Source organism: Falco peregrinus, chromosome 6, assembly GCF_023634155.1.
Source record: "Falco peregrinus isolate bFalPer1 chromosome 6, bFalPer1.pri, whole genome shotgun sequence".
In the NCBI taxonomy this organism is placed as follows: domain Eukaryota; kingdom Metazoa; phylum Chordata; class Aves; order Falconiformes; family Falconidae; genus Falco; species Falco peregrinus.
Genome location: NC_073726.1, coordinates 84,841,653 through 84,959,190, shown reverse-complemented (window position 1 = coordinate 84,959,190; position 117,538 = coordinate 84,841,653). Strand labels below are relative to the sequence as shown.

The 117,538-nt window shown below is 43.1% G+C and overlaps 2 protein-coding genes across 7 annotated transcripts; both read left to right on the top strand.

Annotated features, from left to right (window-relative positions):
• The first annotated feature begins 410 nt into the window (after positions 1 to 410).
• Positions 411 to 58,730, top strand: RIMKLB (ribosomal modification protein rimK like family member B). Of its 6 annotated transcripts, none has more exons than XM_055808901.1 (9): positions 411 to 970; positions 2,035 to 2,552; positions 8,668 to 8,888; positions 38,897 to 39,127; positions 41,018 to 41,104; positions 44,060 to 44,263; positions 45,710 to 50,883; positions 52,607 to 58,276; positions 58,531 to 58,730. In XM_055808901.1, exons 3-7 carry the CDS (start codon positions 8,714 to 8,716, stop codon positions 46,171 to 46,173), a joined length of 1,161 nt encoding a protein of 386 aa, XP_055664876.1. In that variant the 5' UTR covers positions 411 to 970; positions 2,035 to 2,552; positions 8,668 to 8,713; the 3' UTR covers positions 46,174 to 50,883; positions 52,607 to 58,276; positions 58,531 to 58,730. The 6 variants fall into 6 exon arrangements, with proteins under 6 accessions (XP_055664876.1, XP_055664878.1, XP_055664873.1 ...); XM_055808903.1 differs by having other exon boundaries at positions 45,710 to 52,758; positions 58,208 to 58,276; XM_055808898.1 differs by having other exon boundaries at positions 45,710 to 52,758; positions 57,422 to 58,276.
• Positions 58,731 to 86,251: 27,521 nt separating this feature from the next.
• Positions 86,252 to 117,245, top strand: LOC101913311 (alpha-2-macroglobulin-like protein 1). The gene is given in 39 exon segments (XM_027782445.2): positions 86,252 to 86,335; positions 86,495 to 86,559; positions 86,694 to 86,820; positions 88,211 to 88,245; positions 88,307 to 88,405; positions 93,079 to 93,262; positions 94,304 to 94,466; positions 94,814 to 94,866; positions 95,757 to 95,774; positions 96,326 to 96,485; positions 97,085 to 97,169; positions 97,981 to 98,095; positions 98,431 to 98,545; positions 98,925 to 99,034; positions 99,514 to 99,681; positions 100,058 to 100,288; positions 100,671 to 100,734; positions 101,463 to 101,608; positions 102,579 to 102,728; positions 103,100 to 103,216; positions 103,756 to 103,903; positions 104,361 to 104,478; positions 105,749 to 105,974; positions 106,088 to 106,214; positions 106,500 to 106,621; positions 107,103 to 107,157; positions 107,844 to 107,927; positions 108,312 to 108,488; positions 108,656 to 108,737; positions 109,089 to 109,245; positions 109,463 to 109,537; positions 112,905 to 113,067; positions 113,721 to 113,938; positions 114,108 to 114,323; positions 114,827 to 114,951; positions 115,336 to 115,426; positions 115,858 to 115,929; positions 116,135 to 116,237; positions 116,330 to 117,245. Coding segments are annotated over 39 exon segments (4,689 nt in total). The 3' UTR covers positions 116,371 to 117,245.
• Positions 117,246 to 117,538: the final 293 nt, after the last annotated feature.

The following is a 117,538-nucleotide window of genomic DNA, read 5'->3' as shown; positions in this document are numbered from 1 at the left end:
AGCTGGGGCCACACGGTGCCAGGCCGGGCTGCAGGAGGCGGCGGGCGGGCACGCCATGCTGCCCTCTGCGCCGCCTCCCGCCCCGGCCCGGGCTCTGCCCCGGCGGCGGGGGGCGCTTAACCGGCGCCCCTGGCAAGGACAGCCGGAGGGGGGCACGGGCGGGAGGTCCCCCCGTTGACCGGGCTGGCCGCAGGGGGTGCGTGGCGCCGCTGCCCGGCCCCGGCCCGCACGCCTTCGCGCCCCCGGGCGTTGGGCGGGAGCGCGCCACCGCCCTCGCGCGCTTCCCCGCGCCTGCCCCACCCCGGCGGCGGGCGCCCCGCCTCGCGCCCCCCCCCCAGCGGGCGCCAGCGCCGCCCGGCCGTTAGCGGCGCCGCTTCAGTCGGGCGGCGGGAGCGAGCGCGGGAGGAGGCGGCGGCGGCGCCCGCGCTGTGGCTGGAGCGGCGGCCGCGGGGGGCGGGGGTCTCGGTGCAGGGAACAGCCGGCCTCCTCGCCCCAGCCGCGGGAGGAGGGACACCGAGGAGGGGGGGAAAGGGGGGGGGCCGCCGAGCGGAGCGTCGTGTCGCGTCGCCCGCTCCCCTTTAGGACCGCGCACGCCGGCGGGGAGGAAGGGGCGAGTCTCCCCGGAGCCTTCGTCGCCCCGCGGCTTCCCTTCCTAGGCCCGGTGCCGGCGGGGGCGGGGGGGCGCCGGCGGGGCGCGCGGACCCCCGTGGCTCCCCTCAGGCTGGGGCTCGGCGGTGCCCGGGGCGGGTGAGATGTCGGGCTGAGCGGGTGCGAGCCCGGGGGTGGGGTCCGCCGTGCCCGGGGGTGGGGGTGGGGGGGGGGCGTCGGGACCGTCCCCTCAGCCGTCCCGCCCCGCCGCCGCGCTGCCCATGGTGATTGTGCATCCCCGCGCGCGGAGCGGGGCAGCAGCGCTCCAGCTGCCGGCGCCTTCCCGCCGCGCCCGCGCGGGCCGGCCAGCCGGGGCGCCCAGGTGGGTGGCGGCCGCGGCCGCTTCGGGGGCGGGCAGCGGCGGCCGCCGGTTGTGCGCGGAGGGCGGGTGCGGGGGGGAACGGGGACGGGGCGCGACCGGGCGCCGCTGCTGCCGGGCGGCGGGTGGCCGCGCTCCCGCCTCGCCCCGCGCGCCGCGGGCGGGTCGCGCTCGGGGTTCGTGCTGCGTGCGCGTGGCGGGGGCTGCCTCGCGCCCTGCGCACACCCGGGCTCGTGTGCTGTGCGAGCCGCCCCGAAACGGGGTGGAAAAGGCGCTCTCGCGCGCGTGAGTGCGAAAAATCTGCGCTTGTTGGGGGCAGTTTTTCACGTGATGTAGGGGTGTGTGTGCCCGTCGTTGAGTCTTGCAACGAAATCTTTCAATTAGGTTTCTACTCTTTTGTTTTCTGATGTTTAACGAGCTAATTGCATATTGGTGACTTAACTGCCTAGAATCTACCGGGGGCTAGGTTTACAAAGTGTGCGACTGTTAATCTTTAACTCCATCATTAAAGTAAGCATCCTCTAGACGTGTTATTTTGGGTTTGGGGTTTTTTGGGGGGGTGATCTTTTTTGGTCACCTTTTATAAACGACTGTGTTCAGTGGCAGAGTGGGGTCTAATGCATGGGAGTATATTTGCTTCTGATCTGAAACACACTTTACTCCAGTCTCTTCATCTGAATGCTGAATGTTATACTGGGGGAGGGGTTTAAAGACACAAATAAATAGGAATAGCTTTCATAGGTTTTAAAACTCAGTGTCTTCATATGTGCACATGTAGGTACAGATTTATGTTTCCTTTGAATGCACATTTTTGAGTAAAAGAACAAACTGCTTGCTCAACCTGTTCCCCCCCCCCCTTAAAATAGGTTTCTGTGTTAGTATGTTTCTGTGAATTTCTTGAAGTTGCACATTTCCCCTAATTGTGTTCATCCCATCTTGTTCTTCTGGTTTTGCTTACTGCCTTGTATGGTACCTTTTCTTCCGTGGGGATTTAGTTTATCTTTATTAGATACCTTTACGTGTTTGTCTATGTCTAATAGGGGTGTTTCTCCTTTTTTCCTCCTTAGGTGTTGGTGACTTCAGAGTCATTTAGTGGTTTAGTTCTGAGGAAGTAGAGACACGAGGATTGAGTCTATTTTACATAAAGCTACAGCTTTTCACCAGTACTAGTTTTTCTCCTTCCCACCCCTTCTTCCCCGTAGGAGAGGACAATTTGGGAATTATTTTAACAGTCATTTACTCCCCCTACCCCCCCCCCCTCCCCCTCGGAAATCTACCTTGGTCCCCGAGGCGTCTGCTAGACATTGCCTGTTATAGGACCAGGAGAACGTTAACCATCATCATCCCTTGCTTGCTTTGAGACCTTCAGTAGTACCCTTCCCTCCTTTGGAGTGCAGTGCAGAGAGGCATCCAGAAGACTTCCTTGCCACCCTTTTTGGGTAGGGAGGATCTAGGAAAAGGGGTACCTAGGAAGACACGTGACCTTGTTGAGGGAGCCAGAACTGAAGCAGCACTTGGCACGCTGAAGGAAGCACCCATCTTTGGTGTCTTTTTCGTCTTCCAGTCCTTCCTCACCAAATTTCTGGTAAGTCTCTTCAGCCCATTCATTCATACAGTGCATGTTTCCCTTCCCCCACTCCAGGCGCTGGGAGAGGCATGCACAGAGACAGAGAGTGGGGTGGGGGAAGGGAGGAGGGAAAACTGACTGTGTACACACGGATCGGGGAGGAGAGGGGGGTATTCTGCCACACTGCAGGGGGACCTGGGCAGAAGTGGAAGAGCCTCACTTCAGAAGAGCAGCTGATGTGGGAGGAAATGTATGTTTTATTTGCACGGGTGTGCGTGCACACGCAGGCAGGGTGGAGGGGGGTGAAGAAGCTGAGAGCCTGTTGTGGGGAAAAAAAAAAACCTGCTGGGAGCGAAGTAGGATAGCTGATGCTGGCCAGTATCGGGCTAGTGTTGCAGAGAGGGAAGAGAATGGATTATTCATTGGAGATCAGGAGCTGGGGTGTGTGAGTAAGGAATTCTATCGCCTACTTGCAAGCATGAATGTAGAGGAAAGACTCTGTGTGTGTGTGTGTGTACATCTGCCTTTTAGAGGCAATTGTGCCTGGAAGGATTGCTGCTAGCATCTTTACATCACTCAGTGCAAAGGTGGGGACAGGCGGATGAAAGCCGTCGCAGGGAGTGCAGTTGCCCGTCTGTGGGGGTGGGGGGTTGTACTGGGTATGAATGGGAGCGATTAATATATTCCCATATCCTTTGACTGTTGCAGTCTACAAATCTCCCAGGGAAAAGGAGGTGAATACTGTGCTACGCTTTTGAAGAGGTGTGCTTAGGGTTCACCTGCCTGCAGTGACTTTAAATTCTATGATGCATGTGTAGAGGGCGGATGATAATGCAGCAGCACTGGACAGATTGCGCTGCAGCTGCTCAATATATTATATAAAATGCATTTAAATAAATATTCTGATTTTTCAGGTTCTTCAATTTTTAAAAATGTTTCCTTTCCAAAGGTTCTCAGTTAGGTGACAGTCTTAGGAAAACTAGTCTCTGGTAGGTAAGGAAGGAATTTTTCTTGAGGTTGTCCTGAAGCATCACTGTGAAGCAGCAGTGTCAGGAATGAGTTGCATTATCTTGGATCTATTTTTCTAAAGCAATTTTAACAAGTGGTTCAAAATGTCAGTTTTTATCGCTGTATAGATATATCACCATGGGTTATATTCATCATCCATATGTTTCCTTAAGGTTTTCTTTAGATGATCATCATTCTGGTATCTTTGTGTAGAAAAAAATTAATTGTGCTTTATACTTGAAACAGCTGTGAACTGTTTTCACACCTGCTCTCCCTGTGACATAGAAAGTCATATTTCTGGGATGTTTCTAATACTGTTCTCATTAAGATGAGCCAGAGACTTCCATGACAGAGTGTGATAGATGATGTGCTGGGTCATATGCTGGACGACCCTTCGTTAGCTGTTTAACTGGTCTGCTACTTAAGATTGACTTTATAATTCAGATCTGCCTTGAGGTATCTCCTAAAGGAGATAACTTACAAGCATCTGCCAACTATTCTTCGGTCTTCAGTGTTTTGAGGTGTGGCCTCCAAATTAGACTTCTAGAAACTGCTATAATGGTAGAGGAGGGTGACTGGTTTATTGGAAGTGTGTACTGAGTTTCAAGCTTTAGCTATCTATGATAAAAAGGAAAGCAAAATACATTTTCCCAACTTGAATAACACTGTTCTGGGAACAAGTATTAAGGGATATGCATTAATGATAAATGCAAAGGTGCAGTGTTAGTGTGTGCTTGGAGCTATATTTTTCCTAGTTCTCTGCTTCCCATGGCAATCATGGCTGTCAGTCTCTTTGCTCTTTCCTTCTTGTATCCATGAGATTTTTACTATCATTATCTAAGCTGTAGGGATTAAACATGCCTAAAGGTGTGCTAAAACTAAGATTGGGTTTTACCTCTCTCTCAACTGTGGAAATCCATGGAGTTGTGTTAGCTGCATACTGCTGTAACTGGGGTGAGAAATCTGAGCCCAGGTCTAAAGACAGAGGCGATTCTGGGAGGGGCTGATAGTAATAATTGTTCTGCTAACTTGTTCCCAGATCGCACTGTTGTTGATAGGGGTGTGCTACAACATCATATAGCAAGTTGAGTGGTTGAGATAGCATTAGGAATCAATGTGATCTAATTACAAAACATCTGGGATTTCATTCATCATTCCCATAGGAAAGAAACAACCTACTATTTTTAATTTACAAAGGCACTGAGTAGTTGCATTCTGAATAGAAAGGATACGGAGTGATCTTTTTGCATACTAGATAGCTTTTATGTTACACATTTATTGATAGTACATAAATGAATTAGTGTCTCCTAATAACTGATTTCTTGTTTCAGCTTAGGGGAAAATACATCAGGATGAAAAAGAAAAAGAGGCTAGTCCTTTTTTTCTCCTGCTTTTGGGTGCTGAAGACAGGACAAGGAGTAAATGGACAATGGAGACCAATTTCCCGTTGCTGGAGGCAGGTCTCTAAGGCTCTCTCTGTGAAGAGAAGACCCCTTCAAGGGAAAAAGAGTGGTCTTCAGAGAAGAGTTCCACGTCTCTCTAGATAGCGGATCTGATTGACTGAATGACCTGTTATGCCAATAAAACATATTCACATGTGAAGTAAAGTAGAAAAGTAGCACAGTGAATGTATTTGTTAGAACAGCTGCTAAAGGTGTGTTACAGCTTCAAGGAATGCAGGAGGAAATACGTTTGCATGTGATGGGGAGGGGAGGAAGCTGCTGTGTGAATGCCAGAATAAAGCCTAGTTTAAGCAGTACAGGGATGCCACACCTCAAAGTTGAGGTGAGTGTTCCGCTCCTTCTGTAAATTGCTAAGAATCTGTTCCACAGTGTCTTTCTGAAGCAGATGCAGCAGTGTGTTTTTGGCTGGTGTGACACACAGATTTTTATCATAGAGCTTTTAGTTTGATGCTACCCTTTCACCTCTCCCAGTCTGTTTTATGCAGTTAAGTTTATGATGACTTCTTCCTTTTCATTTCATGAATTGAGGAAAACTTAAAGGATTGTACTGAAATTGACCGTAGTAGCTTTGAGTGAAAAGTACATTTCAACTGGTCATTTTGAAGACATTTAAACATCTGCTCTTCCCCTTATATATACACTACAGTTATTTTGCAATAGATACTCTCATGGATTAGGAAGTATCCCATGCACACCCAGCATTGTCTGAAGCTGTGTCTTTTAGATTGAAATGGGTGGAGTTGGTTTTCAGGGGAAAATTCTGGAGATCCTATCCGACTTGAGAGCTTAATGCTCTTGTGCATATGACTGCAAGGCAAGTTTTCCTCCTACAGACCATTTTCTGGAGAATGTCGGAGGGATTGTTAAGATGTTTGGGTTAATAGGGTAAATTGCAGGTTTTGTGTTCTTTGGGACTTCTTACACAATCAAAATAGAGACTGTAAAGATCTAAAGAGAGGCTGAAACTGGTAAGTAGATTCTGGTATCAGGAACAGAATGTTAGTGTGAAAAGGGTGTTTCTCCAGGTGGAAAAAAAATGTATTTGGTTGGAGGTCAAGGAACTGATAGTTAGGATTACTACATTCTGTCTCTGCAATTGGCTTGTAGCTTCATCTAAAGTGTGTTTCTTAATCTTTACCTTCAGAGTTGAGGTTCTTACCTGCCTGCCTCATCATGAGGTGTGAACCTTTGTATATGCATTTATAAAACTTTTAAGATTTAGAGGAAATGAGACATAGTATTAGCAGAGAGATGAATACCCATACCCAAGGCATTTTTGTATGCCTGCTGGTTTAATGATTTGAATGAGATGCCTGGACGGCTCTTCTTCATAATGCTGTAGGTCCTTTCAAAAATGGAATAAAGGTGGAGGAAAGAAAAGGATATACCTTTTTTTCTTCTTCAATCCTTTGCTGGCTTTTAAGAAAGTGTGTGCTGAAATGGCAGTCAGCAAGCAATGATGGCACAGTCTCTGCAGATTTACGGGGCTGGAGGTGGGGGTCACATAAAGAGATTTGAGAAAAATAGGAGCAGATCCCTACTGGCAAAGAAATCAAGGGTCAGTAGCAAGCAAAAATGGGGAGAAGGCTGCCGGAGAGAAAATACTTGTCTCGTTGCACCAGTGTTAGAACCAGTACTGGGGGAGATGACAGATGGATGGACATGGACCCACCAAAAAACACCCCAAAACCCAAACAGACTGAAAATCTAAAATGACATGATTTTGTTTTTTTGAATTATGACAAAGCCTATCTAGTATGGTTTTTTATGTACTTAATGTTCTGTAGCCATTTTTTAAAATGAAATGGGCTAGCCTGCTAGGTAGAGCTGCTTTTCAAAAGAGAGGCGGTAGGTGGGGCTGTTTGGTCTCCCCAGTCATTCATGCAAATAGCAGGAATAGAGGTAAATTGACAAAAAAAGCCTTCTGAACTGTGCCGTAGCAGTGCCATTTCTGAAAAATATAGCTTATCCCAATTCTTAGCTGAGGATGTTGTCCCAGGAAGCTTTCTGTAAACTACCATGTAGAGAAATCCATTGTTGAGAGAGCCAGGAGTGGGGCAGGATCTGACAGTTGTCAGCCATTGCAAGCCCAAGCCTCATCTTGCCCTTTTCACTTTCAGTTGCTTTGAAGAGAAAAAGGTAGTCTTTGAGAGATCAAAAGATATTCTTTACAACTTCCCATACCCGTTTTCCTGCAGGGAGCAAACACTCCTTTTCCTGCTTTACCTTGAGCATCTTGACTGCTGTCAAGGGCTGGTCTGCATCTGTGATTGTCTTTCCGTAGCTTCTGCTTTTTTTTTCAGTCTGTTAGTATCAAGGACTTTAGTCCTTGGCTTTATTGTTGCTCCTCATTTACCAAAGCAATGGAAAAAAAGTCACAGTCTTTGCTTCTTGCCATTGTGGTTCTCAGTACCAGGAATAAAAATGGCCCCTTAAAGTTCTTCTGCTTGTTAAGAAAAAGCTGTAGTAGTAGAAAAAACTTGGGTTTTAATTAAAAAAAAAACCCAGCTTGTTCTTATCATTATAGCAAAACAACCCTTTTTTCCCAAGACCTGCTGCAGAAACTAAATTTAAATTTCTAATATTAAATGGAAGCAGTTGCATACCTGTGGTCTTTCTGCATGTACATTTCTTGCTGACACCAGGTCCTGTCATGTGGACTACCAGGCAAAACTCCTGCTTCTATCCCAGAATTCAATTCTGTTTGAAACTCATGTAAGCTATATTGGTGAATTCAATGTTTTCTCCCTCTTTATTTTAATAGAAAGTTTAAAATGTGGCACAGAAAACTGCTCTGTTTTTCTCCAGAACTCTTTTTCCCTACACTATGCTGCTGCTTGTTTTTCTTGAGTGTAGATGAGTAGTGTAAAAGTGACTTTAAAAAAGAAAGACTTGGAGCAAGAAAGGGCTAGCACTGACATTCAAACCTTGATTTTTCTTTAGATTACATGTATTAATGTTCAGTATTCTTAACATTTTGTTGATAGTCCTTGTTCCATTGGTTTTTCCATTAATATGTTCTGGATAACACTAAATATATTTCACAGTAGATGTGAAATCACAGAGAGCAAATCAGTCTTTAAATACTTATGTGGAAAACTCTTTTCTAATGGATTTCTTCCTTTCTTCTGGACTGTTTTTTTAACATAAAGAATGTGGCACACTGTTTTCTTCCATGTATAATGGAAAGGTATACATGAAGTGTGTCACCAGTGTTTTAGCAGTACGTAGGAGAGGGGCTGAGTTATTTCCAGTTGTGAGGAATTATCCCAGTCATGAAGTTGAAATTCTGGCCTTCAGAGCTGGTGGTTTAAAATGTTTTTTAGTCCTTGGCATGTCTCTTAGTACTGTCAAGAAAGGGGGATGCTACTACCAGTACTAGTAGTTATGTCAAGTGTGTACTTTTTGTGGGTGAAACTAGGATGAGGACTAAGACCTGATTTTTAGCATTTACGTTCTATTGAATGTAAATTGATTTGTTTCTGTTGTTGTTACTTCTGTTGCAGATTAGTTGTAGATATTATTTTCCCACTTGGATGTTAGAAGTTCCACCCCATTGAAAAGGACTGACTTGTACAGAGGGAGTAGAACTTGATACAGTGGGGAACATGAAGATAAGATCCTATGTACTCTAACAGAGTCTCATCTTCTCCACCATCTAGAAGTTCCATTGAAAGGAAACCTTGAAGGTTGCAAGACAAGTCCAAGATGTGCAGTTCAGTTGCTCCCAGGCTGTGGTTCTTAACAGACCGTCGCATCAGAGAAGATTATCCTCAGCAGGAGATCCTGAGAGCACTAAAGGCCAAGTGCTGTGAAGAGGAGCTAGATTTCCGGGCCCTGGTGATGGATGAAGTGGTGCTGACCATTGAGGATGGAAATCTTGGTGAGAATGAGCTAAGGTTGGGAATGTGCTGAAAGGATACTTGGAGAAAGATTGTAAAATGGAGCATCTGTACTCATGAATTCCATGTGTGCCAGACTACCATACATCATTTAAATCATGTAGTTGTGCATTATATCATGTTCTTCAGGATTTATTGTGATAATCAAATATAATTGTTAACTTTGCTGATTTGAATTAGAACTATTTTTGCCTCCCCTTTGTAGACAGAGAAGAGGGTTGCTTTAGTTTGTTGATTCCAGGATAAGGACTATAGGATTTCTGAATTAAGAAGAAATTATGGCGTTTCATTTTTGCATAGGTACTTGGAGTTAATAGGTCACATTTAAGAGTTTCAGGGGGACATTTTTCTTCTGTTTGTATTCTGACTCCAAGATAGCAAATGCATTTGAAATAAACTAAAAGGAATTTTCAATGGACAGTACCAGTTTTCATGGAGCTAGAGGTGACATAACTAAAGCATGCTGCTGCACAGATGTATAGTTACATATATGCCAGAAAAGAACAGGGCTAAAAAACAAAGTATGTGCATCAGAATAATTTGAGCTGTTACTATAGCTTAGAGTGTTTTAAACTAAATTTTAAGATTTCTGTTATGTTTTCCTATTGGCTTTTTTATTTTCTGTGGTGATTAAAAAGGAAAAGCAAGAAATTAAGTTTTTTTAGAAATGTTAAGTAAAATGATTCTGTAGATAGTAGGCTTATGGTATAGGGAGAATAGTAATACAACCACTGTCAAGCTGTGTAACACTATTACATTTTTTTGGGTAACTTTTTGATTTGGGTTTCCTAAAGGAAGGAGACTGTAGTGTTGTTTTGTACTTTTACCTCTTCAATTTCTCTTCCCCATATGTAAGTTAAAAAAAAAAAAAGAAAAAAAAAGAAAAATTTGCTGGAGATCCAGGGAAGAATTAAGTTTCTAAGTTGTATTAGAATAATTCTGTGTGAAAAGCAAATATAAAAGTGCCCTCAGCCCTTAAGAAAAGGCTGCCATGTGATCTTACAGCTTGTTCCTTGTTGGGGAATCTGTATAGGAGGGAAATCTTAAAACTGACTCTGGGACAGAACTTTGGTCAGAATTTGTACCTTATTATAGCATGAATCAGTCAAGCATAAAAAAAATGCATGGGGAAACAGGATTTTTTTATTCTGTTATTACTAAACTTTTATTTACTTATTTTTTCTTTTATTCTGAGGTATCTGTGATTTTTATCAGAGACTTGAAATTCTGCAGGATGTCTTCATATAAAGGCAACTTGTTGTCAGAAGGACTGAACATCTTACAGCTCTGATTACGCTGTCCTTTGAACAGCGTGTTCTGCAGAGGCAGCCATCCTGGACTAGCTGCAGCCTCTAAGATGCATAATTGGTCCTTCAGCATTTCAGTATTGTTTTTATTTCTTGGTGATGTTTTCTTCTTTCCTGTCTTGTGCCTGCTTTGGAGGAACTGAATATGGCGAGCACGAATCATTGGTCTTTTTTCTCTCTTCCATTTAGTGTCTCCTAATGCTGCATCTATTGCAAGAAGAAAAGAAAGTATGCAAATTAGAAGACTAATACTGAAGCATGTGTAGTACAAGAATGAGAAAAATTAAGAAAATATCTAGAAAGAGAATGCAAAAAAGGAAACTATTTTCATACAGAATGTTCATTCAAAATTATGTACATAACTGACCTTTTGAAAAGGAGTGAGATAATCATGCTGGCAGATTGTGGATAGAAATTTTCTTATAAATAATATGGACTGGGTAATTGTGATTTTTTTTTTGTTTTGTTTTGTTTTTTTGTTGGAGGGAGTGTGTGTGGGAGTTTTCTTATGCCAAACAATTCTTTCTCTTGGAGAGAGATGAAAAATCTTCCCTCTTTTAATTTTTCAGTTTTCTTTTCCCTAGTGCTTGCCCATGTGTTTTGATAGGTATTTCTGGTGAAGGACACAAGCCAAAGTTTTCTCTTTGATTTTCCTTGTTAAAGTCCTGAGTTGGTCTAGGAAAAGGTGTCCTAGAACAAAATCCAGGAGGTGATGCATTGTGCCCTTTCCGTTACCCACTGTTGTCTTGAGGGGTCCAGGTTGAGTAAAATTTTGTGTAACACAGTGGAGTTGATGAAGAGAATGTATCTTCAGTAGATAATAACCTGCTTTGCTTTTAGTTCTACTATTATTTGTGTTGAAAGCTTAGCAATACAGGGCTCAAACTCTGATGGTAGTATATGGTATTGGAGGAAGTAATAATTAGGTTTTCACTTATTTACGCTTGTGATTAGAATACTTTTTGTCCTTTAAAACCTAGGCAGTTTCTTACATAAATTGGTAAAAGATTGTTATGTTTGCAAAGTCAAGTTGGACATCACAGGATGCCATTTAAAACTTTAAAAATTTGGTATTTCTGTAGATGATATGATCAGTGATACTGAAATTATTTACCTTACAAATGCAAAGCAGAGTGGAAAAGACACTTAGGAAAATTGAGCAGAACAGTGAGATACATACCAAAATTGAAAATTGGCACTTCCACCAATTACGTGGTGTATACCTTGACAGTGTAGCACATAAATATTGCTGAAGCCCAGAGACAGGTGTGGAAAGCTGCTGTGATGCTGAGACGGAGTCTGTGTATGCCAAGGAATGGTAAGATTTTACATGTACCTGATGTGGCCAAAGAGAGAGGTTATTTCAGTCAGCGGGCACAGCAGTAGTGACTCATCAGGGCATTACTCTGCTGTGCTGCAGGCTGGGTGGGAAGTATAGCTGCATTCCCAGGCCAGCCAACAATCCTTGCTGGTTCTTTTTTCTTCCACAGCTGAGATCTGGGATGACCCAGCATCCCAAGCACTCCCAGCATCCCCAGTACTGCTGCCCACATGACGAACGTGCATGCAACTCAAGATCCACGTTAGGTGTCTCAGCACAGCATGAGTCCAAAAATGATTGTAAATGCAAGCTGAGAGGTGTAGAATTAATAGTTTTTCCTTTAAGTTTAGAAGGAAGCTCTTGAACTGATTTATGCTGAAACTATTTTGGAAATAGTTCAAGTTCAACAGATAGTTTTTGAAAATAGCTATGGTTTGTGCCTTATTTAAGAAAGAGCCTTCTTACACGTGCCATGCATTCCCATTTCCTTTGCACACTGGCAGTAGTACTCTGTAACAATCTCCAAGGCAAAAGCAGAGTTAAAAATGAGTGGAAAGGTCTAGCTGCATAAAACAGTGAATATTTTTCTGCTGCTTTGGTGTGCTGAACCTGCTGAAATGGTTACTGAATTGGACATGCACAACATCGGTGCACAGGAATGGACAGGCATGCACGTATGGAGAAAAATAAAGGGTGATACTGAAGCTGTTCTGATTTAAACTGGCTCAAACAAACAAGCCTAAGTTTCTTAAGAGCTAAATTCTTGGATGCTAAACCAGTCTGGTATGATCTGCTGCCGAACGGAGGAGCTGTGTTCTTGTCCCTTTCCAGCCTTGCTGTTGCTGCTTGCCTTGTATGAGGACTTCATGTCTCTCTTGGCTTGCTTTCATGTTGTAGCTAAACTGATCTAATTCAAAAAAAGGTTGACCAAGTCCTCTGCTCGTTTGCAGGATCTGGCATTTGTTTGAATTGGCTAATCCAATGGAACACTAACTCTGCCCAAATAATTAACAATTTTCTGTTGGAATAGCTCGCTGCATCAACCCGTTTTGTGGCCACACAGTTGCTAACTCTAGTACATGAGGGCAGGGAAGAATGGGGTTGCTCTTCTAGGGAATGGCTCATATTTATGTTTTATTTAGTTGTAGCTTCAAGGCATACTTTAAAACAGAGGAATTTTCTTATGGTTGGGATGCTTGATAGTATTAGTTTTAGAATTTTTGTGTGTGTGTATGTATTTCTTTGAAGTTATCTGGTATTTACTGCTGTAGGGAAAGAGCTGGATTACAGAATTAAATGGATAGTTGCCTAATCTGGTTTGGCAATTCCTATATTCATTTGAAATACATAGCAGGTAATTTAACAAAACTGCATGATATTTGCAGACACACATCTGAAGTCTTAACAATGAGTCCTGTTAAAACATGTAATTTTAAACTATTTGTCTAAGTTTGCTAGCACAGTGATATAACAGGCTTGGGGAATTTGAAACTAGACAAATTAAAGCCTGTGAGCAGGGGTGTGCAGGGTGGGATGTGGATGGAGGTGGGGGAAGCCTGTAGCGAATAAGCATGCTGTGAGACTTTGTGGACAAGAGACAAAAGATAATTCTTTGGTTTGTCTCCTTTTTCTGAATAGAGCACTCTTTTTCTTCTCACCTGTGTTTAGGACTTGGCAGTAACCTTACCCACAGACTACACAAATCACCTGTAGGGAAACACAGTTGAAGAATTGTTCGTTGGTGAAGAACATGCTAGGGAAATTTGGATCTTTCCTTCGTTAAAATTACATACAATAATATTTTCATTAAATTTCTTTGCTACCAGAATAGCAGAAGTTAGAGATCACTGAGCCAGCGATGTCCCAATTTCTTTATTGTAGGTTTTTAGGATCTCCATGTTTTCTGTTACTGTCCTGTGAAGGAAAATAGTTTTAAGGGAAGTTGTTTTCATGAACTTTCAACTGTTAACAGATGCTGGAGCGAGTGGAATTGCAGTGTCCTAATGCATAAAACAAAGTGTGAACTTCTTGGCTTTTCCTTTAGGAATGTAAAAGCAAGCGATCAGCCTAGGTGAGGAATAAAAGGGACATAATAGTCATCTGTTATTAAACAGTAGTACTTTGTGCATAGTCAGCTGGCTTTTCTTAAGTCAGATGGATGGCATCTGGGATCTGATCTCTTGTCTCCTTCTGCAGAGGAACTATTTAGAAGATAGATTCTTCTAATTTGGTAAAGGTTCCTGGTGTGCTGCTTTAGGCATTTGGGTTTCCTGTGTGGGCCTGAGATTTGCGATATTAGTCATTATTTTGCTTGAGTCTTTAATCCTGAAAAATCTCATTTTTTTTTCATATGATCTGTCCTTCATTTCTAATTCAGTCTGGACTAGTAACAAATAGTTGTGATCTCTTTTTTTTTTTTCTTTTTCTTTTTTTTTCTCACTCTAACGTGTAAGGTTGGATAAGAAATCCCTGTGTTTTCAGTGTAATGTAAGAAAATCATTCTTATCAGCTAGATCCATGATGAGAGGGATTTTATATCTATGAAATGGTTGCTACATCAAAACACTTAGTATTTTTGAATCATCTTGAAGTCACCTAAAACCTGCCTTCTATCACACAATAGGGGACGTAACCACCTCTTCCTGCTGGCTGTTTCAGCAGTCCCCTGGCACTTGTTAGTCCGGTGGCACACCTTACTGGATGCGCTTTTCCTGTGGTGTGCAGCAATGGCTCAGGGAGTGATGGAGCAGAGGCAAGTGGCCTCGGCAGGGTGCCTTTTTGGGCAGCCATTGCCTCCTCTGCGGAGTTGGGACATTGGTTTGTAATCCAGTAGTGGTTGCTGCAGAAGAAACTGCATTGTGTGCAAAGAACTGGAAGGTGGTTAGACATGAGGTTGATTTTGTGTTGTTGAAAGTGGTGGGCTCAGAACCACTTGAAATTGTTTCTGATGGTCTTTCACTGCAGAAACCGGTCACTTGCCAGTCTGATGTTAAACCTCATTGAGCTGTAAGTGTTGCTGGTAGGCAGGTACAGGGTATGTAGAGGGCATTCTGGAATTGTAGCTGTGTTTAGAGATGGGTGACTATGTGACCACCGCAGCATTAGATACCTTGGTCAAACATATATCTAGTAACAAACCAGCAATTCAGACATCGACTTTATTATCACAGGTACATATTTTAATAACAGGGCATTTTGAGAGCTGACACATGTTTCAGGAATAATTGTTTTCTTTCAGAACTGTGACACCAAACACGACTTTCTTATGATGTATATAGGAAGAAAGGATTTATACTCTGACAGTGGCTGTCCTTGCAGTTTTCTTCCTTACTGTCAGGGATTTCTACTCTTACATGAATGATTGCCTGTTATCTTAAACAGATGCTAAATAACGAAGGTGAGCAACGAATTTGATCTTCTCAAAATTGTTCTGTTTCTTCAGTAAACGTCATTGTGTCATCAGTGGTAGATAAGGGCTCAGTCCAATGCTACCTTTGCAAGGTGGAGAGGTAGGAATGTTTCTTCATGGAAATATTTTATGATGGACAGAAGTTTTTCATTTGCATATATTCTAGAACAGTCAGCCAGGAAAATCAGACTTGTAGGACATGTCATCTTGAACATACGTGCGTGTTGTCATCTCTGAAAATGCTAGAAAGCATTGCCGACTTTTAATTAAGAATTCTTGGGAGTGGCCATCTGGGGGAAAAACAATGTAAAAAAGACAAAAGCTAGATGAAAGAGGTGTTTCTGTAGATCACAGTCAAGAAATGAAAATTAGTTTAACGTTTCACAAGACAGTCTTTAACTGGCCGAGGGTTTCTGTGTCACTTCAACAATCCCTGTGCCAGTGCTGTGTCACCTAAGCAAGTTGTGCTGGCACAATTGCCTGAGCAGTTGCATTGTGAACCAGGTCTGCATCCTAGTGTAGTTTTAAACCAGCCTCTCCTTGGTGGAGGGTATTTTTTTTAAATGCTGCATCAGTTCTCCAAGGCAGGAAACAACATAACTGCACAAACAGTAGTGTGCTGCAGCACTTAAATCAGGAATGCAAAGCATGTATGTGTTGAGGGTGTTAGAGATTAGGAGATACCAGTATCAATACCACAAATATTGCTGTGAAAATTTACCTTATGAAACGGACAACTATACTTGCTTTACTGGATCTGTGATCAGAGAAGTACTCTTATTACCTGTCCTTTAAGCAATGACAGTAGCTTCAGTTTTCTCCAGGTCTAGTTAATCATTTGTGAATGATGGGCAGTTGATTGATCCTCAGTGACTGAATATGAGAGAGACTGGTACTGGTGGACTTTATTCAGTGTTAAGATGGGTCTTCTAGTGTGCAGACCTGTGTTTTAACCGTTTTAGAAGTGCCAGTGGCTGTGGACAAGTCCCTTTATTCTCCTATTCTTATGAACTCTAAAGTGTGGTGAAATACCGGTTTCAAGAATTACACTTTCCTTTTATATCAGCCCTTTGTTGCATGAAAAGACTGGAATGAAAAGGAGAACAACAGAAAACTGGAATGAAAAGGAGAGCAAGAAAAAAAGTGTCACTAATAAAACTACCACTCATTTTTTATTTCCTTATATTGTAAATATTTGACATTTACAATGTCACAAAAATCTGTGGTGGTGTCCTTTTAATGATTGTTCTCTGAATGGAAGAGCTTATGTGATTTCTGTATCTGTTTAAAGATCCAGTCCATTTTAGGATTAAAAACGGGATACAGAGCTTTAAGATGCCTTTATAATTGTAAAAAATTTAAGCAGGCTTTGGTAAGCAGAATGTGTTATATGTGCTCTGACAAAATGAGCAGAATACCTGAGAGCAAAGATATTCTGCTCATGTTGTCAGAGAAACCCTGGTAGAATTACACTAATTAACTGCTTAACTGCTTTAACTAATGGAAGGCTTTCTCGTACAGTCGGGTTTTCTTGCTCTCTGCTTCCATATAGTGCAACTGTTGAACTGGGGACCATCTTGCTGTACTTGTTACTCGACACATCTGTGAGTAAAAGGTGGACTTTTTGGTTTTGTTTGTTTTCTTTTATTTTCCTGAGAGGGTGTACTCCTGGGTTTTTTCTCGGCCCCCCCCCCCCCCCCCCCCCTTCAGTGAAATTGTACCAGTTAAGAATTTGATTTCCAGATCCTAGGATTATATTTTCATGAAAGAGAGGGGAGAGGAATGTTCTCCTTTCTAAGCTGAAGTAAAAAAGTAATCCAATTGAATACTTGCACTGTGTGTTTAACATGAAGAAAGTTCTTTTTTGTTTCGGATACATGATATTGCATGTTATAGGTAGGAATACTGGAGAATTGAACATGCCCATTACTGGCATAGTGGAAGAACAGAGACTGGAAGAGACAGACCAGTAATTTGATGCGTTTTGGCAAGGGGTCGGGTAAGGAGACTAAATACATCAGTGTTCTCTCCTGGATTTTTCAGCTGAGAAGGGAGGTGGGCTGTACTTACACAGTAAATAGGGTAGATGATTTTGTCTGCAGTAGTGGTTGTAGTGTAACATCACTGAAATAATACGCTCAAAATCCATGCTACCAAATCCTGTTTCTTGGCAATTTCTGTCTAAAGAAGAATTAGATCTGGTAGGGAAACACAGCAGTCAGAAGATCAATAAATATCTCTACAGAGTATCTAAGAACCTGATTTGAAAGTGTCTTCTAGGTATCTAGCCTGTTGTCTGGTTGTGTTGGTACAGCCCTGTGGAACTCCTTGGTGGAGAGAGGGCAGCATTTCCTTTTAATTTAAGTTTTTGCAAGGACAGAAGAAAAAGTTGTTTGTAAAAGTTGTGTAGGTGTTCCCTTTAGTTGTTCAGAATATAAAGCTATTAATTATTTGAGAAGTAGTTTAGGAATAGAAATAAGTAAGTAGCATAGTCAGAGCTGTTGGATCACAATACAGATGTGATGCTCCTTACAGGTGTCTGATATCATAATGCTGGGCATCCCCAGTCACTGGGAAGTTGTAGTGGAGGGGGTTAAGCCAGCTCAAGCCCATTGCGCTCTTCCAAAGCTCTTTTGGGTAGTTACTCAGTTTTTTGACTCTAGGTTGGGCTGAGCCCTGTATACGGTCCCACCGTGCTGGCCTAGTTATCTCAGGAAGACGTTCATGCTCTTGCTGCTCTCCTGGACAGACATCTGTACAACTGGTTGACCAGTTGATCCACTCAACTGGGAATCAGCCAGTCCCCCTAACGGTTATAACCCTTCACCTTAAAAGCCACTTTCTGGTCCCCATTGTTGTGGTATAACATCAGCTTTCTTTGCCACAGGTGTGGTCAGTCACATTCCCACATTCTTCCCAGAGCTCCACTAGCACATGGCTCTTGCCCTTCTCTTCAGAGCCTTCTCAGGAGTTTATTGATCCACCACATGGAGAGAAGAGCTGGCAGTATATAGAATCTGGAGTTTGGAGCATTTCCCTGGGTGTAAGAGACTTCTCTTACAACTTACGTCTTAAGTGGAGAAAGTAATAGAATAAAAGTGTTTCTCTTCCTGGGTTCCTGCCCTGATTTTAGAGATACAATATTTTCATCTTTGACCTGGTAGATGTTTGCTTCATGTAAGACAGAAGAGATTGATACGAACAGAGAGAGACCAGCTCTGTGTAGCCTAATGACTGTCAGTATTTGGATTCCATACCCAAGTAACTGTCCTTCAATGATGAGGTAAAAGAATATTACTACCACCAAATGCTTACTGTGAAAAGTGCTGAAATCCCTTCGTGAACCTAGTATGAAAAGTCAAGCTGCTTCTTCCAAGTGTCTTCGTGCTCCGAATAGTACTGTGAAGGTCTTGAATTAATGAATTGATTCTCTTTCCCCCAGCCCTAATAAAAATCGCTGACTTCATTTTTCAGTTAGCTCTTGAAGTTGCTTAGACCACCCAATTGAGAATTAAATCCAAAGATTTAATTTTTGATAGAAACATTACTTAAATAGATTAGAACAAATTAAATTTGTCACTCAAGAGAATCACGGCCTTTATTGCTTTTGTTAGCTTGTTTTTGCTATTTTGGGACCACTGGTTTAAACAGTATTTTATAGAAGTGACAGTACCATATATCATGATGGAACATAAATGTATATGTTGTTTCAGTACAGAAGAATCTTGACATATCAGTAGTAGATAGTTTTTGGAGATTGAGATACAGGTTTTTTTCAGTTGTATAACTGTTTTACTCAGTAGTCCCCAAATAATTTTAATCTGAAACTTTTAGTCTTTTTAAAAACACAGATTAAATCCTCAGTAATATTCTTGTAGTACAAGTGCAATGGTTTGCCAAGTTTGCCAATGCAGAAACAATATATAGGAAGGGTCAGAGATTTATCTTAAGGCACCACAGTAAGCAGAAGACTTGATTTATGCCCATGACTAGATTCCTAGCTGTTTCCTTCAGTGTACTAAGACCAGTGTTTCTAACTTAACTTACTTGGTTTATGCTTTGACATCTGAATGGGTGACCTGACTGCTGAAATTGCTGATGTACTGACATGATGTTTACTTCCTGTGAAAGTCAGGATTTATTTAAAAGTATAATTTCAGGCACTCAAGATAGTAAATAGATGAGATGTCCTAATCTGTAATGCCTTCTTCCATGCTTTCCTGTTAGAAGAGTGTGTTGCTTGCTTTCTGTCTTACGTCTGAAAACAAAAACATGGTTTCATCTGTTGGCCAGGCAAGTGACACTGATAGAAAATTGGTACTTTGTTTAGTTTGCGTGAGGAAATCTTGGGGTTTAGTACTGATAATGTTAAGTGACACACTGTGTCTGATGAAACATTGTATGAGGTGTTTTTTGACATTGGGAGTGGGTCTCGTATCAGCTGTCTCAACATTATAATGGGCCCAAACTTTCCATTATAAAACAGATTTTTACTGTTTATAATTCGTCCTTCCTTATTAATATACACTCCCCCCCGCCCCCTAATGTCTTAAATACCTTATTGAGGGAGTTCTGGAAATTGTCTACAAAGTGATTTAGTGGAAGAAGGGCACTTAATAGAAAAACACACTCTTTTTTTTTTTTTTTTCCTTCTTTCCCTAAATTTCTAAGGATGTTTTTGGAAGAACTGAGGTGGAACAGGAACTCAGTTTGGCTGAAGTGGCTTTTTCTTGTTATACCTGTGAAAGTAGACATAAATTTGTCCCATCCAAAAAAATAGTCTCTTAAGCATCATATTAAGCTTCACAGCAAAAACATTTGAAACATACCCCTGTATTATGCAAAAAAAGGACTTCTGGTGTGGCTTTGTGTGCTGTGAGATGGACTACAGTTTGGTATGAGCACACAATTAAAAATGGAGATTTTCTTTTGTGTTGGTTATACCTCCTCGCACTGAGACAACAACCTGGATGGAGTAAATTTGCTCCACTCAAATATAGCAGGGACAAGGAGAGTGAAATTGGTTTGGGGACTATGGTGTCAGTGAGGAAAAAATCTGGTGTGAAGGCAGCACGCTTTGCAAACATGCTGGAAGAAGAAACAGTATCAGGAAGTGACGGCAGTGAAACTCTTGCTAGATAAGAAGATGCTTCCCTCAAGAAGGAAATTGCAGCTGGAAACGAGTGGGATCATGAGTTGTGTGTTGAAACTTTCTTGGGAAGAGATGCAAACTGAGCAAGTAGCCTCAGATGGAGAGCAAGTTTGGAAGCAAGGCAGGAAACTGAGTGGTTAGAGTGGTATTCAAAATTGCAGGCAAAGAAGCTGTTTGACAGTAGGAGAAATCTGCACTGTGGAAATCAACTAGAAAAATAAAGAGAATAGAATTGAGGGTGTGCCAGAAGGGAAGCAGAAGCATAGGTGTTACATGTAGGGAGATGAATCCTATCGGGGGTGGGTGGGGAGTGAGAAACTGGGGCAAAGCAAGCTGCATGCAGTAGTTGCTGACTTCCAGTGCCTAGAGTGGAAACAAATCTTCCAGACCTTTTCTGTCCTGCAGAGAAACATTCCTCTGCCAGTTGGTTCCACAGATACTTGCTGACAGTGGAGCCCATTCACCTTGAGTGCTGGTCCACATAGACGCTGCTGACCCAGTGCTGCTGACAGTTGTCAACTTAAGTGTCAGTTGTGTATAGTAGAAGAAACTGTTCTCACGTGCTAGTCCACCAGTGTCACGTGTGTGTTACTTAGGTGCCAAGTGGTAACGTTTGCTTTTGATTATCTGCAAATGCAAGGATAAAATACTATTATGAGTGGCAACAGCAAATAATCATAAATTAGAAATAAGCAAAAAAAAGTTTGTATTTTTGACTCTTTTGTTTTGTGTTTGTTTTCAGATACTATATTTTATCACATGCTACTTTTTCATCAGCCTCCTTAAGGTGCAGGGTGTTCTGCTGTGGAAGCATAGCATACTGAAGGAGAGGATGCTTTTTTTGTGGTTACAGGAATTTGTGGCAATTGAAGCAGAACATTGGTGGAGGAAAAGTGTTGGTGTGATTTAAATTGAACTGTTCAGAAATCGCCTTTAATTGCATGTGTTTTGCATTTTTTTGAGTACCCAAATTTGGATATTAGGATCAGCTTTGTGAAAGTGCTGGATACTTGCATCCACAAATAAAATCAATCAGAGTAGCATCAGCAACTAAGAAATCATAGTTTCCCAAATATGGCATCTGAAATTTCCCCTTTTAACACTTATCTCTGTATTTCCCTTCCACGTATGGGAAATCAGTAGAGTACTCACTGGTTTCCTGTGGTGTTGACAAAATAAATAGAGATTGTGAAGCACTTATTTATTGTTCTTATCACAGTAACATCTAAAACTCGCGAAGAAATTAATAATGGTGTGTTTCAAGCAAGGATTTCAGTATACCAATCTGTGGACAACACACTGAACAGTATAAAAGAAAAGACAGTGCTGAGTTGCTGCTTGTTAAGTGAGTGCTGTACCTCCTGTGTGTACGTTAGATAAATGCTGTGGGGAAAAGCAGTGTTTGTGTTTTTGAAGACAATATGTGGGTGGGGTAGCAGATCAGTGCTACAGATGTATCCTTAGTTGTGGCTTTTTCTAACCTTTATGTGCTTGACTCTCTGGCTTTAATGTAGCTTTTTAATGAAATATTGTATACACACATTCTTTCTAGATAATGTATGTGCAGTCACATAGGGACTGTGCTGGATGCATCAACACTATTTACTAGCCAGGCTTTGGGAAACGTAGATGTAGGGAAAAACAGGAGTGATGTGATGATAACCAATTACTTGGGTAACCCAGTACTCTGTCTGAATATTTATATATGGATATATTTATGGATAGATATATTTACGTTCAAGACATATGTATTCTGTCACTGTTACTGAGGAATTATTTTACCCATCTAAATACCTGGGGAGGTTGCGCTTGTGTCTTGTTCTCCTTCATACTTGTTTCACGATACATAAATTGGCGTGTCCCCATTGTTACTGTACTTCTCAGCCGCTTTGTAAAATGGCTTATTCCACTCCTGCAATTCTTGTTTGGGTTCTTTTGACAGTACTGCTTTCAGTGTTTCTATTTCATATTTATGAGGAGCCTTGCAGGCTGTTTTTCATGGTTAAGAAAATCTGCATATATGTATAAAGAAAAATAATGTATTACTTTTGGATATCGACGTGCAGTATTGGACCTTCTGTTCGAGGATGAGGAACAGACCCACAGGGTGAGCTACATTCTTAGTTCTGTGGCCAGGCAGGAGGCTGCGCTTTGAGTTGAGTCTTCTCTTCATATGAAGCAGGAAGGGAGCACTGGTGAACCTGACTGAGCCTGCCACGGTAGAGGCAAGTAAATTGTTATGATCTTGAAATTACTTAGGAGTTCCAGGATTTCCTGCACTAACCACGTGTATCTCTTAGCTCAGTGTTGTAGAAAGCAGAGCCATCCAAACCTTAACTCTTCACATTGTTGAGGGGTGGCTTTCATTCCTATATCATGCCTTTTCCTTCTCAGTGAAGGTGGGTTTTATTAATAACAAAAGAGGCTGTGTCAGGTTCTCCTGCTAGTGTTACTATGTGTCCCTGACTCAGATGATACTTGTGAATATCCTGTAGACTAAGGTTAAAGGTTTAGCTCTCCTTTGGAGCAGCTCTTACTTGTTCCACAAAACTAGATTCGAACTAGAATGGTACCTAAGGGGGACTACCCTTTGTGGCTCTGACAGCTAGCTGCATTTTTCTGTGAATTGTTATGAATCCTGTATTGTTGGATGATTGCTTCCACCAGGAGGACAGAATGGTGGTGAGCAAGGCATGTTTTCAGTTGTTTGTTTATAGCTCAACAATTAAAGCTTCACAGCTTTTTTTTCCCTTCCCTTTGTTACTTAGCTTTCCAGACAGGATTTGTCTTTGCCGTGTACTGAATTTCTTGTTAAATCTCTTTCCAAGTTTCATTATGGTCAGGGAATCAGGCTGTGGTTCGCCTCACAGCTGTCAAACCTATAGATGTGCTTTCACTGTGATGAACTTTATTTTTGTTTTTTTAATGACTGTAAAAACTTGTCAGATGATCTTGATTGTGCAGAAGAAATGAAGGACGTTTCCCAATGAGCTCATAAATGTAATTTGAGCTGTGAAGTAGTGTGCTGTGGAGCATGCATCCGCTGTTGCAGCCACCTAAGAGGCCAGGCATACAGCAGGAGCATGCCAGAGAGAGTCATTGAATAACTGAGATTAGAATGGACCTTTAAAAGTCATCTGGACCACCCTTCTGCTCAAAGCAGCCGACTTGAAAGGTAGAGCCAACTCTTCAGTTAGATCAGATTGCTTGGAGGGATATCCAGTCGTGTTTTGAGCATCTCCAAGGATGGAGCCTCCATAGCTGCATCCATATACATGGAATACATGGTCACAACTGTGTTTGCAAATTCTGTCTGTTGCTAGCCTCTTGGCTAGCTCTGCACGCCCCAGAGCAAATCTGCACCTATGTGATCTGCTCCTTTGTGTGGAGCATAAACCCTGCTCCTCACTTTCACAGCCTGTCCTTCTGGAAGACCCTTTATCTATTCACCACGGCACTCAAGGCGTATGTACTATCCAGCTGCCAGGGAGGAGGGATTATGGGTTGGAGTCATGGTGTAAGTGTAGGTAGAGAGAAGTTACTTAATAATAACTGGAAGTTTTTGAGATGTGCATGTTCATATCCTGCTTCCTTTTGTTTTTCTGTCAGTCTTCCCAGGATCATTCTGGCCTAAGACACTCCTCCTTACATACTTGGGAATAAAGGTGAGGCAGGATTCTGAAAGTGCATGCCCTTTGTGGATGCTTTGAGGTGAATAAGGTCTGTGGCTGCAGGTGAAAGGGATGCTGTATGTGTAAACTGCATGTCTTCATGCTTGTAATTGTCATGCTCGAACAACGCTGGCACCTGGGCCTTTATAGCAATTTTGCTTCAAATTTTTCTCGCCTGGTAGAGTGGGAGCCACTGGAGAATCCATTACCTGCACAGGACAGGAGAGCAAGAGTTGGAAAAAAGAGAAATTGATCCGACTGGCTTGTTTCTGCAAAGTTGGAAGCTGGGCTAGCGAAGTAACCATAGAGTTGTAAATGTAGGAAGAAAAAACCCCTCGCTATAGACAATTCTACAGTCTCAGAAGGGCACTATCTTGGCAATTTAAACTGTTCAAATCTTTGTTGTTGTTGCTGTGACCTGGCCTCCTCTGTTGCAGTTGACGCCTGGATTGCTCAGATCCTACAGTGAGCTGGTTCAGTTTGCCATACCTGCAGAAATCAAATTCCACAAAAGAACAGGAGTTTCCTGCTGGTGTAGGAAGCTTACCTGCTCACCAGTGGGTCTGATGAGCACTAGTGCAAGTGATAGGGAGGGGTGGTACTACATGCCACTGTAGGATTGTAGGGGCTGGGGAGTAAAACTATTGAGCAACAGTGACTTAAATTGTCTTAGAACCACAGTGTTAGGTGAGTGTTTTGTTCAACACAGGGATTTCTAAACAGGTGCTCATTTCTTTCCCTTTCTTGCTTGGGTCTTCCAAGGTGCATAGCATGCAGTGAAACCTTTTCCTCTGAGAATTTTCAGTCTTTTCAAATTGTTACAGGCAGAGGCTAGGAGTGAACGTAAATTATAATTCTGTTACTGAGAATGGATCAGGAGTGGCATTTGGTAATGAGATTTTTATGGTTGTGTTGCTGTAAAGTGGAAGAACTTGAAGAAAAACGTAATTGGCAAATATTTAAAGGAGATTCTTAGAGGAATCTGTGGAGGAGTGAGATAAATGAGCTAAGGAGACGTGTTATACCTGATGCTGGCAAAAAAAGCTTCTGTTTCCCATCTCTGCCGTTGATTTCTTTGGGATGAGATTGGTAGCCCCTCAGTGCTTCTTGTTTCTTTGTAAATTGAGCAGATGCTTACTTCAGAAAAGGCAAGACAAAGAGAGCCTTAGAGCTTATAGTGCAGAGTAAATTCATATAAAGATATTTATCAATTTGCAGGGATTGGTAAACTCAGGGCTACATTTACAATCTAGAGATTAGCAGTAAAATAGCTCATCTCTTAAATGTGTTACCCTCAAAGGTCAAACCAAACTGACAGTGGGGAGTGTCCCTTCTGCTTGCTTTACTCTGCTGCGAGTACAATACTACCACTGCATGATTTTTTCATTTGACTGGTCTTGCTGGAAGGAGTATATACCTGTGTAATTCTGAGGAGCATTTTCTTTTAAGAAGGTAGTTACAGACTCCTTGGAATGTCTTAATTAGGGAACATACTAAGCAAATGTCTTAATTAGTTATCATCTTTTTGGCACTAGGTGGAAGCTTCTGCATCCAGAACAGGTGAGAAATAATACTGTTGTGTTATACTTGTATTTTCATTGCAGTATGGGCATGGAGGACGTGCAGCTACTGCAGTGTAGCTTTAACCCTCTAGAGCTGGGAAGAGGAGACAAGCCAGTTGAGCTTATGGAGTTGTGGGGGAAAATGCATTTCTTCCTTCTCTAGCTTTGCTTTGTGTATGATCTTACACTAATGTCTGCCAAAACTTAAGAAATTTTAGGTTATATCTTTTGGTCTAGAACCATTTTTTTTTCTTTTGGCCTTTTTTTTTAAATTTTGGTGTAGGAAAATACTGTACTCGTTAAGAGACCTGAAACTGTTGCGTGTATCTGAGTAGATCAAGTTTTTCTCTGACATGCCAAAAAAACATAAAAAAAAAGATACAGAATCTCACTGTTAGTAGGAGTTGATGTTAACCTCTTCAAGCTTCAGAGTCAGTTTTAACCCAAAATTTTCCTGAAATATCACTGTTAAATTCCTTCCTTTAAGAAGGATACACTTGTCTCTGAAATAAGTGCCCTAATTCATTAATTCAGTGCAGTTTTGAATAGAAAGTCCTTGGACTGCAATGACACGTCAAAACACTAAGCTGAGGGGTTCTTTCCATTCCCCAGAATTCAGACTCAGTTAAACATGTTTAGGAGCACTTGAAAAGGACAGATAGTTTGATATTATTTATTAAAAGTTTCTGACTGTGGAAATGCTTTTAGGTGTCTTTTCTATTACGGGAGACAGATAGGAAGGATGCTTGATTTTGTTACAAATTGAAAACTCACACGGGATACTTCTCCGTTCAACAGTTTGCTTAAGTAATAAAAGGGTGAATTACTAAGATGAAAGAAGGTGGTGTTTGGTAGTGGAGAGAGTTGAGGTGCATAAGTTATGTGTTTTAAAGGTATTTAGTAGATTTTGGCATTGCAAGGAAGATTTTATATTCATCTCAGATGGGAGGAGAATCTTTTACCATTCTGGGTTGCTTGACTTCTTCCTCTGGATTTCTTTCTGCTTTTGGAAAGACCTTTCCAATTATCCATTTTTTTTCAGGTGTGTCCTTAATTTTTTTTTCTTCACCTGCTATTTAAAATGAACAGAAATTGGACACTTAAAACATGGGAGAGACTGACTGACTGTTAAAGAGTGGAGGGAGTTTTCAGTAAGGTTAGTTTACATATATTTAGTCTCTGTTCTTGTTCTGTAATATTTTAAGACTTGCGTCTTAGGATGGTATTGTTTAATGCTTATGACTTTCTACATTTGAGGGTGGTGGGATTCCAGAACCTGTTATTTCTAAGGCTCTCAGTGTTGATGTGCTCTGGATAGATAATATAAAAGGACATATATCTGCTGCAAGTGGATGTTCTGTCAGTTGAGGATGCTTTAGACTTTTAAAGCGCTGTAAACCATGCTTACTTGACCCAGGAATGTTCTGAGATCTCCTAGTGGGAATCATCGTACAAAAATCCTAATGAGATACAAGAGGTCTCGCCTACAGGCACACAGAAACTAAAAGATTGTGTCTGGATTATAAACAGATGTCTGGTTTTGCTTTTGAAGCGTGGTCTGTGCTGAGCAGTGGTTTTAGGTAAAGGTTTCATCATAAGGCCTGGGTAAATTTACAGGTCCTGGCTTCCAAAGTAAGGAGGCCTTGTTTCCCTCTTCCTCCCCTGTTCCCAGTTATGCCATCTTTTCTTTCTTGTGTGGGCACTTCCACTCATCTTCTAATCACAAGCTAATGACATTTGCTAAAAAACAAAAACCAAACCCACTTGTTTCCACCCGTCAGTTTTCTGACATTCAGGTTTGTTGAGGTGACCAGTGGTACAAACATGGGTGGGTACCAAAGTGGGCTCTTAAGTGCAAGCAGTAGGGAGATGGGTATAGGAATATCTTCTTTTGATGACAGCACATGGTCCGCTTGTTTTGTTTCCTGCGTGTTCACTTTTCTCTTAGCTCTAGCAACTGCTGAGTCTCTAACTCACGGGTGTTTGGTTGGGTTAGGATCCTACTGCTGTTGTCAACTAAAGCAGGTTGGGTAAGCGGGAGAGAGGTAAATAGGGGAGAAGAGGACAGCTTTTAATTCAGATCTGAAGTAACCATTCTCATAAGTTTCAGTTCTTCACAACTTACTAAGGTTTGCGTGGTCTATTCCAGTCACATCTCTGTTTTCTAGGTCTGTAACTTTCCCTTCCTTTCGCAGCCTTACTCTTTTCTTAGGCCTGGTACATGCTGCCTTTGACACTAGTATGATACTGGCTTTTCATTTGGAAGTGCTAATCTGTGTTTTCAGAGTATTCACAGATCATTAAAACATTGAGTTTCTAAGAAAATTATGATTATGTACAAAGCATTTATCATAAATATTAACTTTGAAATAGTTTTGGTACCATTTTGAGCTGGTCTGGTTTTCAGTACATGCCTTAGGGTTTTTCCTACTTGTCAATACTAGGCATGAGAGATGTACCAACAGATCTTTAGTTCGCATGATATTCGATTGTCAGGATATCATACTAATTTGACATTCACATTCACTGCAGATTATCTGAATATCTTTCTAAATTGATCATCTTATTTAAAAGCCATAATGCAAAACACAAAACATAATCTAAAGGGAGTAGTACAGAGTCTGCTGTAAATAATTAAATAAATAAAATCCTTAAGCATAGGGCTGTACTCCTGGCCATTCTCACTGCTTTCTGTTGTTTCTGACCAGTCTTGTTCAGTGATACCCTGCTCTGGTATGTATTCTCAGTAGAGACAGATAAGTATGTGCTCACTTGTCACACTAGTTCTACAGTTGACTCAAATATTTTTTTATGGCAATGTAACAGATCAAACTCTAGAAATTGCTCAGGGATAACAAAAAAAAAAGTGTTGCTGGTTTGGAATTAATTTAGAGGAATTGGCTCACCTGATTCATTTTACAGCCACATGAACACTACTAGCACACAGGGAGCAGTGTAAGGAGATTGAGTGAGAGTACTAGGAGCAGAATAGGACCACTTTTTTTTAAATGCCAGTGCAAATGCAGGTCCTATGACTCTGCAACTATAGTATTAAGTGAAAAACACAATAAAATGCTTCCTAACATAAATACAGAACATTGCTGAAAGAAATGGTCCTGCTGTCCCCTCACACTTTAGGTGTTCCTATTGCTTCCCTTGCAGTGTAATGATTTCATGACTTGGTGAGCTGTTAGCTAGTTATCAAATGCAAAAACAATCACTGGTTTTCTTTTTCTCTTCTCCCCCCACCTTTTTTCCCCCTCCCCAGAGCAACAATCTGATGTGACATCCTATATGGTTGTATGATCACTAGGTCTGATGCAAGGTGAGAATTAAAATATGGGCGTACAGGAGATGAGATCACTTTTTTTGCTGCAGCACACAGTTGAACCAGGTTAAATATAACATGAAACTGTATTTTAGACATTTCTCGGGACACTGCATTAATGCTCCACCAAATTCATCAGCATCCCTTCATACTGTTTTTGAGCAGGTGAGGTTACTGAAGCTATGGTACAGCACTTCCACTCCCATGGTCTACACAGTCAGACCTTGAAGATCAGGATGTTAGCACTGAAACAGTCTCACTACTACTGATGTGCAAGCTTTTCCTGATTATGGATACTACTGTTAACAATTTGTGTTACTGTCGAACTTGGGAATTGTAATCATGCATCAAAAAGGCATTCCTTGTTTTAATAAATGTATAGTCTTAATATATTAAAAGAATGACCCAAACCCTTTCTCTTAGCAAACTTTTGGAATTACTTTGCAGCCTTTAATCATCGAGGAGAGGAACACAAGTTGATAAAACAAATAGGAAAAGTGCTGTATTAGACCCCTTCTAATATTTTTTGAGAGCTTTCTTTCATATAGAGTTTCTTAAATGAGGCTTTTCCCTGTTACCTTTTTGTATTTTGCATTTGTAGTTCTCTTTTTCTCTGGCCAAGAATTTTTTCCTTCCTTTTAGAGAAAAAGCTAATAACTAAAAGATAATAAAAAATATTAAAATGCTTTGCGTTCTTTTTTTCTCCCTTTTTTTTTTTTTTTCCTTACTAAACTTAGACTGTTCTTTTTTTCTGCTTTTGGCTGAGATTCTTTCAAGAAAGCTGAAGTTACTTTAAGCATGCTGCAACAGGCTTGGTGGTAGCAGTGGCCGGTAAACCTGTTCTTGCTAATCCAAATAATCTCTCAAATCCTGGTCTACTTCAGGAGTAATTTGAAAGATACAGAAAGTTTTAAGATGACACTGACACCGAAAGAAGTAGAGGAAAGCGTTCCCTATTATCTACCTGTTTTTGCTGCTCTGCTGCCTTCTCAGGTTGTCATGTAGGTGTGCAGATACTTTTGCAGGTGAAGTGGGGAGGCATCATGGGATTTGGAAGCAGCAGCTGCAATAACAAAAGAGCAGGACTGTTTCTGTGGCAGCTGACTTGTGTTGATTGTAGTGTTTGTGTACGAGTGCAGTAGTTTGTGAGATGTTAGAACAGATTGGACTTTCAATGCCCAAAAGGCAGTCTGCCTTACTCCTCACCTCTCCTTGTCTCTGCATAACCACCCTTTGCTCTTGCATTATGGGATCTGCTTAACTGAGGTCTTGCCTCACAAATGTCTCATGTAAATAATGGAGCACAAAACCTCCTGAATGGTGCTCTGCAAATGTAGCTATCTGACCTGACACATGGAGAGGATGAGACAAGTGCCAGAAATCAAGCAAGGGAGAGTGGAATTGTACGGTCAGAACAGGGCAGTGAGACTGCCTCCTTTGGTTTTGTTGGTAAGTTTGTTCTCTCAGCTATCTTGTGAAACCTCACCCCAAACTTAGTTTCACTTTTTTTGGGCTTAAGCTGCTGAGAGTAGCAGTGGCGGTCTCCCTTTCATCATGCCTTGTTTTTTCACGATGATGATACTAACAACTGCAGACCTATGGTAAGCTGAAAACACTGCCTCCCCCATTGGCTTCCACTTGGTCGCTAAAACCCGGACAAAGGAGAGATGATGGGAGCACATTGCCAGTATTGTGGTAAGAGACAAGATTGTCCTCATGCATGTCAGCTCTGGCTTAGATCAGGAAACCCAATGCTTTTTTTTTTTTTCCACATGTAAAAAGAAGAAGGTAAGTACTTGCAGTGTAGTTGCTGCAAATAAATTTTAAAGGCACGTAGTGAGTTAGGGCAGGATACATAAATCCTAATTGTGAGCCTGAGCTTTCTGTTGATATGAGGAGTTGTTATATTCATTGAGAGCTTTGGGAAGTCTAATACACAACAGACAATCTACTTGCTGCTTATGTAGTGGCTGTATAGCATGTGTGGATGTGTATACTTGTGTAAGAATTGGGGGACGTTTTTGCAACATTGACGTCAAAACCACCTCCCTTGCACTCAGTCATTAACTTGAGCTGTGAGAGACTTTGCTTTGTTACAATTCAAGTAATTTAAAACTTTGATCAACAGCTACTTTTATTTTTTAACTTCAGTAAATTTAAGTGGATCTCATCCTGAGTATTTTTGCTTTAAGTTGGATATGGAAAATACTTAAAATTCTTCTAACGTTGCCCAGAGGCAAATTAGAAAAGCAGATGTGTGATGAGAACTTTAAATAAACTCAGTGGTAAAAGCAGAAATTGACTTGTCAAGGTGTTTGAAATCGCATCTTTTCCAACACAGTTTTGTTTTGTTTAGTGAATCTTTTGAGTCCCCTCTTGTGGCATTTTTCTTTACATTTTTTTTTTTTTTTTTTACAGCGCCCCATTTAAAATGCATCTTAACAGTTATATCACTAAATCATCCATGTTTGGGAATAGGGCTAAGATTCTGTATATTTCTTTCTATACTTGTTTGAATGTCTTTTAAGTAGTCTCTGGAAATGAATTTTTTTCTTAGTGATGAAAGTTAATTGTGTGAGTGTTTATATACATATAATAATGGTAGCTAAGGCTTTAACATGATTTCAGTATAGTTTGTATACTTACCATAAAATCAATTCTCAGAGCAAAATGGTGGCCTAGAATTAATTTGTGTTTGTAACATAACTTTTACATATGGTTTTATGTTTGCGTCCATTCACTTCACATTTATGCATGACTGAAGTGCTTTGGGATTATAAGCAAACAATGTATTGTGACTAGAAATGTAGCTCAAACAGATCTAGCCACAATCAGTCTGCTTAGTACTGATGTAGTGAGGTATGCATGTAGGCATCTGGTCTGTTTTGCCCATGTGCCCAAAAAGAACCCCTAGGCTGGGATGGCCATAATAATTTTGAGCATTGCTGTCATTCCCCAGTTTTTGACCATTTTCAGTAGCCTGTGCACGAATGATTCAGTGTTCTTCCTGGGGAAGGGAAGAGGTTTTCTGATCTGGGAAGGAACATGAAGTAGAGGTTTAACTCTGGTGCCTGCTTGCTTTCTGTTTGGGGCTGCAGCAGTGGCCTTTTGTGAACATTTTCACAATGCTTGCGTTAGGTATTTATGAATTGAAGCTGAAGCTGCTGCTCTTTATTTCTCTGTTTCAGAATAGAATGGCCATAGGACCGTTGTAGAGAGATCAGTTTTGTCTCTGCTGTGTGTGACAACTGTATTTGAACTGCTGAGCTATGGAAGTGTATCTTGGCAAGAAAGCCTTTTTGGTTAAGTTTGTGTGGGGGAGAAATTGACTTCATATTAAACCCATAGGGTTAAATGGTAGAACTTGTTAATTTGGTTTGAAAAACTACCAAGTAGGATAGGAAGGGAGAGAACACCCAGCACAGAACTACTGTAGAAATCTGTTTCTGTGTACACTGGAGTGAAAAATAGCTCGGTAATGCTAGATACCGAAAGGGCTTTTGCATGGCAGTGGAATTTTGGAGGAATTGTGACAACTTATCATTCAAACTAATAAAGTGTGGCTGTCAGGTGGTAAGTGATGCAGGAGAAAATGCTATGCAACTCCAAAGGGGGAAGTTCAGTTTGGTGTTAATAAATCAGTGGATTTCTAAACATTTAGTGCTTAGCTGCTCTTCGAAGGTTAAGTTCTAGTTTAAATAAAATTGCATTTAAAGTGCTATGCTTCACTACATATCACCCAATTTGTGGGAATTTATGTTGCTTACATTTGTTTTATAAGATACATAAAGTTAAATCAACATATTGCAGCAAGCTTTTGAGGTATAGAATAGTATTTTGTTAATGTTAATTCTACTTTTGTTAATTATTCCTAAATTCTGCCCTTCTCTTGGCAGAATATCTGTTTGAAGTATGCAGAGTTAAAAATTTTAGAGATCTACTGGTGTTTGAGTTTGGTGAGGGAATTATATTTTGTTAGTGCTAGTAATCTGCTGGTAAAGTTTGGGGTGTTTCCCTTTTGATCTTTCAAGCTTGCTTTTATATGGCAATTAGAATGAAACACATTTAATTCTCTGCAAGTAAACTGTAAGTAATTATTAAACAGTTTAGAACTTTAACACAAATATTATGCAGTGTCTTGTGGCTGACAGACGTCGGAAGGAGGAATGAACCAGAAATAGTAACGCACTGTTTTGAGAACATGAGTGAGTCTAGGTTTGTAGAAAAACTCAGTGATTTTTGTTAGAACAACTGATTAATTGGGGAGAGCAGGTAGCAAAATGTGATGTCCTCAAAATATGAGGAAAGGTTTGTGTGATGGAAGGCTAGCTTGGTTTTCCCAGCTGAGTAAGTTGAATGCATTATAGCCTGCATGCTGAGTGACTGTTCATTTGGGAAACGTTAGCAACTCCATGGATGGATGGATGAATAAATTGGTATAATGAGGTTGAGAGAGCTGGAGACTTTCAGGATAGCATGCAGATCTCTTGAGGAAAAATCTGGGTAATATTTTTGGAAGTTCTCAGTCCCTGTTAGCTTCTGTTGGGAATGTGATGGGAGCTGGTGTATGTTTAGTGCTTTTGAAAATCTGCTTCAAATTTTGTTTTTTGGAATGTATGCATGATGACCATGCATTGTTCCACTTGTATGCTATGCCTATTAGAAATGTATTGCATCTATTGGATCCGTCTGAATACTGAAACACTTTTTCCCTGCTTTGTTTTACTTACGTATTTCAGAGCAGTTGACTTTTTATTAGGAGTTTCACCGGAGGCAGTCACTGATGTTTAATTCTTCTGAGAACTGGCTGCCTGTGGCAGCTGTGGCTGCAGAGGTGAGGATTCCTTTGGTAGCTATCCATGCTCTACAAGGAATAATTTAACCTTGTTGATACGTTTTTAAACTTCTTACAGTCACGCATATCTCATATTCTGTGAAATGTATATATTTGGAAGTCAGTTTGAAAGAAGATGTTTTAATGGCTAGAGTCTTTCTATGTTGCTGGATCTGTGGCAGCACTGAATAGGGAACTTCTGCAAAACCCACCTTTTGTGCATCATTCTTGCTGTTTTGAACGATTTGGTCAGAAATGTGGTATGATTGGTCATGAACTTCCATGGGTAGCAAGGCAGCTATCAGTTGTCTTCAGGCACAGGTTGAAAGGCTTGGTGTTTTTCATCATGGAAAACTGTTTACTGATTTAGGTTTTTCTGATGTACATGTAGAAGTAAACGTAAATGTAGTATTTCTCCCTGAGAAAATTTCTCCTTTGTTACTCTTACGTCAGTGTCCTTTGGTTTTCTTCCCCAGGCCATAGCTTCTGACATTTCCAGCTGCTTTAGTCTTTTCATCTATCATAGTCTATGAATTAATACTGATAAGAGAAGCTTGATGTCAGCAATCTGATTTACATGTAAGCCTACCCAGATCATCTTCTGCTTGTGTTTTGAATACTTAAGGTATTTAGCTTTGTATCATACCATTTTATTGACAAAGTTGGCTGTGGTTTTTATGGTCATATGCTGTATTTGAAGACCTGAATTTGAGTCCTAAGTACTTCATGGTCTTGGTGACTCAGTTTGCTTTTTTTTTTGACTGTTTTCTGTAATCATAATTTGGAATGAAAATACTTTCATAAAATTATTTGATAGTATTTAGATTTTTGTTAAATCATTTGTTAAAAATGCCTGATGTTTGCTGTAATGAGAGTTAGAAAAGTTGTGCAATTATTTTTTATGTCCTTATCTTTGAGATTTTAGACCCATCTCCTGAAACTGTTCCTTCTGTGAAAACATTTGCACTGTTTCAGCTGAAAGTGCAGTTGTTCGTAACATGCGAACTGGACGTTAGATACTGCTTTGCAGTAGCTATTAACCTGCTGATGAACTGATACTTGCAGGGATTGAATGGGATTTGTGTGAAGTGCAAACTGAAGAGAATGAGTTTCTAAAATGCTGCTTGGGTGTGAATTAAGATGTTCAGAAGCCACACTCAGTTTCTTGAAATCGTAATCCTTTTTAGCCATCCATAATGCCATCAGTGCAGAAATGCTTCTTAGAGTTTCTAAAGTGCAAGAGAGTAGGATAACTGGGTAGATGAAGCACCAATGTTTATGGAGTGTGGAAGGTGTGAGGCTGCAGTTTAAGAATTTACGTACTCTGGCTGTAGTTGTGATTGTCTCGCAGAATGTTTGGCTTGCAGGCTTTACGGGGTGTTGTTACAATGCCTGTATTTAAGCACTTAGCTTGTCCCAGTTGTGTAGTGAGATTCATTATTGTAGAAACCCTTCACTTGGGCTTTGCGTCAAGCATTTTACCTTGTGTTTTGCTGTAGGGTGGGAACAAGAACACAGCTTAGGAGTCTTAGCTGGTGGGCAGCAACTTGTTAAGTCAGGGTAACTCAGTTTTGTTTGTATGTCTGTATTTTGAGGCATTTCATTTGGAATGTGTGCCACCTAAACGAAAACTGTCTTAAGAGTGAGGCTTTTTAATCAAGGAATTGTGATTGTGAGATAAATTTGTCATAGGGAAGAAGGCAAGGTACAGAACGAACCCCACATGCATGAATGAGGGCTGGGAAGTTCCAGAATTCGGTGGGTTTTTTTTCAAAGCGTGTGCATCCACCCTAAACTTGTACTGTATCAGGTTGTCGAGGTGCAGTTGTCATCCTGAGTGTCTTGCTATGCAAACAGGCTGTACCATGTTGGATGTTACTGTTCTGAGATCTTAGGGTGTGGATAACGTCTTCCAATCTCACTGGTAACAGCTGTAGAAGTTTCTGCCTCTTTTGTCTTCACTAGGGTTTAATGCTGCATCCATTTTCTATGAACTTCACGGGTTCATGTGAAGCTTCTAATCTGTTTGGGTCAAAATAAGCCTTTTTAGCAGGGACCAGCTACTTTGCACTTTAAGCCCACCTGCTGTTTTTTGGGAATTAAAAGCAGCAGGACCAGTTGGGTGAACCGGTGAGAAATCATGCATTTACCCACTCAGTTATACCATGTGCTGCTTGGAGCTGTCTTTGAGAGAAACTTGAGGCTTTTTGGCTTTGAAGGATGTGTAACTGGTCAAGTTAATTCCCAGGTGATTAACAGTTTGCATTGCAAAAATTCCTTTTTGCACTTTCATCTGAGTGTGATGTTAGGTGTATAATGTTAAAGGTCTACTATATTACGTTTTGGAGAATTTCATCTTGCAGAGGAAGAACAAAGAAAGCGTAGTACTGAGCGAAAGAACAGATCTTGTTCAAGTGCAGAATTTATGGCTGTTTTTATAGTGTGATATTCCAACTCAGAAGTCTGTATCTCATAGAGCCAAAGAATACCCAGATGTTTTATGATAACCTAAGAAATTGTTCCCAAGACACTGCTAAAGTGGTTGTTACATGTTGTTAAAGTTCATAGTATTAGATAAGCATGAAATCTCTCTTTCCTGGCTCTTGGTATTGGTACTTCAAAGGACTGTATAGCTCTGTTTGCCATGTTTGCAGTGTCATGGGCATCCACTGAGAATGCCAACAAATGGACCAACGTGTTATTTGTCAAGGTACTTCTGTATGATCTGAACGTCTGCCCTCTGAGTGTTTGTGAGGGGGATTCGTTGTCCACAGGCAACTGCGAATTTAACTCACTGCTGCTGTTCTGGGACCAGGATGGTACTATTACTACAAAGGAAAGAGAGGTCATCTCCATTTTTTTTTTTTTTTTAAATAAATTGATTACCTCTTAGCCATTCTTTAATACATCTTTTTTTCCTTTGTCCCTCTTTGCATTCATGAATTGGTTCTGTGGAAGAGAAATTAACTATATACATTAATATTTTCTGTGTTACTGCTTTCAGCACATCGTAGTGAATAAATACTATTTTATCAGCCCACTTGGCAATAACGACCATTAACGTGATTGTTAACTGCTGGGTCTCAGATGGTATGCTGAATATGGGCTTGTTCCAAAATGGCAGAATCTGGCTCTCCTTTTTACTGTAATAAAGCTGCTTCTGTTCGCAGCACTGTGTTGCTGGGAGACTGCAGCTAATTTTTTATGGCGCATGTCAGTGGTAGTGATTCAAATTATACATTTCATTGAGTAGCTCTTCTCTTTGTTTGTAAACTGTCTTCTATGAGGGGAGAGAATTTTTTGTTCAAGGGAGAACAGTATCCAGACCAGAGAAAATGATTGAATCTGGAACAAAAGCTTAGATTGTTCTATTGATAACATCGTTGTACTTCCAAAGTCACTCCAGGAGGATGGTGGCCTGGCTGAATTTATACCGGTCTGATAGTCAAGTCTAAAGCAGGTATTCAGGAGAATTCCAAGTGAGGCATATACGTGTCCTCAGACAGCTATTTTTTCTTTTTCAGACTCCATGGTGCAAAACTTCAGCATGTGGTGTGACTGTAAAGCAAAACAACAAAATGGACAATAAGAGATTATGAATTGGAAAACTATGTCGTTCTGGTTCACTGCAAAGATACAGTGTTAGTTTTGGGGCTCTGTAGAAAAATGCAGTCCTTTTTAAAATGATTGTTACACTGCTCGCATGTGGATCAGGACATGCATGTAATTACAGTGGCAAAAAGTGGGTGTGCACCAAATGCAAAAATATGTGTGTAAGGTGGAATCTGACTAGGAAATTAACAATCTTTTGCTTGCTGAATCTGTACGCTTTTCCTGGCTAAAGGAGATGGCAGTCCCATTTCCTGATGTTTGTATTCTGGTTAGGTTTTTAGCAGTGTCTTGTTTTTAATCTTGCTTGAGATGCCTCTCTAAAATGGTGTGTGTGTGTGTCTGAAGCCTGCTTGCTTAAACACGCAAGTCATGTCAGCTGCAATGCGGCAGTGCTTGGTGCTAATGAGGTGAGCAGCCAGAGCACCCGTCTGCTTATGTTTTCTCATCTCTGTGCAATTATGGCAATGGGGATTGGAAAAGGGGATTTGTATTGGACATGGCTCTGTTTTGGCCTTTCCAGACTGTGGCTCTGTGTCCTCCTGAGGACTGGGTAGCATGTTTCTACTTCCATTTTGGGAGTTATGTGGTTGCTTGCTTATATTTAAGGCAAGCTCTAAAATACATCCTGGTTGGGAGAAGAAAAGAAAATGGGAAGTACAGAGAGGGACACACCCTCCCTCTCCCCCCACTCTGCCAATTAATTCAAATGTGCCTTGAAATGAAATATATTGCCTGGCAATATGTGTCTTCAGGTTGAGTAGACTCAAGTCTATTTGAGAAGTAACATCTTTGGAATAGAGCTAATCAGGTAATTAATCTGGGCTAGATCTGAATAGTTACAGCTGGCCTTTCACAGGCACAGAAATGCAGATGCCCTGTGATTTCTCAGCACACCTTCTTTCTCCTTTTTAACTGTTAAGGTGCTGACAGCAGTGTGAGCTGTGTGTTTTACACTCAAGTCAGAAAGCTTTACTTCGAACATAAGGCAAATGAAGTGAATATAAAATCCTGTTTGTCTTTTCCCATCCTCAGATGCCAGACTGTCTTTGTTGAGTATGGTGCCTTCCTGTCCAATTATATTGTATTCCCACTCCTGCAGCCTGTCTTTCAGTGTTTCTTTTTCAGAGACAGCCTGTAAACTATAGGTCATGACTAAATAATACATTGGTCTTAGTGGCAAAGCGGGCTTTCCTTCTGGTTTCTGACTTAGTATCACAGGGTGCTGCCCTGTTAGCTGACAAAGTTATTCCTGAGTACTTATTTAGTATAAACCAGATATTTTTAACACAGGTAATTTCAACTACTGCAGGATTTGTTGTTTTTTAAGGGTCATATATAATCTCTGTTACTTTGGCAGTATGTTGTGTAATGTAATATCACAAACGGGGGATCAATACAGCTGGGACTGGGAAAGGTATGAATTGTATTATGTAGGCAAGAACCAGCGGTGGGAGGCAGGAACCTCCTGTGCTATTGATACTGCTGATGTGAATGTAGTGTGCAGCTGACAGCCAGAGAAAGGATGACATGCCAACCTACAAAAAAGTCATTCACCCTAGGAAGGAGCCCAAGGTTGTGTGCCCTAATACAGTCTGTTGTTTGCCTAGTCCTAGTTTTCAGTGGGTTAAGTATGAAACAGCATGACTGACAAGATGCATTTTAGGGAGAGTTGAACTGTTTTAATGCTCACTGTTGAAGTCTGGTGTCACATACAGTGCAGTATTTCTTTGCCTGTTTACCGTCTCCTTGAAGATCTTGTAGCTGATTGAGATGTTTTTCTTTTCCTTTTTCAGGTCTCCGGGTGAATGGGGAGCTCATTACTGCTTACCCACAAGTGGTGGTTGTACGTGTACCAACACCTTGGGTCCAGAGTGACAGTGATATCACAGTCCTTCGCCACCTAGAGAAGATGGGCTGTCGTTTGATGAATCGTCCCCAAGCCATCCTCAACTGCGTCAACAAGTTCTGGACGTTTCAAGAACTTGCTGGTCATGGTGTGCCTCTTCCAGACACTTTCTCATATGGTAAGGCTTTTGGATCAAAAAGATAGCATAGTTGCCTATCATGATTCATGCTTTTGCAGTGCTGAAGATAAGAGTCAAGTTTTGGAGATCCGTAGAATTAAGTAGCATGAGGCTTGTTCCACAGATAAGTTCAGTAATTGGAAAAGGAATTTAAAGGCACAATAATGAGATTCTGGTTTTGGCTTTGTTGATTAGCTGTGGTGCTTTGGCAAGAGGACTTTAACTGTACCTCAGCCCCCCAAGCAGCTAACTGGCTGTTACTACTAAAACACTTGGAACTCTTTTTTCAGTTGCTTGAGACAACGGACAAGAACTTGGGGAACTAAATGTCATAGGATAGTATAAAGAACTAGACTTTGGTAAAACCTGGAAGTAGATTAAGCTTCTATATGAATAAAAATGTCTGCAAATATATTAGTTATTATGAAAGGATAAAAAGAGTACCGGCCCTTGTGTTCTACTTTTAGCAATTGTTTGGCATTTGTTTCCCACCAGAACAGTTAATTATTAATGTTTTTTGTGCCTGCCTCTGGAGTCTGTTGTTCCTGACAAGAGTGCTAGATTAAGAGGAGCCATTTGTCTGAGCTACCCTGATGCTATTTCTGCTTTTGATTACATTGTATTAAAGAACTGAAGATAGCTCTCAGCCTTCCTTTCCTTCTTGGGAAATACCAGTGCTTTCCTCCCCTTTCTGTAGTTGCACCAGTAGGCTTTTGTAATAGGAACTTGACAAAAACACAAACAAACTTGACAAAAACAAAAACATGCGTTTCCATTAATTCCTGTGAAAACACATTGGAGAAGAAACATACCGTTTCTTTATAGATTTCGTTGCTCTAGCCCTGTGAAAAAGGAATGAGTTTTAAATTTTTTTGGGGGGAAGGGGAGATAATGAATGATGGGGTAACTGCAGAACACCGTTGTTCATAACTCCCTGCCACTTCTTTTAATGCTGGCCTCTGGAATTTGACAGAAGCATGACTTTTCCTCCTTTTTTCCTTTTTTTTTTTTTTTTTTTTTTTTTTAACACAACTATCAAGTTATCAGTGAGAGCTGGCTTTGCCAAGAAAAACAGGATGTGCTGAATGACATGATACTCAATGATACGCATTAAAATCCATGGCAGGGTAGTGATGGCTGCTGCTGGCTTTGTGACCAGTGTCTTGGCTTAACTTCTGCACTTCACTGCGCATGCTTTTAGAGGAGTTTCATCCTTTTGTCTGCTGACTTTCTTTTCTGTATTTCTTGTACTGTGGTCAGCCTTCTGTGAATTGAACTGAACTCAGCCATAATCATGTGAGTGGTCACTAAAAACTACTCTCTAAGGTCCTTACAGATGCAGTGAGATGAAAAGGTTGAAGTACTACTTCAGGCAGTAGGGCAAATGACATGCAAGAGCGTTAAGTCTTGGAAAGGGGGGAGGTGGAGATTTGGATTGTTGCTGCTCTCTGGATTATACCTTGTCTTTGTATTCCATGTTGCTTTCCTGGTTTGTAGTTCGGATGGAACTGTTACCGGTGGTATGTCTGTGCTATTTTCCTGCTAGACATTTGAAAAGATGGGAGTTGATAAAGTAAAAGGGATAAACTGGACCAAGATGGTAGAATTGGGGCATTCAGATTTGGAAGATTGTATTGAGCCATTGGGGTTGTGATCAAGAGGCCTTTGTCAAATTGTATCTTCAATTTCAAAGGAAGTAGGAGTTAGTATCCCACAGATCACAAACACCTTCAAAGTCTGATCATGCTTTATGACCAAGTTACTCTTAACTGACAGTTTTTTTCTGCATTGTTTAAGCTGTAAGGGTGGGAGGAATGTGTGGCAATTACATCCCCAATTTGGCCACTCAGGATTTGTGGCACATAATGTTGTTGGTTTTCTTTTTGCCAGGTGGTCATGAGAATTTTGCCAAAATGATTGATGAGGCGGAAGTGCTGGAGTTCCCTATGGTGGTGAAGAACACGCGGGGTCACCGAGGTGGGTGTGAGGTCAGGGGTGAGGGCAAGGAGTATTCTGAGCAGCACTCTTAAGATTTTGTCTCGTCAAGGGATGATAGTTAAGAAGGTCTTCCATTAGGTGTTGGACTTCTTTGCAGTATATCTAACTTCTACCACCCTTCGACTTCTGAATGTTGAGTAGGCTGCAACACTGGGAAGCAGTTTTAGTAGACCCTAGCCTTGCCAGTAGCAGGGGCTTTGGGGTTCAAAATTATGGTGCGTTGGTGACTTCTGTGAGGAAGGCTTTGAACTGGAATAATAGAAGGTCTGGCCTTAGGGAAGTAAAGAGAAGCCTACATGGACTTTAGGGATGTTTCTAAACAGGCATAAGAAATGAAATCTTAGTTCATTCAGTCTTAATTTGACTTTTTCTACTTGACTTTGTCTATAATTAGGATTCTGATTTAAATAAAAACTCATGTATTGTTTGTCAGACTGGATCTGTGTTTTTCAGAAAACTCTCTCTGACAGTGCTGGTGATAATACAGCAAGTTCAGATTAAATTGTTCTGCTATTAGTCTTTTGTTTTAAGTGTTGAATATGAAAAAATACGTCAATTTTGTTTGATGTTAGATAGTGATCTACTAAAGGAAACAATGTTTAAAATTTCAGGGTTCTTTTGCACTGGAGGTTGCACTGGTTTTAATTTACTTTGAAACTAATTTAATAAATGCTAGAAGTAAAAAGAGACAAAAACCAAAGTTTAAGCACATTAACCAGCAGTTACCTTAAACAAAAGCTAAGCAAAACCACACCACTTTTTCCTTCTTATTGTCTGTCAGTTTGTTCCCACTCTGCTGCTCTGGTGCATCTCTTCTGCTGGCATGAGTGTTTCTGTAGCCATGTAGTAAATAGATTCAGGAACTGATGTTGGATGAATCTGGATGGGTTTTTACTTGGATTAATTCCTTACATGAATTATTGTTTACTCACACAAATGCTTGTGTTGATGTAATGGAAGAGTGAGAGCAAAGGGCTGGGGCAGAGGAAGATCAGACCTGCTTCGGTTGGCAGTAATACCTGTTTATGTGGTTTTAAAGTGCTTGTGGAGCTGTGAAGCCAAGCTGGAGTTTGACTTGCAGCAAGCTGAATTTGACAACTGTGGAGTATCTGAGACAGTGGATTTGACTTGACACTGCCTCTTGTTAAGATCTATTAAATAATTCTAGAGTTTGCAGCTCTTGACTTTCTTCTCTTTTTTTTAAGCCAGAATTCATGTAAATCTCAGTTTACAGGTTTTGCTTTAGAGTACTTCAAATCCCAGGCATTTTAGTGCAAACTTATGCATAGTACATGTCCTTTGACATTAAGAGAGTTGGGGAAACTTCTTCAGATTAATTGAAGAGCGGTCATTTGCAAATTGTATTTTAAAAATCAGGCAAACATGGTCATAGGTACTGGCTGATGCATAAAAGTCATACTGTTCTAGGCCCTTTTTCTGCATAGTTTGATGCTGCAGCACATGTGCTAATCTCATTTTTGCCAAGATGTCATGATGCTGCATAATTCCCAAGAACTAAGTAGGTCCTCTCCAAGGCATCATTCTTCCTATTCAGTTTTATGAATATAGTACGATTGTTAAGTGCCTGTAGGACAGCTAAAGTTGGGAATGGGAGAAAGCACATGGAGGTTTTAGCTTTCTTGTCATGATTTTTAAGCCTACATTCTGATACTCTGTTTGTAATGAGAAATTCCATGTTCCTCGGGCAGTGTTCTGTGTTATGGAGACCATAAATCGTGACAAAGCAGAGGCTGCTCCGGTTGGGCTTTGGAGCACTTGGTGGAATTTTTCTTCACATGTTATTTCTTCTATTTCTGCCACCGCTGCGTTTTTGTTCCCTTAGTTAAGATAGGCAGTTTATCAATTGATTTTTGTACTCTGTTAACACTAGCATAATTGAGTGACAGTTCTGCCACAGAAAATATTGTGCAGCCTTATTGCAAAACATAAACCTAACATGACACATAAGAGAGCCCTTAAGAAAGGGGAAGAGGAGTTGTAAAATGTAGCTAAAGATGGAAAGGGATGCCATATTGTGGGACTACATATGAGGTAGAAAGTGGTAGAGTCTGTTTCAGGAGTGACTTTCATCAGTATTAGTAAAATTGGAGAAGAATGAATAAGTCTTTGGTGTGGTCTAGAAATTAAGGGAAATGAAAGGGTGTGTTTTGGGTTAAAAAAATCCAAGTTCTTGAGATGTTTGCTTGCACAAAAGCTAGTTATTTCTAAAGAGGATTTTTCCAAAATTGTAGCACATTCCATTCATTTTATGTCATGTGGAATCTTCTGCTAATTTATCTTGTATACTGTGGAGTCTAGTGTTTTTCCTCTGAATGTAGTTGTTCCACTGCAAAGCCTTGCTCTGAAGTTGTGAGCTCTTGTAAGTATTGGGAAGAACAACTCTCAGCAACTTCCTAGGTTGGTTCTGCAGTGGCACACTGGTGACTTCAGAGTTCTTAGCTGCTTGGTGTTTAACAGTTTTGTGTCATTGGTTCCTGTGTGTCAAAGCTGTAGGCTGTGTGTCCAGTCCTCTTGGATGAACGAAACTGTTATTTATTAAATATCTGCTGCTCTTTTAAGTATTTCTTCCTTTTTTCCTCATTAAGGACTTGTACCAAAAGGATTTGAAATTACAAGACCACCTTCTTTATCTAAAGCTGTTTCCTTTCCCTTTTTTTCTTTGTTTTTTTTCTCCGCCCCCCCCCCCCCCCCCCCCCCGGCTTCTGAACTCTGTCAGTTACTGGAACATTTAGAAGCACTGAAGCAGTGGAACACTGATGACCACAGAAGAATTTGTAAATGAGTATAAGCTACAGATGGGGCCTGTGAGAATGGGCAGTGTACTGGTCGGAGGTTTCACTTTTATGTGCTGAATCACTGACACAGCTCAAATGGGTAGCTTCTTCCAATCTTGATGTTCTTTTCTTCATACAGGTAAAGCTGTGTTCCTGGCACGAGACAAGCACCATTTGGCAGACCTAAGCCATTTGATCCGTCATGATGCCCCTTACTTATTCCAAAAATACGTTAAAGAGTCCCATGGCAAGGATGTACGTGTCATCGTAGTAGGAGGCCGTGTGGTGGGCACCATGCTCCGCTGCTCAACAGATGGGAGGATGCAGAGTAACTGCTCACTTGGTAGGAAAAGCATTGTTCATAGTTTTGATCAGAATTTTTAAATCTAGTAAAAATCACAAACCCAACTGAAAAAAGCTGCAGGTTTTAGTTTGTATTAATTGTGTGTACTGTTGGGGGTTTACAGAGGAAACATGAGAGTAAGGATTAAGTGGGATGTGTGTTGAGCAAACACAGAAAGAGAAAGAATCTCTGCCCAAAGTAATACAATGGGTAGGACGGATGAAAAGCAGGGGAAAGTTCTAGGGACACAAATGGAGCAACTGATGTGGTAGTGGCAGTGTCATGCTAATGCTGTGTTGTCATTTATTTCATCCTGTTAAGAGGAACAAAAAAAGGACGACAGAGACTGAGGGAGGTGGAGGAGACGGCCAGTTGGCAAGAGGGTAGAAGAGAGTGTTAAGGGAGGAAACTGTTGAAGGCAATAAACAGTTGGATTGCATTATGCAGCTGCTGTGCTGCATTAAGTCTGTCAGGCTCCTTCCTGCTGCCTTTTCTCCCAAAGAACCACGTCTGGTAGGAAAAGAGAAGAAGGTTGCTGCACTGATTGTAACATTCTCAGAACTGAGTTTCTGCATGGCTTTGGGTGCAGGATGGGGGGCTTCTGAGGGTAGGAGGGTTGAGGTGGCCTAGCTGAAACAGTGCTGAACCTGAGCAGGTGTGGGGTGGTACAGTTTTGGTTAGTCAAAACACCCCAAATGCCTGAGAGGTTTTAGTTATTACTTGATGCTAAGGAAATACAGCCTGAAAGGTTTTCTGCTAAATGTTTCTTGGATTGTCATTGTTGGGTGGGGGTGGGTTTTTTTTTTGGTTTTTGTTTTTTTAAAACTTAAGTGTTGTGATAAAATCAGTATTGGTAATACTTAGATGGTAGACTGTGAACTGACCAGCTGAGGTTCAGACACAAATGTTCCTTAACTGTTGCTTTAGAGAGAGTAACCTATGATAGCAAGCTGAGAGGGACATGAGCAGATGATAATGACTTAAGCCTCTTCTCTCTCAAATTATATCTGTTAGAGCTGTAGTCTTATCAGGAGCACATGGTTTGATTTTGCTGAAAGATTTCTTGTGCTAATTTACAAGTATGTATGGAAAGTCTCTGCCTTAGGAAGAACAAGGGTGGTTTGTTAGGCCATGTTTTTAACATCCCAGGATCATAAAAATGTACGGTATCTTTCTTAACTAAAAAGTCAGCACTTAACTGTTTTTTAAACAAGTTATACTCTTGACCTGCCTTTGGCAGGTCAGAATCTTTTGAAATCCTGCTGTGGCTTCAAGTTGATTAGTAGTCACTGTGGAAAGGAGGTTGCTTTCTGAGTCACCAGCAGTATGCTTGCAGGCTCGCTTTGGAGCTTCCCAACCAAAAAACAACCAGTTATCTGAGAAGGATGTCAGTCACCTGTGACCAGACTACAGTCAGCAAGTTGGTTTTTTTTTCACTTTTTCTAGGTGGCGTAGGGATGATGTGCTCACTGAGTGAACAAGGCAAGCAGCTGGCAGTCCAAGTGTCAAACATCCTGGGGATGGACGTGTGTGGCATTGACCTGCTGATGAAGGACGACGGTTCATTCTACGTCTGCGAGGCCAATGCAAATGTAGGTTTCATTGCCTTTGACAAGGCTTGTAATCTAGATGTAGCTGGTATCATAGCGGACTATGCCGCTTCTCTCCTTACCCCCGGTCGCTTGACGCGGCGCATGTCCTTGCTCTCTGTGGTGTCCACGGCAAGCGAGACTAGCGAGCCAGAGCTGGGCCCTCCAGCTAGTGCCGCTGTCGACAATATGAGTGCTAGCTCCAGCTCTGTCGACAGCGACCCTGAGACCACTGAGAGAGAGTTGCTCACCAAGCTCCCGGGGGCTCTATTCAACATGAACCAGCTATTAGCCAATGAGATCAAACTCCTTGTGGAATGATGCCACATGTAAATAGATGACCAACAGAACTCTCTCTTGTAAATTTTTTTTTTTAAACCAACTTGCAATGCTGTTTATCAGAGAAGCTCAGAGGAATGAGGAAGGGGGGGGTGTCAATTGAGAGCAAGAGTAAAAGGCATGCGTGCTGTGACTGCTGCCCCTGCTTTTTTGCAGAACATAAAATTGTGTTGATTCTTCAGCATCAGTTTTCTAATGAAGATGCTCAGTTCACAACCTAAGTAGGAATTTTATTTGGATGCTGCTTTGGTCCCCAGATGTATTGCAGTTCACGTGTGTTCACAGGCAGGCATTGAAGCATGATTCACTTGAAGATTTTCAGAAAGCTGTCTGGCAGCTCTCTAGAAACTTCTGTGAATTACTGCACCAGTTAAGTCTCTTCTACCTCTGTAAGACTTGATCCTGTAAATTGCTGAGTGCCTCAAATTCTCAATGTGAGTTTAAGGTGTTAAATACCAGATATTTCAAAGTTCCTGGACGCCTACTGTTCCTGCTGTTATAGATGGGAGCTATAAGTTCAGGATCCTTTTAAAGTCATCACTTTCTGACCTTGCAGGATACATACGGCCTTTCAAATGATGAGGCTGAGAGAAGTGTCAGTTGACTTAATGTGAGCTTTCTGTACAAATCTGTAATTTGTGCCATCTTGGTATTAATTGGCAGCTTTGTGTCTATATTTCTTTACAAAGCTTTTGAAGGAAGGCTTTAGTACTTGTGTTTTTCTCATTTCAAATCCTGATTTCGGAAGGTATGTAGAGGAATTGGTCATATTCTATTTGTGGCAGAAGTGACATGTTTTTAACTATTTTTTGCATGATTGGAGGAGATAAACAGCACTGTAATGTTTGGTATACAAAATAATGTTTAATCCAATGTGAAAAAGAATTACACTAGTTTAAAGCAAACGTGCATCGACTTGTATTTGTTAGTGTTTTAGTCTTGAGAGAGATCTGCAATGTTAATGTTCATTTTTCTTTAATACATGCTAGTCCAACACTCCCTTCTCTATGCCTGCATCTTTAACAGTGGCCAAAGTGCAAACACTGCAGACTATTTCTTAAGAAAACACTGAGTTAAAGCCTGTACATTGGTGGGGTTTGGTGTGTTTTTTTCTTTTTTCTTTTTTTTAATTTTATTTTCATTTTTGCCTTTTTTTGTGGGGGGAAACATGGTAAGGTGTGGAGGAGGGAAAATTTGGTTAAAAGTGATTAGATATCTAGAAGTATTTTAGAATAAAGCTGCAGTTCATAACAATACTTACCAGGCTTACTTTTTCCCCACTAAACATAAAAGCTGATGTTGGCAGAAATCCAAAGAGTATAACCGGGGAGAAATACTCAATTCTTAGCTTTGGGAAACTTGCAGTAGATTTAAAACAGAAAAGTTTAAAAACAAAAAAACAAAAAAAAAAAAAAAGGAAAAAAAAAAAAGATGAGAGCTCAGCCGGAATTAAAAAAAATAAATTATATTACCTAGGTCCACAAACAATTAACAGATTGATCCTGGACCCTTACGTGTGTGTGGTGTGAGTGCACACACTTGTGTGTGTTTGTGTGTGTGCATTTGCTTTGCTTCATTTCTTTTTGGGTTTTGGCTGTTGAGCTCCTAATTTTTTTCCAGGCTGCCTGATTTTCCTTAGTCCTTCTGGCTGTGCATTTTCTCATTAGCCTTGAGCTGTTTTGGAAAACGGATAACCAAAACAGATACTGAGGTCTTTTTTAAGTCCCTGTCTTCCCCCTCCTTTTCCTCCCCCTCCTCTTCCTCCCATTTCATTCTTTTCTCATTCTCTGGGTTTGTAAAGCCCTGGAACTATAGATATATATATATAAAAAAAGATAAGCCTCGTTTTTTAAAAAACAAAAAGTAAAACGTTTACAATTGAAGAATAATCTTGTGAAAATAGGGTTTGTTTGGAGGGGGGTTTTGTGTGTGCAATGCTGCTGTTTTCTGGATACTTTAATGGAGCATGTTCCATGTACCCTCTGAGGCTCTGCACTGCCCACCTCTGTGGCCCTTCCTCACCTCTCTGCTGCTCTGCTGTTTTATCTTCACTTGGACCTTAAACACAACTCACGGACACTATGCAGAGAGTCTTCAAGAGGCAATAAACAGAACAGTATTAACCTGCTTTATGGAGGTTTGATCATGCTTCTTTGTACAGTTTGGTTTTTTTTTTTATTTTAAAAGGAATGTAATAAAATGGCTTTTTTTTTTTGTAGAATTAAATATTATTATTAAAATCAAGTGAAAGGTTGACTGTTGGTGTTAAGCAGGAGTGGACCAGCTGGTCCAGCAACAAAAGGAGCTTCAGCAGTAAAGGTATTTTCAAATCTTTCTTCCTGAGCTGTCAAGTGCGCAGGTTATACCTGAAGAATATAAAGGTCTTTAACTTCCATGAAGAGTTGCAGAACCACAGAACATGAAGAAACCTAGTTTTCTAGTCACTGAGCAGTAAAGTATTTCTTCCAGAGGCTCTTCTCCCCTTGCTTGTTTATCTAAGGAAAATTCGGGTGGTGGTGTTTTTTTGGGGCTTTTGTTGGTTTTGGGTGGTTTCTTTTTTCTTCTTTTTACTGGTAGGTGTCTGCACTCCTTGAGAGGCTGATAGGGTCAATCCTGACCTTTTTCTGCTGTGGCCCACATTGAGCACATGTGGAATACCAGCAGGGAGTAAACATCTGCTAGTTGGTGTAGTGGAACCTCTGTATTTCTATCACAGGAAACACCTTTAGAGGAAAGAGCTGGTAACTGAACGTTCTGGACTGGTTTTTGAGTCTCCATAACATTTTGTGGCTCACAGGAACTTTATATTTCTTTCACCCTTCCAAGAATGTCCAGGTTTACAGCAGTAAAATTTGTGAAGTAAACAGAATATATTTTTTTTTTTTTTAAAGACAAACAGCAGATTGAGAGATGTACAGTTTGGCTCCCTTGGGTTAAGATGCTGCTCTGTGGCTGGTTCCATGGCTAGTTTGGAGATAAGTTGTGCATAGTGGTCAGGAAGGGAGACAGGATTTGAGGCATTATGTACTTTTGTTTGAACATTGGGTATTGATACTGCATGAAAACCTTGCCTAAGGGTTCGTTGGTAGAAATGGGCAAACTTGTCTCATGTATTTACTCCCTTATCCATTGCTCCTGAAATAGCAAAACGTACAGAATGGGCTGAGGGTGTGAGGGGGGTTGTCTTGTTTTTACTTAAAGGAAAAAAATGCTAATAAATCTAGCCTGTGGGTAACCAGGCGGTGTTTCCCATTGAAGGTGAACTTTACAGACATAAGCTTTATACACTGTATTGCCTTCAGTTCCATACACTGAAAACCACATGCTAAACTTTCATACAGTCGCACTAACACTACCTCCGTATGTGGGTTTGGAAGCATGTGCTGAAAAAATGGTCAATGTAGTGCTGGGTTACGATAGTGCCGATACAGCTGATGGTGATACAACTATTTCTGTATACTTTAATGCGTGAAAGAGCCAGTTAGAAACTTTTGTTTGCAAGAGGAAGTTTCTTAACCTACAGCTGATGAAACTTTGTTCTTTGTAACACTGGAGATTTTCTTCTGTTCAACTTCCCATGTTTATAATTGATGTCTTGCTATGTCAATGTACGGATTGTATCTTAAGCCTTGTATTTAATGTTTTAATGTGTTTTATAAAACCTTTTCTTGGAATGTTAAAGCACCTCATCCGTAACGCAATGTCAATGCTTGCTGCATACGTGGACTGTTAACATTTTTTGTTCTCAGCTGATGGGGAGCATTTTCTCCCACTTCGTGTGCTATCTTTCATGTGTGATACTTACTCAGGAAATAACCTCTGGAACATCCGTGTATGTCAGACATGAAGGAGATACCTCTTCAGATGTTATACTGGACTTCAAAATCCATCTAAATGAAACCAGTGACATTTGCTAAATCTTTCTCCCCCTTCCTGCAAAAATCTGTTAAATACATAAGGGACCTTAAGGGCTTAGAGAGACTTTGAAAACAAATTGCATGTACAGTATCTTTCTCATGGCTCACTCTTTTTGAGAAGGTTTTTGGGCTTTATGGCTGGTGTGAGACACACGACCCACTCCTGTTCTCTCTATGGAATAGTAGGTGCTCGGACAGGTAACTTCTGTTGCTACTGCCTTCTTTAATTTTTAATTTTTTCACTGTTGTAGGAATTGTTTTAACTGAACACTGCAGGATTTATAACCAGATGTTTGCTGCCTTTTCCTTTGTTTTATTTCTTTAAGTCTTTCTTAACCTTTGAGGGTGACTTTTGGAGCATTCTGATGGTGGATTTTGGCCTGGTGTTGGAAGCCTCCAGTCCTCTCATATTTCCAATTTGAGTTGAAAAGTTTTTGTTTTGTTTATTTGTTTAAACTGATGACACAAGTTAGATGCACGAATTTCGGGTGGCATTTGTTGTTGCTCTATTTTGTGTGACTTACTCTCCCTTTTTTTACAGAAACGTGTTCTAACAGTTCACACTTTGTTACTGTTCTTTGCAAAACTTTTCAGGAGCCAAAAAAGTCAAACAATCCAGAGAAAACCTTCCCTTCTCCCCTTTCTGATGGCGAGAGTGAGAACTTATGAAAAATCCTTGAGAATGTTCCTTCCTAAACTTTTCCCCCCAGTAATGCAAGCGGGTAAAATGGTAAACGCAGCAGTTTGGTGACATCCAAAACCGACCTGTTCTCAGGTAAATTGACTCTTTTCTGCTCTTACTGTACCCTTCATAAGCTTGCTAACTTGTCTGTCTTCCTTTCTTCCCATCAGTTCATTGTGGTGAAACTTCTTGAATGATTTCTTTAACAGTGGTATTTAGAGAAAATCCTATTTTCTTCTTTATTTTCCCTCCTTATACATGTTGACCTTTAAGAAAACTGTCACTTTCCTTTGCTTTACTCAGGTGAGACGAAAGTGAGTCCCCTCATGTAAGTATATGAGGGATAGTTTTATAATGCATTGATTCCACCTCGTTTTTATTGATTCCAGGTAGTTTGCCTTCTAATGTACTATTTTAGCTGAGGGTTTTGAAAGAGATGATGCTTTCCATTTGCTAAGTGAACATAAAATATAACTGCATCAATTAGGAATTGATAGGTATGAAAACCTAGTATGAATGTTAAATTAAATCTATTAAAATTCAATAGAGCAGTATCCTGTAAAGAGGACAGATGGGAGAATATGTGTGCTAAAGTAAAAGACTGTGGAGCTCATTATTTCTGTTTGTGGAGGATGGGGCGATGCATTTTACATTGCCCTTACTGCTGTATCGCAGTACTTGTACATTATATCCTCCTCTGGTAACTTGCTCCCTTAATGTCAAACCACTTAAAAGTGCTGAGAACTTAATATTTTTTTACTTCGTTTAAGGAGGAGAATCTGTATGTTACTCAGAGGTAAATATCAAGACAATTAAAATATCATTCAAAGCAGAAGAATATGAGCCTACAGACAGGCTTCAAAGTTTCCTGATGCAGTATTTTATTTCCCATGACATCTATAAAGAATTAGCACTTGTTTCAGATTTTTCCTGTGTACATGAATAACTCTTCAATATCATATAATAGTCTACTTCTCATATTCTCAAGTTATATTTTCCTGAAACACAGCAAATTTATCAGCACTACCACAAATTGCAGCTTCAAATTAAGGTGGGAGGGAATAATTTTAGAGCCAAATTTTGTTCTGGGTTACACTGAGATAAACCTGGAGTCGCTCTGTGAAAGTCAGTGGAGTGATACATAATTTCACTGGTATAACTGAGTGTGTAATTTGCGTCTTTAATTTTACTTGCAAGATAATTTTACAGACCTGTTATACTTATGTTTCCAATGCTTTTTCCTTTCAGACACACCCACTTCTTGCGTCTCAGCACTGGGCAGGCCTATTCCATTATTTGTGTATATTTTTGTGCATCAGCTGCTATAGGACACGGGTGTAACACTTTCAGGCATGTGGTTGGGTGTCTTTTTTTGGGAGAGATGTGTGGTTTTGTAATAATGTCTAAAAGAATTTCTTTTCCTCAGATTCGTTAACAAAATTCATGTTGGCTTACAGTTTTGTGTCTCCACCCTGAATTATATATACACTATGTGAAGATTTTCATGAAAGAAAGACAATGCTAGTTCTTTGCAGTGTCTGCAAATGGTCATTGGTGAGGAGAGTTGATCAAAACTTGCTGCATTCTGCAGAAGTTAATGTCAATATTTAATGTTGCTTGAAAGGTGGTTTTACAGATCATGCTCCTTCCTCTTCATGGAATGGCTTTCAAAGCTTTGTATTGATCTTGGTTGTGCCCAGTGCTTTGCCTAGTGTATGTTGTAGAACTTGAATAAGCCATGACATCTTAGACAAAGGATGATGATTATGTGCGTGCTGAACAAGAACTTCTTCTATATGCCCTTCTGCTGCAACAGAGTAATAAAACTGGTAGGTGGCAGCAGCAGCAGCAGAAGCTCATGTGACTGACCTGAGGAACCTCCAGTGCGGGGAGAAATGGATTGCAAAATATTAACTGAAGTAAGGGGGACGGAGGAGAGGCAGAGTCCCTGAACTGTTCCTTTGAATGGTGAGTCTAATTTACAGAATTCTAACCATCAAAAGGCTAGTGTAGTACAATAGACACATTGATCTGTCTGATTTGGTGTTTGGTTACCGTGTGTCCTGGTTCTGATCTTTGGTTCAACATTCCATTTTCCCCACTGCCTCTTAAGGCAGAGTATATATCTTAAAGTACTAAACTTTGCCAAAGTTGCCGCATCTTAAGGGTATTGGAAAATAAGGCTAGAAGGAATTTATCTAGTCCATCCATTTCTCTGCTCCACAGGATGATCAGTTGTGGTTACGCCATTGGTGACATGGTTGTTTTAACCTGGTTTAAGAAACAGGGAATAAATGAGAAAGATTCTACTGTCTTTACCTGTGGATTTTTATTTTATTGAGGTGAAACGCATCCTTACTGTAAGCCAATGGTCAACCTCATAGGTTGAGAGCTCATCTGCTCCTTTTTGCCCATCTGCTATGCAATGCTGCTTCTGGGGTGATTCTCTTATGTACTTCTTGTACATGCAGGTCTCTTCTTGAAATGTTCTTCAGTATTCTATCACAATGTTACTTGGTGATAACTGAAATGACTGTTGTGTATACATATAGTTAGCATTTCACATCAAAGGCTGGTTCCTTTGACTCAAAGGCTTTGTACCCCCTTGAGTGTGAAGAACTCAGATCGTGGTATTGTCAACAGGCATACTTTTTGTGCAAGGAGTGTGGTTTACAAATGCATATTATAAGCAAGCAGCCTCATGCTGTAATGACACTTTAAGAACTCAGAATTTTCATGTGATGTGTGATGGTTGCTTGAGATTTAGGGACAACAGCATCACCTATAACAAATAAATAGGTTTGGCATTAAGTCTAAATCACATCCTTAAATCACTCTAATTTTGTCCAGTAGGGTGCGATGGTGCACACGTATTCAAATGAATCTAGATTAATTTTTCAAAATTCTGGTATGACATTTTCTATATATAAAAATCCTCTTTAAGACTCTCTCCTCTGTTTCTGAATCCTAGTCTCTTTTTCATTAGTTTATCTAGTCATATCAGTAAATCCAAAGTTGTAAGTACAGAAGAGAAATTGTTTCCTGGGTTTGTACCAGTCATTAGCCCATTACAATATAATGAAAAGGATTTAAGGACTTCTTATTAATTGGGATGCTGAAATGTCTTTACATAACATTTAAGACAAATTTGTTTCTACAAAATGTTAAAGGATTTTTATGTAAGGGGGAGGTAAGAACAGGAACAAAGTAAAAGTGCAAAATGTTCTCAAGTACCCAAATGCTATCAGTCCCAAACCTGGAAATATTAAGTAAGAGCTCTAACAGGAAAAATCAAACCCCAGATCCATTATTCTCTTCTGTGAATCTTATGTAGATACTAATTACTGTGTAGTGGTAATAGAGCACCGTATAGATGAAAGGATAGATGCTTTAGAAAAACTATGATAGTAAAGGGCAGTGTTACTTATGGAGACTTCATATATCTCAAGATAGAAAAAGTGTTCAAAGCACCAACAGTTAAAATCCTTTTTGAAAGTGTGAAATGCAGAACATACCATGTTTCTACTTAATGTCTAACAGCTAGTAGTTCTAACCACCTCTTCAGTTATCTAGTAGACCAGTGGTGTCTCAAACTTTTTTGATTGCACATTGCTATCAGTAAAAAAACATTTTGAGCATGCAATGTTTAGTTGTTATGTACATGTACTACTGTGTACATTATAAGTCATACACAAACCCAGAAATTAAAAAAGGGTGAGATAAAGATGAAATGAACACAATTTTAAACATTTGTTTCATTGTAGTTATTAATGGTGCAATAATTCCTGTAGTCTTATGGGTTGGCTTTTGTAACCTGCTGGGGAATGTGCACTCCAGTTAGGAGATGGCTGATGTAGACATCAAAGAATTGTTGTTGCACTTGTCATTAGTATGTTCCAGTATAACAGAACCTCCTTTTTAAGTAAGTGTCCTACCAGAGATTAAATTACGGACCTCTAGTAGGATGATTTCTCTTTCTGAAAAGAAAGTGAAAGAGGAGAGAACAGCAGGATGGGGAAGCACTGATGAGCAGTCTGGCATAGGGGAAGTTTGGATGTGGATCAGTTGAAGATGTGGAGAAATGTATCCAAGTGGATTGGGGAAAAGGTTGTGGTCAGAATATATACCAATATACAGAACACCACAGTAGCTTTTGCATTTTAACTGTTCCTAGTCCACTTACATCTAAGTGTTAGTTGATAAATTCCAGTTCAGTTTGCTGTTGTTATCTGGGGTAGTCACATAAAATTAGGAACAATGCTTACATATAGGAACTAAGCTGGATCAGAGGTTTTGATACCAGGCAACTAAATAGTCTCCAGTGCATATCAGGTACATATCAGGTACATATCATGGACAACTGGTGTGCTTTTCTCAGTGGCATCTCGCTTTCGTGCTGCCTTTAAGTGTTATGTGAACCATAGGCTGGAAATCCCAGAACTGAGTTATTGCAAAGTGAAAGGAGATCAATTGTACAAAGTGAAAAATATTTTGAATGGAGATTTGAAAAGGGTCCCATTAAATAGGATGATGAGTAAAGTCTATGTGTGAGATGAAGCTCATAGAAAATTTTTTAAAATGCATTCACACTGGAGATGTGAAAGAGAGAAAGTGAATTCTGGTGATAGAGGCAAAGGAGTCTGAAGCATATGTCAGTCTATCAGCAGAGATAGAGATGAGGCAGTAAAACAGCTTTTGCTGATGTTGAGCATTCCCAAATTTTTGTTTTAAGGCAGAATCTCACCAGACATCCTGTATGTAATATATGCTAGGCATGCTAGCCTTTGGGAACTGGGTATCAAGGAGGAGAGCTGGAGATTGATACAGAACTGTTGGTATGGAAACTGACTGTAGCAGTTGCCTACTAGGATGGATGGTAACGTGGATTAAGGTGTGCTGCACTGAGTTTAGATGACCGCAATACTTGGGAAGAAGGGTGGTTACCTGGCCCTGAACGTGGGCTTATTTGCCCAGATAAACCTGTAGCCTTTTGCTTCTCAGCATAGTAAGGAGTAAAGAACTGCTGAGCAAGGGGACAATTGTAGGTGACTTAGAGTCAACGTTCAGCAAAGATTTTGGGTGTAAAACAAGCAGGAATTTAGAGTACTCTCCCAGATCCTCCGTGTTTTCACATGTGGCTGTCAATACAAGAGGATTTATATTTTTTTTTCTACTACATGTGACATAGCAAAGCATCTTGTTCTCTGCAACTTCGATGTGGTAGAGATTTGAAGAATGCAGAATATTTTTCATTCTTATTATAGGCTTCCATGGGTAGGCAAGGGGTCGTGTTTATGTGAAAGGAGGAATGGTTAGGTTCCTCACGATAACTGAAAAGCGGATTACGGATTAGGCTGATAGAGAAATTAACATTTACATTGTGCTTGGGCAAGGTATTTCTGCATCCTCCTTTTGTTCCATTTAGAAACAGTACAAGCGTTACTGAGTACACAGAGCTTGCATAGTAGTATGTCAGTGTAAGCTCTGCCAAGTGTGTATGGGGGAAGGGCTTATAAAAGATTTATGTGAATTTCTGTGTGTCAGCTTTTTTATTTGGAGGCAGTTTGCTGTATGCAACTGCATATAGTACACTGTCTTAGTGTAATAGATTTTTTTGTTTGTTTGTAAAGAGTGAAATATGTTTGGGAGTTAAATATGTCATTCTGTTGTCCATTTCTGTAGGAGGCAGGATGGTTAAGCAGTCAAAATGCATAAGAACTACATGACTAGTTATATCCAAAGTCTAGTGCCAGTTGAGTACTTGATGTTGCCAGGGAGAAGGCTTTTTGGTTTATCTTTTCATAAGAGGAGACAAAGAAACACCTGAGAAAGGACTTTGAAAGTGTTGCATACATTGAATTGCATCTTCTGTTACCATTTCTCTTTCCTTTCAGAATGTTTTGATGTGCTGCTTTGATGTGCATGTATCTTATTAAAAAAAAATAGCTGCTGAAATGTCTCTGGTGTGTAGGCTTGAGTCTGGTCAAACAGGGCAAACCAGTGTGGAATGCTCTATAATCACAGACGGTCAGCTGTGCTAATCTTGGCCTTGACCAGATGAGGACAGAGTGTGGAAGTCTCTTTTTTTTTTTTTTTTTTTTTTTTCCTCCATGGAAGATTTTGCTGGGCTCTATGTTTTTATTGCAATATATGCAGTAGTGGCAGAAGTCTTTGTCAATAATATTCTGTATAGCTGTCACTAGAAAGTGCAGTGGCTTTTGATCAACGAGTTTTTAAATTTCCCTTATGTAATGCTTTTCCTTTTTCCTTACTCTGTTAATCTGTGGTTTAATGTAATATGATATATACAGTTTCCTAAATCAGGAGTTAATTTTTGTGTTAGACAAATTGCAGTATAATTGAGTAATTTTAATACAGGAATGGAAAAGAAATGAAATTTTATTAGAGGTCATTGGAATTATTTTCAATAAAGTATTGTAATCAGAAAAAACTAATTTATCACATTAATGCATTTTCAGAGATATATGCTAATTTCCAGAATTTATTGGGATGATATCTCTTGTAAAAAATAGCATTTGCTGTTAGAGAGGGAGGACAAATCCATATTACATTAGCCAGTAACCCAGTTGTTGCTACCTCTTTGGCCAGTCATGCATTTTTTTCTATGCAGATTTCCAGTTTATGGTGGAAGCAGTGATACTACTGAGCTTCCTTGATGCTTAGTTTATCTCTGTCATAAAATACTTACATTTTGGGGAGAAAGGAACTGGAGAGGTGAAAACTGTACACAGTGTTACCTGGACTAAACGGGAAGGTGCCGTGAAGCAGAGAGAGAAGACTAAGCAGTAGCTGTATACGCAGGTATCCTTTCAGTTCTGTCTTACCAATGTAGCGGGAGGCCAGGAGTCAAGATGACTGTTTCAGTTACACCGTGATAAGGAATGGGAATGTCGCGTTGACTTTTGTGCAACTGTAAATACTTCATATCTGGTGTTTACAAGAAGTGTGGTTTGCCCAAGGGTGCGTGTGCAGTTTCTCTTATTCCTTGCTACTGCTGTGCAAAGCACTGCCTGCTAGTATTTATTGTCTGGATTCTGTCTGTTCAGTGGTATTGTGTATTAAGCCTGAAACTTGTATAGTATTTTGTGATTTTTCCAGGAGGAAACTTAGTATGCTTGTGTGCATATTTTCCCATCCATCTAACAAACACAAGGCCAACAGAAACAACACAGATGTTATGGTTACTCTCCCACCCCATCTTTACAACAATGTATGGGAGGAGTAGTGCAAATGTAATGTGATGTAGGAATGCTTGTCCATGCCTGAATGGAAATGTTTGTTTACCAGATGGCAAATACTGAAGCTTTATCAGTGAGAGAACTAGGCAGAAAGAGGCTGCAGTCTGACTTTGCTAAACTTTTACACAATTTTTCCTCCACATGAAATATTTCCACAGGAATGTAATACTTGTGAAAGATGCTGGATCATCAGTTGCAGAGACTGAACTCCTCTACCCACAGGAAAGGTAACAGGAACTAGATCTTAACCTTTAGAACACAGCCTTCACTGCATCTCACTCCTTGACCTGGAAAGGCCTTTTCCAAGGTCAGAAGAGGAGTTTGGTACCCATGGCTCAGTCCTTGGTGCACCTGTAATGCAGCTATCGAGGAAGCCAGATAAATGACAATTCAGAGATCTTTTTTTATGATGTGTGCTTAAATTTCTGATATTATTATTTTGGGGAAAAAGACTAACTTCTTCAATGATTTGTTTCTCTAGGTTTTTCTGCGCCACCAGGAGGTCTTCTCTTCCCTCTTATGGGGACACTTACCTCTTGATAATACTCCCTTCACAATGAAGGGAAGCAAGGATGGACCAGCAGCAATGTGGAATGGGGTGGTCCCCACACTTGGGGTTAACAGTCATAATGAACACTGTCCTACTGACATGGAGAGCTGAATAAAAGAGTTGAATTCTGATTGATGAGAGTGTGAGGTTCTTTTTGGTATCTTCTGCACCAACTCCCCTTGAAGTGCTGGTTAACTTCAGAAATCTGTTGATTTTTTATCAAAGCTGCAGCTAAGCCAGAACAGTAAAACACATTGGATATTCTTCATTATATTACACACACACACACACACGTACGTAATTTTATTCCTAAGAGTTCTAAAATGCTTTATATTTATACAAATATTCTTCCCAAATGCCTTGGAAAACCTCAGTATCAGGCCTTTGGTTTTATCAGTCGTGTTATGAGTTCACCTAAGTCACTGAGAACACAAATCTCTTGAGTTTTAAAAGGAAAATCATACTATGCTGACCATGTTACACTGATAGCTTTGGTGACTACTAGAGAGAAACAGAGCTGCAACTCTGTTAACCTGTCAGAGGTACTTCAGCTATTAGATAATGTGCCTTTGGATTTTGAGGCCATGGTGGAGCTTGTTATAGACATGGTCATGTAAACTTTTACTAAATATTGTTTCTGAAGAAAGCTAACCTTTACAACTTTAGGTTATACATCTTGCACATCTCTCTTGGTTTGTTGTTAGTGAAACACTGTAGAGAGTTAGACATATACTAATGCTATTTCTGTAACGTGCCTTCTTGAAATTTGTATTACAAAAGTGAAGCAAAAAAGGGAAGCAAGATAGTGAGTTGGTACACTATCAGTGAACGCCTCTTGACAAGGTAGAGTGTTCAGGTTTTTTGTAATCTTTTCCTTCTGTCCTTGTGGCTAAATCTTTCAAAGGGCTGTGGCAAATGCATTATAATGCTTGACCAAATTAAATTTTAAAACAAAGAATTGGTGAAATTGAAGTGGAAAACGGAGTCAAATGTAAAACCTTGAGCAAATTGGTAATTGCAAGAGGTAGCATAAGAAAATAGAAGGGTGGTATTCCCTTGGACTTAAAATTTTGAACATATTTTTAAGTTAGATTGCGTCACACCAGGCTGAAAGCTAGCACAGTTTGGGTAAAAATGGTATAATACACTCTGTGCAGAAAGTGCCCTTTGATTAGAAGGTGAATGACGGAATTGGTTGCAAGGTGCTCTTTAGGCCAAGAGTTTTAGCAAGAGTGAGGCAATTGTTTTATCTTTATAAGCACTTACATGACTGTCACCTATGTGATCACTGAACCACCAATGTATTGTAGCAATGAGAAGGCAAACAATTGAATGTTCAGATGTTTCTAGAGTGGTATTCCAGGTCAAAAGAGGGAGAGAGGTTCAGTGTTATTGTGCAAGGTCGGGCTGAGACCATCACCTCTAAAGCTGTAAACAGCTTGATGGCTCAGATTTGCAGTGGAATTCCTCACACTGGGGCATGTCTTCTAGGATGAGGTTCTCCGTTCTCCAAACATTGTAACAAACAGTATAGGAGCTTGTTTTCTGAAACCTGTTGAAGATTGGGGGCTGCTACTGAAGAACGTTCCGTGTTGTGGTATGGATATTTTCATTCCTGTTTTCTGTATGCTTGTTACAGTTATTTACACACTGGTGGAAGCTAGGAGTGACTTGCGCTCTCTCTGCAGCTACGCTTCTCCTCCAATAGCTGCAGTTTGCGGCTGGTTGCTTTGCAAATCTGTATGTCAAACCATGCCTCTGGTGGCACTCGGTGCCTCTGTAAGAGGTGAAATGCCTGTCTCGGCAGGCTTGTGGCCATTTTATCTCTTGTGGCTCAGCACTTGGGAGCATGCTGATGCATATGCTAATGCTTCTGTAAGTGCTTTTCTGTCATTTTCCTTAATATTTAATGTTATCAAAGTAGAACAGCTGAGAACCTTCCAAATTCCTTCTTCGTTTCATATATCCCATCTTGCTAAACTATTTCCAGATCCCTGTCTGTGTTTCAGTTCTTCCATTTTATTTGCAGATGTTCAGCAATGTTCTGTCTGTTCTACTGCTTAAAGTTCACAGGTTTGCTCCTCCTGCCCTCATAGTCCAGAATGTCTTCACCCCCAAGTCCCCCCGCCCCCCTTTTTTTTTTTTTTTTAAATAATTCCAAATGCTTCTGTCTGCTTGTTACAGGGAAAGACCTGTTGTTGTTTCTACTCTTAACCGCTGGCCTTCGTTCTTGTGCCAGGCATATAAGTAGTAGCTTAAGAGTATTTCTTACTTGGTGTCAGTTATATAGATAATGGTTCTTTGATGTCTGTGTGAATTACACTAAAAGTGTGTTTCCCTTATGTAGGGGGAGAAAAAGTTTTGTTGCTACACATTTTCTTTTGGTATTTCGCAGCCCAAAATGCATTAGAAGTTAAATTAAAAGAAGTTAATGAAAATAGAGATGTCTAGTTTCACTGTAATGTCTTGGTGAGGGAGAGTCAGCAAATTACAATTCTGAGATCAATAGGTCCCTGGCTGTTGCACTCATTTAGCTGTCTTTGATGAGAGGGATTGGTCTCGTTGCAATTCATCTCTTCGTGTACCTCACTTAAAAGCTGCAGTTCAAGAGCTGTGGTCAAGAACGTGTTAGTAACATCTTAAGTTTTACTTTCCTTTGTCTGTCTTTTGTTCCTTTGAATTTGTCCTTTGGATGTGAATACTGGGTATCAGTAATTAAATAGTAATTGAATATTCATAATGCAATATTTTGATACTATTATTTGTACAGTACAATGAAAATGAGGAATAAATAGGTCTGTAGTGATAATACTGACGTGCTGTGTTGGAAACCTGGTGTAAACAATTCCTTTTGCACTTCTGCATTTCCTTTTAACTGGAATTATGCTTTTGTGCTGGCTGCAGAAATGGAGTACTTGTAAAACTCTGGTTTGCTTAATATAATGAGATCTTGGGGTGGAGTGTATTTTTATTGAGGCCAAACTGGGAGAGAGGTTGTAATTTTGTTTAGTGTAGGATCTGGAAAGCCTCTGTAACTTGGCTGGCCTGCATTCCCAGTTGTGCATGATGTAAGCAGACAGCTATGGTTTGACCACTGTCTTTTTTTATTTTTCTGGGTCACTTTCCTTATTTTTTGCCTTATCACCTTGGTTGCTTCTCCAGCCTGCTCTGTCCCTGTCCAGACAACTTGGTTTCTCACTGTAGATTTACCTCTGGGTGTTCTGCAAAATCTAGATATCAGCTTGGTACTAGACATTGCATCATCATCCCTGTGACTCTCAACCCATACTGCCATCACTTCAAAGTTTTTCCAGACATGCTACTTTGAAGGGCTTCCTCTGCTGAGTTGGTAATGTTGAGAAAGGGAAGCATGGAATTCAACAACGAAGTTGCCTCAAAAGCCTCGAGGGTGGAATCCATTGGAGAGAGCGTGCTGCTCTGTGCTTCCCCCTGTAATTTAGCTGTTGGTGCACAGGCTAGTAAGCAAAGCAGAAGCTAATAAGCTAAGCCCTGCATTGTTGGCTTACGCACATTTATCTTTGACATTGGCATGCTTCAGTGGTTGGGATAAACAGCAATTCTCCCTGCCAGTTGGTGAGATCAGTGATTACTGTGTCTGTACTGCTGTGTTCTTTCATTGCTTTGCAAATTTCTGGTACTGAGATTCAGACAAGTACTCCTGGCCTCCTGCATGTTTGCCCTGATTTGCTGTGGATCTGCTATCCCGGTTTGTGGAAGGGAGATGAGTAAGTAGTACCGGGCTCCAAAATAAAGTGAAACACACTAGGCAGAGTTCCTGTCAGAGATGGCGTTACAACTGCTCTGTATTTTTCTTCAGCTTTTTCATTAAAAATTCTTCGTATCTTTGTGACAGTGCTTTTGAAGGTTTCTAATGAAGGAAAAAAGTCGTCCTAGTTCTGACCATCTTTTCCTTCCTAGAGAGAGCACAGAGCAGCTGTCAGAGCTGTCTGTAAGATTACTTGCTGCTTCTTCCCTACAGCCCTTAAGATCAGGACAAAGAGATACAGAATACAGGGATGAGCTTCCAAGGTAAAAGAACGAGATGTTGCTTTCTAGCATCCCTGATATCCATTCATATTCAGCTGCTTAGTGGTGACAGTGCTTGTCTGTGTGCGAATGTGAAATTGAGACCGGTGGAAACGGGGAAGGAAGAGGCAGAATCCCTTACAGCTGTGATGGGTCACATCTGTGGTGGGGGAGAGGTAGGGTGGAGAGCTGGGGCTTATGGTGAAGGAGCAACCTCCGCAGTTTTCTGGTGCCTTCTTTTCCAGCCTTGTGACCAGTGGTACAGGGAAGAGTATCCTTAATTGTCCCCATAACATCACGCTGCACCGCTTTCTGTGGTCCTGTTTGCAAGGTAAGACTGTGAGGGAAGAACTCTACGAAATCATTCAAAGTGTTCTCTGCAGCCTGGATCCTTCCATGGCTTGTATTTGGTGATCTTTTGTCTTAGCCCAGTTGCAGTAATAGCTCGTATACTTGGAAAACAGCTGAATTTGTGAGCAGGGAATGGAAATGAAAAATTGCAGCCTGGTTATGAGACCACTGGAACGAGTGAGCCCTGAAATGGGAAACGAGGCCTGATAGAGGGAAGGAAAGAAAGGGTATTTTCAGTATCTGTTTCCAGATTTTGTTAAGTGTGTGCGTGTAACTTTCTAATACAACACCCCGGTTCTGATTTCATCAGCTGTCACATTAAATCGGTTTGTTTGGATAGGAGACATGAAAGTGGAGTACGGCCTTGGTTAGTTGCAGCTGACTCTGCATGGTGTAGTGATGATGCAGTAGCAGGATAAGAGTGGTTCCTAAAGATGTTTTCTTTAAGCTCTGTTCCTCCCATTGCTCTACTGGGATGGCATTTTGCAGAGTGATTTGGTAGGTGGCTTTTTTGCTTTAATTCCAAAGTTCAACAGTTCTTAACTGTTAAAGGTTCCTTTTTTTGCAATGGAGCTAAGGTTTTGTGGCTCTCATTACAAGACTGGCCATTAATTTAAAAAAAACAGTGTGCCTGTCACCTTGCCTAAAAGGTTGTGGGGGGAGCACTGAATTATATTTTTCTTCTCAGTTTTAATGGGTTGTGGTTAATGTCCCTTTTTGCAAGGCTGTTTTGCATCATCACTCGTATGGAGCTCCTGCTGGTTTATACAGCAGCTGGGTGAGCTTTGTTTCCGTGAAAGATTTGTTGGGTATTGAGATGAAAGCAGCATTGAATGCGTCATTCTAGACTGCAAAAAGATGAGCCTGCTCTGGAAGACTTACAGTCAAAGCAGATGACAAGGTGGAAGGACGCAGGGAAACAGCATGTCAATAATTAGTAGCTGTAACACATCTATGATGCGGTGAGAGCTACCCATTCTGATGTAGGGTCCATTGGTTGGAAAGAGATGAAAAGCTACCAAGATTTTGTGTGTTGGCTGACTACTGTACTTGCATGCATCCTGTTTTTCACCCTCACACACGGAATTACTGCCAGAGCCATACCACATTTGCAGGTAGAAACTATAGATGTCTGTTCCTGAGCAGCTAACGTAGCCTGCGTGCTGACAGCAACGGCAGCGGTGACCTGCCTTCCCAGCCTCCGTTGCCACAGTTTTCTTTGTCACACAGGGAGCTCCCAGTGAGTTGCCTGCAGCTGACAATGCCAGCAACAAAAGTGAGCATGCACTCAGGAATTTAACATTAAGGACACTGTGCAGACCCTCTTGTGACTTTGAGAGTTATGGATAATCAAATTTTGGTTACCAAATTGGGTCTCTGCATGTGGTGGCACTGAGCTCTTCTGCATGTTGGGGGCAAAGTAGGAGTCAGGGGAATGCATTTGTGATGCTTTGTGGAAAATCATTTGAAGCGCTTGATTTCGTCAGTGCCTTCTGACTTACAAGAAAAAAGAAGGTGCTCAAAACTTCTAGGATTAGGCTGTAGCCGACTTTGAACATGGGGGAGGGAAAGAAAAGAATGTGTTTTTAAGGCAGCCAAATCTTGCAAATTTAGTCGTCACAGCCATCAACTTTTAATTAAATTTCCATCTCTCCTTTAGCCCAATTGACTCGTGTTTAATATCGCTGCATTTAGGGTCCCTTGGAGCAGAGCACACTATGGTGCATTGTTTTGTTTGTATAGAGTTGGCAAGCGGGTCATAGCGTGTGTGTTTGCTTTGGTTGCCTGGAGGAGTTCAGCATCTTTTAATTACATGTTTTTGTAAGTGTCCTTTAACAGATGTAACCCTTAGGAGCTAGAACAGCAAGTATGAGAAGCAGGCTGGTTTGGAGGGATTTGGAAGCAGATGTTGTGAGCCTAGAGTGGCGAAGAGCTTTCAGAGATGTGGAATTTATGCTCGTATGCGGTCATACTCTTGGAGTATTTTTCTAAAATTCCTGCTTTCCCCATTAGTTTTGGAAGCCCTCCCAGTGTTTTGGGTACGTGCTGTCTGAACATGCTGCTTAGGGCAGCAATGCTCCCCCTTGTCGTTGAACTTCTGATAAAACCTGGCCTAATGCTGCACTGCTCTTTTGCATGGGAAGAGTGTGGGTTGTCGGTGCTCAGGGCAGCGACGTGTTGAGCCGGTGCGTGAGAAGTGCTTGCAGAGCTTGCAGGTTGTGCCTGTTCATACTGTTCGTCACGAGCACCTAGTGCCGCGATGACTGGTGCTTGAATAACATCTTCCAAGGTGAAAGGTAAATACCAACATCCAGGAGACACTTCTAACCGTGCTGGATTTGGATCGTATTTTGCCAAGGGCACTTTGGACCCATTAACTGCATGGAGCGTAGGAAACACTTATAATCTTGAAAAAAGTTGGTAAGTTGTCCAAGTGATAGATAGTAGGTACAACTCAAAGTAGAGATCACTTTTATTTCTGTCAGCGGACACAGTAAATAGAAGAAACAAGGCAACATATCCTACCACATTCAATGGGTAATTTATCTCTGGGTAAATCAGTCAGCTTCAATGGATGTGATGGGTGAAGAAAAAATCTCCAAGAGGGTGAGTTATTTTTCTTGAGGCTGTGTTTCCCTCTGCTGGCATGTAGTTAATACTGCTGACTTGATTTTTTTTTTTTTTTTTTCTCCCTTCTCAAAACCAAGCTTCCGAAGCTACTGTTTCATTGTAATCCCAAGAAACGTTTAAACTGTCTTCTTCAGTGACCAAATATAGTGTATTAATAAAAATAAGAAAGAAACAGCAACAGTGCTAATGAGTGACCCAATCTGGATGTAAAGTTGGCTCTGCTTTGAACAAAACATTGGGCTAGAATTGACTTGCCGATTTTTTAGTGTGATATGCATGCTGCCTTTTTTTTGTGTGTGTGTGTGTTAGACGAGGTGAAATGACATTTTTCAGTCTCTCCTGTTTTCATCTAGGGTAGGTAGTAATACTTTGGTAACACTCAAACTAATATTTTTGAAAATTCATACTGCTGTCTGGAATGATTGGCTAATCTAAGTTACATGGAGAGATATAAAATCCATCTGAACATTTGTTGCACTGCATGTTAAGATTAAAAAATACAATTGCAAGTAGTACTGGTTTGAAGTTCATTTTACCAGTTTCCATTTGTACAACTGCTATAGATTTAAAAAAAAAATTAAAATAAATTGAAACTAAGGCCTTGGGTCATTTAGAAACTGAGGTTTCTAAATAGATTTGGTATAGATAGGTATAGATTTGCAAGTGAGTAATAGTACTGATTTCGCGAAACTCAAATGCAGTTTATGCACATTTATGTGTGTATGTTTCTATGAATAGAAGCTAAAACTATACTGAAAATCTTCCTTACAAGTAGCAGCTGTTAATAACCGTGATGCCCCTGTATAAAATTGTTATAGTCTGGATAGGCCACATAAAGTCTTCTTTTCAAGTTGCTCATAAGGAGTTTTAAAATGTAGTTTTCCCTGCCTTGTTTTTATTATTTAGATTTTCATGCCTATGGTAGCAATATTTCTTGAGCGGCTCTGCATAAGCAAATTTAAAAGCTGTTCCTTTTCTTCACGTGGTTGTACTGTACTCGGAGGAGGAGTAAACCTGTAGCTGCAAAAATCTGTACAAAGTTCTTTCAAAGCTTTTTGGAATACCAGGGCAGTTTTAAGTACAGTCTGGGTTTAAGCCCTTACAGCTTCCATGCTAGAAGATAGGACTTGGGTGAAACTGTAGAGCCTAGATCTAGCAGAGGCTCTGCAAGAGTCAGGCCTGATGCCTGAAAGGTTCAAGGGGAAGTTAAAGGGACGAAAGCTGATGCACGTCACCTAAAGTTCTGTTATGAACAGAATGTGCTGGGTTAAGCGTCTTGATACCTGTTTTAATCGGACTAGAGCTGAGAGTTGCAGACGGTCCCTCGTGTGGCCCAGCAACTCTAAACTCAGCACCAAGTGTGGTAGCTGTGGCCTCTTGTTCCAAAGTTGCCTGATGGTGGAAGAAGAAGAAATGGTGTTACTCTCTTTCAGGGTGCTGAGAACCTTCGTATCTACTTCTTGCTCTTCTAGTACCTGTACCATCAAGGCATAGGCAAGTGGGGTGGGGAAGGCTTGTGAAAGTCTTCGTTGAATCTACAATTGCATAAAGAGAAGAAATGTAAGACTTGGAGCCAAAGGAGGAGGAAATAAGAGGAGTTCTGACTCTGGATGCTAGGATGAGCAGACTGTCTTTGTGTGAGTGGTGAAGGCCTGATTTTTTCTGAAATCCTCTTCGAACGCCCTCCTTAATGGGTTATAGAGTCAAGCCCTTTTTGGTGTAACAAATCTTGCATTTGTTGCTGCACGTTTGCTAATTATCTCCTTGGAGATTGGTTCTTTAGGTTGATTGCTCATGGGAGACTCCTTTTGCTTTTTCTGTCAGAGGGTGTTCTCAGAGTCATCTATTGCTAAGTTGAGATAATGGCCAAAACACCCCTGAAAAGGTATTCTGCATTAAGAACAAGGAGGTGGCATCGGAAATGGTACATACTCCTTGGATGAACCAGGTCCTTGAATAAGCAACCTCTGTATGACTTCACTTGTTAATTGTGCTCTAGGGAGACTGTAGACAGTCTGTTCAAGACCTTGGGGTCTTGGACTTGAGAATCATAAGGGCTTCTCTCTCAGCCATCTGAGAGACTTCAGATAGTGGGACTAGCAAGCTGATCCAAGTTCATCAGAAATGAAAACAGCATTCCTTTGGGATATCTAGCAGCTTGCATATTTGTGACAGTATGCTTGGTCATGCTTCGGACAGTTTTAGATGCCAGTGAAGTCAGAATATTAAGAATGCCAGCCTGCTGGAAAGAGTCTGGAAATCTTCTTACCCTTTCTGCAGTGGAAAGAATAGAAAAATGTTTACGTACTAGAGCCTGCTAATCCCCCAGTCACATCATTTTCTGATGCATGGAGTATAATCAAAACCAAATTTCAGACTTCACGTAGGTGTTTGAGGACTGAAAGCTGTTACGGCTGTTGTGTGAATCTTTCATTGGATTTGGAAAAGAAACATTTCATGTCAGAGCCTGGACTATCTAACAACCTTAAGCAGCAAGGGGAGTGAAACTATTTATATTGAGAAGCTAACATGTCTTGAGAACTGGACATCATAAATCAAGTAGATTCACCAGCTACGCATCTCTGCAGGGAGGGCAGGCAGTTGGCAGACCATCTGAGCAAGAGAGCCTGTGTTTTCCACAAATGATCTCTGCAGGTGTGTTTTGATCATCAGCTGATGGTTGTCTGAGACCATCCCCCAGCTGAAAAGATTGATTCTATTAAATTCAGCAATAGTACAGTCTGAGATTGATATAGTTTTCAGAGTGCATCCCATAGACATTTATCCCTGAAGTGGACCTCCTTGTGACCAAAGATAATAAAGATTGTTTTTCTTTTGTTCTCCGGAACAGAATAGCTCAATAGTGATAGCAAATACTTAGAGGTTTCATTAGCTGATACAAACAGTCTCTCACAGGGAAGGATTAGACAAGACAGCAGTCAGGCAATGCTATCAATTTCAGCTTAACCCCGGCAGCTCGTTTTTATATTCTCTGTCCACACAATCACCAGAAGTCAGTACTGCTGTCCCAAATTATGATATGTTGCATGCAGAATTTAGAATTACTGTTCCATCAAGATGGATATTTCTTGGCTCATGGTGTGGAGCATATCTGAACAACAATCTACGGAAACAGGTTGTTTTACAGATACCTGGAGAATGCCACTGCAGAGCTTTTCTGTGCCAGAACTTACCCTGTTAAGTCAAAATACTTTTCAAAGCTGAAAAGAAAGCATCTTAGACAATCCTCACTTTCAGTTACTCTGGGGTGTTTGTCATTGTTAGAACCTGTTTTACAGCAGGGGAGCGGTACATCTGACAGCAATATCAGCCTGCCACTTACCAGTACAATATGAATCAAATTTCTGGGACCAAACCTTTATTGTCTAGCCAGGAAGATTTCATCAGTGTAGGACTGCAGGTCTTCCAACATTTGACAAAACCATTGTTTGAAGCACTGTGTTCTTCTATTATTTATCAGTGAAGGTGACTTTTTAGTGGCTATTATTTCAGCTTACAAAGACAAGCTGTGTGCCAGTCTTTCCAGTCAAAGTATTCCGTTCAGAGCCGTGAAACATTATCCCACATTTATCTAAAAAAATGATGCTACACTGTCATGATGATCAAGACTTAGGAGTGCCTTTAAGGTGGGTTTTTCTTCGTTTGTTTTCTCCACAGTGAGCCTAACCATCCTAAAATGAGGCAAAACTGTCCCTCAATGTGAATAAATACTGTAACCCCAAAGACTTGAACAGAATGAAATCCCTTAGCTGGTTCCTTGATTATACCTTCTTTTGACAGGACAGAAAATAGAGATCAGAGGCTAACAAAATGGATTTCACATCAAATTGGAATGGCTCTTTCTATAAACAAGCTCAGTCTTCCACAGCATGGCCCCTAAAGCAGTTTAAAGAGCTGCTACAAACTTCTGCCAACTAGTTGTAGGGAGGGTAGTGGTCAGATGAACTTGCAACTTGGTCCACTAGCGAGACCAGGCTGTCAGCTCACTGCTGTAAGTGGGATCTACAGAGAAAAGGTGGTTGCCTTCCGAGACTCATTGATTTCATACTGTTTTTCAACAACTGAAAATCCCATGACCCATCACCTTGTCCTCAGCCTGTTATTTTAGCGTTAAGACTGTAGAGAAATAAGAAATTAATTGAAGACAGGAGGGGTTATTCTACTCCTTACTGCTTGGGTGTGGGACGCAAGAGTGTATTTGGTACGTGTTACCCTTGATGCAGATGGCTGCAGAAATCTTTCAGAGCGGCTGTGTGTGGGACTCTTACGCATCTGCAGACGCTCAAGTAGTAGTAGCTGAACATTTAGGCAATTCCTTTTAGAGATCATTTTCCTGTTCCCACTGGTTTCTGGGCTGAGTGCTCTCCCATAACCTACCTTGTTCCCCATCTTTGAGTGATTTTCCCTTTCTTGGCTTCTGGATACATCTAAACGAATGTATCCGGATATATCCAATGATTTGTCTGTTTTCCCTTCAATTTCAGTGGTTCTTACTGAGTTCTGTGGCCTAGCCTGGCCATTTGCAACCCCTGCTTGCAGGCTGTCCTCCAGTAATCCCCTTTGTCTGTCTTAGAGTGGTGGTTTTGACCCTTCTGCAATTCTTACATTTGCCTTTCATTTACTCTTCGCATGGTAATGTAGAGAAGTAAGGGAGCGTTCAGAGGTGACAAGGCCAACACCTTGCTCAGCACAAGCATTTGCTTCTTGCTATCGAAGCTACTTCTGTCCTCACTTTTGGGGCACTGAAAAGGAATTTGCAAAGTTGCTGTATGGGTCTGGTACACATAGCGGGTTAGTCAGCACTAGCAGATGAGGCTTCAGCGAGCTGTTAAGCTCTGATGGAGTCTGTGCTCGTTTCCAAGCAGCAGTTCCAATGTGAGTTATAAGGAAGGATCACCAGAAAGTTTTGATGTTAAAATTCAACATTACGGTTCCCTAGCTTCATCCTTGAGAAAGCGTGCACCTCTTAGCAGAAGCTTTCAAAAAATTTGGTGTGAGGAAGGTGTCACCCAGGACTGCTAACTGCGACTGAAACCAGCTTGTTATAGTGAGAACCAGCTTTAATAAGACATGGTACAGTTTTTGCATAGTTACCTGGATTTGCAAGTCTGTTCTGGGCTGCAGATTCCTATCTAAGGAACAGGTTTCGCATGGTCTGCATGTGTGCAGACACACGCTGTGGTTATTACACATGCAGACTGAACCCCAAGTCTGCTCAGAAGCAGAAATTACAGCCACGATTATTGGATGTCCCCAGGTAATCCTTTCTGAAACAAGAACTGCTCAGCCCTTGTGTAAATAGCGTATGTTTGCCTGTAGGGCACCTCTATATTAGTCACATTTTTTCACTCCAGGAAGCAGATGTTTCTTCGGGAGCAAACTGCCCAGTGGTTCCTGGTTATCCACATTGGAGAATTTGAGTGGAGCCAGCTCTGGGCAGAAGTCCCGGGTACCAGGTATTTTGCTTAGGCTGTGGACAAGGAAAAAGAGGATTATAAAAGTCCAGTAAAGACTTCTGTAGTAAAATGCTCCCTTAACGTTTTTATTATCTGATGTGGTTGCCTGACTTCAAAAACATCTCTTGTTCTTGTTAATTGATTCAGCATCTCAACCCATTATTTGTCTGCAGCTGTTCTCATTTTGCTTTGAGGCAGAGAAGTACTTTGCCTTCAGATTTGTCTGTCCTCCAAATCAGTTGTCTGCAATATCTGAGTATGCCTTTGTAGTTACAAAGTCCTGACAAAAATGAAACTGTAAAATTATCGGTAGTTAGTTTCAGGCAAAGTCTTGAATGAAAAGCAATGAACTTAGATTCTCTGAATTTAGGAAAACTACTCAAGAAATTACTTGTCCTTAGGAGTATTCAGCTTTTAAAAGCTTTTAAATATCACAAGGGATGAGAATGATGCCAGTTACAAATACCATGACAGTAATGATACTTCTAAGCCTTTTACCTATAGCTGATGGCAGGTGTGTGTATACAAGTGCTCTCTGTGTCCTTTTCCCTCTACTTTTTGGCTGTCTTAGTTTGTGGGGACCAGGTGTTAAACACAAGTAGTCAGTTTGCAGGTGTCAAAACATTTTCTGCTCTCTCCTATGGCCGTTGCGGTGGGTGTGAGCAGAGTTACCACCTGGAGATGGTGGGGACTGAGCATGCAAAACAAGAGGTCTGTCACTGGGTCACATATCCCTGCATGTACTGGGAAGACCCTGGGAAATTAGCACCAAGTTCCCAGAGTTTATTTGCGGTAGTTCTGGAACTCTTGCTTTTAAAAATGCGGTAAGTCCTCTGGGGAGGTTCTTGGGTTCCCACTTTGTCAGAAACTTTATTCTGTGTTTTGCCCGTCAGGTCTGTCTACTGGTTTGAGAGCGGCGATACTCAAAATTCAAATTATGTCAAAGAGCGGGTGGTGTCTTTTATTTCCTTACAGCTTCCTATAAGCCAGGAGTTGGGAAGAGGATAATCTTCAAATCATCACCTTTGGTTTGGGATGACTTGGCTTTTGGAGTCTGTACCCAAAGCTAAGACATCCCCAGCTTACCTCTTCCCATGGGAAGCAGATTGCGGGGGCAATTTGTGTTAGTCTGTACAGCACTGAGGATGTGGGGGGAAGAGGACTGCTGCCTTAGAGAGGGCATTTATGAACCCTTCCTTGCGTATGTCTACAGTCAATTCCAATATTCCTCTAGGCCATGTATGGGAAAATGCTTCCCTCTGGTTGTTTGGGAGGGTTAATAACAGCTCAGACTCTAACTCGGGCATCCTCTGGAGGTAGTGAATTCTGCCTAATCAGAGTGATGCTCTGTTGCCAGCCAGACTTGCCCATTAGGGATATCCATTCACCTAATTAGACTTAACATCATCTTTGCTGATGACTTTGACCATCTCATGCAGCTCTGGGGAGAGGCAAGGGTATGTGCCATGTGGCGAAGGCAACGGTGATCATGACCCGCTTGAAACCTCAGTATTGCTTTTTGGTGGCATAGCTCTAGTCTGTACGAGTTTTTGCATGGATCTGTGGCAGAAGTGTGGCAAATCAGGAACGTGTATGGCCTCTGAGGGGTTTGAAATTGATCTTGCACCATTGTGCTTGTGTTCTGCTAAGGAGATCTGAAGCGGAGCCTGATGAGATGATAGGAAATACAGAGAAGGCTAAGGATAAAACAGATTAGAGAACGAGAAAATAAGAATCAGGGGAAAAGATGTGCAAAGAGCAGGGTATACAGGTTAAATTGTAAGCAAAACATCCTGTTTAATTGCTCTAGGTATGTGGGCTTAGGGACCTGTGCCCCTCGTGAGACACATGAATTCCTTTGGGCAGAACGTACTTTGTTTTCACCCCTGTAAGTGTATGAGAGATTAAATTGACTCAAATATCTTTACGAGGCTTCAGGCTAGGATCTACTTCTCAACAAAGCGGCAGTTTCCTAATGTCTTATTCTTTTATTGCACTTACCAGTATTGCTAAGAAATCATATTGTTAAACAGGATTTCTTGGTGTTCAGCCTGAATTTGGCATCACCCCTCAGCTTTGCCTACTCTACCTGTCCAGCTTCACTCTAAACATTTTTCTGCTGCCTTGATCTTAACAACTTTCATATAATTTCTAGGTTGTGATTCTGCTTCTCGTTCTTTAAATTCATGCTCTTTTTGTGAAGGTAAAAATCACGTCAAGGCAAATAAAAGCCAGGTGTCTTGTAAATAGGCATAATCTTTATCTTCCCCTCACTGGCCTTTCTGACTTTCTTTTATTTGTGTTCCTCACGGTACTGCCTCACCTTATACTGGGAATCCTCAAGCAGATCTGCCAGAGCAGGCTGCACTGTTAAAATAAATAAGTGTGGAATGTGGCTTCCTAGCAGCTCTGATGTCTTGGGACTCTGAATGCCATGTCCATGTGCACAAGTTGAAGCAAAGGAGATCATTTAAGCTGGACAGACTATTCCAGGTAATTTACAGCAGAGCTAAGGGTGTTGGGATACACACCGGGGAAGTAGTATGGAGCAATGTGCCAGTGAAGATGGACCACAACCATTTTCAGAGCATCAGTTTGTGCTTGGCTGATAGGTTCACGTAGGAGTAGTTGGTAAGTGAAGAGGTCTCATAGCTGTTGCAAGCTTTTTTTTTTTTTAAAAAAAGGATATGATGTCTTCCTGCAGGTTTTCTAGCAAGAATGCAGAATTTTATATTGTAAAAGTATGTACGCACTACCAGCAGGCCTGTGTTTTAGTGACATTTAGTAATCCCCACACCAGAATGCACAGAATTCTAAGGCCCAGAAGGGGGAGGACCAAATTCACTTGTCTTGAGCATGGAAAAGTGATTCTTCCATTTTGGGATGCTGGTTTAGAAGTGGTTTCCAAGCTTCACTTGGGTACCAGGTTGATTCCATGTGACAGTACATCCTGTGTACTGGATAATTAGATTATAAACTGCGACAATGTGGCACAGAGAAGGACACATACAAAGTTGTCCTGCAGGTTCAAGATGCTCTTGTTTTCTGTTTGATAGAGAAAACTTTCCTAGCAGGCTTTGTGCCCGATCAAACATCATCTGCAGTCCCATAGGTCAGGGAAACACCTAAGTATGTTCATTAGAATTTTAACTATTTGTCCCACTTTATCTGGATCACGTGCATGATTACAAGTGATCTGGCAGTGCCCCAAGCTGATACTGGTTATCTATGGAACTGTGGTTTTAGCTAACCTTTTCTCGACAGTGAAACTAAACATCTTAGCAAGGGAAACCTTGGAATTCTAGATCTAAAGAGGAGAGGGAGGAGAAATTTCTGGGTATGCTATGGGAAAGGATGGGAGGAGGGAGAGGGTGTGGAACATGCTAAGCTGAATGCTGGACTCTCACAAGAATTACTATGGCCCTTCAGAAATGTGCTAAGAGCCTTGCAGCAAGATCTGTAACTGATGTAGAGACAAAACACAGCAGGGCAACCACTTTTTCCATGGTTTTGGCAGCCTGTGCAGGAAAATGGTCATTTATTGCCCAGAGGAGTAAGGCTGACAGACCTGACCTGTTGTGCTGTAGAGCTCTTCAGCCGCCGGGGCTGCCGTGTGAACTGCAGGCAACGCTTGCTTCTTCACCTGGGGTGGGATCTGCAGACTGGACGGTGTGTTATGTCATAAATTAATGAGCGAGCTGAAGCATTTTTTCCATATAGGCTTGTCTACAGGAACAAAGGCAGATGATGGCAGGTCAGCATATGATTTCAAACACCTTGGGGAGGAAAAATGATTCTTTCAAAATGAAAGTATGCACATGATCATGTGTTACTTCCCTTAAGTGAGTGTGTCCATACAACAGCTGGTGGGGACTTCCAGGTTTCTGTTAGCCTTGCAGTGGGGCTCAGCTGTCTTGAACTCTTCCCATGATACTTGGGACACTTCCCAGAAATCACCCTCCCTATACATAAGGGCAGGAAAAAGCAGAACATGCTGGTATGGGCTGATCAAAACACAGAAATAGAGCTTTTTTCTGAAAGTTATGTTCCTTGGTTCATAGTGGTGGGTAGAGTGTGTTGAAAGAGGAGCTTCCTGGTTATTAACTCCAACAAAACCTCAATATCCAAAAGTTTGTGGGTGGAAAACTGCAGAAGTGGCAGTTTATGGTTACAGTGCTGTGGAAACGTGCAAGAAGACTTTAAAAAAAAGTAATTCAAAGGAAATCATAGGTCTAGGTATAAGGTGCTCATCCCTTTTGCGTTCAGCATGCAAAGCAAGGGACACAAACTTGGAAACCTGGAGCTTCCAGGCTACTGTAACACCTCCCACGCTGCAGATAAATAGGAATTAACCTCACCTGCATGCATCAATAAAATGGAATTTGACTTTTACTGTCTTAATCTCAGCAAGCAGTAGATCCTTCAAAGTTTAAATCTGTAGATAATCTTCAGGAAAAGGTCACTCAGATCAGCGGAGATTTGTTTCTATTGTTGTCTCTCAACTCCCTGCAAATTGTTTTACCATCTCCCCTTGGAACTGCCTCATTCCAGTAACTGCTTTCCTCTGGCTAAAAGAGATGTTCGTCCAGCTGCTGAACTACTTACTGCTTACTGTGTCCTCCTCTGTTATCTTGCTGTCTTTGCTGAAGTGATTAGCATCAGAGAAGGCTTCACTCTGTCTCACATGTACCATGCAGAACATACCAGTTACTAATAAAAATGCAAACTGTCACCAGGATCGAGCTGATATACTTGAAAAGTTGCAGCTCTAAGTTCAGTTCAAATCGACTTCCCGTGACAATCTGATTTCCCTCAGATCAAAGTACCTGGGAAAGATCCCAGGACATTGTGCTGTGTATTTCCTTGGTGAGGCATGCAGTGCCTTTGAGCTCTCTCTTAAATCTTGCATAAATGAACCAGCAAACCCGGTGGCTGTGATCCTCTGCTCCCTGGGAAGAGCGGCGGCAGCACAGAAGCTGTTTTACCGACTTTGGGATGGGGAGTTTTAGGCAGAGCTTGGTCTGCTGTGAATGTTAAGATTCAGGGAATTTTTCCTACCTTAACTGCTTTACAGCTTTGGATGGATATTGGACCAAGGGTCTGCTGACAGAAGAGTAGCAAAGGCATAGGAAATAGCGCGTGAAGGAGGCTGGGAAGGAGGCTAGCAGCCTGGTTTGAGTGATGATGTGTTGTCCTGAATAATGGGCCATATATGATTTATTGAAAGAACTGTGTGCTCATGTTTATTTGAGGAGACCCTTATTGTTGACTTGAGGATGCACTAAATCCTTGCATGAGTGAAACAGGGAGTGCGCTAGTTGTCCAAGCACGAGATATGTTAATGTTGTTAACTTGAAGATATACTAGGTCCTTGAATGGGAGTGTGCTAATTGTCCAGGCACAAGTTATGTTAATATTGTTAACTGGGAGATATACTAAATCCTTGAATGGGAGTGTGCTAGTTGTCCAGGCACGAGATATGTTAATGTTGTTAACTTGAAGATATACTAGGTCCTTGAATGGGAGTGTGCTAGTTGTCAAGGTGTGAGATATGTTAATGAGTTCCTGGAAAGTTAATGAATAGACATGAGTGACTTGTATAAAGAGGGGGCTAAAAGGTCCCCTCGGTGTGCATGACTTTGATGGAGCAATCCCCCATGCACCCAGCGCTGCCGAATAAAGATACCCTCCGCTCGCTCGGATATTGGTGACGGATTCTTTAAATCAGTCCTTCAGTGAGGAGGTTGGACACGGGATAGGGGACCGGTGGGTACAGGGAGGTGGTTGTAACATGATAAGGGCACCGGAAAAACCAGCTGTGAGGTCTTCCCCATGAATAGTGGAACCAAAGGGACCAAGGGAGGGAGAGGCTGGGCGTTTTCGTGATTTAGTGTGACTTCAGTAGGGTGTGTAGCAGAGGTTTTGAAAAGCCAGTAGCAGTGTTGTGCTGAGATGCTTTTAATGAAACTACTTGAGTAGTGTTTTCCGTCTGCAGTTTTGCTCTCCCTTTCCTGTTCTTTGTAAGGTAGAAATAGAGGAGAAAGATAGTGAAAGCCTTCTCTCATCCCACTTGCCAGTGTGTTTTTCCTTTCAAGGGGTATCTAGTCATTGTCATAGAGTCACTTAAGGCCAAGGACCACAGGGCGTGTTTGGTCCCAGATAGATGCCCTTTGGGGATGCTTCTTGTCCTCCCACCTGGCTCCCAGTGCCTCTGCCGCTTTCCAGTCTTCACTGCTCAGAGGCATGGTGTTGATGAAGGATGGTGGCACAGGCAGAAAGATGACACACCTGTGGTACCTCTATGAAGACTTTGTTTCCGTGACATTGTTACTGGGTGACAGGGAAACAACCCTGATGTCACAGGGGGCAGCTAAGGGCCTCTTCTGATTGAAATTCAGAGGTAACAGCAGGGCCCCTTTCCCTCTGAGAGATGGGGTACTTGGTGGCTGTTCCTCTTACCCCGTGCTGGGTGTTCCTCTGCAGGGCAGGTCCTGGCCGTGCTCCTGTAGGGCAGGTCCCCAAGCACTTGTTGCCTCAGTCCGTGCAGTTTCTTGGGCCACTTTGTATTCGCAAATGCCAATGCTGGAGTCCACAAACCTTGCTGGGACCCTTTGGCACCTGAGAAACGCTGGGGCAGGTCCAAGGTGTGGGTGTGAAGCCAGCTTGTGGGATGGGGCCGACAGTGCCTGGGCAGGGCTGTGGGAGCTGGAGGCTGGCCCCGCTGCTGCATCACTGGGGTGCGGGCTGATGGACCTGGGGGGGCTGATATGGGGTCGTGACTGTGGTCAGGTAGGGGGAGCCCTGGGGGCGCTGGGCAGGGACAGTCAGAGCTGTGGGTGTCCTCTAGACCCTGACAAGCTGCTGCAGCCATGTTGATGCTGGGCCACCACTTGGTGAAAAACTCTGTTCACTTCTGAATTTCCTTCTCCTTTTTAAAGCAGAGATGCTTCTCTTTTTAAAGTGTTAATGCTTGTAAACCTCTCTGTCCCAGTTTTCACTTATCTTGCCAGGACCTGTGGGGTGGTTCTGCCACCATGACCAAGCTACAGAGAAGGTCCCCATGGGCTTTCTGCCACTGTGGAAGAGCCCTGCTGCTTACCCCCACGGTGGAGACTTGAGGGCAAGAACTGCATGCTGCTCGGTGGCCATCAGAAGACTGTTCCAGTGCTTCACCTTCCCAGTGGTTATCTCGAAGCTGAGGCTGGAGCTACTTCAGCAGTGAAGGCAACCACCAGTTTTCAGTACCAGGGTGTTAACAACTGGGGCTTTGCTCCATGGGGAGGTTCTTAAAGTGTTGCAGAGCAGCACATGTTCCTTGACCAAATGGGCTGCCAGTACAAGAGTACTTGTGCCAGGTTCCCTGCAGGTGAGTGTAGAGATGCTTTAGTGCCAGCTCTGAGTTCCTGTACGAAAGTGACTCTTCAAACGTGCATGCTAGCAGGCTGCCCTATCGCCTGTGTAAAGCAGCAGTTCTCCAGAGCAACTACAAGCAGTATCGGAATCCTGCTTGCAGTCCTGTGTAAAGCCTTATCAGCATTGTAATGAGCAAAACTATGGGATCTGATGTCCTTTCTAGAAAGATGTGACTTGGAACTATGGCATACTTGTTTTGGTAATGGCAGCATGTATGTACATGCTCATGCACTCGTGTGGTTCGAGATCGGTCTATTGCATGGTTGTTCCTACTAAGGATTAATACATTATTAAGAGTTATACTCAGCAATATAGCTGTTTAATAATAATAATGGTCTTGTCCATCTTAATTCATATCAGGGCTAGTGAGGCACTCTCTTAAGACCTTTTTCTGAGGTGGCAGCCAAAGTTCCCTTCTGCGCATAGGCTCAACTATATGCCGATGGACCCTTCCTTCTGTCCCACAAAGAATTTGTTAATGAAGTTCTAGACAATGAGAAGTAGTAGACTACAGTGGGGGAAAGTAAGTACCTATGTATTAAAAGAAACTAAGTATGATTGCAAAGCACCTGTCAAAATAAGGCTGGGTAACAGCAGTGCTTGGGAGAAGTTCAGAACACAGCTCTGTGTTGTGCCACTCACTGGTGAAAGAGGCCGATCTCGTATCTCCCGCTTGTTCATCCTCTGATCTCCCAATCAGTAACACACCCTGACATGTCAGGGACTGTGGCATTTGCCGACAGGGTTAAAGGCAGCAGCGTATTTCTTGTGTCAATTATGAATGCTTAAGAATTCCTTATGTTTATGTTTGTCTATTCCCCTTCCCCCTTGGACCGCCTGGTTCCCAGCATTGTCAAAAAGAAAGAATCTGTGAAGTCAAGTGTTTCATAGTTTTGATGTGAAAGGAAGCATCTGGGGACTGGCATTCTGTCCAGAAAATGGTCAGATCCACTGGCTTCTAGTTGCTCTGGCTTTCTGGGGTTCCAAACAAGGCTTCTCACTTTGCTAATAAATATTATTCAGCCCATGCCAACGCTGGGTACGGGTCTGGGCTCTACTGTTATCTGCTTCTTAATGCTTCCTGTGTCCTTGTACTATGGATATGAGCATAAATCCGCAGAAATCCCACAATCCATGTCAGCTGTGGAGCAACTTGTTTAGCAGTGAGTAGAGCAGTATGCCCCTTCAAGTACTATGCCCACTCCTCCTACAAGAGAGGGACACCTCAGAATTACAGGGAGTAACTGAGGACGGCAAGTCTTGTGGGGCTGGGGAGGTACTCTGTCCCTAGGGGGGAGTAGTGTTAGATCCGGTTGATTAGACTCTCACTTTGTCCTCTTTTTTTTCCTTAGGTCTGAAGGTCTCTCTCTCCATCCCTCTCTCCTGTCCCTTCTGCTCTGCTCCCAGCCCCTCGCTGGTGGCTCACACCACGTTCCCTGGTAGAGACTTGTTGCTGACAGCAGAATTCAGATTTCCTCTGTCCTTCAGTAATCAGGTGAGGCTTACACTGAAGCAGAGTTGGGCAGTAAGAGAGGTGCAGAAAGGGTAGGAAAGAACAAGACAGACATTATCTGGCTTCTGTTGCAGAGAGCTCTGCTGAAGCAGCGGGAGAACTACAGCCAGGCCACTACCTGTGTCCTCTGGCTGGCTTCTCTTTCCAATGCCTTTTTTTTTTTTTTTTTTTTTTTTCTCCCTTGTTTGCTCCCAGGCCACTTTCTCCCCGCTGGAGCCTGCTGCAGTAGGTCACCGTGCGGTTTCGCAATGCAAGATCTGCCAGGTGCAACAGTGAGCCTCCACCTGAGGGCAGCTCCCAGCTGGTGGACCAGAGCCTGCTGCTCCCGAGGCCAGGGATGAGCTGGAGTGGCTTGCTGGGCAGGCAGTGAGTCAGCAGGCTAGGGGGGAAAGACAGAAAAACTGTGCTGAGTTGTAGAAGGAACTGAGCTGATGGACGGACAGCAGGTCCCTGCACTGGGAAAAGAGCTGGGGGCAGAACTGCAATGTTTCTGAGATCAACTGATGCAAATGGAAGTACTATAAATTATTTACTTAAATACCTTTAAATGAACAAATAAGAAGCCTTTATTGAAACTATTTCATCTTCTTTGGAGCTGGTAATCGGTATACACTGAGCAAATACTGTCTACGTTGCCTTTTAAACCTTGTTTTGCTGTCCAGAAATGTGTGCTATGGCTGTGCATGTTTAATCAGCCCTGCCAGGTTAAAGTTTTAGTGTCTTCACTTTTATCAGCTTTTTCATGATGAGAATATAACGAGATAAGTATCAAGTTTTGTTTCTCAGTTCATTCCAGTGTAGCTTCATGGAAGCTGGAATTCAATTAATGCACAAATCCCTCAGCACTTAAAATTTGTTATTAAATCAAGCTACCTTAGATGTTTTGGATTCATGGAAAGTAAGCTTGGCTAAATGTACTTGACATTTACATGGATTCAATTTAAACAAAGCAAGATGTATCTCTCAAAAAATAATTGATTGATTTTTTTTTTTTTTTTTTTAAATTCTTTTTCTGGTCACTGCGTTCCTCAGTGTTTCAGAAATCATAGAGCTTAGCTCCTCACAACTAGTTCGTTTTTGCAGATATGGAGGGTAAAAGCAATTTTCATGCTTTTGCAGTCCCCGAAGGCTCTTTCAGTTTGAATAAGCTAGTCATTACTTGGAACCAGGTGAATAAACAGAAAAAGAGGAAATATTATGTGGAGACATGAACAGACTGCTCTTGTCAAAAACTGGCTGGACACCTTTGTAAACTGTTTTCTGGACATTCACTAATGACTTACACTTGCTCAGTAGTCTACCTTTAAAACACTGTAGGAAAGATGTAAGGCTTTATTAATTTTTTATTTTAATTACTTGACTGTATTCTAAAAGGATATTCAGAACTCAGCATATGTCTGTTATGACATCAAACTGACTTTTGGAAAGGCTTATTTTTAGTCCAGGCTGTTCAATGAACAGCAAAATTTAGGAAAGCTTGACTTCTTAGGAATGTGTGTCCTATTTGTCTACGCCTTTCTCCTTCATTGTACCCTCCACTGTTTATGTATTTCCAGCTTCCTAACCCCATTTTCCTGTGTTTCTGCACTTTTGGCTAGGGCAGGAGGCGGTGTGTGGGAACTCTTTGTTTGCTCTCTGACTAACTGGTACCCATCTACTGACGGCTGCCATACACCCACTGTGCAGCACAGGTCACTGCTGGCCTTAAGCAGCATGCTTCTCTGCAGTGGGAGATAGGAAATCTGGTTTCTTGTTATTTAATTGTTTAAAAAATTGTTTTCAGGGAAAAGGAGCAAACGCTCTAGCTTTCCACAGACTTTGAAACCTTTGGCAAGTGTGCTGAACTATCATTAGATGACACTAAAATGCTACCTTTTCAAAAGGAATGATCTGGACAGCATGACCTGTTTGGATTTTAGAGGGTTGCAGTACCTGGTGGGTTGCTGATATTTAAAAAGGTTAAGAAAGGGAAGCAAAATCTGTGGGGTGATGGCTGGGTAGCAATCTATCATGTTTTGTCTGCAGCATGAGTCTTTTTTTTTTTTTAGTTTCTTAGTCTTTTTGTGTGATTATGCAGGTGAATTTTATGTTTTTGTCACAAAATAGAGGTTATCCCTGTGAAGTCAATGAGAACATTGACTGCTCTGTACCAGGAGTAAGGTCATTTCCAGTACACGTCATTGATCCTCTGTCTCTGGAACATCTTTCTTCTGGTTTACTCAACTAGCTGACTTCTTCAGCTTTCTAAAGGTAGGTTCCTACAAACTCTTCATAGAATCACTGAATAGTTTGGGTTGGAAGGGACCTTTAAAGATCATCTAATTCCAGCCCCTCTGCCATGGGAAGAGAGATCTTTCAATAGATCAGATTGCTTAAAGGCCTGTCTGACATGACCTCGAACACTTCCAGTGATGGGGGATCCACAGCTTATTCCAGTGTCTCACCACCCTGATCATAAAGAATATATTCCTTATATCCAATATAAATCTACCCTCTTTCAGTATAAACTTTTGTCCCTTGTCCTATCACTACAGGCCCTGGTAAATACATCTCTCTGTCTTTTTTATAAGCCCCCATTAGGTACTGGCAGGCTGCTGTAAGGTGTCCCCAGAGCCTTCTCTGCTCCAGGATGAACAACCCCAACTCTCTCAGCCTGTCTTCATAGGAGAGGTGCTCCAGCCCTCTGACCATTTTTGTGGCCCTCCTCTGGTTCCACTCCAACAGGTCCATGTCTGTCTTGCAATGGGAACCCTGGAGCTGGATACAGTAGCCCAGGTGGGGTCTCATGAGAGCAGAACAGAGAGTAATGCAAGTGAACACAGCAGAATGGTCCTAAGGTTTGAATTTGAGCCTGTAGGTTTGCATGCTGATTTTTGTTTTGTTTTGTTTAAGTCCTGCAGTTGCAAAAAGATCTAGGAATTGGGGTTTTTTTCCAACTTAAAAACAAACGACAGCTAATACTAACAAGGATTCAACTACACCTTTAAAAGTTCAGCTCTTACTTTAGCATCGGACTATTGCCAGTTGTCTTACGGCTTGCTCCATGCTGCTAATGCAAGGTGCCTGAACCAGTCAGTCAGGCCGGTTCTTGGCCCCTCTGTCACAGTCAGTGCCAGCAGCACGTGGGACAATTGGCCATGTTGTGGAGCTGTTACACTCTGGTTTCCTCAAGTTGTACGTAAAGGCCTCAGGAAAGCTCTGTGTATTTAATCATGAGGAGCTCCTTATTTTCCTTGGGAGGAAAGGCTGTTCTGTCTGTAGAGTCTCTTTCTGCTGTTTGCCTCTGACGAAGGGGCTGGTCTGCCCTGTCCTCTCCTTTCCACCTCTGTGCATTTGTTCCAAGTGCTGAGGTGCCTTTGTGAATCCCGTCGCTGGACATTCCTTACGTTAGTTTCCAGGAATACCCATGGCTTCCCCTCTCCCCAGAGAATCCACAGATAAAGTGAGTCGCCCATCAGTTTTCCCCTCAAAACCTGGATCTAGGACCTGTTCCGCACTTGCTGAGTCCAGCTTAAACTGTTGGGTGTGGTTTGGGGGGGGGAGGGGGGGCTGCTTCTTTGGACCCAGCGCCCCCATTCGTGAGAGGTTAATATTTCTAGAGGAAATGTCTGCTTGGCCTTGGGCACTGGCGATGTCTCCTTGGACCTGGTTCTGAGTCACTGCATCCCTGAGCAAGTCCCTAGCCTTTCTATGCCTCAGTTTCTTAGAGGGTGATGTAGCCGGTCTCTCTGTTCTTCAGCATTACAAAGCTTGAAAAAGCACAGATGGAAGTGCTACGGGTGGACTTACTATTAGCATTTATCCTCAGAGATTTTTAAAATTTATTTTTTTAAACGGGTATCCTCTTTCTTATGCTGGGATGTGGTTTCTTTTCCGGAGCTCAGGAGAGAAGAAAGTTCAAATCACCACCCCTAGTACTGTAACAGAACGGAAAGCCAACATGTTTTGTGCCTCAGGCAGTGATGGCTTTAGGATTTCTCCTACAGTAGGACTGATGGGCTTCAAACCTTTCTTTGTGGGTCTGGCCTTGCTCCCCAAATCATGGAATATGGTGTCATCTGTGCTGAAAGCTACGGTGTTCAATTGCTTGAAAAAGTACGTTTGGGTAAGGTCTCTCATACTTGGCTCAGATTTTCTTTTTATAAATCACTCCCCAGACACATGGTAAATTTGGAACTGGTTTAAAAAAAGATATCCAATGAAACTTTAGCCCTGCCTGTTTTCCATAGGCTGGGACAGAAGTCCACAACAGCCAGCACAAGCTTTATTTCCCTTTCCATGTATCAAGACTCTGGTTAGATCCATAACAGGTCTGAATGGGATGTAGAGCTTGCTGCTGTTCCCGCGTCTGCTAAATTCCCTATTGAATAAATAGTGTATTAAAATGTTACCTACTTTCTCCCTTGGCCCGTAGTGATGTCTGCTGTTAAACCTCCACTTGTCTTGTCAGTGGCTGCTAACTCCTATATATCTGGGACAGATCCAGCTTATGCTGGCCAAGACCAAGGAGTACCAGGTGGAGTCATGCATGAGCTGCGACCACATTGCCTGCCCATGTGCTGAGACGACCAAGGCTTTTTCCTGAGATGTTACAGCCATCGTTTGGGCGAGAAGACAGGGGAGATGGATAAGAAGAAGCCGTCTGTGAACGCTCTTCAGGCTGTGGCTCAGGCTAATCCAGGATTCTGCTTTGCTCTTTGACCTAGGCCAGGAGTCTGGCTTGTCCAGTTTGCTTCTGCTGTGCTGGATGGATGATTGGTGTCTCTAATCCTGTGGGAATTCTGAGGTTTGGCACTCCATTTCAATAACTAAGTATTCCAGAACATAACAAGGCTTTAACTCTATTTTTCTGTATTGGGTAATGATGTCAAGCTGTGTGTGCAGGGAGAATACAAAGATCACTTCAGAACACCAACATTCTCCTGAAACTACCAGGTCGTCCTCCATGGAAGTCACCAGTCCTCTGAACTCTGCATAGTTCTTCCTGCTTTTTCCCAAGATTTCTGTAACTGGGCTGAGCCCATTTGTGGTGTGAGGCTGCATGAGAGGAAGACACAATACACGGGCCACCATTAGGGAATGTCATTATGGAGGTGCCAAGACATTCCCAACTTCCCCTGGTTCCTTTAGAGTGGGTGGAAGAGCAATGCTGGTCCCTAATCTGTGATACAAAGTCTTTGTTCAAGCAAAGTCCGCAAGTCTTGCAGATGTGAACAGTTTTTGTTGCTATACTGCCCTTAATGTGTTTCCCTTGTGTTTTCCACAAGCTGTAAGCCATGTTGGTGGAGAAGTCTTACCATTCCCCTGCTGCCTGGAAGGGTAGGTGTGAGCCGAACAGACAGGGAGGGCCTCAGTCACGACAGAATTTTGGGCCTGGGGAGTGAAAATCTACAGTGAACAGGTGATGGTGCTGAAAAACCTTTAGTACGTGAGGAAGAGTTGTCTTTCCCTAATGGGAACATGATTTATATAAACTTGCTAGGAATGCATGTGTGTATTGTATGTGCCTTTTGTGTTTATTATTTGAAAAATTATTTTTGTTTGCTTTCTGAACAGGTAGGTTTGGTCAGTCTGGTGTAGCTTGCAAGTCAGGGTTCAATGAACGCTGGTAGTGTTCAAGGATGAGGTTAACTACCAGCTGAAGATAGTGACTTGCCCATTATTTCGGTTCTTTTAATGAGAGATACCCACCATAGTCCTCCTTTTCAACTGTGTTGCTTCACTTGAAAGTGTCCCAAATGGAGACAATAAATGTTGTTTTGAGTAAAAAGTGACATTTTTTACTAAAATCCCTGTTTTGAAATTGAACAAGTAGAAATTATTTGCTGAAGACTGGGATGAACAATAATTCCCTCCTACACCAACTCTTTGAGTTGCTAAACCAAGATGTACTGACATGGCCGCATTTTGCGTGTATGAGAAGATGCTGAAGGGGAAGAATGACATGCATAGAAATGGATGAAGCGGAGTGGAGGCTTGCAGAAGGTGCTGGATGGTGTAACAAGTAGTTGGACAAATGTTGAGAGGATTTGTGGTATAAAGCAGGCAGAGATATGGGGTAAGTAGTGGTGTTAAGGAAGCAAACCCCATTTGCCTGAATATGAGAGCTTTGCCCTTGCTTTGTCCTCTATCTTTGATGCCCAGGTGACATCACTGGAGAACCTGCACTGTCTGGTTCTGCACCCCAGACAGATGCCTGGTTGGCTGTGGGGTGCAGAACATGGTTGTGTTTGCCCCCATCATCTGTGTGCTGCAGTTCCTGGAGAAGGCAGGACAGCTGAGAGAAGAGCTAGAGATTAAAGCTGTGAGATTCTTGCAGACAGGTTCGTCAGATCTGTTACACCATTTCTTTACCTCCAGTACTGAGTGACCTTGTTGCATTATCAGGTGGTTCCTTCTTAAGGAATACAATATGAGTTGTTGCTTCTGGAAAAAATTTCACTTTTATTTCTCTCCCACACAGGCTGCCAGAGGGAGCTTCTCTTCAAAGATAGCAACGGATCCTCCACTGGATTTTGAGGCAGTCATGTGAAAGGCAACTTCTGGTAAACAAATGCCTTTCTCAGTACGGTAAAGAACAAGTCTTCCTAAACTTTCTGCCGTTCCTTATGGAGACCCAGCTGTTGGTAGCCTGTGCTCCCGTCTCAGGGTCTCTCTTCTAGGCTGACAGCCTCCCTGACCAAATGCTTCCTGAGAGCCATGCAGTACGTCTTCATAGGTGACAAGATCACCCAAGTGGCTCTGAAGCAGGTGGCTGGGAAGCAGCAGGGTGGTGGCTTCTGTGCACACGTATGGCAGCTCTTTCCCGTGGCCACCGACGTGCAGCCAGGAGGCTGGCCCTTGCTCACTAGTCTCACTCCATAGCAGGTGTAAATTTTGGCAAGGGGCTGTGTTTGCTTACGTTTACATACTAAGAGAGGGAATAATAAATAGCAATGTGGGGTACCTCTTGATGGGTATTTCTCTGAACACCCTAATCTTGCTGTTCCGTGTGACAAGCAGGGTATGAGAAGTGACTGTATCTGCTTCTCTACAGAAGCAAGTTCAGGAACGCTTTAGAAGAAAGACCTATACGATTGTTTAGCTTGGAAGAAGCCCTTAAGATCATCAAGTCCAACCATAAATCTAGTAACGGTGCCAAGTCCACCACTAAACCATGTCCTTAAGCGCCACATCTACACATCTTTTAAATACCTCCAGGGATGGTGACTCAACCACTTCCCTGGGCAGCCTGTTCCAATGCTGGACAAACCTTTTGGTGAAGAAATTTTTCCTAATCTTCAATCTAAACCTCCCCTGGCACACCTGTGCTGTGGATGGGAACTGTTGTTGAGCCATGGCTTAACAGCGAAGGGGAAGCTCAACATAAGGGATGATGAACCCTTTCGTACTTTATCTCTCCCACCTCTCCCTCCTTCTTCTGACTGTTCTAGAAGAAAAGTGGTTTGGAACCAACATGGTCCAAGCAGCTGCTGGCTGGAATGCCTGCAAACACAGGAACCTGGAGATCCCTCACTCGTCTGCGATACTGACATGTGACCCTGTGGATTCTTGGCTGGTGAAACTGCAGCCTGAGATCCAGACATTGCCCAACTTTCTGCACATATAGCCAGTACAACTTACGGTGTAAATCATCTCAGTCCTTCCTATGGAAAACAAATAGGCTTAATTGCTGTAGGGTGCCCCACAGCTATTTAAATAGTTAGGCGAGTACTCCACCTAGCCCAGCCCTGTAATGCTCTGTGGTGTAACATGTCTTAGAGTGTGCAGAGACAGAAAATTTAGCTACCTATCTATAGCGTCCCTGAAGTCTTCCTGGTATTTAGCAGCTAGGCCCCTTGATGGCTATCACACCTTCAAACTGTGCAGAGCTTGAGGGAAACTGCTTGGGTCTGGGTGCTGGATGCAATAGCTGGTGTCTGCCATAGGGAGCAACTTTTGTCACCTTCCCAATGTGCAGTAAAATGAGGACAAAATCCCAACAGAACTGCAGGGTGGGAGAAGAATAAGCTCAGAGAGAAAAGAGCTTTGTTAAATAGAGACTATCTCCCCTGACTGAGCACACCAGTGGGCAGAAAGCCACCCTGTGTGGCAGGTCCTTTCCCTCCAAGTGCCTGGGGACTATGGCTCTGGTCATCTGTGAGCTGGCCAGCTGCTTACTGTGTCCTATCCTTTACAGCTCAGCAAAGGAAGGCTACCCAAAGAAGAAAGCAGAGGAAAAGGAGGGAAGCAAGAGAAGGGACTGATGGGATTGCCAGAGGAAGAAGAATAATCTCTTGATACTTTTCCTCAAAAGGAAGAAATCTTCCCTGTTCCTTTCTTGATGCAGCCTCCAGAATGATGGCACACCTCTGAACCTGGCATATGCTTGTGTGTCATCAAAATAGCTGGTGCAGGTAGAGCAGCATTATGAATTGCATCTTAACACTGGCTATCTGTTTTATGTTGATGCGTCTTCCACACACCTTTTAATTTTAAACTTCCGAGCCTGTGTTCAGTAATTGTGGGCAAGTCTCTATCACTTGCTGTGTGGTTCATCTCCAGTTGTATGCTCAGTCCTACGTTAAATAGAAAAGGCACAGTCACAAGAATTTCAGGAAATATCCTGACTTTGAGTGTAGCCTTCTGCCCAGTGTCTGGCAGTGTTCAAAGATCAGCTCTTCCAAGCTATTGCAAAGTCTCAGGTCAGTTTACTGTGACTGTTTCTATACAAAATGATTTTTGGTTGGCCCTCCCACCAAGAAGGGGCTCCTTGGGTGTAATCAAAGTTGCCACTTAACTAAGAAAGTAAGTGGCTTTACCAAAATTTAGAATCTCGTGTAATGCCTGACAAATATGTCCACAAATATATTACATATACTAGAGGCTTCCCCACAATTATTCTGCTGGAACTTGCTTTATCTAGACCCCAAACTTTACCTTCTGGTTTAAGTTTTGATTCTTTGTTAAAACTAGAGAAGATTTCTAAGCCACAGCATTCAGATCTGGAGGTCTTTGTGGTTTTGGTTGAGCCAGTTTACCAACTTGTAAAAGTTTTCGACTTCCATGAGTGCTGATCTACTTGATTTGAATTTACAAGTCAGGACATTGTGATTCGGAGAAGTCTGGAGTGGTGGTGAGACTTTCTGAGTTCAGCGGGGTCAATAGGAGAGATGAAGCAAGAAGCAGAACTTTGGTATTAGGCGAAGGAGGTTCAGAAGATAATAGGCTCTTTCAATGGGTTGTGTGGATTTTGGGAGTGGTAGCTAGAAATTGGTGGCACTAGTTATTTGTGCCCTTTAGTGAAAAGTAAGCAAAGCTGCAGGTTTCAGGGTTCACACCTGTTCTTTGGAGAGAGATCCGTGGCACACCCATGGTTTGAGAGCTTTCTTGTGAAGGTTTCCAAACTCCCTTGGGCATAGTTTTATAATTCTCCAAAGCTCAATTCCACATTTAAATTAAATAAAAATTTAACACATTTAAAGCCTTCAGTCTAATGGCTTGCACTAGATTTCTGGGCAAAAATTTCAAAAGACCTGCAGTTCTTTGAATGATCTTGGTGTAGAAGCCAAGCATTGAGAGAGGCATAGGACAGTTTACACTATGTTGCCTTCAAGCTTTCTGACCCAGTTAGTTCCTGCTCCTTCTGCTGTGTTTGTCCAGGTGTGTTCTCAATTCCTTGCTTGGCTTTGGTGCAGTGGAAAAATTCAGCTGTCAAGGCAGCAGAAAGTGGGTGCAGCAGTCTGCCGTGGCATTACAGAGAGATTCTTTTGAGGGATTTCGTTATGTTATGGATGGTGGTCAGGTTGCAGAAATATTATGGCTTCACAGATGTTCGTGAACCCTGCATGGACTGTGAAGTATCCTTAATGCAGAAGTATCCTTCACTATCAGAACACAAGGATATCAAATCTCATTGTCTTTGAAGGTGCTACAGAGTAGTTACAGAGTTGTGCATATGTGCCTGTGAGAGGCGAGCTGGAAATGTCAGTGATGGGGAGCATGAAGTTGGATGCAAAGGAAAGAAGGCAACAATGGAGGAGGCCCTAGGCCTGTATGAAGCTGGTGATGAGTGTCTAGAGGAGAATGAAGAATGATTCAGTTGCTTAGATGAATTATTCTGCACTACAGGCTCTCTAACAGATGTGATTCTTCAAAGAAACCGATTACTTCCTCCTCTCCGCACAGCGTGCTGTCAGTGCTCTGCAGACTTCACTGCTTCCCCAGTACTCTTCTCATTGATACTATTGCCTTTTTTGTTTCTTCAAAGATACTAAAACATTGGAATGATTTCTAAGGTGCCATTACTCCTGATCCTCATTCTGAATCATGGAAGATGTCTTCCATGATCATAGGTGTGACCTTTACTAAGTCTTCTCTTCTTCCTTTTCATTTTTGACTCAAGTTATCTGTGGAGAATTGGCGTTGTCAGTATGTACTATGTTCTTTGCTCCAGCTGAACAGCGTGTTTTCAGCGGGGGCAGATCCTTTACTCCCCATGGGCCTTTTGGCTCAGCGTTTCTATCACAAAAGGCCGCCTCATTTAGGGAGAGAAGCTACAGAACTAGAAACTGTGCACAGCCTTGCCGTGCTGTCTCCATTTCAGAGCCTTTGTTCGGGTCTATGACACCTGTGCGGCTGTCAGTCACTGCCTTTGATGCAGATCCTTCAAATATATGTTCCTGTGACCAAGAGCCAGGTTTGCTGAAGCCAAGCAAGGAATAGAGAACGCACCTGGGCAAACACAGCAGGAGGAGCACCACGGTGGGGACACGGTCAGAGAGATCTCCCTGGTGCTGGCCCTGGTCAGAAGCCTGCTGGCAGCTGGACCTCTCTGGCTATGGTTCATTGATTTATGACAGATCCGGCTCGTGCTTTCTGTAGGGAAATCTCAGGTTTTAGTTAAAAGTGTATACGTTTGCCTGCCATTCTCGGTAATATGACCTTCCTTCGCAAAGAGACAAGAATGGGGATAATGTGTCCATCAAAATAAAAAGTGTCCAGTCCTCCTTGCCTAGAGCCTGACATTTAGACCACCTCAAAGCTGATTTCTGAAATCAGTTGGGATATCTGGTGTCTGGCCGGTGATCTCAATCAGTTGAACAGTAAAATATTTACTTGAGACACAGGCATTGCTAGCAGTAACAGCTCCTGTGCGTAATGTATAGCCCCCAGGATGCATGCTTGTTCTAGAGTGGCCCAGTGATAGACGTAAAATGGAGATCAGTCTTCCCAACCCCATCTGGAAAAAGAGTGTGAAGAGCCTTGGGAACAGGGATCCCAAATTAGCTGGAAATTTCTGGGTGTCCTGGAAGCTGGTTTTGCCAGACAAAGAGATCCCAACCAGCTGCTTGAGTAACGTCACGTTGGGACCCAGCTATGGAAAGCTTAGGCTGCATCAGCTGTATTAAACAGCACTGGGAAATATTTCCAGGCACAGAGCTGTAGCTGTCTGTATTCTTAGGACAGTCCCCGGTACATTTCAGCCTGGGCTAGCTTATGCTGTCTCACACACATCTCAGGTGTGGTTAATGCAATCTGTGTACCACTCACAACGGGCAATTTACATGGTGACCACGCTTGTCTGGAGGCCTGGCTGGTTAAACGGCATAATTGTCTACCCTTCTGTGCAGGTTGTCATCAGTGCTAGCAGATGTCCCATGTGTTAACCTGATGCTCAGGTTCAAAACCTGAACCAAACTGCTGTATCCCTGTTCCCTAGACCTTTCAGACACAGACATGAACAATGAGGAACTGGAACCAGTTCCTGAGCCCCGCTCCTTGCAGGTTAGTGCCACTGCTAATGGGTGTTGCAGGGAGCTGGTGGAGACCTCTGTTGTCCAATATATATTTCCATTTCCCTCATTGTATGCAGGGAAGGAAAAGGCCACGTTGTTGGTTCATTAGCGGTTGCTGGCTGGTGGGAGTGTTGCTGCAGTGCTTCCTTATGCATGTGCAAGGATTTGGTCCCATTCTCAAGCCAAACAGCCTAAGGAGGTCCACAGCCCCACAGTCTGATCCAGAGCTACTGAGCCTCTGTCCCAAACGACAACGCTGCCTGCCGTGTGCTGGGGTGAGCTCTTGCTGCCGGCTGCACAGCCGCAATCCATCTCTGGCTGAAACAAAGGGACGCAAGTGACAAGTGATCAGGACCTGGCCTGGGTCACTGATCAGCAAAGTTCTCTCTGTTTTTTTGGGTTTTTTTTACCATGAGAAGTCCATTTGGTTAGATGTCTCCATGGCAGCCTTGCAGGAGGGGATGTCCTGAACTGGTGGATGGCGGCCAAAGCGGCTGCTATTGGCTGAGGGGCACTTGGTGCAGCGCACCCTTCCCACTGCTGCCTGCATATAACCTCAGGAGAGAGGAAGCGGTGGGGAGAGACCGGCTTGTCCCCCCATCCCACCTCTTTGTTTAGGCTGTGCTAGAAAGAAATTCCCCCCTAAAAACAGCCTCAGTGATTTCAGAGGAAGAGGGCTATTGGAGACTGGGCAGCAAGATCCCCCAGGATGAGGACAGCCATCCTCCTGAGCCTTCTGTTCCACACTGCAGCTGCTTTTCACCAACTGTGAGTGATGCTGAACTTCTGTTTTGGTCTATTTTGTGAAGGCATCAGTCTTAAGTAGATGGACCACATTCCATGCTGTCAGCTCTTGTGCTTCCTGCTCTATCAGATCACCCCAAAGGGTAGCTGTGCCATGCACCTTGCTTCCCATGCATTAGCTTCTCCAGTTGCCACACCAGATCAAATCACTGGTGTCTAGATTGCAAGACTGAGGCCAATTCTTCTGAAGACCTGAAGGGATTTGGGGGAGTTCAAGGGATGGCTGGAGTTAAGGGGTTTGAAAAAGATTATAGGGCTATACCTAAGCTAATCAACCAGGAACTATTTCTCAAGTTACCAGTAAAGCAATCACTTTCTTGGGTTCACTGTTGCTTTTGAATATTGACTGCAGCCATGGCACGTTGCTGAGGAATTCTGCAGTAGTGGGCCACTGCAGGGAAGCTCTTTTGCATCTCTGAGTCTTCAACATGATGCCACCTCTGATGTCTTCTTTCCCCTGCCCCAGACATTACCTGGTGGTGATCCCTGCAGATCTCCGCTACCCATCCACCCAAGTTGCCTGCCTGCATATCACCTGTTATGAAGCAAAGGTTCAAGTGAACCTGGTCCTGGAGCGTTCTGCAGGATATGAGCTCTTAATGCAAGAAACCATCCAGAAGGAGAAGACTTTCAAGTGCGCTAAGTTCTGGGTGAGCTGCCCTAGGCAAATGCCATCACTGATTTTCCCTTCAGGAACTCCCCTTGTGTTACTCCCTAACCAGGGATAATGTGGACAGGGTGTATTTTGCCTTGAAGTGAGACTGCTAGGAAGGGGAATGGTTGGTGACTAGGGATGTATAGCCCAGCACAGTGTCTGTTTGTCAGCACCGAATTCCCCTTCTGAATCTAACTTTTAAATTGAAGTTACATTCGTTAAAATCTACCATGCTTCTGGATACTTAAGAAGAACCCACCTGCTTCCACCTCTTCCATCCCAGACCAGATGAAGCAGCTTTAGCTCTTCTCTGAAGGCCTTGTACAGCTCCAAAGCTAAAGCTTGGGGAAATGGTGGTTTGCATGACGTACTGCAGTTTGTAGGACCCGAAGTCGGGCAGCAGCTCAGCTCTTAGGAGCTGCTGAAGATGGAAATGGATGTGCTTGTTATTTTTAAATATCATCTCAGAGCTTATTCATTGTTAGTGAGATTTTAGACAAGATCTAGGATAAGGTAGATGTGCCTAACAGTATCACTTCTATTATACAGTATATTCTGTCTGAGGCTGCTGGGGTCTTTGGTTGCTGGAATCAGGAAGACCCTCCGGTTTTCTCTTCTAATCTGGCTTTCTTACTTGTACATGCTGGGTAACTCTGAAGGCCTGGCATTTAAGGCTGTGCTACAGCTCGATCTCTCTCCTTTGATTCCCTGCTACCATCTCCCACCTTTCTGGCATCTGCCCGTCTTCCTGACCAAGCCTGAACACTCGCAGGTGTCAGGCATCTGCTTGTTACCGGAGGCAAAGTTCCTTAACCAGGGGTGGAAAGGACAGATTCCGTGACATGCAGGGCTTCCTGCTGTCATGTGGAACTGAGTGAGATCTGGATGTGATCCGGATCCTGATATTGGAGGGCATGTCCTGGTACAGGTGGAGGGGAACTGAAACCGGTTAGTTCTTCCACTTTATTCTGAATTCCTGCTCAGGGCCCCCAGAAGATTACTGGGGGCTGCGTGCTCTCCTTTCCTGTTTGTGTAGGTTGCACCTCCAGCTGATGGCACAGAGGAGATTGCCACTGTCAAACTGACCATCACAGGCAAAGGGGTCAGTATTGAGGAGAAAAAAAAGGTCCTGATCTTCAAAGCCAGCAGTGGTACCTTCATCCAAACAGACAAGCCTGTCTATCAACCAGGGCAGACAGGTGAGAACTGCAAATGGGATCAGCCATGGCTAGGCTTTCTGCTGGGAACACCATATGGAAAGCCTGCAATTGCCTGAAATTCACGGTCAGGAAAGGCAGAAGGCTCTGAGAAAATGTCTCTTGTTGAGTGATGTTTTGAGGTGGCTGTTATGTCCAGGTTGTGGTGACTGTGAAGTTGCAGGAGGCAGTAGGTCATTGTCCGTGGTTTGTTTCATGTGGGAATGTCCGTATCAGTTATCACAAATGTGTATAGAATGGAGACAGGAGCTGGGGAAACAGGTAGAGTAGGGGTCTGTAGGGAAGAACTGATATCTGATAAATGTGTTCCCTGATTTCCTCACCTTCAGTGAAATTTCGCATCGTGACTCTGGATGAGGAATTCGCTGCACTCAACGATTCGGTAAGCCAGCCCTGGGGGAGCTGTGGAAAAGCTGCCTTGTTCCATGCGTGGATCCTGCTTTCTTTCTGCCCTGCTCATCTGCCGAAGCTCCAACTTTTCCACATTTGTCCCTGGACCGGGCTTGATGGGTGTCCAGAGGAGAACAGTAACTCAAGTAAAGGCTGGTAACTCAGGAAGGTGGCGTACATGTCTCTTGGCCATTTGGGTAAAATGGTCACGCAAGAACAAGTATGGGACGTACCGATTGCTGATGTGGTGGTGTCATGTAGGGAGTGAATAGTTTGCAACCCAGATGTGTGGTAGGGAGGGGTGTTCTACATCTGGCTCCTGCGAGTTGGAACATGGGAAATTCTGATTAGGTATTAGGACAAACTTTTTCATTGTGATGGTAATCAGATGTTGAAACAGGTGCCCAGAGAAGGCATTTTCATCCTTGGAGATGTTAAAAACTCAACTGGAGAAGGCTATGAGCAATCTGCTCTAAGACATGCTTCAGTGGGGTGTTGGACTAGGTGACCTCCAGAGGTTCCTTCCAAACTATGTGATCCTATACCTCTGTGACACCCTTAAAACTGCAGCTGAGCCAGAGCCTAGGTTTGCTTGGACAGTGAGTTTTCCTGATGAAGGACTCTGCCAGGAGGTCAGTAGCAAGTGCTGGGTGACCTCCAGCTCTTTTCCTTTCCCTTGCTCCAGACCTTACTGTAAAGGACTCACCTAATATTTCTTCTTTTTGATGACATTTGTTTTACTTTATATTGTTGTCAGTGCTCTGAATTTCAAAATCCCGAGTTGCACATCCTTCAGAGAGGGCGTGTGCATCCAAAGTACCTTGTGTGTGCTGCTGGCATGTGTTCGTGTCTTCTAATGGTTTTTGCCTTTTCTTCCCCCAGATTTCCCTGTTTCTTCAGGTGAGTGATGCTGAAATCTAGGGTTGCAGAGATGTTGGTGGCAGCCATTTCACTGGGCTATTCATATGCAGTTCCTGGTAGATTTTACAGACCTCTGAGTGGAATTTGTAAAACTTCAAGGTTTCTTAAACTAACATACTCCTTACAGTTTCTCATTTATGTACTTACTTGAGTTTATGCTTCCAGTTACTTCAGTAGAAATTTGAGTTGTTTTAGACTTGCAGTATAGATTATATTGTATTATATATATATAATGTATATATAGAGAGAGTATAGACACGTCAGCTTAGAGCTTTACAACAGAATTTAGAACTGTGAAGGATCTTTCCTTGAGATTGGAATTTAGATAAGTGTTAGAAGGAGACTCAGATGCTGGGAGCAGAATCTGAGCATTACATTGTCTTCAGAATTCTTGACCAGCATATACCAAACCTCATTCCTTAGCTATAGAAGCAGGTAGTCTGCAGCAGTGAAATCCCGAAGCTCGGTTCCTATGGGGTGTGGATCACTGAGCTGCTGAACAACTGTTTCTTCCTTCCTTGTGGGTGTAGGACCCGAAGAACAACCGGATAGAGCAGTGGCTGAATGTGGGCCCCCAAGATGGCATTGTAGATCTGTCTTTCAAGTTGAGCGATGAGCCTCTGCTGGGGACATACGTCATCAATATAACCAATGCAAAAGCGTATGGCACCTTCTCCGTTGAGGAGTATGGTATGAGCTTGTGGGAGACGTGTCTGAGCTGCAGAAGGGACTTGCACTCTTGAGCCAGGAAGCTGTGTGTTTATTCCATTATAACCACCCAAGGAGCAAATGAGAAAAGAAATAGCATCTGTCACAGAAAAGAGTGAGCTGAGGCTCAGGAGAGAGGGACCATGGTGGGACCTTGGGTCAGTGTGTGGGAGGAATGTTGTGCATGGCCTCAGACCTTTGCCACAACTGATTCCTGCAGATCTCAGTGTCAGACAAAACAAGGTCATTTAGGATGGGCTTTTCCAGGGAGTATGATGTCCAGTGCCATCCCACTTCTCTTTCCATCCCCAAATTAACCATGTTGGGAGGCTAGCCTTCTCTCAGTGCAAGTAGCTGTCAGAAGTGCAGGATCATGGACATGTTTGGGTCTTCGTTCTAAAAGGAGCAATCAGCCAGGGTATACACACAAATGTGTTAAAGAAGGAAAAGCTTCCCTTTCCCCTTCTCACCACCTTCCCTCTCAATTTCCTGGCTCTTATTTCACTATAGTTTATCTTCATGTTGATTCTCTGGAAGGTTGTCCCTGGCATTTCCTATAGTTCTCTGTTTTTTCCTTTCAGTGCTGCCAAAATTTGAAGTGAACTTTGAGGCACCGAATCAGATTTATGTGCTAGATAAAACCTTCCCACTCCGGGTATGTGGCAGGTGAGGATTCTGCTTTGAGGGGTGGCCCTGTGTTAATTTCTGGCCAGATGAGTACAAGATGGCTAGGTAACCATGAGGAGCTCAGGGGAAATTTACAGTTTTCAGTTACTCCTTCAGTTATAGGAGTCCAGAATCTTCCATGGCAGCTGTTTGCACCCCGATGCAACACAAAACATTCCTATATCTGTCCTTCTGGTACTCTAATGCCCCCTTTCTAAGAACACTCCACAAGTCTACATGCAAAACCTGGGGGAACAACTTATCTTTTGACAAGAAGCTATTTGTGGGGCAGAACTTGGCAGCTGTTTGGTGTTCATCTCCCTGCAGCACAAACTCATGGGAAATGAAGGGAAACTTTTACCGATAATGCTGTAGCAGAAACTAGAGAGGCAAAAAGGAATTGCCTCAGGTACAGTCCAAGGACGACACTAGGGTTAACAGCCTCCTGTAAAGGTGTTTTATTAATGGCCCATGCTTCTGCTTATAAGATAATGCATGCCTTCAGCATATCCTGGGGTTATGGATAAAGTGCAGAGCTGTGTGCTCAGTCAGCACCTACAACACTGTGGTTTCCCAGAATAGATTAGTTTGGCACTAATTGTATCACAGAGCCCTTGATCTCCATCGCTGCAGTGCCCCAGTCTGACCCTGTTACTGGGTCAGGGCTCCTGGGCCTGCTGTATGGCTGCCACTCTTGTTGTGCTGCGTTGTGAATATCCATGAGTAAGTGGCCTCTGGAGTTACGCGAAGCAAGCCCTGTGCTCTTTTGCTGTGTGTGACTGTCTTTTCCTTTCCCTGGTCCCCCAAACAGATACACCTATGGGAAAGGTGTCCAGGGGATGGTCCATGTGAGCCTCTGTCAGAAGGTAGCTCTGTTCCTGCCCAGTGCTTCCAAACCTGATCTCTGTCAGGAATTCAATAAGCAGGTAAGATGCTCAGCAGGAGCTGAGCCCTATTTGGGGACATTTGTGCTCAGCCCTGCAGTAAGGGAACGCTGCTGGAGGCTTTAGCTGAAGTAATGATGATGTTACTCTGTGGATCTGGCTGCTTGGCCAGTGGTCTACTGGTGCTGCTTCTTAGTAGCTGTGCCTGGTGACTATGGCTGCGTGTGCATCATGTGCCCGCTCCACAACATGGACCGCTATGTCAAAAGGCAAGCTCCCTGAGAGCAGGGATTTTGGGCTGCTCTTTCTGCACCATTTGGGTAACCTCTAACATAAGTGCCTTGCTCAGACCTTGTTTCCTTTCTCTGTACTTTCAGACAGATGAGACTGGTTGCTTCTTCACAAATGTGAGTCTTTCGTCCTTCAGTCGAGACTTTCGGTACTATCAGGACAGCATAGTTGCAGACGCCTTGCTGAGGGAGGATGGCACAGGTAACTGGAAACATCTCTGGTGGCTGGGAAAAGGCATGTGAAGACACTAATTTTGCCAAGAACACTAGAGACGTTCAGGCTAGCATTCTGAGCTTTCTGAGCCCATTGGGTCCTGGCGTCTAACCTCACGGACACACACACTCTGAGTGCCTGCAGTCTAGGGTGGTAAAGCTTAGGGGCTTCTCTGAGGGCTAGAAGTAAGTGGGAGGAAGTCTAGATGCCCAGAGCCCTGGGCAGATCATCTCCTTGGAATGAAGTGTGTGTGCAGCTGAACATGTGCATCAGTGTTACCGGTGGGTCACTCTGCAGGGAAATGGCTGAGGGGTGCTTGGCTTCCTTGCTCCCTCCCTTATGTTTCTGTCTTGCTGCTTTCATTCAGAGACACACGCCAGTGCTTCCCACAAAGTACTCATCTCCAAGACTGGCGGGATGGCTTTGTTTGATGATGTGAATTCTTACTACCACGCTGGAGAGATGTACAGGGGGAAGGTAATTCCCAGTTACGGTCCTTTGGAGGGGAGAGTGTGAGCAATGCCTTCACAGCAACTGTTACCTAGCGTCTTTTCCAACCTCACCTCCAGCCAAGGGCTGGGGAGGGCATGACTGACTCCCAGAGATGAAACTCTTGAATTGTCAAAAGTGAGAATAGCACCCAAGACTGCCATTAGCCAAATAAGCCTTGAGTAGCAGCAGTTATGGGCATCCATATGCGGGGCGCAAATGCAAACGTCTGGAATTTCAGCAGCTGGGAGGCTGCCAGCAGTGAAGGGGTAGAGAGCGTGGGGGTAAATGAACGTGGTAGTGCAAGTGACAATAGGAGATGACCAGTAGCAGTGTTGATAATATTGTTAGTGACTGAAAGGGTGACCTTGCTGTCTTTGGAAATGCTGCTCCAGACTTGGAGAAGCAGGAGATTCTGTCTGTTGATTACTCTTCTGCACTTCTCTCGCTCACCACCATGTTCTTAGATTAAAGTCATTGACTACCAAGGCAAGGCACTGAAGCACAAAACAGTCCTCCTTGTAGTAAGGTGTGGTGAGCAGCAATTTAAGCAGAAGTACACCACTGGGGACGCTGGGACAGCTTCATTTAGCCTGAACACGACTGCTTGGAACAGCACCTCAGCCTCCCTGGAGGTAAGTGAGGAAGGGTCTGTTGTGTTGGCCGGGGTATGCATGCGTTTCAGAGCTATTTACTGCCCCACAGACATCTCCCTAGTTTCTTCCTGAAGGACAGTAATTCAAACGCAAAGCACCTCAGCATGTTCTGAATCTCAGCTCCCTCTGAGAGCTTATTCCCCAAATCCTGGTTGTTTTTCTCATGAGCTCTCCATACAGAGACCTGTGCTATGGTGTTGTTCAGACCTTATCTGAGCTTCTTACCAAGCTGCGGCTATGGTGATTTGCAGCTGACTCGCTTAACCAGAGAAATTAAACTACAGAAATTAACTGGTTTCTGTGTTTTGTTTTGTTTGGTGGTTTTTGTTTTTTTTTTTTTTTTTTGTCTCACCAGGCAAGTGTCCTGCATCAAGATTTGGATATAGAGACTAGGACAGCTGATTTGAGTTACAAGCAAGCCTCTCATTTCATACATCCATTCTACAGCACCAGCAGGAGTTTTCTCTCTATTGTCCGTGTGGCAGAAACAATGCCCTGCGGGAAAAAGCAAGCTGTCCAGGTGGACTTCAGGATTTATCAGGAGGACCTGGAACATGGGCCCAAGCGTGTCATTTTCTCCTACTTTGTGAGTTTCTAGGGAAGTGCTAGTGGGTGATAGCTCAGGGCACAAGACCAGCATCTCCTGCAGATTCAAGCCTGATATAGAATAGATTTGGCTCGTCCCAGGACAGGTAGCTTATCCAGCTATCATGGGGCTGGATCCTGGAGCTGCAGTAATAGCAAGAAAGGCAGAACCTTTCTTTTGGGCTCCGCACGGATGCAGGGCAGGTATTGGCTTTGCCTGTCCTCCCCCAAGCCTCTTGATCCCCTGAGCTCTGCTGGGTAACTCGTGTTACTCCCCCTGCCTGACCCCATTTAATCTCCATTTTCAGGGTTACTTTGATCTGCGCAGTGATCTCAAAGACTATGTGAATGGCATTCCCTTTCCTTTCTGTATTCTTCCCTAGGTCACAGGGAAAAGAGGGCTAGTCCATGCAGGTCAGAAGACTGTTTGGGTTGGGCTGCCAAAATGTAAGTGCACTCCCCTGTTTCATGTCCAGCAAGCACTCAGTGGTCTCTGGCATCCCTTCTTATTTGGATATCTGGCATAAGCCTCTTTGCAATTCAGAGCTGGCTCACCACTTTTCTGTTGCATCAGAGCAATGCTCCTTTCCAGCTTTCATGTTTCCTTTTACCTCGTGCTTTGTACTGAGAGAACAATACTCAGTATTTCCCAGCCCATAGGCTCATCCTCTGTTGTCTTCATTTTCAAAGTCTCCTTTTGGTCCCTCTGCAAGTGGCATGAAACTATAGCCTTACCCTCTATCAAAACTCTCCTATTTTAATTTGCAATCGTGTCTACAAATAACCTGAGCAGTTGGGATGCCACCACTTATAATTTTGATGGGTGTTGACTCACTGTTGTTGATTTCTCCAGCTCTTTATTTAAAAACCTTTGTTGGTGTTGGGAGGCTTTGAAAAATAGCCGAGGCTCTTGTTCTTTGCGGAGCTAAGCTTGAACTCCAAAGAGCTGTTTTATCTCCTTGAGGGAATGAACAGAAACAGAAAATGTCTTTTGCTGGTCTTGAGTACCAGATCCAGAGATATGCTGGTTATTTCAGTGGTCTCCAGAAATCTCCTTGGTTCTGAGAGACTTGAGGAAAAGAATTAAACAGGCACATGCAGAATGGCAAAAGCTGATCAGAATCCATATTCACTACTGGATCTACTTTCTCTTCCTCCCTCTCTTCTCCATCTAGTGCTGAAAGACTTCTTCTCCATCCCTCTTACCTTCAGCTCCATCTATGCCCCAGCTCCAAGAATTGTTGTTTATGTTATCTTCCCTAATGGAAAAATCATCGCTGATTCTGCCACCTTCAGCGTCTCCATGTGTTTCAGAAATAAGGTGAGATGTGTGTCCGAGGCCGTGGCTAAATGTGTGACAGCCTGTGTGTCTGCTGCAGTGACAGAAGAGGCTGAGGAATATGCAGCATGTGTAGCTGTGCACGGCTGATACTGTGTGGGATGCTGTTACGTGAACGGCAGTATGTGAATGGTGAAGTGTGCTGTGGTGTGTGGAGCGAGGGTGTGCTGAGGTGGTGGGGGCTGCTGCGCTGCTTGGGAAAGGCGGAGAATTGCTGTGTCCGTCTCCATAGGCTTGTATAGCAACTGCAACCCAGTAGGATGACAGCCCAGCAGAGGTTATTAGTGCAATTCCCAGGATAGCTCAAGGCTGCTCTGCTGCATTAGCAGATGGATTTGTTAGTATGTGGTGTTGGGAAGACAGCTGAAAGTGGCCAATAGAAGAAACGGATTTTATGGGCCATCCAGAAAGGGCTGTGTGCTTGTGGTCCTTGTGACATCCGTGGGAATGTGCTTTCTTGGTGTGCACTCCAAAGGTAAACTTCTGAGGACTGGCATTATCCCTGCTCTACAGCTGTTTACCTGCCACAGACAGTCAGATTCAAGCACGAACAGGAGGTGCTTCAGATCAACCGCACAAAGAGCCCGGAGATAAGGACTAGGCTTATTTTTTATCTGGGGCTCCAAAAGGAGCAGAAAGACAGCAGTGTGAGGTGTGTTACAGCTGGCTGGTGTGCTGGGTTCTGACACAGGAGTGTCGGCAGTACTGTGAGCTGCGCACACTGATGGTCCCCCCTCTGCCATCTTTCCTGTTAGAACCTCAAAGTGATGATTTTTTAAATACTTTCTGGGGCGGGGTGTCTGTGTGTGTCCTGGGGAAGATTCCTCTGGTTTCCATCCAAGCCCAGTCCTTGGAAACTCTCTTCACGTAGGTCCCTTCCCTGCTGAGGGAGCGGTAGGGTGGCCAGCAGCAGCAGTGCCACCCAGATGTTGCCTGCATTCTGCCCATCCAGGTGGAGCTGAGCTTTTCAACGCCCGAGACTCTTCCCGGGTCAGAGGTTGGTGTACGCCTGCTGGCAGCTCCTGGGTCCATGTGTGCCGTCTGGGCTGTGGATCCCAGCGTCCCCTTGCCAAAGCCAGGAAAAGAGCTCAGCAGCTCCTTGGTGAGTGAGCCTTCTTCCCTTCCCTGGTGCTGACATGAAGAGGGAGGCAGGGATGCCACTGCATCTGTGCAAAGCTTATCTCCCAAGGAGCTCAAAGCACTGGGGATGTGCATTAAGAAGGAGGTTGAACGTCACTCAGTGCACCAGGGGTAAATCGGCTTCTGTATTTCTGTCTGGTGTTCAGTTCAGCAGGGTGTGCTGGCTCTATCCGAGGAGAGCCAGGGAAGAGTGACATGAGCCTGGGCTTTCTGGCATGCGTTCGTGCACGGTAGCCAGCAGCAATTCAAACAGGCCTTGGATTTGGCTGTATGACAGGAAGGGAATGCCAGGTTTTATTTGTGCTGATTTTTTTTTTCCCCTTGCTTTCTCAGATCTATGGGCTGTTCCCATCTGTTTATGACTCCAGGTATTCTCGCCAAGTGTCTGAAGATGATCATTCATGCGGGCTCCCAAATTCTGATGAGCCTGATGTGTTTACAGCATTCAGGGTAAAAATGTTGGTTTGGTGGGTTGGGATAATTCATGAACTGAGGGAACCCCTGACTTTACCTGACTTACCTTTATCTTAGGGATGCTGTTACACACAATACAAGGGAACAGGTCCAGTTTAGGCCCTTCTAACGTGACTAGAAATGTTGACCGAGAAGAAATTGTTGTGTGGTTACTGCACTTTGGTTGTGTGACACAGGGTGCCAGGGATTATTGGCTACTTTAATTGGATTTCAAATAGTTTGTTTAATCTCCATAGCATGAGCAATTGCATTCTGCAGGCTGAGAAGGCATAGTGCCTAAATGACCATGTGTTTGAAATAGAATAAATTTGACTGACTCGGACCAGATGAATTAGCTCAGAAGACCTTGTTTGCCCATTGCTGAGGATCTGAATAATTGTCTCTTAAAATGAAGCAAGAGAATACGTTGCCAGGCAAGAGGATAGCCAAGTCCCCACTGCATGAGGGGACAAAAAGCTCAGGGCAGAGAGGACATGACAAGCTTCTGGTGCATCAGTTCTTTCTTTTTCCTACAGGAAATGGGGTTGAAAATTATGTCCAACACCAATATCAGGAAACCTAGAGTGTGTCCAACCACTCCATCAACAACTATGCTGCAGGAAACAGGAATGTTTATTTCCAGGCCCATGTTGATGTTTGCCCAGCCCCACAGAGCATATAACAGTAAGCATTTGCCAGCTGTTTCTTCTTCGTACACGGGATGCTTGGTTTTTCATGTGAAAGCAGTCCTGGGTTTGAGCAAAGAGGGTACTTGCTGTAATTGCAAATGGAGAAGAGAGTTGTTTCTGGCCCTAAACCTGTTGTGCTAGTGTGAGACTGCCTGGGGCTCACAGCTTCTTGCTCCGAGATGTTAGTGGGCTCTCTGGATCCCAGGTCTCATCTCTAAGGTGAGGGAATGGTTGCCCTTCCCATGGGGCCTACAAATGCAAGTAAGGCCCAAAGCACCTCTGTCATTTGAAGTAAGGCAAAATATTTTAAAACTTGGGATAGCACCTTCTGTTCCAGTGCCATGCTTCCCAAGAACTGACTGGATGAGCTGCAGCCTGAGCTGGGCTGGAGCTCCTCTGCTCTAAACCAGGGCCTGAGGACTCTGTGATGACTGGGTCTTTGTTATTTCCAGCAGAGCACCTGACAACATCTACCTATCAGCCCACTATGTTTTCACCTGTTTCTTCAGCTGAAGAGAAAATACACAAGCATTTCCCCAAAACCTGGATGTGGGATTTGTATTCTGTGGGGTGAGTAAACTGAGCAGTGAGGGTCTAGCCTGGGTGGCTTAGTGTGACTGGGAGTGGCAGCGGGTGTAATCGATTTTAGATCATAAGCTGCTGAGGAAGACACCTAAGGATATATATGTCATAGGGCTCATACCTGTCAGGCTGTTTCTTATTGGAGCTGATACTGGAATCAAATGCATGTTCATCTACTAGATGATCATACAGAAGTATTGTCCATCCATGGGAGGCGGCTGGCATGGGAAGATAGGAAAGCAGGTGCAGTGCAGCAAACCAGCTTGGCTTACTGCTCCCACTTTGCTTGTGGTAGCCCTGTGGGCTGGCATTTCCCAAACTGTGCTCGCAGGGTGCGCAGGGGAACCTGACCTCCGCAGAAGTCCTTCACAGGACTGGGAGTTGTGTCCTGTGAGAGAGACTCAGTGAGTACACAGGGTCTGCTGAGGGAGCTTTTGGAGATTTTTCATCTCTGATTTTAAGAATTTCTTGTCTGGAGACTGGAGTCTGCACAGGCCAGATGCCCCCACATCTGCCCTCTCCCACCTCCGCTGTCCCTCCAGCTACATCCATCTCTTCACCCCCTAGCAGCAGATAATCTCCTATGTGATTTGTCCACCAGCCTGATCTGAGCAACCAAAGATCTTTATGTTGTATGTGTTGCCTTCCTGTATGTGCCTGGCAAAAGTGCACGTCTCCCGTTATTGGAGTCAAATAATACCATTAGCTTTAGCTAGGGCTGTTTTTATGTCTGCTGTGGTAGCAGCCACAGAACAGCCTGCTGCTCTCAGGAGCTGTGATGTGAGCACGAGGCAGGACTCTGCCCTGTCTTCGTGTCAGACTTTAAGGTGTCAGTGTCCCACAGGAAGGTGGATGGCTGGGTCTGTCTCTTCTGCTAAGTTCTACTGATGTTGAGCCAGTCCTGTTGCTCTTCTAGCATGTGGTTCTCCATCCCTCGGCCAAGAAAAATGAAACTGTTGATATGTGTAAACCATTTTCAGATGTGCAAAGGACAAGCGCTGTCTGAGAAAAGCACTGAGTGTGATTCATGGCATCTGGCAGCCATGTAACTTATTGTCAAAAATGTTCTGTTGATATAAGCATCTGAGGTGGGGGTCCCTACTTCTACAGGACCTACCTGCAACCCTGCAAGGGCTGCAAATTCAGCAGAGGTTAGGGGTTAGACTGTGGTTAGGGGATGGGGTGCGCACCAGGTGACCTGGTGCTGCATACAGCAAGATTCAGTTAAATGCTTCTGTTGCTCTCTACTCCTCCTCAGTACCAGTGGGAGCAAGAATGTCACTGTCACTGTGCCTGACACCATCACAGAATGGAAAGCAGGAATGTTCTGCACAGGACGAAATGGCTTTGGACTTGCTCCACCCTCCAGTCTGCTTGTTTTCAAGCCTTTTCTTGTGGAGCTTACATTGCCATCTTCTGTGATCCAGGGTGAGACCTTCATCTTGAAGGCCACCGTCTTCAACTACCTTCAGCGATGCATGAAGGTAGGTGAGCTTTGGTAGGCTCTGCAAGAAAAGCAAGGTGGGTAGGAGATGGCTGAGATCTATGGCCTGTGATGTTTATCTTGTACCCCCTGCCATCCCTGCTGCCCCTTCAGATCCAGGTGACCCTGGAGGAGTTTGCACACTTACAGCTGAAGCCATGCAAAGGCTGTGTCTACAGCAGCTGCTTATGTGCTGGTGAAGCAAAGACCTTTCAGTGGAGCGTCACAGCTGAACAACTGGGTGAGATGAACAGGGAAGCGGGGTGCTGGAATTGGGGAGGGATGGGACCAAAATGGGGATGTTTTGTAAAGAGCAGACATGGAGTGAGAAGTTGTTTGCCCTGTTAACCAGAGGGTACTCATTTGCATTCATTCTAAGGTCATGATTCCTTGCAAGTCTGTGCTAGGGGATACAGAACCTCGTAGGGCTCCAATCCAAGTTTTTGTCAGCAGGTGACTTCTATTATATTGACGGGAAGTGCCCCCCCAGATGTTTAATGCACCTAATAATGTGTGTTATTTTCAGGGCTCATGAACATCACCCTCCACACAGAGGCTGTGGCCTCCGAAGAGCTCTGTGGCAAAGAGTTACCATTTATCCCCAAACAAGGACAGAAAGACACGATTGTCAAACTCCTCCTAGTCCGGGTCAGACAAGCTGTTCTGTTACCTAGACCTAAAAGTGGGCTTTGTGCAATACCCAGATTTTGTGTGGGTTAATTTTGGGAGTTACCCCTTGCTACTCAAGGTTTGTAATTACAATCTCAGGGCCTGCGCTGGGCCCAGTGTGAGGGCTGGTGGATGGGGGAGGTAGAGGGGTATCCTTCATGCCACAGAAAACTTTAAATACGTACAGTCTTTTATGTCCTTGCTCCTAAGCTCTCTGCTGAATCTTACAGCTTCTCTTTCACAGACATCCAGAAGTTATGATATTCCGAAAAATGCATGCTGTTTTCTTATCTGAAATGAAAATGATTGACAGTAATTTAGATTTTTATGTGATAATGATATGACTCCAGCTGACTCTCCAGCCTGAACCAGGATTTTGTCTGTATCTATTTCTAATCCACTTGTAATCCTGTTTCTCTCCTGTGTGCTCAATATAATGCTATTTTATGTGCTCCAACAGCCAGAGGGAGTGTTGGTGGAAAAGGCTCACAGCTCCATCCTGTGTCCCCAAAAAGGTAGAAAGATTTTCTCCTTTCACTCTGTTCATCCCTACCTTCCTGCCTAACCACCTTTCCATGGGTCTTTCCACTTGTTTAAATATTTTCTGTCACCACCAAGCTACAGAAGCATACTGTAATGGTGGTGCCACCTGGGTAACTTCCCCTGGGTAACGATGTGTGGGAGGGTCCCGTCTTTTACCATCAACATCCCTGACACTGATGTGGCAGCTTGAGGCTGTTTTTCACCTGTGGTAATAAAACCAGACTGCTGAACATGGTGAGGCTGGAGGACATGACTTGGGATTGCTGTTCCTGTCTTGAATTTTATGGTGTCTGACAGGGCCATTAGCAGATTTTGAGAGCATGAGGTGCATTGAGAAGACATGCCTGCAACTGAAATCTGGAACAGGATGGAGTAACTTATGTAGAGAAAAGCAGGTGGCTTTGATCACAGAGGCTTTCCAGGAGAAAATCCTCAACCTCTTTAGAAGGAAGGCTGTTAGGATAGTGCAGTCACCATGAGGTAGACGGAGGAAGTTGAGGGTGGAATGGGACAGGGTTTTTGAGATGATCTCTGTGATAGGGAAATGGGATGTTAGCACAGAACAGTCTTGAAACAGTTTCTGGGGATTTTGAAGGCTGTTATCATCAGAATTTTTTCCTTTTTGTCCTCTCCACACACCTTACCCCACTGCTATCAGAGAATCCAGTGCAGGAGTCTGTGTCCCTGATGTTGCCTCTAAATGTGGTTGAAGGTTCAGTCAGAGCCACCATCTCAGTCACCGGTAAGGAATTAAGCTATAATATCTTTGCAAATCCCATATCTCTGAGTTTAGCCCTAGGAAAGCCCAAACCCAGACACACACCACACCCCCCCCCCCCCCCTTTCTGAGGTTTCCAAGGCTCCACTGACTTGTTCCTCCCATATGTGTAGCTCCGTTTCCTGATCCTTGATAATCTAAAACACTCACCAAGGGAGAGTTTCTATTTATGGGTTTCCCCTGCCAGGATGGCGATGTGTACAGTCCGTATGGACAGAGGTGCCCCCAAACCACTGTGCTGTGGCTATCTTGCCTGGTGCGCTGCTGGGAACAGGTCATGGGTGGGAGGAGATGAATCCCCAAGCTTCCTGCCCAGGAGGTGGTCAGGGCACCTATGCTCTGTTTCAGGTGACCTCATGGGGACGGCGCTGCAGAACCTGGACCGTCTGGTGCAGATACCCCACGGCTGTGGGGAGCAGAACATGGTGCTGTTTGCCCCCATTGTCTATGTGCTGCAGTACCTGGAGAAGACGAAGCAGCTGTCCCCTGAGATCAAGGAGAGGGCGACAGGGTTCCTGCGCAATGGCAAGTACAACAGACCCACCTTGCTCCTCTGCTTTCCCCTGTGTCCAGCCTAACAGTCCTAGGTGCCAGCTCCCCTTCCACCCCGAGCACTCAACCATCCCATTCCCTTCACGCTGATTTTATTGCAGGTATCATTCTGAGCACTAACGTCCTATTCTGCTTCCCAGGGTACCAGATACAGCTGCAGTACCAGCACCCCGATGGTTCCTACAGTGAATTTGGTACCAAGGATGAGTACGGTAATACTTGGTAAGCCTTGGGCTCGCTGTCTGCCTGCTGCCTGACAGCCTGGAGGTGGGCAGCTTTCTGCTTCCAGCATTGAATCCTTTCTGTGCTATTGGACCCAAAGTGTTCCAGATGCTTTGTGGGCTAGGGCACCTCAGGGGTATGCAACTGTCCTTGGACCAGCAAATTAGGAATAGCACAACAACAGGTGAGGAGAGACCTACCAGTTTCAAACTCCTACTTTTTTTCTTTTTCCTCTACTTCTGCTTAGATTGATTCTTTCCACTCATTCTTCCCTCTCTCTCATTCACTCCATCTCTTTCTGCTTCTCTCTTCCCAAAGTCATGCCTCTTTTTCTGTTCTCTTTCCAACCAGGCTGACTGCATTTGTGGTTAAATGCTTTGTCCAAGCCAAGCCATACATTTTCCTGGACAACAGGACTATCCAAGCTGCTCTTACCTGGCTGGAGTTCCACCAGCTTCCCAATGGTTGCTTCAGAAACGTGGGCCAACTTTTCCACACAGCCATGAAGGTAGGAGCCAAAGCACCTTGAAGGGCAGCTCAAAGCAGTTATTGCCAAGTATACTGGTACTTGATTAAGTTACTTTTTTTGTGGTGTTCTGCTTTCTTGTGTGGGAGCAAGCCAGATAGGTGGGACCATTGCTGAAAAGTTTCAAGTTTTATTCATTCCTGTTCTTACTCTCCAGGATTATCTTTTCCAGCTTTTTGGATGTTTATGCTTTTTGTAGGGAGGTGTGGATGGGGAAGTCCCCTTGGCTGCCTACATTACTGCTGCGTACTTGGAGGCAGGAGAGACACCACAGGTAAATAATGGGATTCTTTGCCATGCTCTTGCCTTAAGATCTGAATCCTGAAGAGCTTAGTGGTGTCACTGAGGCAGGCAACAGAAGGCACCATGGAGAGGCTCATGGACAAAATAATAGAGTGTGGGAGGAGGAACTTACCACTTCTCGGGGAAAAACCTCAGCTATGTCAGGAGGAGGACATCACTGGCAGGGGAGAAGGTGAGGTTAGCTTACTGGGAGCCATTGGAGTCCATGGTTAGATACTGCGCCCATTTCCCAGGCTTTGGCTGCTCATTCCTGCTGCCTTCATCCTCTTGTTCCCTTGCTACCACTACACAGCTGTGAGCTAATGGTGAATTGTTAATGAGGAGAGGTGGGGATAGCTGCTCCCACAGTCAAGTAAACAGACATAATGATGTTTTTAGTATGTTTTAGCTTCACAAAAACTGGAGGTCTGGGAAAGGAGTGCTGTAGGGCAGCTGGAATTGCACACCTAAGTAATAACAGTAAGAGGGAACCCTTACAAGTGCTACAGATCACGACTAATTACTAGACTCTCTGGTACTGGAAAGTAAAAAAATGTAATCGACTTGATGAAGAAATGCTATTATTATAGACTTTGAGAAGCGAAGCTCTCTGGAAATAAGCAAAAGAGCAGTGCTTTTTGTTGCAACTGAAAGCAGTGGGCTTGGGGACAAAAAAGGGAGACAGATGGAAATTTACCTTTTTTTTGGCAACAGATGCCCTTCAGGTCACCTTTTTTCACCATAAGGACAATTAAGTGTTGGAACAGGATGCCTAGAGAGGTTTAGTTGTCTCCATCATTGGAATTTTTCAGGACCTGACTAGAAAAATCCCTGAGCAACCTGGTCTGATCTCATAGCTAACCCTGCTTTGAACAGGGGGTTGGATTAGAGACCTTCTGAGGTCCCTCCGAATCTGAATTCTTCCGTCATTTGGTAACTCTGTGAACTGTCTGAGTTTTGTAGACTTAGGTGAAGAAGGCTTTTCATGAAACTGAATGACAAATACCTGACACATGCTGTGCTCTGCAGCAGAATGAAACAAAAGGACAAGGACCTTCATCCTGGTAGAAGATTTAGTTTGTCGTAAGTCTTAAGAACCAGCTTTGTCACTTGGGAAGGAAAGCAAAGAGTTACTGAGAAGAGACCAGACTGTGCTCCAAATCCATGAGTAAAATCCTGAGAGGGAGACGAACAGTACCTCAGAGCAATTTGCGTGATGAGCTAGTGGAAGCCACTCTGTCCAGAATGAAGCCACGTAGAGTGGCTTAGTGCTCTGACAGTGGTGATAGAAAATCTAGGCTACCACAAGGTAGGAGACCCCATGGAACTCCTCATGCTCCAGAGAAGATGGCAACAGTATTGTTAGCTCAGAAGATTGTCCAAGGAGTGAGGGATGCTTTGCTGCAGCAGGAAACTTGATGTCAATGTAACCAGATTACTCAATTGCACATACACGCATAAGCTATTGGTTTTAGATAAAATGATCATGATGATGAATACGTAAATGTAAAAGTCTCAGTGAGTTATCCTGGCCCCAATGAAAGAATTTGGTAAGTAGGTCTGTGGGTAGGTGAAGTGGGAAACACAGAGCTTGCCATAGCACCCAGGAAAAGTGTCCTTGAGTGGGTTATAAATACTTCTACAAAGAATACATGCTCACTAGAGGTCAAAATTCTGAGAAGGGATTTGAGGATGTCCTGCAAGGGCTAGTGCACTCAAGATTATTTGGAACAGATCCTAGTTTCCCTTAGAAGCATTGCTAAAAGGCTCATGAAAGTCATTAGGGAGTAAAAGGCAGGGAGAAGGTTGGAGATATTTTACACTGTTCTGAATGAATGAATATTAAAGCATGGTTTGCATCACAAAAAATCTAGACAAACAGCCCTCTACCCCCGCTCTGTGTTGGAAATTGATCTCTTGGAACAAAACAGATTGTTTATGTTGACTGGAGAAACAAATGCATGTTGTAGAGGAGCAGTTTCTTAGCTGCTCCCATGGAAGCTCAACGTTTCTGTACAGTATGCACTTAGGCCTGCTATTGTCAACACCAGGATGAGCACAGTGAGTGTGAAAAAAACTTCCAGTAGAGTGGCACTCTCAGTTCTTGTGTTAGCTTCACCAGAAGACACCGGAGGTGCCAAATGGGTTGTAATACATGTCAGACTGTTCCTAGACAAGGTATTAAGATGTATGGTAACAGTCAACACCTCACTGGTGGCACAAGTGTTTTCACTTTAAGTTTGGGCGTTGTACAAACACTACTGCTATTACTTCCATTTTAACTGGGAGAGTGAGACACTTAAGAAGGAAAAGGAATAATAAAGGAGCCTCTGAATGGATTCATGAACTTGCTGTAATCCCTACTTAGCTCTATTCAATTACAGAATAGAAAGGTTACTGTGGTGCTTGCAGTTATTACATTTAAGAGCAGCAAACAGAAAAGTAGGACTTACTGATGATGGATGCTTAGCTTAGGGCTTCTGTTGGGTTTTAGCAAGAGACAGCAACCAAGAAAGCAGCAACTGGATCCTGGGACCTTTGGGTACTCCATGAGTAGGTACTATGGGCATTTCTGAGAACTGGTGGCTGCATCCAGCAATACTACTCCACCGTCTAGAGAGCACAAAGATGATACAGACATTACCTTTCTCTTTATTAGAAGGGAAGGAGGTGAGGAGCATGTCACATGTCAGAATTGATCTTAAATGTTGCCCTTGTGTGATCCTTACTGTACTTAACCAAGAGGCCACTGGAAGAGGGGAACCCACAGAGTGCTGTAGGGGTGTGCATATGGGACAGGCAACCACGATGAGCCTCTGGCTCGTGTTTGGAATAGTGTAGCTGAATGCTAGAACACAGTGCTGCTGAGACCACTGGGTTTGCTGCCTCCTGCCAACAGCAGTGCTGGTGTTCCAGGGGAAACTGGAAATCCCAGTGACCTTGTTAAGGCACTGTAGAGGTGAATTGAACAGAGTAATCTTTGTCGGCAGGCTGCCTGAAAGCATTTGCAATTGCGCGTTTCTGCTCTTGCTGTGCTTGGACTTGGAAAGTAAGATGTGTGGTGATGTTCCAGCAGTAAGGGTGTTCATTTTGTTGAGAGAGCACTGCTGGAACCCGTGACCAGCTCGGGGTGCGTGGAGCCTCTCAAGCACCTCGCACCAAGGGCTGGACACCCTGCTTACTGGCACTGCACTGACACAAAGAGAAGAGTGCAGGCTCGAGCACAGACACCTGGGTGAATGTATGGGGTCCTTTCTGTGCCAGCATATGCTAATGCATCTTTCTTGCTTGTGTCTCAGTGTTTGCCTGCCTCACGTGTGCATGTCCGTGACCAACACCCGTGTTACTCTTCTCTGTAGAGCACAGTGGTGCGCAAGGCTCTGGGCTGCATCGCACCTGCCCTTCCCAAAGCTGCCAGCTCTTACACCCAGGCCCTGCTGGCCTACACCTTCGCCCTGGCTAAGGACTCTCAACGCACACAAGAGCTACTTGATATGCTTGATCGAAAGGCAATCAGAGCAGGTATGAGAGCCTCAGTGCCAGGTGAACATCAGAGAAGGGATGAGTGATCTTTCTGAGCCCTTGCTAACATGCAACCTGGAAGGACCACAGCCTTGCCCTCCAGGTCCTTCACCAAAGAGAGCTGTTAGACAGCCAGCCTATGAACTCAAGGTGTGTGCTGGCAATGCTGTGGTGTAGGTGCTGATTTCCTTCAAATCTTTCTCCCTTTTCTGGTACCCAGAGTGGAGGCTGGGCTCTGAGAGAAGTGGGATTTCTTATGCAGGACTGCCAAGCGCCAGAGAGGGAAGCAAGCTGGCGAGCTGCCCTGCTTCATATTAGTCCCTGAGCCCCAGGACTGGCTCTAGTGGGTAGGTAGCTAGTAGTAGTTTTAGTAGTAGGTGGTCAGTAGACCTGGCAAGCAGGACAATGGAGAAACTGGATGTCTGGGAGGTAATGTGTATGCAGGTTATTGGTGTGTTAGTTTTTGTATTTCACCTTAGTGTGTAATGTGGAGCGTTGGATATTGCAAAATACATGGTATTGCAGTTGACTCAGTGATGTGATGACCAAGCCAAGAGGTATTTACTCATAGTCTTTGCAGGCACTGTGCCTCCTAGGCCTCAGGATTTTTTTCCTGAAATCCCTCAATGTTATCTACTCCCTTCCTTTCCCAGATGGACAGATCCACTGGAGTCAGACCTCATCCCAGTCCAGACCTAACACAAGCCCTTGGTCACAGCCATTGTCTGTAGATGTGGAGTTGACCGCCTACATCCTCCTGGCCCTGCTCTCCAAGCCAAATGTCACAGGGTCTGATCTCGTCACAGCCTCTGGCATTGTGGCCTGGCTCACCAGGCAGCAGAATGCCTATGGAGGGTTTGCCTCAACACAGGTAACTCATGGCCAGGGAAGGGGATCTTGATTGAGAAAGAACCTCTGCACAATATACAAGCACAAACACTTTGAGGAGAGGAGCCCTTGTATATAGAGATCCTCAGGACAGTGATTTCAAGCATCTTTGGGTCTCAGAGATGCAAATGTGAATGTTTCTTGCTTTTCAGGACACAGTAGTTGCCTTGCAGGCCTTGGCTAAGTATGCAGCGCTGACGTACGGCACGGAAGGGGTGGCAGAAGTGAGGGTGAGATCCCAGAGAGGCTTTAGGAAGAAGTTTCAAATCTCCTACCAGAACCGGCTGTTGGTGCAGGAAGCAGCACTGACAGAAGTCCCGGGCAAGTTCTCGGTGCAGGTCCATGGCAGCTGTTGTGTCTTTACCCGGGTAGGTTCCCACAGACCCTGCTGTGACAACCCTGTGCTCGTTATCTTATCAAAACCAAAACTCTCCGTTGCAGCTCTGTGCAAGGAAATGTGCATTGACTGTGCTTTAATCCCAGCCTGCTGCCAATGCAATAAACCTGCGTGCTGGAGGGCACTGGGAGACAGAACGTGTCCAAATGTGAGGACAGTGGTGCTTCCACAGCTCTCAGGGTACTGGAGGGTGGAATGTTGTATCCTGGTCCCAGTGCTGTGTGCCTGTCTTGCACAGTCTCAAGGGGAAGGGTGAGGAGAAGGAGCCCCAGCTGGAAGGATCACGGACAGTTTCCAATCTGACTGACCTTTGTTTCGGGCACTGGGATAAGTGCACTCACTGCATATGGTTTATCCAGTTACTGTTTGGGGTCCCTATCTTGAGGATTAGAGTAGCCAGTGAAAGAAAGGTATGATAGGTGATATTGAACTAATTATCAGTGCCTTATTCTGTCTTTTTGTCTCTCCCTGCAGATGGTTCTGAGGTACAACACGCCCTCCCCAGAGGTCTCCACATCCTTTGCCTTGCGAGTGAAAACGGAGCCAGTCAATTGCACTGAGGATGACACACACTCTGTCACTGTCTACGTCAACGTCAGGTGAGTCTAAAGACATTGCCCTACTTGGGAAGGAAAGCCAGACATGGCTGGGAGCTGAGGGGTGCTTCTTGGCTGCAATGCAGGCATCAGGTAGTTTCAGCAGACGGTCCAGATAGAAGATGGAGAAGGAAAGATAAAAGCATCTCTGGGGATGGGGAAATGCTTCCGAGGGCTTTGGTTCTTGTTAGGGAGAGGAATGCAAGTAGTTACCTCAGGCTGGGGATGCTCAGAGCAGTGCAGCCATCTTCTGCCCACGTGAGGGAGCAGTGATGGCCTTGGCCGTGGTCCTGGCTGGACTGCCTGGCTCAGGGTCCTGCACACAAGGTGTGGTGCTGGAGGGAAGGGAAAACTGGGAGAGACTCTCTTTTTGATCTTCTCCCCCAGGTACACTGGGAAGAGATCCACTTCCAACATGGTGATCGTGGAGGTGTCCCTGCTGTCTGGATTTGTCCTGGCTCCAGGATCTGGGATGTCTGTAAGAAGCCTGGAATCAGGATGGTGATGTGGTGTCACTGGGACCCCCCATGCCCAAGGAGAGGGGGAGGTTGCATAGGGAGGTGTTGTCTGTCTCTCTGTAGAGCAATTTCACCATCCCTTCCCATCTGCCACACAACAAGCATGAGCACATACTGTTGGTGCTCTCTTTGTGCCTTGAGGATGGTGATCCTTCTGGCCCAATTTGCTCGGCACATCCTCGACAACTAAGTGTCCTGGGTTCCTGTCCTTGGGTTTTGCAGGAGCTGAGTGGCCCTGCAGGGAAATCAGCCTGAAGGGCTAAGAGCCCAAATTAAACTTGGAAGTGAGTGAAATGAGAACTTGCCCACTCAGGATAAACCTTGTTGGGCTGTCTCACACTTACTTTTCAAAAGACCCAGCTAAATTGCTTCCTCTGCTCTCCTGTCCTAGCTGCAGCAGCACTGGCAGTCTGTGAAAAGAACTGAGAAAACACAAGGAGGTGTTGTCATCTACTTGGACAAGGTATGTGTGTGCTACTAGAGAAGCTGCAGGAGTGGAGGGCAGTGGCACAGTTGTGTGGAGAATCCAGGACTGGGCTATCAGAGAAGGATATCCAGGATTCATTTTCAAGTCCTGCCTTTGTTGTTATTGCCTATCAGTAGGATCAAATTTAGGTGAGGAGTAAAAAGAACAGCTTGCATGTGAACTGTCATTCGCTCTTCCCCAGCTGAGCCATAAGTCTGAGACGTATGTCCTGCATCTGGAGCAGGAGATTGGGGTGACCAACCTGAAGCCAGGCCACATCAGGGTCTATGACTACTACCATCCAGGTCAGTGTGGAACCATGGGGTGCCAGGGCTGTCTGGGTGTTTGCACTTGGCTTTGTACAAAGATAACTTAGATCTCTCCTGTCCTGTTGCAGAGGAGCAGGCCCTGGCTGATTATAGCATCTTCTGCATCTGAGCTGGGTGTGATGTTCCTCAGCTCCCGTACAGACCTGGACGTATTGTGATGTTTCCTCTGCAACCCAGCCACCTCTCTGTCCCATAGGAGCCCTGTGTGTCTCTGTGCCCTTCATCTAGGACTCTATCTGGGACTCCCTAGGTCTCCAGGAACTTTAATCTCTGCCCTCTGTTTTCTGAACTTCGTAATGTAGTCTTTGCTGGATTGTCCTGTAGGGAGAACATGAAGTGATTAACATGTGTCTCTGGTGTGAAGGACTAGTTGTGTGGCTTTTCTGGGACTCTCTGCCGGGCTGTCTGGGCTGGTATAGTGCATGGGTCTGTCTGCTGGCAGAGTGGCCGTGCTTATAGATGGTTTGTGCCGTTCAAGAAGAACTTTAAAGCAGAATTCATGGTACTAGTTTCAGCTTACTCTGGCTATGGAGAGTCCCTCATTCTGGGGAGACTGAGGTAAAAAACAAGGCACGAGATCAAACCAGAGAAACATTTTCCTTTAGAGTCCTTAGTGAGAGCCTGGGCTTCCTAACTTAGCATCCCAGAGTTCATAATTTGGGTCATATTATTTGTTCTCTGGGTTACTTGCTCTTCTGCTTTCATTTCTCCAAGGTCTGCTCCCTTACTATCCACTGTTTCAGCCCCCAGGGGTGCCACTAGTGCGAGATGCCCTAGGACAACAGGGCTGCTGCATTATTGTTTCTGCTATGATGGGGCATGCATCACCTGGGAAGTCATATCTCAGTGGGCTTGGAATATGGGCACTGGGACAGATCTCAAGTTGAATTTCAGGACTAACTCCAGCCCAAGACAGTGCTGCTCATCCTGACAGCCATTTCCTGGTGAATTCTTTGGGGTGTCTGATTGATTCTGATCGTCTTAATCCAGGGATTTTCTTGTTTGTAAAAAGAATGAAAATAAAATCACAAAGCTGGATACTGCAGTCTGTGTCTGGACTCTGTGATAGAGGACTACCTTGGAGGAGAGCAGAAGCAAGCTCTTAGAGTGTATCTGAACCATGTACCTGGCGTTCATTACTTCCAGCACTGGATTCCCCTCCAGCAGCATTGTGCAGCCATCAGTATGGGGTGAGGACTCCTAGCCCTGCATGAGACTGATCCCACTGAGCATCACCTACTGCACACAGATGTACCTGAGCAATAAAGTCTTGGATG

Coding starts and splice junctions, on each gene's coding strand:
- RIMKLB (XM_055808902.1), top strand. CDS start 8,714: ATGTGCAGTTCAGTTGCTCCCAGGCTGTGGTTCTTAACAGACCGTCGC. Junction 8,889..38,896: donor CATTGAGGATGGAAATCTTG/GTGAGAATGAGC, acceptor TTCCTTTTTCAG/GTCTCCGGGTGAATGGGGAG. Junction 44,264..45,709: donor GCAGAGTAACTGCTCACTTG/GTAGGAAAAGCA, acceptor CACTTTTTCTAG/GTGGCGTAGGGATGATGTGC.